The 118900-nt window shown below is 41.7% G+C and overlaps 2 protein-coding genes across 2 annotated transcripts; one reads left to right on the top strand and one right to left on the bottom strand.

Annotated features, from left to right (window-relative positions):
- Positions 1 to 6460: 6460 nt before the first annotated feature.
- Positions 6461 to 75885, bottom strand: RFTN2 (raftlin family member 2). Its single transcript, XM_056111642.1, has 9 exons — positions 75140 to 75885; positions 59393 to 59576; positions 56719 to 56833; positions 49516 to 49792; positions 46261 to 46464; positions 30352 to 30473; positions 28795 to 28898; positions 13679 to 13757; positions 6461 to 7144 (listed from the first exon to the last, which is right to left on the bottom strand). Exons 1-9 carry the CDS (start codon positions 75276 to 75278, stop codon positions 6875 to 6877), a joined length of 1494 nt encoding a protein of 497 aa, XP_055967617.1. The 5' UTR covers positions 75279 to 75885; the 3' UTR covers positions 6461 to 6874.
- An 18089-nt stretch (positions 75886 to 93974) lies between these two features.
- Positions 93975 to 97189, top strand: MARS2 (methionyl-tRNA synthetase 2, mitochondrial). Its single transcript, XM_056111661.1, has one exon. The coding sequence runs from the start codon at positions 94023 to 94025 to the stop codon at positions 95802 to 95804; it is 1782 nt and encodes a 593-aa protein (XP_055967636.1). The 5' UTR covers positions 93975 to 94022; the 3' UTR covers positions 95805 to 97189.
- Positions 97190 to 118900: the final 21711 nt, after the last annotated feature.

The following is a 118900-nucleotide window of genomic DNA, read 5'->3' on the forward strand; positions in this document are numbered from 1 at the left end:
CTAAGAGGAATTGAAAGAGCTATGCTTGGAATATCACGTTTCACTCAAATGAGAGAAAGAATCTGGAGTTCCGACATCCGTCGACGATCAAGAATCAGGGACGCTGTCTCATTTGCCAATGTGTCAAAAATCAGATGGGCTGGTCACGTAATGAGATTTAAAGGCGACCGCTGGACTAGAGCTGTTACCGACTGGATTCCACGGGATGTCAAAAGACCGCGTGGCCGCCCACCTACCAGATGGTCAACTTCTTCGTCAAGATCATGAACGATCGGTTTGAGGCTCTTCATGTTCCCAGAGCGAACAGATGCCATTGGGCTACACTAGCACGCGACAGGGACAAATGGAGATGTTACTGGCGCCCGCTCGAGCAAATCGACGACTAACGGGAAGTTAAGTGAAGTGATCATATTATTATTGAAATGGAAGACGACATTGATTTTTTCTTTTGGTAATTTTTAAATTTACTTTTCGATCACACCTGACGGTGCTCTGGGGGCTACTCCTGCCTCTGTTCTTGGGGGTCACTTCCTATGGTGATCTGGGGACTCTGCAGGCTAAGACTTGAACCTGGGCCTGCTGAATGCACATAGCCTGTCTACTGCTAAAATGTGTTCTGGGGACTGAAGAGAGAGTTCAATGGGGTAAACATACATACTTTGCATGCAGAAAGCCCCGGTTCTATCCCCATGGCTTCTTTTTTTTCTTTTCTTTTCTTTTTTTTTAGCATCTTGGGGACCAACACAGTGCCCTGAAACAGGAATAGTCCAGAGCACTGCTAGGTGTGGCCCCAAAACAAAAGTATATGCTTTTAGATAATGATCTCCCTTTATAACTTGTCCCTATGCTAATTTTTCTATTTCCCAAATGTGGTTTCCTTTTATTTATTCTTTTTAAAATTTTTATTTGAGTTACACACTGCAGTGCTGGGGACTGCTTCCGGTTCAGTGCACTATATTGATCTCTTGATCTTGGAGATGTTCAGAGGACCATAACGTGCCAGGGATGAAAAAGGGGCTTCTGTATGTAAAGCTCCCATGAGTTATCTTCCTAGTTCTATTCTTTTCCTTTTATTATGAGGGAATGACTGTTCACATAGCGTTTCTTGAGTTTGTTTTAATTTTTTTTGTGGGTTTTTTTGTTTGTTTGTTTATGGGCCACACCTGGCAGTGCTCAGGGGTTGCTCTTGGCTCTGTACTCAGGAATTACTCCTGGTGGTGCTTGGGGGACCATATTGGAAAAGTTCTAGCAAACTGTTGATACACAATTTCATAGTGGGTAAACTAGAATTCAAAATTCAGTTTGATTTCAAATCCACTAATATTGAAAAGTGATAAGGAACTCTGATATAAAATAGATTTTCCTAAAATTTTCATTGACCCTCTCTATTCCTCGCATTTAACTAAAAAGTAGTCAAGCAATAGAGAAAAATCCAGTAAATGATACAATTTTCTGACATCTGTCAGTTTTTGTTGGTGCTAAGCCATCACATTCGGATGACCCTCTGGATGCTGCCTTACAAGCAGGAAGCAGAACTGAAGTCCCACTTCTCATTTAGTAGGTAAGCTAAAAACTTGTGAGTCCGATGACCCGGAGAAGTACAGCATGCTGTCATACACCCGCCTAGTCATGCATTATCTTGGCAGTACAAAGCAGCAGTTTCCCCCTCTCTTAATTTGGTTTGACCTTCAAGTATCAGTATGAGCCTTTTCTTTGCCCTATGTGTAACCAACCACAAGAATGTGGGAGACATAATCTATAAAGCCTACGCGTCCAGCTCCATATCTTCCTCTGATGTTTTAATCATGGTAAACATAGCATTGGCAACATAGCTTTGACAAGACAATGTATACCCTGATGTTCTTTTGACGAATGCTCATCCTATTACTGTTTATACTCTTGTTAGTGAGTTTTTCTCTGTGATGAAGTCATTAGGATAGCACTGTAGCACTGTGATTTGCTCGAGCGGGCACCAGTAACATTTCCGTTGTGAGACTTGTTGTTACTGTTTTTTTTGCATCTTGAATACAGCACAGGGAGCTTGCCAGGCTTTGCCGTGCAGGTGCGATACTCTCGATAGCTTGCTGGGCTCTCTGTGAGGGGCAGAGAAATTGAACCTGGGTCCCTGGGTCGACCATGTGCAAGGCAAACGCCCTACCTACTGTGCTATCGCTCCAGCCCAAAGTCATTAGGATGTAAGTGATAAAAAATAGAATAAAAGGAGGCCTCTGGCAGTTGGTCTTTGCCTCGAGTCAGATTAAGCCTTGGCCCTCCATGCTCTTTACATTTCTCTTGCGTGTCTTGTCTCCGTGCTTCTGACCGATTGATCGATCACTTCATGCAACAAGTTTTCCTCTCCGTTACCAAGCTAAATATCACTTGATAAACCAAGAACTGCCCTAAGTTCACTTCATAGCTAATCCTTCTCTCTCTTTTTTAAAAATATAGGAGTACTGCTATTTATTCAGCCATTGATTAAGCTGATTGAATTGGGCATGAACTCCACCTAATCCTTCTCACTCTCTCTCCTCTCTCTCTCTCTCTCTGTCCTCTTAGAGAACTTAATAAAGTATTTCATAGCATTAATAAAGCATTTAATAGCATTTTTAATGTCCTCAAAGGTTTACTAACCACAGTTTAAGAATTCTGGGTAGAATAAGTAGAATGCTTAGAGCTGAAGACAAAGTATAGGAGGTAAAGAAATTGTCTTGTATCCAGGCCCTCTGGCCAATCCTGGTTTAAATTTCCAGCACCACACTGAGTCTCCTGAGCACTGCCAGAGGTCACTTCTGAACACAGAACCAGGAATAGCCCCAGAGCACCACTGGATGTGGGCCAAACCCTGCCCCTGCTTCACATAAGTAAGATCCTTAACTTAAGTAGAGAGGGTCAAGATTTATTAACCATGATATTAGGTGTTCCAGGACCAAGAGTAAATCATGAGTTTGGGTTTTTAATAACACGCTGGAAAGCGGTAGTGTTTACTTCACGTGTACTGTGTCTTCTGGCTGATGAGTGCCAGACATGCTGTGCTCAGGCAATCCTGAGCCTAGTGAGTTTCTGCTCAGAACCCAGAATACTCATTCCCAGGCCGTAACCTGAGTTCACTGTGTGCCACTGATTTACAAATCAGTAGAGGAAGCAAGCTGCACAAAGGTCACTCTTTGGCTGATAAGGGTGGCAGCAGAAACGGCTGGCTTTGTGGGTGTAAGGTCTTCTAAACAGTTAAAGCTGTAAGTGAGAAAGTTGGGTTTGTGACAGCAGTGTTCAGTGCTGTAACGGCTGGCTTGCTCTCTTGTGTAAGTTGGCACTTGTTCCTAAAAGAGCTCTGAGCTACTTCTCCAGCCCTCTTTTGTTTGTTTGAGGCCACACCTGGCAGTACTTGGCAACTACTCCTGGCTCAGTGGTTTCTCCCAGAGGTGACTGAAGACCACGCTGCTGCAGGGTCACAAACTCAAGGTCCCCCCCTTCAAAGTTTACACTTGAACTCCAGACTTTTGAATGATCTCCCCAGTCCAAGATGCACCTATCTTTAGTATACACTTGAATGAGTTTTGACCATTGCAAGTATTTATTACTTTTCTTCAAACACATGGAGTATTTTATCACCTCACAAAGTTCTGTGGTGTAACTTTACAATTGCAATTTTTATAATTCCCCCCAATACATATGTTAAAATCCTATTACCCAAAGTGATGGAATGGTTTGGGTTTGGGGCAGTTAAACAGCCCTGAGCATAAAGCCTTATGAATAGGATCAGTGTTCTTATAGAAGGGAGGGGGGTGAGCTCTCATGCTCTTTCCATGAGGTAAAGTTATTTAACCTAATTAAATAATGCCTTCCAAGTAGTGCTCTGAGGGCCTGAGGCCCACTTCTCGTGGTGATACTTGGGGACCACCAGGGCCATATACAGCAGTGCTCAAGAGACCATGCTGTAACTGGGACTCCCACATGCAAAGCACATACTGTCCTTTACCTCTCCTCAACCCTGGAGGTCAAGTTTAATTGAGAATGTGGCTCTGTAAGAACCAGAAGCAGGTTCTCACCAGGCAGCAGACTGGGTGGCGCCTTAATCATGGATTCCCCAAATAAATTGGTTTAAATGTATAAATATATACGTAAACCTGTTTATAAGCCACCCAGTCTATGGTATTTAGATGAAGCAGAACCAAAGGATGAAGAGGAAACTAACCCCACCTCTTCAAAAATCACAGGCAGCCAGCACTCTGATTTTTATCACTATAGTTTCACATTCTTGAATCTCTAACTTTCATGCTTCTTACCAGGGAAGTTTTCAGCCCTGGAGTTTTTAGTTACACTTTATAAGAGGAATATAGTCTTTTTTTTTGCACGGAGTGTCTATTCAAATCTTTTGCCCATATATGTTGAGAGACCACATTTCTTTGCTGCCTGCTTCTCTAGGTGTCATGAAGACACCTGAAAACTCCAGTCCTCAAGAGGGAGACCTTTCTGTTTGTCTTCCAAACAGAACTATAAAGAGGTTAAAACTATAGAGATGGTAAGAGAATGGTTTCTAGACTCACTGGAAACCTCTTCCTCCCCCCCCCCCCTTCGCTCTTCCCCTTCCCCTCCCCATCCCTCCTCTTTCCATCCCTTCCCTTCCTTTCCTTCCCTTCCTTTCCTTCTTTCCATCCTCCCTCCCTCCCTCTCTCCCTCCCTCCCTCCCTCCCTCCCTCCCTCCTTCCTTCCTTCCTTCCTTCCTTCCTTCCTTCCTTCCTTTTTTCTTTCAGGGGTTATTTCTGGCTTTGTGCTCAATGATCACTTCTGGCCGAGCTCAGGGAACCATGTGAAGTGTCAGGTTTGTACCTGGACTGGGCGCATATAAGGCAAGGGTTCTACCTACTATAATATCTCTCCAATCCCCATCTCTGTTCTTAACACTTCAAATTATTTGTATGGACAGACAGAATGAGAAAGGTCACTATGAATATAGACCCTGGAATTGGGCAAAGCAATCAGATATTTCTGAGTTAATTTCCTGTGCATAATTTTATAGTATTTTGTGGTTCCAGAAACAATGCTAGATTCTAGTCAGCCTGCTAATTTTTGACATGGAACTCTGGTACATCTTAAAATCAGAACAAAAATATTCCTGCAAATGTTATTGTTAGTTTATTGTACAGAATTATACTAAGCAGAATATTCTTCATTCTTTTTTTCTTTTCTTTTATTGGAGGGCTGGGGATAATAGCCAGGTTTCATGCATGTCAGAGCAAGTTTTGCACTTTGCCTCTGAACCATGTTTCTGGCCCAAGTATGTTATTCTTAACTTCCTTTGTAACATAAAGGTAATGCTCTTGGATGGCAGAAGTAGAATAATTTCATTTTAACCTTATCAACAAGTTGTGGAGATCAAGTTAGACTATCATACATCTGATGAGAAAAGAACCAGAAATAAACATGTATTATACATCTGTCAAATGTATAAAACAGACTGAGAATTTGTGGTGAATAAAATTATGTCCCCATAACAAATTACATTTTATTATTCAAATGATATCATAATACCAATACCAATGGTATTATATATATATATATAATATATAATAGATTGAATTCCTAAGAGGCAAAATCAGCTGTTATTCACTTAAAGTTTCCCACATTTCAAAGCAAGCCTTTATAACAGAAAGTCTTTCATTGTGTGGAATTTCAATCTTTACTTATGTAAGTTTAGGCAAGGTCAAAGAACTCCTTTTATCAGCAGAGCAGGAAAAGTAGAGTGGGGATAGGCGATTGTACACATAGCTGGTCCTGGGGAACCTTTCTCACCTACAGTTTGGGTTTTTCATTCTTTATGACTTAGCAATCAAAACAAAAGCAAAATTGAAATATACAGAGAGGCAAAAAAACTCACTTCCATTTAGCAGTGATATTATCCTTTTTCATGCTGTACCAGTGTAAAGGAAAGAAATTTAGTTATGTCCATTAAGATTTTAACATATTGAGACTGATTGTGACCTCTTGTCATATTGAACTTCATTAGTTGTTGTTTTGTGGCCACACTTGGCGGTATTCAGGGGTTGCTTCTGATAACACTTGGGTAACCAAGTGATTTCAGGAATGGAACCTGGAGTTCTTACACACAGAGCATGCACAGCAACTCCATAAACCATCTCCCAGGTCCCTCATGATGAACTATAAAGGACTTTGTTTTGTTTCTTGGCTATTAGAAGCAACAAAGTTCAAACTCAATGAATCTGTTCAAGATTTGTAATATAGTGTGACCAGTTAAAAGCAAAGACATACAAAAATGGATTTATTTTCTTTCAATGAATATTTTAACATAAACAGACTTGCCTTGTATATACATGTCAGCGTTAAAAACAAAATTTGAATTGTTATTTTCAGGAAGTAGGTGTTTATTAATTAGCACTTTGTATTGATGTATACTGGCGTGTGTGTGTGTGTGTGAGAGAGAGAGAGAGAGAGAGAGAGGTAGAGAGGGAGAGAGAGGGAGAGAGAGAGAGAAGTGATTATTTTTCATCTTAAGTCAGACTAACTGCCTGAAGGCTTTCTAATACATAAAAAACTGGTTGAGATGTTTAGTTTTTTCTCCCAGGAATTGTAAGAAAAGTGTACCTTGTACATTTTCAAGAAACTGAAGTAGATTATTGGTGAATAACCTAATGTGTCAACAGTGTCAACAGGTATTTTAGTTGACAGAAGTGTAAACATGATGCTAAATGTATGAACATGTTGGTTATTCTTCCTCATCAGGGAGGCTGGAGGGAAGTTTACATGGATCAGAGGGCAGTGCGAGTCCGGAGGAGTCCCCTGTATTACCTAAGTGCAGAGCTTGCGATACAGTACCGGGCAGCTGGGTCTGGCTTGAATACGTATCTACAGAGCCTTCTCACATGCAAGTGACCTGAGTTACTCCATCTTCCTGATCAAGCTGCCCATCGTCTAGCTCGCGATGGACACTGTCGCTGCTGCTGAAGCCGGAGAAGCTGCTGGGGGGCGCTGGCTTCCTCTCCTGTGTCCAGATTTCTCTGGAGGGGCCGGCGAGGCTCTCAGACAGCGGCTTTCGCTCTGGAGGTTGGGATGCGGCTGTGTCCAGCCCTGAGCTCCTACTGGCGCCTTTGTTCTTGTCTTCCCCTTTAACGTGCCGGCTGGATTTTCTCTGGAACACATACACGAGTGGAGTAGGAGTTAGCAATGTGGCTGCTCTCCTGTCTTTCTGAACTGAACGCATCTCTTGTGGGCCTGACATGTCTATTCCCTCCTAAACTTCCTGCTCATCTTTAAGGACTGGCTCTGAGGCACCCTGCTTTAATATTTCCTCCCTTCCCACCCCAAATCAAATGATGCCCCCTCTCGGCTTCAACATCCTGGAGATTCCCAGCACATCATTTTCCTCAAAGTGTTGTTTGTGCACTTATCCTGCTGTCAATGACATCCTTGAGGGGAGAACTCAGTGAGGTCATACTGTGAAGAACAAAGGTGCGGAGACATACATACATTAAAGGCTTTGTTTAACTTCTTGGTCTTACTGGACATCTAAACCACACAAAAAGTGCTTCAGTGGTCACCTTCTATGCATTTCCCATAGCAACTGGCTGCACAGAACTGTCTTTTAGTGGGGAGGGGACCACACCTGGCAGTGCTCAGGTCTTTTTTTCTTTTTGGATCACACCCAGCGATGCTGAGGGGTTACTTCTGGCTTTGCACTCAGGAATTACTCCTGGCGGTGCTCAGGAATCGAACCTGGTTGGCTACATGCAAAGCAAACACTCTACATGCCGTATTACTATTGCTATTGCTCCAGCCCCAGTGCTCAGGTCTTACTCCTGGCTCTACACTCAGGAATAACTCCTGGCGGGGCTTGATGGACCATATGGGGTGCGGGGGTTTGGACCCGGGTCAGCTGCATGAAAGGCAAACGCTCTACCTGCTGTACTACTGTTCTACCCCTCCCAACCCTCACCCAGGACATGGACAATACTTCCTGTCATGGACAGTAAGTCTGAATTTAGACTGAAAGAATTCTGGCAGGGTCTTCCTGGGCAGCGAAGGGGCCTCTGTGTGAACTGCCACAGACGGCCTTGGCCTGACATGTGGGGATACTCATTTTGCAGCCTGTTTGATAAGCTGTGGGTGCTGTGGGCATCAAATATTTACTCTTGGGAAAGACAAGCCACAGAGAGGGGCTGGAGCAATAGTATAGCACTTTCCTTGCATGCAGCCAATCGTGGTTTGATCCCCAGCATCCATTTGGTTCCTCAAGCCCCTCCAGGATTGTTTCCTGAGTGCAGAGCCAGGAGTTGCCCCTGAGCATTGCTGAGTTTGGCCCAAAAACTACGGGGGGAAAATGTCACATAGTGATGCCCAGGTTATTCTCCCTCCCCCGTTTTTTCCCCTTTAATTCATTAGGGTTTTTTGATGAGAAGGAAGAAGAGAAACAGTGGAGAGTAACATGCTCAAGAGAGAACCCGGGATTCTCCAACAGTGGAGAGAGCCCCTACACACATCCCAGAATTAGACATGAAAGTACACATCTCAAGAGGGGAGATGTGGGTGACACATGTGCTCAGGTACCACATGTGCTCAGCCCCATGGGCACAAGCAGCACATGGGCTCGGGCAGCATATGTGCGTCACCCAGGTTATTCTTACAGAAGTTTATTAATCAGAATAGGAGAGATATTACAGGGAATAAGTTATTTGTCTTGCATGTGTCTGATCCTGGCACTGCATAGGGTGTGTGTGGAGGGGGGCAGTTGCTAGCCCTAACTTGTTGTATGGTGGTCACATTTTCACAGACACCCTTGCATTGATCAAATACAAGCATCAGAATACAAGTCTTTTCTTTTATATTCTTCCTCGGCAAGTGCTGTGCATTTAGCAGCAGCCCTGGAGAGATTTCCTCACAGGCTCAGGGTTTGACAAAAGCATGCTCTCTTTGGCTTTGGGATGTTGGTCAGGAGATTGTGGCCTTTTGGCTGCAGGCTGAAGGTCCTGCCAGAGGAGTTCCTTTTTCCAGCCTGGTTCCCAGCGCCCTTTCCCACATGCATAAATTATACACTCACATTTGAATGAGGCTTTTAACATTGACTGAATGAAAATAGGAAGGCAGGGGTGCTGTGAGCACTGGCTGCTTGGATTTGAGCCTCACCAATGCTAGGCCCACCGGTGAATGCTGCGATAAAGTCCTTATCATATACCAACCAACGGATGCCAATTCATACTTTACTCAGGGAGGATTATCTTAATAAGAATTGAGTATTCAACATAATTAGATATGCACAGTAAATCACTTCTTTTTTTTCCCTCCTGGTTTTGGGTAATAAACCTAGGGTCTCACAGAATGCAAAGCATATTCTCTATCACTGAACCACACCTTGAGCCCAAGTAATTCATTTTCAGATGAGCGAATAAGCAGCCACGAAATCGAAGATTCAAATGTTAAGGACAGATTACCTAACACAGTAATTCTAAACTAGTGCTGAGGATCACTGAGGCCACATCTAGTGGAGCTTGTAAGGGAGCATGCAGTGCTGCATGCCAAACCCAGGGCACTGTATATGCCAGGCTTGTGCTCTACTATTTGAACTACCTCCTCAGACCCTTAACTACTTTTTAAACTGAGTTGTTTGTTTTCTTATTGTTAACTTTTGAGAGCTCTTACTATGTTCTGCTTGTACTGCTTGTAAGTCCTTTGTCATGACTTATAAGTTTTCTTTTCCCAGTCCCTAATTTGTCTTTTCTTCACTATTTACAGATGTAGACATTTAAATTTTTGTTGAAGTAGAATTTATCCTTTTTTTTGGTGGGTGAGTGGATTATGCTTTTGGTATTATGTTGGAGCCATATGCCTACTCCCATTTTATAAAATTTTCTCCTTTATTTCTAAACGTTTTCTATTTTACTATATTTAAACATTCTTTTAGTAGCTTTAACAAAATTGAGCCTTTTTAAAAAAACTCGAATATCTTTGCCAGGGAGTAAGTTCAAAGGGCTGGAGTGCAGGCTTTGTATGTTGGAGCTCCTGATCACAGCTCCAGTGCTCGCTTCGGCAGCACATATACTGATCACAACTCCAGTACCTTATGCTTCCCCAAGCCCCTCCATGAGTGGCCCTCAAGCACTGAGCTCAGAGTAGCCCCTAACTGCTACTTGGTAAGACCTTCAAAAGAAACTAAATATTCTGAATGTGTATTTTCCATGTTTCAAAATATTCTCAGGCTGAGGATGAGACTCAGTGGTAGAGCACCAACTTTGCATGTGATGCTCTGGGTTTGATCACTGGTACCACACACACACACACACACACACACACAAAAGCAAAAAGGACAATTCTTAATCTTAAATAGTGCATACAACATCCCTGTGCAATAGAAAACAAATCTCAAAATAAAGGTCTTGGTAACTTCAGAAGAATAAACTTCCAACTGTTTTCTTCATCATGCAATTCTCAATTCACTTCCTGACAAAAGGACATGAAATTTGTTTTAAGAAAAAAGTTAAGTTTGTTTAACTTTTTTTTTTTTAACAAAAATTACGTCTATGCTGAGTGCAACTGAATACAGGGAAGCTTATATATTTCTACACTAGTCTCAGGAGATGAGAGAGAAACTTAATTTCAAGGTTGAACTCTTGGCCGGTTTCTACTCATCCACAAAATTTATATCGTATTTATTATTGCTCTAATTTTCTTTTGTGGCCACATTCAGCTGTGCTTGGGAGCTACAGTGCTGGAAGTAGAACCCAGAGCACCTGCATACAAGGCATGAGCTTTAGCTCACTGAGCTCTCTCCAGCTCTGATATTTATCACTTAAATGAAACTCACTGATAACCTTAGCTCAATATTTGAAAAGTCTCAACTTTTCCCCAACTATTATTAGAATTAAACACTTTGAAAAAAATGCCTTGACAAGCAGCCACCAGTGGAGCTCTGGTGGTCCCACAGCTGCAATGGGGAGGCCGAAACAGAAAACTCAGACAGCTGAGGAGGGAGCTGGTGAATGTTAGAGTTAGAAGGTTTTAGGTAATTTTAGTTTTATTTAACTTTTTTTTGCTATTTGTGTCACACCTGGCGATGCACAGGGGTTACTCCTGGCTCTGCACTCAGGAATTACTCCTGGCGGTGTTCAAGGGACCATATGGGATGCTGGGATTCGAACCCAGGTCGGCCGTGTGCAAGGCAAACGTCCTACCCACTGTGCTATCGCTCCAGCCCCTTATTTCACTTTTTAATTTTACTTTTCCTTATTTTGCCAATATTATATAATGGGTATTTATTATTTTTATAATTTAATGGTGGGTGTCAAATAGAAAAGGCATTCTATATTGTGGTATAAATATAGACAGAGTGTCTTAAGATATAGTTTCCAAAATTGAATGTGGTTTTAGTACTCCTATTTAATTGTGAATAAAAAATATGCTCTATTTGAAAACTATAAATGAAGCAATCCCCTGCCATTACCCCTTGGCGAACAATAACAATAACCTCAAGTCTAAACCACCTACATGTTCTGCCTTGGTTTTTCTTTTAGTGAAGCAAGTAGCTTTTATTTTTAATTATTAAAACTTTTTTTCTTTTGCCATACCCAGTGGTGCTCAGCTTCCTCCTGACTCTGAGCTCAGGGTTCACTCCTGGTGGGCTCTAGGGAAGATATGAGATGTCAGGGATTGAACCTGGGTTGGCTGCATGCAAGGCAAACATCGGCCTGCTGTTCTATCACGCTGGCCCCAAAATAGTTTTACCGAATGAAACTTTTAAAGATATGAGGAGAGAGAAGGAGAGGAATTTATGTTCAGGAGAGAATATGAACTTGAAATGCAAGCCAGTCAGCCGAGATATGCAGACAAGCAAGCAAGATATGTGTTCAGGTGAGAACACAGGTTTGAGAGAGCAAACCAACAATACGTGATTTTGAAGTATGATTTCAAACTGTGTCATAAGAATCCATAGCTATAATTTTTTTCTTGGCATATTTTAATTCCAGTTTACGGAAAATACACAAGTGGGACAAAGAGATAGGCAGGGATTATAGGATTTGTCCTGCATGCAGTCAAACTGCTTCATTCTCTGGCATCACATACAGTCCCTGAGCAAAGCCAAAAATGATCCCTGAGCATAGCCTGGTCTGGCCCAATTTCCCGAACCCCCAGCTAACAAGAAAATACATGTGAGATAATTAAATGAACTCTATGGTGACATTAATGGTCTACATTCCCAACACTACCTTTGAGATACAGTAACAGGTTGTTTCCACTACAAGAAAGTACAAGAATTTACAAATTGGTTTTTGATTTTAGCTGGTAGATACTTAACTGAGGTCTAAACCACCTATGTAGTTTGCCCTGAAACAATCTTTTGATCCTGAGTTTTCTTGCAGGAAAATCAGACTTCTGTTGAAGTAAATCCATTTAGAAGCAGAATTCTAAATTCTAAAACAAGAGTTTCTTGTTTACTAGAGCTCCTTATTGATGCAAACTATTCAAATATTTCCTTCTAGAATATATATGTATAGTGAACCAGTAATTTCATATTACAACAATGTAAAAATAAAGATTACTCATAGATCCACAAAATATTAAACAAAAAATGGGGATAGTCTTGAAAACATTTTTTAATATTAAACTAAAAAGGGGGGGAGATAGCCTTGAAACCATTCCCCCTCCCCCCCACCCAAGATAAAGAATATCTCATCTTAAGTAAAGAGCCTGGGAAAAGGTTGAATTTGGGACTTTTATCTTCCTATACATGAACCCCAGGGCCCTTACTCAAAATCCTCTGAAGCTGGGAATTCTGGTGATCTTTGCCACTTGTAGAGTATTAAAAAAGAAAAAAGGAAGAAAAGGATGTCATGTGGTGAGAAGTTTCTTTGAGGAATGAGGAAAAAGAATGAAAAAACTTTCTGTCCATTGTCTCTCTCTAATAAAGTGCACCCCAGCATCTTCACAGAATATTTAATCAATAAGTGATCTTGAGCCATTCTCTTGGGGGCTGTGGGGCACACTGTGGCCTTGAGCTCCAAGGATGTCTTAGTACTGCTGAATTGATACCTGAGCACAGGGCCAGGAATGATGCTTGAGCACATGGCCAGAAGTGTGAGCACTTGGTCAGAAATGAATAGCCCCTGAGCACTGCCAACTATAGCCCTAAAGTCCGTCTCCAAAAGGTGAAAATAAAAAGGGAAATTGAGGGGCCAGAGCAATAATACAGCGGTTAGAGTATTTGCCTTATATGCGGCCCACTTGGGTTAGTTCCCTGGCATCCCGTATGTCCCCCAAGCACTGCCAGCAGTAATTCCTGAGTGCAAAGCCAGGAGTAATCCCTGAGTTCGCCTGGTATGACCCAAAAAACCAACCAACCAAAAAAAGGGGTGGGGCTGGGTGGGTGGGTGTGGGAATCAAATGTTTGCTTTTGCCAGAAAGGGAGAGGGTAGAGAGTTACTACTGCGTCTACTGTTTAATTGCCTTCAGATAAATATAATCCATATGGCAGATTTGTAGGGTATATCCTGGTCCCCTTCAGAGCTGTCTCATCCCGCCTGGTCCTGGGCACTTTCCCTATTACAGGTGGATATAGGGTAGCTCCTGAGTCAAGCTACACTTTCTCATCTGCTTTCACCACTTAGAATTACAGTGACAATTGATGCTTAAAGACATCTTTGTGACAGTCAGTTCATAAAGCATCAGTTTTACTTACTTCTGGCGTTTGAGAGGCTGAGTTCCACATAATAGGTCTCTGAAGGAATACAACCTGCTTTGTTGCTAAATTCCCTTCACTGTAAATGAAAATAATAACATTAGTATTTGTGAATTAGTAGTTCTATGTTTTCCATACTTTGGTAGACTGTTCTGGATATATTCTCTGTAAAATCATCTTATGAGCTAAAAATAATTATGAATTTTAATTTTATATATAGGTTGCAGCAGGAAAAAGAATGTAAAACTTCCTAAAAACTGAATATGGTCATTGCAAAAGGAAAGTGTAAAGAGTCATAATGTTATTTGCTAGTTTCATCTTTTTGTATGTCCCTTGCCAGTCTTATCAAATGTACTTCTGCATGTCTTTAACAACTACAATATATCTGTGTTCCTCTGAACAAGAACTAAGTGTTGAAGGCAGGTAAAGGGATATACATGATAACCTTTTAAAATCTATATCAGAAATCACAATGCCTAAAATAAGAGAGAAAGAGAGAAGAGAGGTGCCTGTCATAGAGGCAGGTCAGGGTGGGGGGTTACTTGAAGGGTGAGAGGGAAACTGGGGACACCGGTGCTGGAAAATTATACTGGTGGAGGGATGGGTGGTGGAACATTGTATGACTGAAACACAATCATGAACAATTTTGTAATGCTCTATCTTACTGTGATTCAATATTCAATATATATATATATTTATATATATCTGTGTTCCATCTATTTCACTGACCACCCTTTCCTTGTTTGTGCATTGTACCGTATTCTTTTTGTTGCTGCTATGTATTATTTTTGCCACTTTGGGGTCATGCCCAACGCTACTTGGTGATTACTTCTGGCTCAGTGCTTAGAGGTTGTTCCTAGTGATGCCAGAGATCAAATCCCAGGATTCCACATGCAAAGCATGCACTCCAGGTTTTTGAGCTATCTCTCCAGTCTATGTGACTATAGTCTTTTTTTTTTTTTTGGTGGGGGGGACTACCAGGTGGTACAGATGAGCTTCAGGGCTGCACCCAAAAATGATAAAGGGACTATGTGGTGCCAGGAACTGCAACCCACACTCTCCTATCTCCTGGCCCCTGTGACCATATTCTTGATAGCTACATAGTATCTCAAATAATTAAGACATCAAAATGCACTAAGCCTTTCCTTTGTTTACTTATTTTTTGCTTTTTGGGTCACACCTGGCGATGTACAGGGGTTACTCCTGGCTCTGCACTCAGGAATTACTCCTGGCAGTGCTCAAGGAACCTTATGGGATGCTGGGAATCAAACCCGGGTGGGCCATGTACAAGGCAAATGCCCTACCCACTGTGCTATTGCTCCACATCCGCTTTTCCTTTATTATTGGAAAATAAAAAGGTTTTTTTCAGTGTCCTGCTAATTACACATCAATCTACTACAGAAATATGAATATTGTTCTTTATTAAAATGACTTATTTCCTTGATATATTTCCAAAAGTGGAATAGATCAAAATATTTTATAAAATTTTTAAAAAAATTTATTTGTTTTACCTAAAGAGATAGTATGGGCTGGAGCGATAGCACAGCCAACGTGGCCGACACGAGTTCGATTCCTCCACCCCTCTCGGAGAGCCCAGCAAGCTACCGAGAGTATCTCGCCCGCACGGCAGAGCCTGGCAAGCTCCCCGTGACGTATTCGATATGCCAAACACAGTAACAACAAAGTCTCCAATGGAGATGTTACTGGGCCTGCTCGAGCAAATCGATGAACAACGGGAGGACAGTGACAGTGACAGAAAGAGATGGTATAAGGGTTAAGACCCTTACATTGCATGTGGGCAACATGGATTTGATCCCTGGCATCACATACGGTCTCCTGAGCACTATGAGGAATGATCCTGAACAGAGAGCCAAGAGTAGCTCCTGAGCACTGTTGGGTGTGTCCCCCAATTAAAAAAAAAGAAATCATATCCTTTTTTCAAAAGGATATGATTTAAATTTCTTATTACACATTGCCAAATTTGCCTTATAAAAAGAAGAGATTCATCTGGGCTACCAGATGTAAGGAAATTTGTATGCATCTTCAATTTATATGCTAACTTCATTTTCAGATGTTTCTTTGCAGTCAGCTACTCAGTATTCTACTTATTTAACTATCATCATGGCAAATTACCCCTTGCCAAAGACTACTTGAAGTCTGGAAGTGCCTGAAATGTTTTTCACACAGTCTCCATGGATTTATGGGGAGGAGGTCTGTAGCTAATGTTGCTCAGTTACTTTTATTATGCAAAAAACCCCACACAAAACCTCACTATTAGCTGAATTTTATGCCAAGCTCTTTCTTTCTGGAAAACAAATGCAACATTGAAACGCTGGCCTGAGAGGTTTTTGTCAACCCCACACATCATTTGAAAACCTCAAATTGAGAAAAATTCTTCCAACAGAATGGTAAATGAGATTCATTTTAATTTTTTTATTTTTATTTTTGAAACACTGTTTGGGCTGGGGAGATGAGGCAGGCAGATGGGCTGGGTACAGGCTTTGCACATGGGAGCCCTCTGTTCTATCCCCGGCACCACATGGTTCTCCCAACAGCCTAGGTGAGGCCCCTCACAAAACAAAACAAAACACAAAGATTTTAGTCTAATCATATTTGACTGACTGATTATTAGTTGGGGAGGGCGGGCAGGGTCAAACCTTTGGCTGTTCTGGGGAACCACGAGAAGTAGTGAGGGGTTGGAACTCAAGGTTTCAAACAAGTCACACATGTGTTCTGTCACTTGAACCACAGCCACATACCCTGACCCCGATTCTCATTATTTTGGTTTGGTTTGGTTTTTTTTGGTCATACCAGCAATGCAGAGGGGTTACTCCTGGCTCTGTGTTCAGGAATTACTTGGGGGACCATGTGGGATGCCAGGGATTGAACTCTGGTCAGCTATTTCAGAAGAACAATGTTCCAACATTAATTCTTTCACCAGTGTCCACTTCCTTCCTCCAAAGTTCCTGGAATATTCCTCCATCCCCCAGCCCGCCTCTATGGAAGACACTATTTTTTTCTTTATTCTTTTTAAAAATTCTCCTTTTAGGCAATGCTGTTTACCATACTGTTACTGATAGGGTACCATGCATGGTACTCGACCTTTCAGTATGTAGTCCCAGCCCAGAGTGACCACTTCCATCTATCCCTGTAATCTCATTTTAATATGACCTCATCTTCAGCTAGAAGAAGCAAGGTGGAATGAAATATAACTTTAAGGAACCACTTGAGCCATCTGGAGAGAGCAGTGCAATGTAGTGGGCATAAGGAAAGGAACTAGAAGAAAACAGAATAGGTGTATATTTGGAAAGCAATTTTTGTGTATTTGGGGGTCACATCCAGCTGTGTTCAGGGACTATTCCATCTCAGGGGTGCTCATGGTAGTGCTCAGGGGATCATGAGGTCTGGGATAAAAACCAGGCCCTCCATCTTTTTGATCCATCTCTCCACCCCATGGGAAGCTCCTGTTTTGTTCTTCCAGCAATACTCAGCCTGGTTCCAGCAACACTCAGACTGTTCAGTGCTCTAGGCTACAAAATGTGCTGCTTTTTGGGCCCAGAGTTACTGGGGGTCAGCCACACCTAGCAGTACTCCAGGGGACACGTGATGCCAGATTATTGAACTTGGAGTCTCACACATGCATGGTATACGCTTCAACCAGTGAGTTACCTTCTTGGCCCTCTTTCTAATCCTTTTGTTTTATTTATTTTTGTTTTGGGTTATACCTGGCTGTATATACTCAAGGATAACTCCTGGTTCTGTGCTCAGAGGATCATATGGAGTGCTGGGGATTGAACCCAGGTCAGCTGTGTGCTCTACCCACTGTCCTATCTCTCCAGCCCCAAATCCTTTTATTTTCTATTTTGGCAGGGCCAGGGATCAAATCCAGAAGCCCACATACACAAGGCAAGTATTCTACTACTGAGCCATGTCCCCAGTCTGCCTTTTACCTGATTTCGCCCCTTTTCATTATACAGTGTTGAATGGATTTGACAATAGACCATGTAACCTGTTTCATTTTTTAAAAAATATTGATATAAATAAGTCAATGGTTTTGCAACCAGTTTCTTGGCTCAAACCCCAATTCTTCTGTATCACTGAAGAACTAATGACTTAAACAAGACCTACTAGGGACTCTGTGAAGAATAAGTAAGTTGATGTTTTTGAATAGTCTCCACTGAGGGAGCTCAACAGATGGTGTTGTCTTCTACTTCCTCCATTCACAGAAGGATATGTGAGAGGCAGAAGGGCATAGGAGGTGGAGTTACATGTGAGGGGGAAGACACAGGTTCAATACAGTCTTTGCAGGCTGTGAATCATGGACAAGGTTACAGAACAGAGAAGAGGTTTGTGAGTGTTGTTTTAGGTAAAGTCAAGTGAGGGAAGCAGGCTAAGAACCTCTCAAAAGTGAGAAGGCTCAGAGTAAAAGTTTTCTTGACTGGAAAGCAGGAGCATGTCAGGATAGGGAACGCAAGTGACTTGGAATTGTTCTAGCCATAGAATAGGATGTGTCAGTGCATAAGGATATGATGTTTGGCCTAGAACAAGTTTCCCAGCCTTTACTCAGAGAACAAGACAGTGAATGTGAACATGGTTTCCCAAAGGCTGGTCCTCTTCATACAGTCTCCAGATGTCAGTTAAGTTTTCAGTGTTCAGGGGACCTTATGTGATGCTGGGGATTGAACTGAGGTCAGCTACATACAAAACCAGTGCCCCACCTGCTATGTCTCTCCAACCCCCAGCAGGTAAGACTTTGGAAGGTCAGCTTAGAGTCAGCTGAGTGAGAACTCTGAAGTCTCTGCTGCTGGTTTTCGAAAGACTATTCTGACTTGAAACAGATTCTGCTATTTTTTTTTTGAGAGACCAAGAAGAACTTTTGGTTGGAAGAATCTAATCACGATAGAGCCAGGGAAAAGGTCAACGCTTTCCGGAAGGAGGGAGAGCTATTTGGCACGTCAGGCAAGTCCCTCAGAATGACCAGTGACACCGGCTGTCATCCTGTTTACTGAGCTGGGATAGAACATTTGCCCTAGAGAGTAGGTTTCTGGGAATCTGATTGTGAGGCTATGGCAGAATCAGAGCACTTCAGCTGCCCAGGATGTTCCACAGGATGGAGTCAACAATTCCTCTTCTGAGACAGTTTTATTTCCACCCCCCACCCCAATGCTGCTCGTAAATGCTGCTAGTTAACTGAGTAATTTAGTGTCTTCCTGGGAGGGAGTTAAGGATGTTCTTTCAGGTGCTTAGGAAAATTAATGTGCTGTTGAATGGCACTTACTTTACACATGAGCTCTGAAGAAACACACACAAGTTGTGACAAAACATGTGCTGGTCAAGAATATAAACTGTGAGTATTGGTGGGCCAGAGAAGAGTACAAGGATGTGAGCTTATTCCCTAGAGCCTTCCCTTCTGAGTGAGTGGCAGTAACTGCAGCAGCAGGAACCGTCAACCAGGGCAGCACAGGAGGGCTAAGTTGCCCACAGCCAAAATGGAGGTTGGGGTGACCGGAGAGGGGAGCCCAGGCTGAGAGAGGGATAGGAAGAAGCAGACCGGGAAAGTACCTGGCTCCAGATGCCCTGGAAGCTGAGACTGGCCCAGCACCTCGGGTCAAACTGAGAGCAGCAAAGGCAGGACCAGGCATCTGCTCAGACCAATCCAGTTGAAGTGCAGAGAGTTTACTAGAGGATGAATATATAAAGCTCAAGGAAGGTCTTGAATTCACATCTCAGAGTGGATATACAGCAAAGGACAAGGGGTGAGCCTGGAAGAAGGACAAGAAGCTCCCAGAACTGTGGCAACCACTAGGGAAGTGGGTTTCACTCACTGCCTAGGCCTGAAACTCCTGTTTGCAGTACGGGCACGAAAGGAGGCAGATAGTGTGAAGAAAGAGCTGGGGCTGGACCCTGGCAGGAACCAGGCCCAGAGGCAGACGGACATTGGTTTGTCCAGTCCTAGAGTTTCACAGCACCATGTGATGATCCATCATTTTCCTGTGATGGATGGATCACATAGTTCAGTGCATGCAAAAGGAAAGTGTTTCTGGCTTTCGAGTCAGGCGACCCTGGGTCTGCATCTGGGTTCTGCTGCTTTTTAATTATGTGCTGCTGAGCTCTTCACCCCATCTCTCTGAGCCTCAGTTTCTCTTCTGTATAGCAGATAATTGTTCTAACAACATCAGTGAGATAGTGGATGCTGAGATCCTAGCATAGATCCTGAAGCACTGTAATAGCTCACTACATTCTTCCTTTTCTCTTCCTGACCAAAAAAAAAGTTTGGGCAAGCTATACCAGAGATACTCAGGGGTTACTCCTGGTGCGGCACTGAGGAATTACTCCTGGTAGTGCTTGGAGGTTACTGGAGGTTTGTGCAGAGCAAGTACCCTATCTGCTAGACCATTGCTCCAGCCCTCGACCCTTTTTAAGTTAAGAGAGAGCTTTAACGTTTTCTTCACCCATAAGCACATTTTCTTGACTACATCTTAAACTCTTCTGAATGCTTTTATGCTTACTGCTGTCATAGAGAGGAAGTTTGTAGTATTCCACCTTATTTTTTCAGCTTTGTGCTTTTAGCAGATACTACTACCACATTCTTTTCTTGTTGTTTGTTTGCTTTTTTCTTTTTTTCTTTTTTTTGCCACACTGGCAGTGTTGAGGGCTTACTCCTGGCTCTGTGCTCATGGGTCACTCTTAGCAATACTCAGAGCACCCTATTTGGTGCTGGGGGAGCTACTGAACCAGTGTCTGCAACATGCAAGGCAAAGGCCTTCCCCCCCATATGATCTCTCTGGCCCCAGAATTTTGTATTAAAACCAAAAGAATAAACTTCAGTTTTAGCCTTCGCCTTTGTAGCAATGTGCTTAGTTACAAAGCTCCTTTACCCTAAGATCCTGAAGTGTTTCTCATAGACCTGTGCCTGTGTCTTAAAAACACAACTTAGCGGGGGTATGGTGCCGCCAGCAGGTCAATTTGTACCTGTGAGGCGAGTGCATCAGCAGCCTGATGGCACTTTCAGACTTCCAGATACCCCAAAATTGCTGCTGTGCCTTTGGCCTGACCCCAAAAACTTGAGGCAAAGTTTACCAAGAAAGTAAACGGCCAAAAGTTAGGAATGTGGGAAACACACCCACAAACCACCTCCGGCTCAGCTATATAATTGGAGGCATGGCCTCTCTGGTTCCTGATTGAACTGCTTAATGGCCATGATCCCAGTGACTCAGAAACAAATCTGGAAACCCAATGGCTTTTGGCAGAAATGCGTCTGGATCCCGCAGTAGGTTACTGTCACCAGGCCACCCCAGGGGGAAAAGGGTGTTTTCTCTTCCCTGCTTTCCCCTGGCAGCTCGGTGGCCATCATCCTCCAGAGGCCATTCGACAGTCAGGTTTGGGCCCGCAGTGATGAGACATTTTAGGCCTCATGGGATGGGGGTGGAGACGGTCCTGTCCTCCCTACCCCAACGAGACCCCAAATTATCGCCCACGAACAGCCTTTCTGGCTCCTGATCAAGCTGCTTAACGGTCATGATCCCAGAGACTCAGGAGCAAATCTCGGAACTAGCAGGTTTGGGCAGAAATCCCTCCAGATTTAAGTGTTAAAATTTCAGAATTTCAAAATCATGTGGCCATTACTGCACCCACGTGACATCATATGTTATTCATAACCAGCAATAGAAAATAAATTGTCTTCTGTTGCCTTTTCAGCAGATCTGAGTGTTGGGGTAAAATCTCAAATAATAGTGGTGGGTCTGGTGTCAAAATATTGAATGTGATCAAAGTAGAGAGAGAGATTAATGTGGAAATCATCTGCCCCACAGGTAGGGGGAGGGTGTGGGGTGGGACTATACTGGGGTTGTTGGGGGTGGAGAATGGGCACTGGTGAAGGTACAGGTGTTTCATTGTATGACCAAGACTTAGACCCGAAAGCTTTGCAACTGCTCTCACGGTGATTCAATAAATAAAATTATAAAAAATGAAAAATAAAAGTAAGGTGGAGTTCATGCACAATTCAATCAGCTAATCAGTGGCTCAATAAATAGCAGTACTCCTACATAAAAAAAAAAACACAACTTAGTTCTTCCTCCTTATAACTCCCCAGGAAAAACTTGTACAGATGTTAAGTGCAGATGAAGAAGAGTGATAACTGAAGCACATTTATATAATAGATAAATTGTCTGTTAACAAAACAAAACGGGCTTATCAACAGTGCCTAGCCAAGATGCTGCTCAGGTGAGATCATGATGAGCCACATCTCCAACCCAATGACACAATACCAGGTGCATGGAATTCAAACTACGAAGGGAAGAGAAGTGCAGTAGAATGGGTCAAACCAGAACCCTAGTCACTCACTTGACTGTACATTATACGAACTCCGATCTCGGCTGCCATTTAATGAACTGGAGGAAACTGCCATTGCAGATGCTCTAATGTGACACAAATTACTAACTACACAGCGTCTGACTGTGGCCCCTGAAAGCTGCAGAGTCTTTGTTGCCCAGAGTCACAGAATGTGGGACAGAGACAGAGGCTTCTGACATGGTCTTGAGAAGGTAATTTTCTCTTTTTGTTATTTCTCTCTTGCCCTTGAGATAAACTGAGACCAAACTATTTTTGTTCTCAATATGAGACATATTTATAGAACCCAACACCCCTAGCTTTTAGTTTTGTCTTCTGAGATACTTTTATCCCTAGTGTTCAAAAATGCTCTCTCCCTCTTTATTGGTTTTGTTTTGGGGCCACACACAAAGCAGTGTTTGGGGGTAACTCCTGGCTCTAACTTCAGGAATAACTTCTGGCAGGGACCATGTGGGATGCTGGGGATTGAACCCTGGTCCCTGACAAGTGTCCTACCTGCTGCACTATTGTTTCCCTCCTCCCCCCCCCCACCCCCCCCCCACACACACACACCTTTCTCTTATAATGTAAAGTGTTTGGAAAGAGTTTCACTGTTCAACAAAGTGATCAGAATCACCTGGAGATTCATGTCAAAGGCCCATTCCTGACCCAGCCCCCTCCAAATTCATTCTAAATCAGAGTACTGGAAGAGGGTGGTGATCCTGCTGTTTTGGAGAGACCAAACAATTCATTTTGCTTCAGTGACTTACAAAAAAAAAAAACTGGTCAGCAATATTAGCTCCTAGTTCAACTAATCTGATTCTCTCTCAAATTTGCTTGAACTAATTTAATGTCAAATTTCACCTTGGTTTCTGACAAGAACAGGCCCACTTGTATAATTATATAATGATGATAACTGAGAAAGGTTCTGGCAAGTTTTCAGGGCTGACAGCAATAAATAGAATATCACTTTACCCATCACAAAATTACCATTGCATGTGTGCGGCTTTAAGCCATGGTGGTGTGATATGCGTCACTCTATGAAACTAGAACTTTAGCAATAACAGATTGGCGCCATGAAAGTGTTAAATGCATGGTAAGTATGCTGATCCCACCAAGACTTAATACCTAACAGACCTGCAGTTTGGACCTTCCCCAGGAATGTAGAGTTAAATGGTGAGGATGGAATTTTCTGGTCAGAAAGAATGAGGCAACTTTTTCCATTCCCCAAAGGAAGATGAGATAATCTGTCACCAAACCTATTTCCAGTCCGTTAGGGAAAGAAGTGTGAAATGATTCCCACCCCCCCACCCCTTGTTTTTCCCTCTTTCTGTAGATTAAAAAATTTTTATTTTGTGCAGCTCTTTGGAGTTCTCTTCTATTTGCTGGCGGGGACATTGCCCAACTTGCAAACTAATCAGTTCACAATTTCCTAGATCTTTAAAAGGAATTCTGCTGGATTTTTGTTATTTAACAATGGAAATAGAGGGGAGAAGACTTTACATAAAAATTATTAAAATGTAACTTAGGGGATACAAAAATAGGAAAAAAGTTAAAATTGCTTAATACACTATTATATATGCAATAAAAATATTTTAGGAAAAACTTTCTTTGGCAGCTATTCTAAGTTATATTATCAGACATAATTGCCTCCAAAGAAAGATCATTTTCCTTGTAAGCACATATGTAAGTGTATATATTTAATAATGTTATTTACTTGTTCCTTTTGGTTTTGTTTTTTGGCTTGTAGTCCTCAGTACTGATTTTATATGTAGAAAACAACAATATTTACATTTTCTGAAATATCCTGACTTAGCATAAGCTGATTTATTAGGGTATGTTAAGCTTGCACAACTGGTGATTTTTAAACTTCTTAGGATTTTTGGTATTGCTGAAGTGGTGGAGCCTATATAATAGCTCTATTATTTAGGTATTTTGCTATTACTGAAGGGTAGGTTCCATATAATAGCTCTTTTATTAGTCTCCTATGTATAAACATAGGTACTTGGCATATATTCTCTTAGTTATCCTAACAACCTATTAAGGTATTGTATTGCTTTCCAGATGCAGAAACCGAGGTTTAAAGAGGTGAGGTGACTTCCAGAATCACAAGTCCTTGGTGAGGCTGTAATGAGGTGCAGTTAGGACCTAGGAGGTACTAAAAGGGCGGGAGTGCATGCTGTGCCTTGCAGAACCCTGGGTGTGACCTGGGTGAGACTAGGGTAGCTCCAAAAACCAGAACCAAAGGAAAACAAAGCAAAAGTAAGGAGACAGAGAGAGAGAGAAAAAAAAATGGAGACGTGATTAGCTTAAATTGAACTCCCATGCTTGTAGTTTTAGAGACCAAAACCTTTCAGACACTACCAGAATGAATCTGTCGATAATATTTTTCTTTATACTGAAAGATACTGATGGTGAGCACACACCATCTTTGTGTATACTGAAGTAGTATGAGCACGGTAGGCCCACAGGGAAGTATTTTTGGAGAAGAATAGAAAGGTAGTGGACAAACAGGTTTTCTCAGCAAACTTCGTTATCAGATAACAGCAGTGAACCTTTACCTTCACCTCACACGGTATACATGCAGGCACTGGGAAGGGCCCCAGTTACAGAAGGAGAAAGAACAGAACAAACAGCAATATTACAGGGCGTTCCTGACATCCAAACTGTAGCTGCTGAGTGTTCTAGTGTGCTCATGGCCTCAGGACTCCAACTGCTAAAATACTTTCTTAACGCTGGTGCTTGAACACAGGGCCTCAAGCAGATGAGGTGTGTGCTCTACTACTAGGCCGTGTCCTTGACCCAATATACATTTTTGGTTTTTGTTATCTTGGATCTAAACTGAATAGCAATTTTCTAAAGGAGGATCTACATGGATCTAAATCGTGATGCTGCCATGCTCACTCCCCATGCACTGAACGCAGAAGCTCAAGTCTTTTATTGCGAAGTTTGGGTTCCGGGTTCTTTGGGCAACAATTTTCATGACTAAGGAAAATCCACACCATCATAAATGTAATACTTACACAAAAAAACACAACCAGGAAAGTCAGGAATGCAGTTCATGCATTAGACAAGACACTGAATGTGGCTGGAATGATGATGCCTTGGATTTCATAATTTATAGAGAGTGGGTTGGAACACAATGAAGGGGTCACTCCTGGGTGTGCTTAGGGGAGCATATTTGGTACATTTTTTAAAATAAAGAATTTTTAAAAATAAAATAAACTTAAGTTACTTATAAATTGTCAAATAATAAAAAAACTATAAAGAAATTCTAATTTTTATCTTCCTCTACTCATTATATTCAGGACTAAACAATCACTAGAATCTGGTATAGACTTTCAAAGTTTTGTTAGAATAATCAAAATGTGTAAGCTCTAAAAACTGGGATTGCACTATAATGCTGTTCCCAAACATTTTCTTTCAGTGATCAGGGTTAAACACCAAAAATCACACATGCTTTACCATTGAGCTACATTCCTGGTTCCTATACCAAACATTTTTTTCCTTTTCTTTCTTATTTTCTTTTTTTTAAAGTTTTTGACCCACACCCAGTTAGTGCTAAGAACTTAGTACTGACCTTGTGCTCAGGGATCACTCCTGGCAGGGCGGGGGTACTATATATGATACCAGATATTGAACATGGTCAGCTGTATGCAAAGTAAACTCCTTATCCACTGTACTATCTCACTGGCCCGCAAACTTCTTCTAAATAATTATCAATAAAAATAATTCTATGAGAATACATATATAGATTTGCTCATTTTAAAAATCTGCTTCATTTACTTTTTTTTCCTGCTTTTTGGGTCACACCCGGCATTGCACAGAGATTACTCCTGGCTCATGCACTCAGGAATTACTCCTGGTTGTGCTCAGGGGACCATATGGGATGCCGGGAATCAAACCCGGGTTGGCCGCGTGCAAGGCAAACATCCTACCCACTGTGCTATTGCTCCAGCCCTTCTACATTTACTTTTGTATGATAGTTTATAACTTATTTAACCAGTCTACTATGGACAGACATATTGGGTCCAACTTTCCACTGTTACAGTTGAAGGAACAGATCAGCAACTAGCCCTTTGCTATTCCACTGTTGCACTGCAGCAATGTCCTCCCATTGTTCATTGATTTGCTTGAGCGTCCACCAGTAACATCTCCATTGTTAGACTTGTTACTGTTTTGGCATATTGAATAAGTCATGGGTAGCTTGCCAGTCTCTCCGAGAGGGGCGGAGGAATCGAACCCAGGTTGGCCGTGTGCAAAGCAAACGCCTACCCACTGTGCTATCACTGCAGCCCTTGCTATTGCAATCACACATAAAGATCAATCTTCAGAGAGAGGGTCTGAAGGATCCGCTCTGTAACTTTTTAGTCTTGGTGGACTTTAGGGATGCAGGAGAAACTGGAAGAATGGTGAGGTCATGCTGCTACCTCTGTCAGACTCGCTGCACTCTGGCACACTGACAAGGCACACTTGCCAGTTTCTCCGAGAGGGGCGGAGGAATCGAACCCAGGTTGGCCGTGTGCAAAGCAAATGCTTACCCACTGTGCTATCACTGTGGCCCTTGCTATTCTAATCACACATAAAGATCAACCTTCACAGAGAGGGTCTGAAGGATCCGCTCTGTAACTTCTTAGTCTTGGTGGACATTAGGGATGCAGGAGAAACCAGAAGAATGGTGAGGTCATGCTGCTACCTCTGTCAGACTCCCTGCACTCTGGCACACTGACAAGGTGCTCAAGACAGGTGTGACTCCAAGCTCACTGTCCTCTCCCCTTCACAGAATGTCTGAGAACTCTTCTTTCCTACCCAGGGTCTCGGGCTTGGCCTCATTCCCAAGCGAACGAGAAGTAGGAGCTGTGGAGAGTTCCAGGAGGCCCGGAGACTCACTGTCTAATTGTCTAATCTTGGGTCCCATCAAGCATTCTTGTCACTTCAGGAAATACTTAGACTCATGACTGCATGTAGAAGTTCAAGTGCAAGGGGAGGGAGAAGTGACAAACATACTTTCCCTGGGAAAAAAAGGAATACAAAAGGTTCAGGATGCAGAGAACTTCTAGGAAGGGCTAACTTTAGATTCCCTAGGAGAACAACCCAAAGAAGATGAGGCCAAACATGCAAGTCGTTCTGAGGAACAGTGGGGAGTGGCCTAGTCAATGCAGGGGAGGGAAGAGACTTCTTTCCTCTCTCACTGCTATCAGCAAAGTGTTTCAAGTGTGTGTGGCTTGGGGGCAAATGCTTGTTCACGGCTTCTGACCTACTGGGGTGGACATTTCATGCAAGCATACTCATCAGCTCCACAGGTGACTCACAGAGCTTGGTCTGAAGACCAAATCTCAAGAATCACTTCTATGGTATGATCTGACAGGTATGTCTCAGATGGTAAAATGCTGGAAACCAATAGAGTTGTCACTTCAACTTGAGCCATACCTGGGGTCTTGGAGGAGAAAAGCAAGTTAATTATTGCACTTCTAACCTCTCCCGCTCCCTCTTTTTTAGGTCCATACTAAGCAGTGCTCAGGGATCACTTCTAGCTGTGATCAGGAGACCATATGTAGTTCTAGAAACTGAACCTGGGTCAGCTGTGTGCAAGGCAAGTACCTTATCTCTGAATGATTTGTCCGGCTCCTAAGCCCCTAACCCCTTCTTTCTTAAGCTTAACTATCTTTATATCTATCCTTATTCCTCTCTCACCTGAGAGGGGCATTACTTAACTACAGAACCATGTCAGCCAAGTGCTTTTAACTTTGCGGGAGACTGGGGACATTGGATAGGGGTAAGCTGCTAAACAAGGAAAACCTGAAAGCGTGGTTGAGCCTGAGAAAGGAGTTAAGCTACACCTGGTATTTACTCAGAATGTTAAACCACAATTGACTGCATAGGTGAGGTTTCGGTGCTAGTGTCCTCTGCAAATGATCACTGGTCTCAGCAAGGCAGTCTTTACTGTCAGTCATTCTTTTTAATGCCAATGAGAGCAGGGAACATCTCTGGGATATGTGGCACCCGGTATGGATGCCCCCAACCCCATCCCCAGCGCCACCAGAAGTGATCCCTGAACTTAAGAATCAGGAGTAAGGCCTGAGCACAGCCCGGGGTGGTCCCCAACCCGAACAAACCAAAAAAAAACTTCTCTTCCCCCACCCTCCTCTAGGAGAGTAAATGGGTAAAAATTAGCCAAAAAGAAAACAAGAAGACTGGCTCTTTGTGAAATGTTGGAATTTTGTTTCAAAATCTAAAGGTTTACTTTAGAGCAAACAGCTAGCAAGTCAATGCTGCAGGGAAAACAAACACCCAAGGCAAGGAAGCTGACCCAGGCCTGCCCCCTCTAGGCTTCTGCAGCCGGCAAGCAGAGGCTGTTTAAGCACTCTGTGAGGAGAAGCCTGAGTCCCACAGAGGCGGTCATCTCGGTCTGCAGATTCATTTCAAACCAATCTTCACACAAGGGAAGACTCAGCCTCTTGAGTTGCAACCGAACAAAATAAAATCGGCCGCCAAGAGGAAAGAGCCTGGAGGCGCTCTGAGCAGGCCCCAGTTTCCCATGTCCTGCTCTGGCCCTATCTCCAGAACTTGAATGCCCCTGGGAAGGAGCCATACCATGGGAAGGAGACAAAATTGCTTCTAAGTAAACAACACCCCGGGACTAGGCTTGTTGACCTCCAAGGTCCATGGAATCAGATTAGAGAAGCTAACTGCGATGTCTTTTGTAGGCATTAAATAAGCATGTATTCGATTGAGTTCTTCAATAAGGTATAATTTAGAGTTGAAATGAGAGCCAGTGTGGCATTTACCTGTCATGTCTCAGGATAGGTGTCGGCAACACGCTGGTCAGGAGCCACCCAAACTCAGCCAGGGTGTGCAGCAGAGGGCCATAATCCGCTTTGATTTCATAGCCCTGTGTGGAGAAGCACAGAGCTCAGGGCTGATGGTAACAGCCACCTCACAGGGAAACCTCAGTCAAGGGCGATGGGCATTCACCCTCCACTAACCACCATTTCTTGACCTTTGTGGGCTCAATCCTGCTCCCTGTTGCATCTAGCCATGGGACCAAGTTAGACAGGCTGGAGGTCAGAGGGATTTTCATTTGGTTCTGCAAAGTTTGGACATAAAACATGCCTACTTGCCAGGGTCGCATGGGGCCAAGAAATAACATTTGAAAAAAAAAAATTCAAAGGTAGTTAAAAGGCCACATACCCTAGGGATTGGGAAGCTGAGAGGACTGGAGGATCTGAGGGAAAGATGAGAGCTGCTTACACAGAGTTTTCCACCACTTTCATTCATTTGGAAGTGATTTCCTCCAAATACTTTTCTTCTCCCTAAATTCCTTTCTCTTCTCCTTAATGGGGCTTCAAGTGTTTTTCTTTCTTTTCTTTTTGTTTTTCTTTTTTTTTGCCTTGGTGCTACACCTGACTGTACTCTGGACTCATTCCTGGCTTTGCTCTGGGGACCTGGGGGGCGGTGTGAGGCAAGTGCCCTACCCACTGGACTGTGTCGCCGGTCCTCAGGTTTAGGTGAAAATGTCCTGGAAGGCAGATGTGTCCAGGAGTGATCCTGTGGGCCAGGACCTCATACACACAATACAATACTTTCAGATTCAGTCTGTACCCTTCGGGGCAGTCTACTTGCTGAGTGTACAGTAGCACAGTGCTGTGTGTATGTACTGGCCTGATGAAAGAGAACATGTGTTCCATATTTTCGATTTAAAAAGTCAATTCACATGGTTACTAAAACAAAAAGCCAGCATTGAAAACAACAATAAAACCAATATTAGTTGCTTGGAGATATTCAAATATTAGATGACTTTTTCTTTTGGGGCTGGGGGAGAGGTTCATACCCAGTGATGCTCAGGACTTTATCTTCACTCTGTGCTCGGGATCACTCCTGGTGGGGCTCAAGGGACCATGTGGAATGCTGGGGATCAAACTCAGGTAGACACATGCAAGGCAAACACCCTATCCACTGTATTATCGCTCTGTCCCCAAAATGCTAGTTATTGACTAATTTTTTTCCTTTCTCATTTCAATCATTCCTCATGGCATTGTGTAAAGGGACTGGGGTGGGGGTCTTTTTTTAGGACTGGAATGCAAAATCTTGGGAAATTAACTGCTAACTGCTATTTAAATATGATTTTTGGGAGAGGTCTTACAAAAGTTGGACATTGGGTAAAAATAAATATGTTTGTGGAGTTTTGGTTTGCATGCATTCTGATAAAATTCAGAATATTTCACCGACATGGATTGTCTTTGCTAAACATGAGGATGTGATGCTAAACAGACTAGCACAAATTTACTTTAATGTAAATCTCAATAGAAAAGTAACAGTGAATTTCCAGAAAATTGTAATTTTACCTCAATAACAGTCCATTGTTCTACTATGATGGCATCATTTCCTTTCCTACTGGAACCTGTAACTCCAGGGCCTTCTTCTTCATAGATAAATAATCCTTCCAAACATTTAGATAAATGGTCCCCTGTAAGGAAGATGTACAATTAGGGAAACTTGTAAAAACCAAGTTCCAAGTCTCTTTTAAGATCACCTAAATTCTAAAATAACCCTCTTACGAAGCTGAAAGAGAAAGATATTGGCAATAAACACTTTCATAGTACTATCCTCTCTAAAGGTTAATTTTACTTTGCAAAGATCAAGATAATATTTTCATGCCTCTGTAAGTGAAAATTAAAATGTAAAATATGAAGACCATACTAACATAAATACAATAAAAAATATGATTTGGTGAGAAAGAAGCAAGTAGATTTCCTGAGCACAGACATCTGGCAGTAACTTTCACCTTGAAATCCACTTTTGATTTTTGGTCAATATTTTTTATGCATGTTCATTATACCAGAAAGAAAAAGAAAATAAAAAGGTCAATCATTAAAATTACAGGGACAATATTATAAAATAAATGTGATGGGAGAGTACTCAGAAAACATAAATACCTAACAGTTCTTTATTTCAATGGTGCTTACAAAAATACTAGGGGTCAGAAGATAGTATAGCAGTTAGGGTACATACCTAGCATGTGTCCAAACTGGGTTCGAGACTCAGCACTACACGGTCCCCCTGAGCATCACCAGGTACAGCCCAAGAGACCCCCAGCATCATAGGACTGGTGCAGGGTCCCCGGCACTGCAGGGCCTGAGCAGCATAGTGTCTTCGGGCTCTTGCAATGAATCGCTGACCCAGTTGGCTGAGAATCACTAATGGGGCCTCTTGGGAGCCTCCCCTGCCCCCCTCCTCTGCACCCAGGCCTCCACCCCCTGCCCAAAGAGGAAAAAAAATATTAATAGTGACAGGAAGATTCCCAAACAGAAGTCATTGTCAGGAGAATTCCTGCTGGGAAGGAAGTTCCAGGGAGGGCCTCTCTTGAATAGAGGACATTCTCTTGAATAGTTGACAATAACCAGCTGGCCTAAATGAAGCTGATTTTGTTTGCTGTTTTGTAAAAGGAGACAATTTCCCATGGTCATGTGCAATGACACACTTGGATTTTTATATAGTGCAATGTCACATCCAAGTTTGCCCAGATGCCAGCTATCTGTCAACCTACTGACAGTAATAAAGGTTTCCAGAATTTTCAAATATAAAAGAGGCCATAGTAATTATAATGTAATTTTCTATTTAAGATTTCTTGTCCAGTAATAAACTTTAAGAGAAAATTTGTAATTATTATTTAGCAAAATTTTTCAAAAAGAATTTACATTGTTCAGTGCAGCTCCCAAGAACCCTGTAAAGTTGAACTTACTAGCTGGAATTAATTTTCATAAATGACAATTTATGTTCCACTTCTTTTAAATGTATATGTTATTGTCATACCAAAGTGACCAGTGGTATCTAATATATATATATATATTTTGCTTTTCTGGGTCACACCTGGCAATGAACAGGGGTTAGTCCTAGCTCTGCACTCAGGAATTACCCCTGGTGGTGCTCAGGGGACCATGTGGGATGCTGGGAATCGAACCCGGGTTGGCTGCGTGCAAGGCAAACGCCCTAACCACTGTGCTATTGCTCCAGCCCTCAAATCTTTTTTTAATTGTAAGTTCAGGGAATCACTAGATCACCTATAAAATTGTGTAGGTCCTAAAATCTTTTTTTCCCCAACTGGAGCTATACATTTCTTAAAGTAATTACATACTCTGGTGATTACAGAGTTCATTGTACTCTCATACTTAGTTACTTTGGGATTATATAATGTGAGAACCTAGGGTTTTGTCGCTCTAAAATTCTTATGGTTTCTAAGACTGAAAAGTATGGAAGTGTGGTAAACCTAGAGAATGCAATGATGTATGACACAATAAAAAAGGATTTCACTGCTATGCAATAACATGGATGAATTTCAGATACAATGTGGGAGCCAAAGAAATCAGAGATGTGGGATGGAGAGCTCAAAGTGCTGAGCGCAGCTCTACATGCAGGAGTCTGGGTTTGACTCCTGGCACTTCATGGGTCCCTTGAGCACCTGGGAGAGGCCCTAGAGCACAGACTTGAGAGCAGCCCCTGAGCTGCCAGGTGTGACCCCCAAAATGCAGGAGGAGGAGGAGGAGGGGGATGCAGCCATAGACAGAGTATATGCTTCAATCTTGGTAGTTCAAGATCAGGTAGAATTGATCTCTGATGATGGAAGTGAGATAATGTCGTCTCAGGATGGGAAGGAAGGGTCGCGAGAAGGGCTTTGAAATCACTGGAAATGCTATCTTTATTTGGGTTGTTTTGATTGTTTTGTTTTGTTTTTAGGTCACAACCAGCAGTACGCAGGATTTAGTTCTGGCTTTGCACTCAGGGATCCTTCTTGATAGGCTCGAACCCTACTCAGGAGTGTGCAAGGCAAGCTCCTTCCCTGCTATACTGTTTCTCTGGCCCTAGTTTGCATGTCGGCCTCCCCTTTCACAACTTTTTTTCTTTTTTGGTCTCTAATAGAATTTTTCCCAGCTTTATGGAGATGTGATTGATACTGACTTAACATCATTAGAAATGAAAGGTCTGGGCTTAGGAATTGGCTCAAGGGCTGAGCACGTTCATTCACACTTTGCATTCAGGGGTCTCTAGTTTGAGCCCAGCCCCTCAGAGTCCCCTGAGCATCACTGCAACTACTGATCTCTGTGCCAGGAGTAGCACCTGAGCACTACTGGATGTGAACCCTAAAACAAAACAAACAGAAACAACACCCTCCTCTCAAACAGCACAAAGCAACAGAACTTCAATCTTCTTCCTCTCATTCCCTCTGAGAATGCCTCAGAGCCCCTGGCTGACTTTCTTACGGCCATGCCAGTTCCCAGAGCCATAGAAGATGACACTTCCCTGGGAAGGACAATCTTTTGAGAAATCTACCCTAAGAAAAGTGCAACGATGGAGAAAAATCTTAAGGAGAAGTAACTAATCAGGTGTTAATTGTGCTAAATCTTCTAGCTAACAGGATGAAGTGATACCTCTGAACAATCCTTTAGTAACTTCCCTCCAATTGAGTCACGTCTTAATAGGACATATCCCAGTGCCTCCCAACCAGCGTGCCCATTGGTATACTAGCTGGTCACTGTGTGCCAGGATCCAGGGCGCCCCCTGCTGCCCAGAGCAACTTTTATCTCCATCCTACTGTGCATCACAATGGAAAAATCACATAGCATTGGTCCTTCCCGCCCTTCCTCCTTCCCTCCCTCCCTTCCTCCCTCCCTCTTCCTTCTCTCTTCCTCTCTCCCTCCCTCCCTCCTTCCCTTCCTTCTGCTCCCTCCCCCTCCCTCCTTCCTTCCTTCCTTCCTTCCTTCCTTCCTTCCTTCCTTCCCTTCTTTCCCTCCCTCCTTCTCTCCCTCCCTCCCTCCCTCCCTCCCTTCCTCCCTCCATCTTCCTATTGTTCCCTCCCTAATTGGTATCACATGCATGCTTCACTGTGATGCAAAGGGGTTGTACTTTAGGCTACGATGCTTGATGCTTATACGTTCAGTAGCTGCACTTATGCGCAGGGCGAGTTGTACACACACGAAGCTGTGGTGCTTACACATGTGTACACTTCAAGGTCAAATTCCTGGATATGGTGCCAACACATCTCTTTAGCTGAAGGACTCACTGGGGTGTGCCCTTTGGGTAAGTGCTCTCACACACCTGGCTGCAGGGAAGCCAGAAATTGCTCACAGACAGCAGAGCTGCCGGGCTGGTGCTCTCTGAGTTGGCACCATTGGTGAAAGGGCAGTGGTGGTGGTGATGGCACTGGGTATCAAACTTGCAAGGCAGATGCTTTAGCTGCACTGTGTCTTTGAAGGACAGTCTAGAGGATCCTTTGAAGTGATTCTTGGAGGCTGCCTCCCTCCCTCCCTTCCTTTCTTCCCTTCCTTTTCCTTCATTTCCTGTCTTTCCCTCCCTCCCTCCCTCCCTCCCTCCCTCCCCCCCTCCCTCCTGCCCTTCGATCCTTGAAATGATTTATGGGGGCTCCCGCCCTGAACAACTTTAAAGTAGATATCAAAAGAAGTGTGAAAAAGAACCTAGAACAACTTTAAAGTCTAAGTTCTATCTTAAGAACCCACGCAAACTTTGCTCCTGAACCGAGTGGTACCTGGCACAGGTGGCATCACCCTAAAGGCTTGGGCCCTGATTTGAGAAGCACAAAGATAAAGGATTCCCAGGGAATGCAAGATCATAGGCATATATCAGCTACGTATGATAGTCACATTGCTGTGAATGTGAGGAAAAGGAACCTCCCATTTTAATAGTTTTTTCCGTGTGTATCTTTTTGGAGGGGGGGGACGGATACACCAGGTGGTGCTCAGGGCTTACTCCTGGCTTTGTGCTCAGGAGACCCTATGGGGTGCCTAGGATTGAATGCAGGTTGACCACATGCAAGGCAAGTGCCTTACTTGCTGTACAATCTCTCTGGCCCCCACGTGTCATTTTAAACATTAAACTGTACAGGGGCTTGGGGGCCCAGGACAAGAGGGCGGAGTGCTTGCCTTGCATGTGGTGAACCTGGGTTCAATCCCCAGCACCCCATAGGGTCCCCTGAGCTCTACTGGGAGTGATCCCTGAACACAGAGCTAGGAGTAAGCCCTGAGCCCCATCAGGTGTGACCCTAAAACAAAACCCTCCCCCCCAAAAAAACCCAAAAAAAGGCAGAAAAAATACACTAAGTTAAGATGGACCCAGGACGATCTCCAAGAGGCTCCTGCTAGGAGCATATTCCTGGTCGGCCGGCTTCCTTCCCTCCCCGCAGTCCCTTCTGTGTGGACACTGCAACAGCTTCCTCACTTTCATTCTTGTCCTCTAAGAAAAGCTCCCCAAATCAGGTCAGAGAGATTCTTTCAAATGGAAATGCAGGAGTATTCCTGAGCACATCCGGTTTGGCCTATAACCAACAACAACAAAAAAAACCCAACTAGATAGCAGGCAATGATAGTTGGAATTGATCACTCTGGACAGGAACTGAGTGCTGAGAAGTGGTAAAGGAAAATACATGCTAAGCTTTCAATACCTGTATTGCAGACCTTAATGCCAAAAGCGGGGGGTTAGGGGGGGTGGAGAGAAAGAGAGAGAGAGAGAGAGAGAGAGAGAGAGAGAGAGAGAGAGAGAGAGAGAGAGAAACAGGAATAAGAGTAGGGGGAGGAGGGAAAGATAGAGACAGAGAAGTGTCTGCCTCGGGTGGGGGGCTGGCAGGAGGGAAACTAGGGACATTGGAGGTGAGAAATGTACACTGGTGAAGGGATGGGTGTTGGGGCATTGTATGACTGAAACCCATGTACAACTCTGTAACTGTGTTATGGTGATTTAATAAAAAAATTTTTTTAAGTGAAAAAAAATTTACTAATAAATGAGAAAAAACGCAAATCAGGTTGGGAGCATGGTTCAGAGGCAAATAGCTCCAGTTTTGTAGGCATGAGGACCAGGGTTTGATCCCCTTGGCCGCCGACACACACCTGTGGGCCTACATGAGGATGTGATGCTGTGTGACCCAGGGCTGGGGGAACACTCCAGACGGCCCTGAAGGTGCAGGCCAAATGTTCTCAGGAAGTCCACATGTCAGAGACAGACTGTCTGGACCTTGGCCCGACCTAGTGCATGCAAACACACGATGGCGCCACGCAGCAGCTGTGCTCACACACACCCCAGAAACTGTTAATAAATTAATAAATCACGGTAACTGGGCTGCTGGGGGTGGAGGAAGGGGGAGGGTATAGAAGATAGCGGCAAAGGAATAACTGTTGCCTTGCAACTCTCCTCCGCCTCCTGCTTTTTTCTTTAGGTCCCCTGCCCCTTCTAGAGGGTCAGCAACCGGCTTCCTCTAGGTGGGTGGGCAGTAACGCCAAGGGGAGGTCCTAGCTGCTCTGTCTGAGAACTCTGCGCATGGTTCCATCACAGCCAGGTACGTCAGCCTTTGCTCCCAACGCAGTTTCAAAAGGTGTGCCAGCACCTGGGTCGGACCTCGACCCCGGCTAGCACTCAGCTAGAATGTGTGTAAGCAGCACTGCCAACAGCGCGTGTGCGAGTACCACAGCCATGGGAAAGCCCAGGTCATCAAGACCACAACAGCGACAGGAGGAGGGGAAGGGGGAACACAGTTCAGTTCACTGATGCTTCACATCCAACGACAACTTGGAATGAACATTCTGGCGGGAGGACGAACTGGGTCAGAGTACATACCAACTGGCCTGGGAAGAAGCCCAAAGGCCTGGTTTGATCCTGGCACCACCAAGAGCCGTTCCCTAGCACCCCCACTGCCTGAACGGAAGCCTCTACCAGGTGAAGTACCCCCACAAAACACAACAAACTAAAGAGCACATACAATTTAGGGTGTCTCCTTTACCATTTCTAATTGAAAATGGGTACATTATTTAAAAACTCTATGCCTATTTCCTTATAAGTACATGGTTTCTGTGGTGGGGGTGGGCCACACCAAGAGATGCTCAGGGCTTTCTCCTGGGTCTGTGCTAAGGGGAGGTTTTCACAGGTGACTCCTGGTAGTACTTGGGATCCTATGTGGAATTAAACCAGGGTTGGCTGTATGCAAGGCACCTGGGTCTGTGCTCAGGGGTCACAAGTGACTCCTGGTAGTGTTCAGGGGATCATATGTGGAATTGGGAATCAAACCAGGGTTGACTGTATGCAAGGCAAATAGCCCCTATACTATCTCTACCCATCTCAGGCTTCCTCATCAATAGGAGAATTAGCATATCTACTTCATAGGGCTGGAGGGTATGGACTGTACTAACAGGCTGGAGCCATAGCACAGTGGGTAGGGTGTTTGCCTTGCACGAGGCCAACCCAGGTTTGATTCCTCCGCCCCTCTCAGTGAGCCTGCAAACTACAGAAAGTATCATGCCCGCACAGCAGAGGCCTGCAAACTTCCCATGGCGTATTCAGTATGCCAAAAACGGTAACAACAAGTCTCACAATGGAGACCTTACTGGTTCCTGGTGGAGCAAATCTATGAACAAGGGAGGACAGTGCTACAGTGCTACAGAGTATACTGTGGTGCCTCATACAAGCATATAGCTGTAACATTTGTGTCATTACTTGTAACTCTCCTGAAGTGGCTGCTGCTTCCTTCTACCTTTCTCTTTTCCTCTTGTTTTGTTGTTGTTCTCAGGTCACACCTGGCAGTATACAGGGTTTACTCTGGCCTCTGCACTCAGCGGTCACTCCCGATAGGGCTCAGGGGACCATAGGCAGTGCTGGGGATCGAACCTGGGTTTGCCACTTGCCAAGCAAGTGCCTTACCCACAGTGCTATCTTTCAGAGTCCTTCTTCCTACCTCTCTTGAAGCCATTCTTCAACCCACAGATGCTTTTCTGGTTCCTTTTCTTGCCCAGGGATTTTGTGAGTTTGGAGGTGTTTCTCTGCAGAGAATGTTCTACCTCTGGATCTTCAGTGGCAACTTTCCCCCAGCCTTCCAGTCTGAGTGTAACTGTTACCAGTCAGACAGGAAGTCCTGACCCACCCTTAGGGGGTTCTTCCCTATTACTCTCAGGACAGTATTACATTGGGGATCCCATTGGATAACATCACAACACACTTTCCAGAGTAAAATCAGAGCCCTGCCTCTTTCTGCCTGACTGCCTGATGCCAATGCCATGTGGCCAGCATTTTAGGATTAGGGAAGATATTACTTCTGCTCGTTTTTGTAAACATTTTGCCTGGCCTAGTGTATGTGAAATGCAAGGTTATTATACTGCTCAGCACTGCCACATCTCATTCTGGGAGATACATCTCCTCTGCCCCGCCCCTGCTCCATACCAGCATTTTTATTTTTAGGTTTTTTTTTTGGGGGGGGGGCACATCTAGTGCTTACTCCTGCCTCTGTGCTCAGGAATCACTCCTGGTGGTACCTTGGGGACCATAAGGGACGCTGGGGATCAAACCCAGGTCAGTCACATGCAAGTGCCTTACTTGGTGTATTATTTCTTCAGCCCCTACACCAGCATTTTTATGAGAGCATAAAGAGATCGAAATAGATACCAAGAAGTGTGAGAAGAACTCAGAAACTCAACCCACACCAAATGGACCTTTAAGATGTAGGTAAAAATGCAGGGAGGGATAAGGATAATGGAGACATTTCTAGGCTAGTGAATTGTGAGGACTGAGCTGTGGTGTGTGTGAATGGATGGCTCCTGGACCGGTTGGCAGAGCTGCTGATTTCATCCCGGTAGTAGTTAGCTGGAACTCTGCTCATTCTGGTAGCACAAAGCATTTTCTGTGTGTTGACTTATTGGGTAAACCTTTTCTTTTTCCTATTGTTTTTTGGCCACACATGTGGTGCTGAGGTATGACTCAGTGCCCTGGGTGGGGCTTGAGGGGCTGCATGTGATGTCAGGAATCCAACCTGGGTTGGCTGCATGCAGGGCAAGTGTCCTACCCTCTGCCTATCTCTTCAGCCCGGATAAGACTCATGTAGTCACTCCTGGGTTTCTTTGAGAGGTTTTCACCCACAGAGCAAATCCCACATTGGGTATGATGAATTGGCTGTGGACTGGTTTGGGGATGGCCCAGCAAGGACACATACAGGGAGTCATTACATGAGGATCCCCAAGTCTGCAAAAACAGCAAAAGCATGAATTGGTGTTTCTCCTACTGTGCTTTTCTTTTCCTTTTCTTGGTATATTTTTGTTTTTTAAATTTTTGGGCCAGACCTGGAGATGCTCAGGGCTTACTCCGCACTCAGGCATCACTCCTGGCAGGCTTGTGGAACCATACAAAATGCTGGGCACTGAACCCGGTGGGGCTGCATACAAGGCAAGTAGTGCCCTACCCGCTGTACTATCATACCAGCCTTGAGTTTTCTTCTTTCTTTTAAAATATTTATTTATTTATTTTGCATTTTGGGTCACACCCAGAGATGCTCAGGGGTTACTCTTGGCTCTGCTCTCAGGAATTACTCCTGGCAGTACTTGGGGGGCCATATGGAACTCCAGGGATTGAACCCAGGTGGGCTGCGTGCAAGGCAAATGCCCTACCCACTATACAATCATTCTGGCCCGAGGTTTTTTGTTTTTTTTTTTTCCAAAACAGAAATGTTCTTAAAAGTGTAAGAACTCTGAAAAATAATTTAAAGACCTTACAATTCCCCTACCATGACCCTACTAAAACAACAGACTTTTCTTTATTGTGGTTCTGGGGATCAAACCAGGATCCCACAAAAGCAAGGATGGCATTCAACCACAGAGTCACATCCCAGGCTCTAAAACAGGCAGCTTTTTAAGGGCCAGGGACATGGCTTAGTGGTAGGGCACATGCCCGCATGTATTTGATCCCGGGCAACACACAACACACACACAGACACACAGAGTTGTTACTGTGTCTGGCATATCGAATACTCTCGGTAGCTTGCTGGGCTCTCCGAGAGGGGCGGAGGAATCGAACTCGGGTCGGCCATGTTGGCCGCTTGTAAAGCGAACAGAGATCAAGAAGGAAAGTGCCTCCCATAGAGGGAGGCTGGGGGTGGAGAGGTGGGGTATTGGGGAATGGTGGGAGGGAAACAGGGGACATTGGTGGTGGAAAATGTACACTGATGGGAGGGATGGATGCTGAAATGATTGTACAGTGGGTAGGGCATTTGCCTTGCACACAGCCCACCTGGGTTCAATCCCTGGAGTTCCATATGGCCCCCCAAGTACTGCCAGGAGTAATTCCTGAGAGCAGAGCCAAGAGTAACCCCTGAGCATTGCTGGGTGTGACCCAAAATGCAAATTGTCATTGTATGTCTGAAACCCAATAATGAACAGCTTTGCAGTGGTCTATCTCACAGATATTCAATTAATAAATTTTTTAAAAAAAGTAATATGGAGTTTATGCCCAATTCAATCAGCTTAATCAATGGCTGAACAAACAGCAGTACTTCTACATTAATAAAAAAAATGTTCCTTTTATCTTCTTCTCTCACTGTTTCTGGAGAAAGGAATTTTATAAAATGACATGTGCAGAGTGATGTAGTTAAGTTTCTGCCCAGTGTTTGGTTTTGTGCTTCTAGTGTTCGTGGTGGGCTGGATTCTGCCAATAATTTGGAAGAAGATGGAAGAAAGGCAAAAACAAAATATGCATTGTCCTTCATGTGCCTTAGGTACCAGGCATCAAGTATCCCAGAATAAAGCCCCCAGTTCAGCTTTGCTTTCTCTGACTTACAGTGCTAAGAGGCATTGGCCGCAGGGTGCCCTTCTGCCGCCTGCCTGAACACTCACAGGCAAGTCCCGAATGACACTCCCAATTGTCAGGCCCCAAAGGCCCCACCAACCATAGCGGCTTGTTAGGGGCTTGGCAGGGCCTGGCCATGCAAAATGTCTAATGAGACATTCCAGAGCTTCTGAGGGGAAAGATTCTCCCTGGGCTCTCTAAATAGCTTCTGAGGCTTTAAGAACAAAAGATCCAAAGAGCCTCTGGCTGGCAACTGCTGTGGCTAATTTTATTTTCATCAGGCAAAGCCTGAGGCAGGGGGGCCTGAAAAAGATCGTGAAAGGAGTACTTTTCATTTTTCCTTGCTGTGAGTCACCAACCAACATCTGAAGCAGCTCCAACTTAGGCTCTTTGAAAGGAAGAGAAAAAGAATGTGTGTGTGTGTGTGTGTGTGTGTGTGTGTGTGTGTGTATGGGGAGCGAAAGATATATGTGTGTATTGGGAGAGAAAGATATAAAACAAACTAATTTACAAATACCCAATCCATATGAAAAGAACTCTAATTGCACATATCAAGTGATGAGAAGTAAAACAGCTGGGAAATGAACTCTGAATGTGGGGGAGGCCGTGTGGGAGTCATCTTGCACATACAAAATTCTCACGAAAATTAAGAAGTAATTTTATTCCCATTCCCATTTTTAGGAACCCGAGGCTCAGTGAGAGCAATTAACTTCTCCAAATCATATAGTTAATAAGATCACAAGATGCTGAGGACACAGGATTCAAACCTTGGACTGGATTAAAACCAATTCCAAATTTTGTGCCCTCTTTCTGTGAAGAGTCAACCTGGAGATTTCCAAGAAGCAAAAACTACTAAGAAATATTGGGTACCTGCGAGGTGCTCGGCATTATGCAATGTGCTGCATTTCTGGTGCTCTGGAATGGGTTTGATCTTAATCTCACCTGTCAGTTAAAAGGTCCTATTAGAATATTAATTTTGCTAATTTTAAATGTCCATCCCTAGACTTCAGTTTCATTAGGTATAATATTCACCATTAGGCTGATTTAATAGGAAGATAGATTGAGATTATGTTATTGTTTATTTCATTCTTCCCTCGAACCTCCCTGAATTAGGATTCCTAGTTATTTTGGTTTTAATAATCTCCATTTGTCTGAATGCATTTTTATGTATTTTTAACTCTTTTTGTTGTTGTTACTTTTAGGTACCTGGTGATGCTCAGTGGGAACGCTTTGCTCTCTGCTTGGAGACCTTGGTGGTGTTCAGGGAACCAAATGTGGTGCTCGGACTTGATCCAGGGTTGCAGTGTCCATACCACTAGCTAGGCAAGTGCCTTAATGTTTGTACTATTTTGTTGGCATCTTATTGGTTTTTTGGGGCCATACTCAGTGTTCAGTGCTCAGGGACTACTCCAGATTCTGTGCTCAGAGGTGGTTTTCAGTGGTGATCAGGAGAGCATATGCGGTGCCAGGAATTGAACCAGGGTCAGCTCCAAGTACAGCAAGTACCTTTAACCCCTGTAATATTTCTCCAGCCTCCATATCAATGTAGTTTTAGTTTTCTTTCTATGTACTTTTTCTTTAGTATCAGTCTTTTCCTTCTTTAAATGAAGGTGTAACTGCTTTCTAGCTAGTCACTTTGGGTGATGGCCAAATAGAGTTGATGCTGTGCTCTCCCCTCATATGCAAATCAAAATTTCAACTAAATACACAGTATTTCCTGGGGCCTCATTGATAAAGGGCAATAGAGTCCTCAGGTCCTGGAGAAGCATGATGCTATGGAATAAGTACCAGCCCAGATTCAAAAGCTGAGGAGCTTCTTTCTCTCCTGGGCAGGGCAGAACGTTGTTAAAGAGACAGTTCTTTGGCCACCCCCAAGAGCGTGTCCAGAGAACACACGACCAACACTCACAGATGCCTCCAGGGAGTGGGGCTTCAAGAAGTTGTAACCTCCTTCTTCCCCGCCCCCAAATGATTCCATTAAAGACCTGCAGCTTTCCAGTGAGGTGGAGGGGGATGGGGAGCAAAGCCCTCTTCGATAGTCTGGAGGCATTTCCAAGGCTGCTAAGGAAAAGGATATTTCCTCTGGGAAAGTAGATGCAGTTGTGTATGCGCACGCATGCATGCCACCAGGGACTTGACCAGCACTGGCTGCAGACCAGGCAGGCGCCTGAACAGCTGTGCCATCTCTTGCCCCACAAGTCTAATTGGGAGGCAAGAGGTCATGGAAAAGGCTGGCTGTCCCTCAGTGACTCTTGGAACTCTTCCGGGTACTTTGATTCTCCTTTAAAAAGAAAAGGGCCAGAGGACAAATGGCCCTACCCTAAAGTAAGAGCAGACACAGGGGCTGTGTGACATTTATTTAGCGCAGGCTAAAGGACACCAGCTCCTCCCAATCCACACCTGATGGAAAACAGGGAGCCTGATGGGGCCCTATGCTCAGGAAATGCTTTCTAAAGGTAGTGGGTAGGTGCATTGCTGATGCGGGTTCAAAGAAAGGAGAGGGGGGAGGGGAGGAGGAGGGAGAAAAGAGGAGGAGAAGGGGAGAAAAGGGGGGAGAGGGGAGAGGGGAGGGGAGAGCAGAGAGAGGAGCTTTCTAGAACCAGGGGGAAAAGAAAGCATACTGCAGACCTCCAGCTGTCCATGGGGCCCCATGTTTAGTCCGGTTTTGAACATTTGTAGGTCTGCTTGGTGATACTGTTGTTACTGACATCATGACTTTTCTATGAGACAAACCCTACTTGGAAGTTGTAAGCTGCATAAAACATAGAATGTGGGAAAGGAGAATAACGGGATCTCATTAAAAGGCGTACTTGCTTTAAATTTAATAGGGGACATATGTTTAGAATGTAAGATGAATCTCAGAGTAATCTCAAGACAAAAGTACTTAGAAAACACAAGAAAAGACAAATGGAACCTGATCACCACATAAAACAGGCAGGTATAAAAGAATAAGGGAATAATCAAAGACAAACTTTAAAACACCTAGATTCCGTATAGAAAAAAAATGGTAATAAATTAATTCATTTCTATAATTTCACTAAGCTTCGTTGTCCTATAATGGATGAACAGGCACGAGGGCTTCAGTTACACTGGTGATATGAGTGAGTGGTATAGCCAAACACAGACTCAACAAAACTGAAAACATGAGGTCTAAGCTGTAACTACAGAAACTTTGTAATGTGCCTGTCAAGCTGACAGGTGGAGATGGGATGGGGTTGGGGTGGGGAGGGAATATGGGAACACTGGTGGAGGGAAGTTGACACTACTGGTGGGATTGGTGTTGAAATACTATGTACCAAAACTCAACTATCAACAACTTTTAAGATCATAGTTTTTTTTTTTTTTTTTTTTTGGTTTGTTTTTTTTTTGCTTTTGGGGTCACACCCGGCAATGCACAGGGGTTACTCCTGGCTCTGCACTCAGGAATTACTCCTGGCGGTGCTCAGGGCACCATATGGGATGTTGGGTCGACCGCATGCAAGGCAAATGCCCTACCCGCTGTGCTATTGCTCTAGCCCCTAAAATCATAGTTTTTTTATATAAAAAAATAAATAAAACTTCACAGTGTCCTGAGTTCATCAGTCAGAAGGCGCATAGTGGCCAGAACAACCTACTGCTGATAAAAGACACACTTGAGCTTTAATGATAAACACAGACGAAAGTAAAAAGATACAAAAACAATCATTCAGGCAAATGTTAGCCCCAAAGACAGAGGGATGGCCATTCTGCTACATCAAACAAAATAAACGTAAAACAGAAAAGTTAATAAAAGACAGATCGAAATTACATAGGAGATCAATGCAAGAAGATATTTTTCTTGTTTTGGGGTCACATCTTACAGTGTCCAGGGGCTGCTCCTGGCTTGGTGCTTGGGACTTGTACATGGCAGGGCTTGTGAGACTGAGCCTGGAAGGACCCCATGCAAAGTCCTTCTTCATGCAAAGTCTGCACCTGGGATTGGGTGTCAGTCCCAGGTACTGCATGTGGCACCCCAAGCACAGAGCCAGGATAAATCCCTGAGCACACTTGGCAAGTGTGGTGGGCCAAGCTACCCCTTTCTTCCAAAAAAAAAAGTAAAGGAAAAAAAGAAAAAAAGCAAGAATAAACAAATAAAGGGACCACCTTAAACTAAAATGCTCTGCGCTGTGAAAAAAACTATGGCCTGGTGGACAGGGCTCAAAGTGCTAGTGTGCGTGCTTTGCTTGGGGATGGCTGGGTTTGAGCCTGGGCAACACAAGGTCCCCTGAGCACAGCTGGGCATGGCCCCAAGCAGTACTGAGCCAGGAGTAGCTCCCATTACCACAGGGTGTGGTCAGTCCAAAGAGAAAAGAAAAAAACCTATACTAAAAAAATAAGACATCTTATTTGGATATAGCCCGCAAAATAGTATGGGAAGAAAATATTTGCACAGGGCCAGGGAAATAGTTTGATGCAGGGCCATGCCTGGCTTCACCCTAACACCAGTTGCCTGTTGAGTATCACTGAGTGTAGCCTTGAAGCCCTCCACGTACGACCAGGTGGTCCCTGGCACTGCAGGGATGGAGCAGCACTGTATTTCTGCACCTCACAATGTACTGTCAGCTGGCTCAGTTTTATTATTATTGCATTAGCTCAATAATAAGCATCATAAAAAAAAGAAAAATAAGGTCATTTTTTAAACTTGTTTTCATGATAGATACAATTATATAATCCATTATAACTAAGAATTAGAATTAAGTAATTGTGTTATAATAACACAATTATAATACATTATAACTAAGATGAAAAATAAGAAAAGGCAAAAATAAACACAAGATTAATATCATTTTCTGAACTAAAGATTGTATTTCTTTTTCATAATTGAGTTTCAGTCATACAATGATCCAGCACTCATCCCTCCACCAGTGTACATTTCCCACCACCAACGTCCCCCGTTTCCTCACCACCGTTCCCCCACCCTCCACCTCCTACCCCCAGTCTCCCTTTATGGGAGGCACTTTCCTTCTAGCTCTCTCTAAAGATTATATTCCTATACAAATTACAGGCTTAGGGTATATAAACTGAAGTACATGCTAATAGCTGCTATCCACAATTGGGTTTCTGTGTTAAACTTGGACATTACTGTGAAATATTTTAAGTCTCCTAATTGGGCTATATAGCACATATTATTTGGAAAAATTCTAAGAGTCAATTACACAAGATTTGCCTGTTCCCGATTGGTCTCCACTGTAGCCATTACACTATAATTTTACTGCAAGGAATGATTACACTTTGAAATTAAAGCCACAAAAGTTTATTTATTTTTGTTTTGTTTTGTTTTAGGTCCACGTCCGGTGGTGCTTAGGGATTATTTCAGACTCTATGCTCAGGAATCACTCCTGGCAGGGCTTAAGGTACCATATGTGGTACCAGCAGCTGAAACTGATTGGCGGCCTACAAGGCAAGCACCCTGCCTACCATACTATCACTCTGGCACCTACTCAAAAAGTTTTTGTTGTGGTGGTGATGCTGCTGCTGGTGTTTAAATCCAGGGCATCACATATGCAAGGCAAGTGTTATACTGCTGAATTACATACCTAGTTTTAGTCTGAGAATTTGAAAGACAAAGCATTTCCACCATATGATACAAAGACAACTTCTCTAGATATTGATGTATCACAATATAAACTTACCTTTAGTTGGATCCCAGCATACAAAGTAATCAATTAAAGACAAGCCGTTCTTATAGTAAAATGTGGTTAATTCCAGCCAATCAGCATCAAGTGTAGTAATGACAGGTCCTTTTCTCGTTACTTTCATTGACAGAACTCCTTCATGATACGTCCAGCAGGTTGATTCATCATCAAAAACATTGAAGACTATATACAACTTACTATCTGAGGTAGGCAGTCAAAAAGAAGAGGAAAAAGGGAGACAATGAAATGTCAATAAAAAGATTCTTAAATTTTTATTTTTGGGGCCATACCTGGCTGTATTCAGGTCTGACTCCAGGCTCTGTGCTCAAGAGATCCCTCTTGGTGATCGTTAGGGAATTATAGATGATACAGGAGATTGAGGTAAAACCTAGATATGCTGCATGCCAGATAAAAGTCTTATGCACTGTACTGCCTCTTAAACTCAAGATTCTTAATTTTTTTGGCTTGATTTTCTGGCCACACCTAGCATTACTCAGGACTGACTCCTAAGTAAGCATCCAGGGATCTCTCCTGGTGGGATTCGGGACCATATGTGGTGTTAGGGATTGAATGCAGGTTTGCAGCATGCAAGGCAAGTACCTTACATACTGTGGTGTATAGGGTGAATTGAACTCCAATTCTTAATTTTTTAAAAAAAAACTTAATTTTAAGTTATTTCTAGTTTACAAACATGAAGAATAATAAAACTACCCTTTCAACTTCCCAAGTATTAACATATGCTGTTTGCTTAAGGAGCTGGAGCCATAGCCCAGCAGGTAGGGCGTTTGCCTTGCATACAGCTGACCCAGGTTTGATTCCCCCACCCCTTTCGGAGAGCCTGGCTAGCTACTGAGAGTATCTTACCCACATGGAAAAGCTTGGCAAGCTACCCATGACGGATTCAATATGCCAAACACAGTAACAAGTCTCACAATGGAGACGTTACTGGTGCCCGCTCGAGCAAATCGATGAACAACAGGAGGACAGTGCTATAGTGCTATGTTTGCTTAAGACAATTTTTTTTTTTGCTTTTTGGGTCACACCCAGCGATGCACAGGGGTTACTCCTGGCTCTGCACTCAGGAATTACTCCTGGCGGTGCTCAGGGGACCATATAGGATGCTGGGAATCGAACTGAGGTTGGCTGCGTGCAAGGCAAATGCCCTACCCGTTGTGCTATCGCTCCAGTCCCTGCTTAAGACTATTTTGAAGTAAATGAGAGATGGATTTAGTTAAGGCTTCCTATTCTTGTTCTCCAAAAATGGCTGCTATAATCACTTTGGTGTCCATCATTCCCATAGACACGTTTTTCTTTTACTGTACTTTATATACTCATAAATGATATACTATATTTACAATTAAACTTTAAAAGCGATATTACAAATATACATCAACATGAGTTGATTTTATTACCCAATGTTATATTATTGAAGAATAATTCAAATATAGTTCAATAATTTAGTTAAACTGGTCCAGAGTATTCCAGATTACTATTTTCCTGTTGATGGACAAATACATTGTTTATAATTTTTTGTTAACATTCATGTCTTAGACATATGTATAACTCTAAAATACATATTTAGATATGGAATCACTGGGTAATATCTATGTTTTTACTATAAGTTGGCAATTTCTTAACTTGGGGAGGATGTCTATGGATCCATATTGATGGTGGTGGGATTTTAGGAGGTCTAACATTGTTTTATAGAAAAAGTAATTGGTATACATGTCTTATGTGTTTTTTTTTTCTGGGTTAAGACTCCATTAATCTCACCAAATTCTCTGAGAAGTTTGTTTTTTCTTGTGTCTCCCTCCACTGCCCACCACACAAAGTTAAGAATTGTTACTATGGAAATATTTTTAAAAACATTTAGAAAGTGGACTCTAAAAACTAATTAAAGTACATGGATTGTATATTGGGTTTACAACCTAAAGGACTGGAAATAGACATTTGGCAAAGTCAGGATGGGATTCAGCATAGAGGGCCAAGTTAGCAGTGCAAGAGACACTAGCTCTCTGGCTGGAGCCCCATGAACTTTCATTCACTTACATTTCTAAGAATTGTTTTACACTGTGGGAAGAACAGGATAGTTGTAAGCTGAGAAACTGGTTGAAGGGGAGGGTTATGGCAGTGAGGATGGATGACATGATGAGCTGATTTCAGGGGACAGTGTTGAGTTCATCACCCCACCAAACCGAAAGGTCCTACCACCAATGTGTGCAGAGGCAGCACCAACATTGACTAACGGACCAGTTAACGGCAGCTCACTTAGTACAGACCTTATTCTCTGCTAGGAACAGAATAAATATCATAAACACTGTAAAATATCTTGTCTCCTTACTACAACCTCCTTTTCATAAAGCAGTAGGGGCAATCTGTCTCCAGAACTCAGAACTATTAAGGCGTACATGCTCTGTGACTTTCTCTACCAATGCTTTTAAAACAAGCCATGAGAGTGTCAGAAAAACTTTAATAGTTCAAAATTCATGAATACATTACTCTTAGTTTCTTGGAGAGACATCCTAGCTAGTAAAGAATTGTTTAAAGTGATTAAACTGCTTACACTGATTATAATTATTTTTTAAAGTTATTTTAGGGTGCAGACACCATTGTTGTAATAATTGTTTTACCATGATTCTCTGATTTTGTGGCCTAAATAATAATCAAAGAAAAACAACTGACTTCAAAGTTGAAAACTAACCATGAAACGAGAAATGCCAAAACTAAAATTCTCAGTCTTTAAGTAGAAACACGAATCAGAATAGCTTCCTTCATTGGATCACTTTCTTAGCAAGCATATGTCCTGTTTCCATTTTACAGGGGAGCTGGTGAAGGAGGGACACAATTTCACCAGTTTTCGTAGGTGAATGGCAATGTCTGACCATGTCAGGGGCAACTACTTGAAAATGGTTCAAAATTTATTTCTGATTGTAAAATGTTTTACAAGATACATTCATATCAGTTTATTCAGTCTAGCAGTGTGCAGGTCTTACTACTGGTTCTGTGCTGAGGGATAACTTCTGGTGGGGCTCAGAGGATCATACGGGACGCTGGGGATTGAACCTGGATCAATCCCCATGGCAAGTACCCTGCTTCGCTGTACTATTGCTCCAGCCCCTTTCAGTCTTTTTTCCTTTTTTTTTTTTTTAATATCTTTATCTTTAGAATTTTGCAATCTTGAAAAACATTAAGAAACTTATTCTGCTAAAGATATCGGGGACATATTCTATGTATACTCATCCTGTCTGTTACCTTCTCCTTTTCTTAATTTCGAGGACCAAGGGTTGCCATCTCTTTGCATTTGGTACTGTCCACTTTCATGAAGTTCTTCCTCAATTCCACTTTCAGATGACTGACCACTCAATGTTCCTTCATTCCAATTTCCACATTTTTCATCTGAACTATTTTTCATGTGATGTGTTGATTCTAGCTCTCCATCATGGTTGGTTCCATTACAATATTTAAGTGGTGGATGATGTTGAGATAGGAATCCAACAAACTTCATCCCTTTTTTAGCAGCTGCATTAATCTGAAGTGTTAAAAGAGATGGCAGAATAAGTTGTAAACTTCATCTATATTGGTTGCTTTATTGGTAAACCTTTCAGTTTATTGAGAAATTGACCAGTAACTAAACCAGTAAGTAAACTACTTGATAGCTTCTATAGAACCCCATTCACTCCTAAGACCATGTCACATACAACTATGATTTCTTCACATGGAATATAATTTAGAAATTATGAAAAAAGGTATAACTTTTTCTCTGAAAGTCAACTATTCAGGAAGAACTAATAATTCTATATTAAAATTAACCTCCGAACAATGATCTCTCCAGGTGAAGCAAATTAAAAACGATTATAAGAAACCCTATAAAAATGACCATATACATCCTAATTAATAAAGAGGAGACATTAACTTAAAAACTGAAACCACACAGCATTGGATGCTTGATCATGAAAATGTTTTACAACTCATTCTGACAATTGTCTACATATAAGTACAATTTATGCAATGACTTAGGGAGTGTCCTGTATTTTAGGGGAAGGATCATACTCAACATGTTCAGGCTACCTGGTGGTTCTCAGAGACCATGGAGTGTTGGGGGACCTTTGATGGTTGGAATGGCAGAGCACTGCCCCTTGTTATCTCTACACCCCATGAAAAGTCTTTCAGATAGTCACCATCTTAAATTGGAGTTAAATATTCCCAATGTTGAAGTTGAAGAGATAGTACAGAGAATAAGGTCTTTCCACTGCCCTAAATAAATCCCAGTTTGATCTCTGGTACTGCCTATCATTCCCTGAATCCTACCTGGAGCAATCCCTGAGTTTATAGCTAGGAATAAGCCCTGAACACAGATGAGTGTGTCCCCTACCAAAACCAAAACAAAACAAAATGGAAACAAACAAAACCCAATAAAAATACTTTAAGTTATTTCTTGGGAGGTAGAGAAAGAGTTATGGGTTGCAACATTCATAGTTAGAATGAAGGCAGAGAGATAACTCAAAGGGCAGACTACACTCCTGGGAGCCCCCCTTCCCCTTCCAAAAACAAACAAAGTAGAATATCTACTCAAAGAGGATGGCTGTAACTCAGCTGCAGCTGATGAGAATTCTGAGGGCAGAGCTAATGTAGGTATAGGAAGCTAGGATGAAGAACTATGACTGATGCAATGTAATTTACTCTTTTAATGAACTTATGGAGAGTATAATAATGCTTGAAGCCTTAAAAATAACCATAAATAGGCTGTGGAATAACTTATGGCCTGGCCTTGCCAGTGTGAGGCCATGAGAATTCACATTTTTAAATTTTTAAATTTTAAGTTCTCTTTTTTCATTTTTAAAAAATTTAGTTGCCATAAAACTACAAAGTTATTCGTGATTGGGTTTCAGGCATACAGTGTTTTAACACTCACTGCCCCTCAAGTTCTGAGCACACCATCCCAGTGGTGATTGCTTCTGGGATTCATGGAGCCACCCAGGAATCTGTGATCTCTGGGGCATTGCAAACAGGTGTATGTGTGATCACTGCAACTAAAGAAGTGTGTGAGCAGCACAATTAAATGTATAAGCCCTAGTGAGTCGATGAGAAAGCACCACAGCCAAGCATGCATGTATTGCCACCCACTGTGTCACCTCCTGCACTGCTGTCACAAGAAGGGAAGGAGGACATTATTTATTTATTTATTTATTTATTTATTGGTCACACCCACTGATGGTCAGGGGTTCCTCCTGGCTCTGCATTCAGCAATTACTCCTGGTGGTGTTTGGGGGAGTATATGGGATACTGGGGAATCAAACCCGGGACAGCTTTATGCAAGGCAAACGCCCCAAGGGCACTTTTTAAATGGTCATCGTAAACTGTCCTGAATATCAGATATCCAGGAATAGGAGAGGAACAGAGTAAGGAGACATGGCATTATGAAAGGGGAATCAGGTTTTCCACTTTTGGTGGCTCTTATTAGTAAATTTGGCTGAAAAAAAAATGAAGGCTTTTCCTATTAACTAAAGATTTATGGAGAGAAGGCAAAACAGTAGTACAGCAGATAGGGCATAAGTTTGCCTTGCATGCAGTCAACCTGGATTTTATCCCTGGCATCCCATATGGTTCCCCAAGCACTGTTAGGAGTAATTCCTGAGTACAGAGCCAAGAGTAAGCCCTGATCACCAGGTGTGACCCCAAATGCTAAAATACAACAACAACAACAAAAGAGAAGGAAGGAAGGAAGGAAGGAAGGAAGGAAGGAAGGAAGGAAGGAAGGAAGGAAGGAAGGTTAGTTTATCTGGAAAAGCCCAGTAACAAGTTCATTTGTTTCATGTCTTTTATATATCTTTTTTTTTCAGTTAGAAGAATGATATATTGATTTCTTATCTGCAAGGACAGGAATACTGAGCCACATCCCTGTGCTAAGAAGGGCAAATTTAAATGTTAATTTTGTTTAAAAATCCCCAGGAAAATACTTTTAAATCTCATTTTAAAACTAGAACAAACAGTATAAAGTTAAAAATGTGACATAAAATCTATCTTCTGGGGTCAGGAATATGACTCTCAGACGGTGTGTGTGAATAGATTATTCACATGTGTGAGGTCCTGTGTTGATCCCAGGCACCACACAGACACAAATACATATATGCACACACACACACACACACACACACACTGCTATTGCCACACATAGACACACATCTAGCTTTTCAACAGTCAACTTGTTATATAAAGCAGAAATTCAGAAATAATATTTGGCATTCATTTACTGTTCTTGTTCATGCACAGGGCAATGTTAAAATATTTAATGTACTATGTTTCCTAAAGCTTTTCTCTTCATGAAATAGCCTCATTATTCTAATTGCTGAAATAACAGTACTTTCCTGTTTAAATAGGTCTTTAACTGTGTCCAGGAAGTCAAATGCAAAACAAGGGCTATGATGGTGATCTATTAGGACTAAATTGGTCCTTAATTTTGTTTTCAGAAGAATTTTTCTAGACTAGATTATTTACTGGGAAAAAAAAAACCTAGGAAATTTCCCAGAATAGTAGCAGTAGTTAACAATATGTATACATTTTAATTAAATATGTAGTCCCACAAAATTGTGAAAAACTTGATTGGCTGGTGTCCTTATCTTTCAATGGGAAGTAGCATCAGTGGCCATGGTAACTGGCTAACTACAAACACAGATAATTTCACACAGTCATTTAAAATTTAGGAACAGTCTTAGAAACTGAACAAATTTCAGATTATTTCTTGAAGGAAAATTCCTTGGGTTTTTGCTCACACCTGTTTGAACAAAGCCAAACCTTACAGCTCTGTCAATCATGATCACAATCAGGATCATCCTGTTGTTCCTTGATTGCCTCGAGCAGCCCCCAGTAATGTCTCCTTCATCCTAGCCCTGAGATTTTAAAAAGTGCCATATTAGAGGCTCTTACAGGGTTAGGAGAATGAGACGTATCATTGTTACTGGTATTTGGCATATTGGGTACGCCACAGGGAGTTTGCCAGACTCTGTCGTGTGATCAGGTAACATTCGATAACCTGCCAGGTTGTCCAAAGTAAGAATGAGAAAATAAGATGTCGCGTGAATACAGCTGCGTGCTTCTGGGAGCTGGATTTTATAGTCTCTGGGTCTTGGCCATTGATGGGATTACACGGTGCTGTCAATACAACTAGCAAAACCCTAGCAAAAAACTGAGCTGGAGCCATAGCACAGCGGGTAGGGCGTTTGTCTTGCAAGCAGCTGACCTGGGTTCGATTCCTCCAACCCTCTCCAAGAGCCCGACAAGCTAGACAAACTACCGAGAGTATCCTGCCTGCACAGCAAAGCCTGGCAACTTACCTGTGACGTATTGAATATGCCAAAAACAGTAACAGTAAGTCTCACAATGGAGATCTTACTGGTGCCTGCTCGAGCAAATCGATGAACAATGGGAGGTCAGCAAAAAACAACTAGCAAAAAACTAGCAAAATTACTTGGTTGTGGGTGAGTCACAGGGAAGTACCTTGCATGTGGGAGGCTGTGGGATTGACCCCAGTTTAGAGAAAGAGGCCGAGACATAGAGACAGAGAGATGCAGAGACACAGAGAACTTTTCACTATCAAATCCCATCAATTTAGAATATTCATGAAAGTACAACTTAAAAAAATTTTAATATCAAAATCAACAGCAATGTACATATAGCATATATTTTTCACTTATGTTTTACTTAACTTGTATATACTTTTTTATTTTTTATTTATTTTGTGATTTTTGAGCCATACCTGGCTATGTTCGAGATTTACTCCTGGCTCTGTGCTTAGGGATCACTACTGGTGGCATTCAGGGGACCATACAAGGTGCAGGGATTGAACCTGGGCCTGGTGTGTGCACAGCAAGTGCCTTATCTGCTGTATCATTTTTCCGGCCCTTGTAATGATTTTTCTATCTGGATAGTAGAAATAGCTGTCATGTTTAATGTCCATCAAATATTCTATGTATCAATATACTGCTGCCTCTTTTCAGTTTTCAAATTCTTGAAAATTTGACCCCTTGATCAGTGTGAATTAAAATATTTTTGTAAAAAAAATAATTTTTTTCAGGGTTCTGGGGTATGTTGCCCAAAGGTAGAGTACTTGTCTTGCTTGTGTGAGGTCCTGGATTCAATCCACAACACCACAGAACAAAACAAAAAGCCTTTTCCCTTTTTCAATTAATTTCTTGGAATGGTTTCCTGAAGAGGAAGGAAGCTACTGTCTTACAAAATAAAAATGGAATTTATGATTTTTATTACTAAGCTGATATTCAGAAACATTGCACTGATGTATTACAATGCCAGATGCAACAGCTACATGTCTTCTCAAAGTTCTGTCTATGTGATTTAAAACTTTTTGTTTTGGGGGGGTCATACCTGGCGATGCACAGGGGTTAGTCCTGGCTCTGCACTCAGGAATTATCCCTGGCAGTGCTCAAGCGACCATATGGGATGCTGCAAATCAAACCCGGGTCAGCTGCATGCATGGCAAACGCCCTACCTACTGTGCTATCGCTCTAGCTCCTAAAACATTTTTTTTTTGGGAGGGGCACACTCAGTGGTGCTCCGGGGACCTGCAATACCTGAGATCAAGAACAACCTGTTGAGCTGTCCCTCCAGACCAGCTTTAATACTTTAAATTTGATTTCCCAGTTATTTCTATTAAACATTATTAGGCTGAACCTTTCCCCAACTATCTCTTTATTGTTGCTGTCTATAGGTTCTTTCCGACAAATGAAGATTCTATTTCATGCCTGGAATTCAGACCTATATATTCTTTAAGTGATCCTCCTGGAGATATATTTATTACAAATTTCCTCCCTAATGCTTTTTTAGAGGGAAGTAAACTACTTGTTTGTTTTGGGGGTCACACCCCACGGTGCTCAGAGTCCCCAGTGCTGGAAGGGCAGTGCTGGAAGGATCACCCAGTGCTGGAGATCAAAGCCAGGGCTCCAATATGCAAAGCTTGTGCTCCTGCCCTTTGAGTTCTCTCCTGGGCCCAGTAAAATACTTTCATTTGGGAGATATGAAACAGGAGAGAGACTGAAGGGAGGACCCTGTAAGGGAAAAGATATTGCATGCTCCAGACCTGATGTAGGTCAATGGATGTGCCCAAAAGTCTTTTTAGAATTTAATTTCCCTTGTATTTAAGTACTTAACCACCCATTATCACTGTCACTGTCACTGTCCTCCCGTTGTTCATTGATTTGCTTAAGCAGGCCCAGTAACATTGTGAGACTTGTTACTGTGTTTGGCATTTCAAATACATCATGAATAGCTTGCCAGGCTTTTGCTGTGCGGGTAAGATACTCTTGGTAGCTTGCCAGGTTCTCCGAGAGGGGCGAAGGAATCAAACTCGGGTCGGCTTTGTCGGCTATGTGCAAGGCAAATGCCCTACCTGCTGTGCTATCACACCCATTATCATAATTGAAAATATCTAAACTCTCTTCCTTTCAGTTTTATTCATACTTTTCAAAGTGCCTCTGGGCAGGAGAATTAGCACAGCGGGTAGGGAGTTTGCCTTGCATGTGGCTGACCCAGGTTCGATTCCCAGCATCCCATATGGTCCCCCAAGCACCACCAGGAGTAATTCCTGAGTGCATGAGCCAGGAGCAACCCCTGTGCAACGCCGGGTGTGACACAAAAGAAAAAAAAAAGAAAAAAAGTGTTGCTTTCCCCTTCTCTCTCATCTGAACTGTGTGGGGGCTGTTCCCCATAGGACATCTGCCCATCTTCTCAGAGCAGTGGGGAGAGGTTTGGGTGACTCTCCACACTTGGTTCTGTGTTCCAGGATTGCTTCTGGTGGTACTTTGGTTGCATACCCTTTAGACCCCAGATGCAGTTCTTTTTTTTTCTTTTTTGGGTCATACCCGGTGATGCTTAGGGGTTTCTCCTGGCTTTGCACTCAGGAATTACTCCTGGCAGTGCTCGGGGGAACACATGGGATGCTGGGAATCAAACCTGTGTTGGCCACATGCAAGGCAATCACCCTATCTGCTGTTCCACTGCTCTAGCCCCCCAAATCCGCTGTTCCACTGCTCCAGTCCCCCAAATGCAGTTCTTAAGTGGTGGTGGTCTCCTCCACTTTATTTCATCAGGTTGGCAATTAAATTTCTTACATGTGTATAAATTTCATTTTGGCATTTTCATTCCATTTCATTGACCTATTAACTTTGTACAGTTCGGTACATGTGCTTCAGTATATTTTACCTTCTGGCACAACAAATCACAAAAATTTCCTCTCATTTTATTTTGTTTTGTTGCTTTTTTTTTGGGGGGGGCACACCCAGTAGTGCAAGGGAACTATTCTCAGTTCTGTGCTTGAGTTCCTACTTGAGGGGATGGGGGATCAAACCAACCAACGTTTGTCTTCTCAAATAAGAATGGAAATTGATGAAGAAGAAATACCAAACATTCTTCAAAACACCAGGAAAAAATAAATGTACTTAGTACCTTTTCTATCAGTTCTTTTGCTACTTCATTTGCTTGTTTCTCATAAGTTAGAGGACACTCCTCAATCACAAGCCTTGGGCGTCTTTGTCCACTGAGTGCTGCAGAAAGATTCGGGCTGTAACAGAGAATATGTTCATCACTGAAATTACCTGTTAGTTTTCAGCTGATGCACTCATGTCATCATGGGCAAATACTTCACAAAAAAAGATCAAGGCAATTATTTTTTAATTTTCCCCAAAACTTAATGGTCATCTTTTATAAAAAACATAAGATAATTATTAAAGTTAAGTTTATTATTAAACTTAAGTTAGACCTCTACTAATTTGATTCTAATTTAACCTGGAAGAAATACTCATGTCTGGTATTATAATAAATTTATAAAAAATTAGAGTAGATTGCTGGGATATACCTTATTATTATGCAAAAGCACAAATACAAATCCTATCTAAAAGCAGACAACATTTGCCCTTTTTCCTTTGTCTTCTCTTCTGACATTTACCTCAGTTTTAGTCTTAGCCGTGTCAGAGAACTGCTAAGTTTGTTGGAAATAATACTAAAAGAGAAGAAATAATTTATGCACTGTTTGCAAGGTTTTTAATAAAATGGTACATTTATTTAGCAAAAAAATCCTAGTATACATCTGAGGTAGTACCATGTCAGGGAGGGTGCAGACTCCCCAAAACACACTCCAAGATATGTCTAAATATGCAATTACTTAGTAGCAGTGTCCCTTAAAGGATCACCTGACACTTTTGAAAGTGTGCTTCCCCCCCCTTTTTTTTTTTTACAGTTTTCTTGTTTGTCTTTTGCTTTTATTTCCTTTTTATCTTTTTTTCTTAGTACTATAAAAGTGATTAAAGTGACTGATACTGTTTCATCACTGTAAAGAGAAAGCAACATTTTTGCTCTGATCTCTGAGATGCTTTGGGTAAATCTGAAGTCTGTGAAAACAAACAAACAAACTTTTTTTTTTTTGGCTTTTTGGGTCACACCTGGCGATGCACAGGGGTTACTCATGGCTTTACACTCAGGAATGATTCCTGGTGGTACTCAGGGAACCATATGGGATGCTGGGGTTTGAACCTGGGTTGGTGGCGTGCAAGGCAAACACCTTACCCCTGTGCTATTGCTCCAGCCCCCAAAGAAACAAATACACATTTTTAATGTGTTAAAACTTAGACATTAGTTTGATGATTTTCATCCTTCGTTGGAGGGAGGAACAGTATTTTGAAAATGATAAAAATGACAAGGAAGGCGGGCAGAAATAGCTGCAGTGTTGTTTGAGAAAACAGCTATTTAAAAGGTAATTAAAAAATATGATTTTCTTCTACAGTGGCCACCCCTAGAGGTACTAGTCAAATTCCAGGGGTCAAACTCAAGCCTTACTCATGAGAGGCATGTGCTCTACCACTGAGTCACCTCCCTAACCCTAACAAAGGTCATATTTGGGGAGGGGCATTTTGGGCCACACAGGGTGGTGCTCAGGAGATCATGTGGTACTAAAGATGGAACTGGGGCCTCCTGCATGCAAAGCATGTGCTTCCACCCGTTCAGCTATCACCTGGCCCCCAAGCAAAGGGTCTTTAAAACAAACAAACAAAATATACATATATAATATATTACATATAAAATATAATATAATATACTAAAATTATGTTTTTTACATGTTTTTAAAAAATTTCTTTAAAAATTTTTTGGATAGTGGGGCTGGAGTGATAGCACAGCAGGTAGGGCATTTGCCTTACACACGGCCGACCTGGGTTCGATTCCCAGCATCCCATATGGTCCCCTGAGCACCACCAGGAGTAATTCCTGAGTGCATGAGCCAGGAGTAACCCCTGTGCATTGCCAGGTGTGACCCAAAAAGCAAAAAAAAAAAAATTTTTTTTTTGGATGGGACCTCCCAAATAAATCCTTGTTCCAGCTGGCCAGGAATTTTATGTGAGGACCAGAGAATGCAGGTTGCTTGGGACTTTTGGTGCTGGGGATTTGATGGCTACCCCAGGAGTTCTTGGGAGCCTGTGGGTTATACCCTGATGCTCAGGGACGCTGTGTTGCCTGGCAAGTATTGTGGGCATGGCAGACACTTGACAAGAGCCTTAACTCCTAACCTCTCTTTCTCTCTCTGGTCCCTTCCTATATTTTTTGGAAAAATCTGGTATGAGATCAATTTGTTACTGTTTGGCAGAGTAAGTCTTTTTTGTCATAAAAAATTTAGAAAGTAGACGTAATTTTAGTCATTGCTACATTACATAACAATGCAGAAAAATTTAACGGTCAGTGAGAATGCCCTTCATTGGCTCAGTTGGCTCCAGGACCCAGTGAGAAGACTTGAAGTTACCAGCTGCCTCTACTATGGTCCCATTTGCTGAAGGTGCTACAGGAGCTTCCTGGGGCTTCTGGGCATCTATTTTCTTTCCCCTTTGTTCCCTTTGTCTTCATGTAGGGCATGTTTGCCTGCAAGGAGTTGAAATCAAACAAGAGCTTTAAAGGAAAGCTCTTCCTGTTTCCTTCTCTCCAACTGGGTCCAATTGCAGGAAAATGTGTTTTAAACTAAAATGTATTTTAAACTAAAGACCCCCTTATTATTCTTTGTTCTCCATCACTTTGTTTAAATTTTCTCTTAGTCAAAGAAAACTATCACTCTAAGCAGATTCTTAACCTTCAGACTCACCTTACTTTTAAGCGCGATAGCACTGCCCTGTATAAGTAACTTGCTGGTAGCTGTTTCTGCTGTCCCAAAGGTTGTATAACAGGATGAATAGCTCCAACAACATATCCTTTAAGATAGTAGTCTTCGACTTTTGTTACAATATCCTGAACTGAATTAATTTTGATGACTTCTGGATTTGGTGATGCTAAAATAGCAAATACAAAGAGATATTCACAGTCATAAAATTGAATTATATATGATTTCTATGGGTGATAACACTAATAAATAGATAATAAATTGAAAGCACAGCAGTATGCTTTCATCTCAATATAGTATCATATTCTATATATGTTGTAAATATATTTTGGAATAAAACAAAAATGACCTTATGAACTGGTAGATATAAAACCACATAAATATATCTGAAAGGAGAAATAAAATGACTTTTTAAAATTTCTTTTGGATTTTGGACCCCAATCTGTAATGTTCAAGGATTACTCCTGGCTCTGTGATCAGGGATCACTCCTGGTGGTGCTTGGAGACCGTGTGTGGTACTGGGAATTGAACCTGGGTTGGCCATATGCAAGGCAAGAGCCCTACCCAATTTACTATCTCTTGATTTTTCTTTTTAACTTAAAGCAACTTTATTTTTTAAATTTCAGAGTGACCATATGTTCATTAATAAGGCAGTGAAGTTATACATAAGAGAAATACCTTAGGCTGAAGAGCCAATTGTTTTTGTTTGTTTGCTTTTGGATTTTTGGTCACACCCAGGGCTTACTCCTGGCTTTGTGTTCAGGAATCATTCCTGGTAGGGCTCATGGGACCATAAGGGATATCAGGGATCAAACCTGGATTGGGTGCATACAAGGGAAGCAGCTTACCAGCTGTATAATCTCTCCAGTCCAAGAGCCAATTATTTTTATAATTGTAAATACTTCTTCAAGTTTTAGGGGTTTTTTGTTTGTTTTGGGGCCACATGGGAAGTGGCCCTCCTACATGGGAAGCATACAAAGCTATTTAAGCCATCTTCCTGGACAAAGATTTTAGAATTTTAAGAATAAATTGATTAATTTTGGGGGGCTGGTATGATTAAGTATAATGTGTAAGGTGCTTGCCTTCCACACCACCAACCCAGGTTTGATCCTCAGTACCTCAGATGGTCCCCTGAACCCTGCAGGAGTGCCCCCTGTAAGCCCTGAGCACCATCAGATGTGCCCCACTGTAGCACTGTCCTCCCATTGTTCATCAATTTGCTCAAGCGGGCCCAGTAACATCTCCATTGTGAGACTTGTTACTGTGTTTGGCATATTGAATAGGTCACGGGTAGCTTGCCAGACTTTGCTGAGCAGGCGACATACTCTCGGTAGCTTTCCAGGCTCTCCGAGGGGGTGGAGGAATAGAACCTGGGTTGGCAGGGTGCAAGGCAAACACCCTACCCGCTGGGTTATAGCTCCAGCCCCAAACCTTGCAAATAAATACACATTAAATTAAAACGAGTAAGTTTCTTAATTCTTAAGATTAGACATCAGGGAGATGATTCAATGAGATGGAGCGCATGCCTGGCACAGGCAGAGCCCTTAGTTGGATTCCTGGCACTGCATGGCCTGACAAGTACACCAGGTATATCCCTGTGACCCCCAGGACTGCTGAAGAGGAGACAGAAAAATAAGATATAAGTATAAGGATTTAAAAATGTGAGAAATGGCATTTGTTAAGCAAGAATTGCCTGTTTCCAGTAAAACTTAAAAATCAGTTTTTAAGTTTCTTCAGAAAACTAGAAATAAGTTCTCTTCTAAAACTTACACAAATGCTTATATAAAGGCTGAACTAGTGAAGGTATTCAGAACTTATTTTTAATAAGTAACTCTAAATGTAGGGCTGGAGCGTTAGCACAACGGGTAGGGTGTTTGCCTTGCACGCAGCCAACATGGCCGACCGAGTTCGATTCCTCCACCCTTCTCAGAGAGCCGGGCAAACTACTGAGAGTATCTCGTCTGCATGGCAAAGCCTGGCAAGCTACCCATGACGTATTTGATATGCCAAACACAGTAACGACAAAGTCTCACGATGGAGACGTTACTGGGCCCGCTTGAGCAAATCCATCAACAATGGGAGGATAGTGACAGTGACAACTCTAAATGTAGTGGAAATTTAAATATAAAACTGATGATAGATGCAGCATCTCTGGGAAGCTGGGTAAATCCATAGAAATGATTGGACAGGGGCTGGAGGGATGGTACAGCGGTTAGGGGGTTTGCCTTGCACGCAGGTGACCCAGATTCGATTCCCAGCATCCCCTGAGCACTGCCAGAAGTAATTCCTGAGTGCAAAATCAGAGTAACCCTTGTGCATTGCTGGGTTTGACCCAAAAAGAAAAAAAAAAAGAAATGATAGGACAGTAAAATTCGCACACTTTAGTAAGAGAAAAGGATATATTATATGGGAAAATTTTCTTTTAAAAAGTAATCGTAAAACATTACTGTAAACCAAATTCTAAGTTCTCATTAGTTGGTTATTATTTATATTTAAAATATAAATATGTAGTTAATAAATGCAGACAACTCATAACAGTTTCAGATAATAAAAGAACAGAAACTATAGAGGAAAAAATCCGTAATGTATACTATAGGGCCAACAAGTTGAATAAAGTGTCTGTCACAGAAGCAAGGTGGGGGATGGGAGGGAAGTGGGGAGACTGGTGGAGGGAAGTGTGCACTGGTGAAGGGCACTGGAGTTGGGACAATGTATATCTGAAATGCAATCATGAATAACTTTGTGATTCACAGTGACAAAATAATATGAGAAGAAAATAGTTTTTATTTTTCTTTATTGTTGCTGTTGTTTTGGGCACCATATCCCATAGTTCTCAGGAGACCACGCTGTGCCAGATATTGAACCCAGACTCTCACACATGCAAAGCATGTGTTCTACCAGTCACATCCCCAGTCAAGGAAAATGTTCTTAATGATGGAGCACTATAAATTTAGAAAACAATTTTATTTTCTCTAACAATATTCTCTTTTCTGGAAAACAGTCAAGTCTTAGTAATTAAAAGTAAACCTGTAATATGGTGATCTCTTTAATCCAAACATGGATAAAATTAATTCCAGGTATGCAGTGTAGGCTATTAGCCTGAGGTCAGTGTGATTACTGGTGTGTGGCAAAGGACTGCTACTGTGTGGACACAGGAAGGAGATTAAAATGAAGTAAAGGAGGAAAGGCCAGAGGAAATCCCCACTTCTCTGACATTAATATCAACATGATTGGCAGAGATCTGTCATCAGTGAGGTATTTATTCTTGGTGTTCAAACAAAAATAAAGCATTCAATAGGAAATTATTTTAACATAAATGAATCCACTTCCTCAAATTTTATTCTTTTTTAGATTTATTATTTAAAAATGAATGCTTATAATTTTTTTATGGTACTGAGGGTGGAGCTCTGGGTATGAATACTTAAAAAGTATGCATTCTTCACTGAGCTCCGTACTGCTTCTGGACCCTCTTTTAGATTTAAAATTATTTACTTTCATCTATTTTCTTCATTATTAATAATAGGAATTAAAAAATAGAGAGTTACCCTCGATTTTAAGGAAACAGCTGGGGTTTCTTATAAAACAACTCAGTTCAACTTGATTGCATGTAAATTACTTAGGGACTCATTTGTGTTTACTTCATTTTATTTTGAGCATTTTAAGCACCATTTATGATTTCCCAACAACTTAGTATGATATATTTATACAACAATAAATAATAAGGATGTTTTTAGAACTATATACTAATACTACAAAACGTTAAAAAAAAAAAGAAGTGTCTAGATAATGACATGCTAAGGAAAGAAAACAGATTACCGTCTTACACCATGCACAAAAGTTAGCTGAAAAAGGGTTAGATTTGGATGTGTCCATAAATAAATGGAAGAAAAAAGTCAAAGCACTCCATGATACTGACTTCAGCAATGTCTTTGGGGATTTGATTCCGACAATAAGGAAAACAAATGTAAAAATAAAATGACATCAAAGTAAAAAGCTACAGTTAAAGAAGTGATCATTAAACTTAAGAGACATCCTATTGAATGGGAATATATTCATACACAGATGTCTGCAAAAGGACTAACATCCAAGATATATAAAGACCTGACAAATCCCAATAACAAACAACCCCATCAAAAAATGGGGAGAGGAGCTGAACAGATATTTCACCATAAAGGCCAACAGGCATATAAGAAAATGTTCATTATGATTACTAGGAAAACACAAATGAAAGTGATTGTAAGATATCATTTTATAACTGTGATAACTGCCTATGTCAAAAGACCAGGATAAGAAGTTCTAGAGAGAGTACTGGATAAAACCATCAGCCACAGCAAGAGCTCAGTGGGCTGAGTATATGCTTTATATGCTAGAGGCCAGCGTTTGATCCCAGGCACCGCATAATGCCCTGAGCATGGCTGGTAGTGGCCCCTTAGTATAAAACTAGGAATAGCCCTTCAAGTAATACTGGGTGCGACCCCCAAAGCAAAATCTACAAAAGAACCTTCATGTGGCAATGTAAATTGGTCTAATCCCTGTAGAAAACCAGAGACATGTCTAAAAATTCAGAGAAATCCACCATATGATCCAGCCATTCCATTCCTAGATATCTATTCCAAGAACACAAGACATTCATTTGAAGAGATATATCCACATATCTGTTCACTACAGCACTATTTATGACAGTCAATATCTGGAAATAACTGTGTCGAACAACAGCAGAGTGAATAAAAAAGGTGAGGTATATATACACAATGGAATTCTACTCAGCTAAAAGGAAAGATAAAACCTACAACCTGGGTGGAAATGAAGGAATATGCTAAGCAAAGTAAGAAGAGGAAGAGAAATAGAAATTACTTCACTCATATGTAGTATATAAAGGAACAAAGCAAGGGAACAGATAGAAGTCCACTGAAAACAAATCCTTGGAATCTGACAGCAGAACTGAAGTTACCAAAGTAGGATTGGGGTTCAAAGGTTGGAGGAGTCTACTGAACTGTACTAATACCACCAAAGTGCTCATACCCGTCCCGCTATTAGCACTTTGGTGGTAGTCACAGTATGGTAACATTGTACTGGTAAAAATGAAAACATTTACAAAGTTGTAGACAAAATTTTATAAAAGAAAGTCTTACAATAAATCTCATTGCTTATTATAGAATTTATGCCTAGGGGCTAGAGTGACAGTATAGCAGGTTTAGTGCTTGTCTTGCATGAGGTTCAACCCCTGGTACTCCCTATACAGTTCCCTGAGCATCACCAAGAATGATCCCTGACCATAGAGCCAAGAGAAAACCCTGAGCACTGCTGGGTGTGGTCCCAAAACAAAACAGAAAGTGGAAGTGTCCGAAAATGACTCACAAAAAATCTTAGTCTGCCATTTTTCTATTAATCAGGCATCATTTTCTCTGTCTTTCCCTTTGTATGTCATGTTTGGCTGAAACGCACGGAGCTCCTGAAGCAGGTACATTCTCTCATGGCACCAGCTTTCCTTATCTTCCCACTGTCCAAGCCTGTCCATTCCTTCCTCTGTGTTGTGCATACCATTCACTCCCTTTTTGGGACTATATTATAATTTCATGGTTATTTGTTTACATATGTGTTGGATGGTTCTTTTTCACATGGCCTAGGATTTTCCTTAGGGAATTTTAATCACTTAGAATATTTTCCTCAAGAGAATCAAGTAGTGAAATGACTGCAGAGAGGAGATAAAATTATCAAGGTTGATTTAATGAAATAAAAAGTTAGGTTAGTAAATTCAGAAATAAATTTAGTGGTCATAAGAGGAACACAAATAAGAACAGACAAGCAGTACTGTAAATTGTTCTTTAGATTGTATATGTAGGTTCCTTAACTTACTGGGAATCTAACTAGATAAATTAAACTTCAGATTCTCTTCAGAAGGTTCTAGCTTCAGTTCCCATTTTATAAGCTGTAAGTTAATGATATCGCAATGATTGTGATGGCTGGGATATGTGGTGATTCTGTCTTTAGCACCTGAGGAATGGCCACACTGTTTTTCATCATAGCTGTACCATTTTATGTTCCTCCCAAGAGTGCACAACTATTTCAATTTCTTAGAATTTTGCCAGCTTTTGTTACTTCTTCTTTTTTTCTTCCATTTTTTAAAAAATCATTTTTAGAGTAATACGTTACGAGCTATTTACATTCATAGTCCATTTTAAAATTGGCTTATATTTTATGTTGAGTTGCAATACTTTATATATTCTGATATAATTCTCCACTCCAAAGGCCAATTGTATCCTTTTAATGCACAGAAGATTTTAAAATGTGATGTAGTCTCATTTATCTTTTTTTTTTCTTTTATTGCCTGTGCTTTGGTGTCTTATCCAAACCCAATGTCATGAAGTTTCCCCCTTAGATATTCTTTTAGAAGCTTTTATAGTTTTAGGTTCCTATATAAAAATATTTTTATTTAAAACATTATTATTTTGTGGGTGGTGCTAGGGATTAAATCCAGAGTCTCACACATGCAAGGCAAATGTTGCTGGGTTACATTCCCCAGTCCTGTCCAGTCCACTTAGAGAAGAGGATTGTTTCCAAAGGAACCACAAACAGAAATACCCACAAAAGTTACAAAGGTAGGGGCTGAAGTGACAGTACAGCGGGTAGGGCATTTGCCTTGCAGGCGGCCAGCCCAGGTTGGATTCCCAGCATCCCATATGGTCCCCTGAGCATGGCCAGGAGTAATTTCTGAGTGCAGAGCCAGGAGTAACCTATGTGCATTGCCGGGTGTGACCCAAAAAGAAAAAAAAAGTTACAAAGGTAGAAAAAGAATTATACATTAATACCAATAGGCCTATTTTAACATGCTTATGTGAAGATCATGTTCATTGGAGGCTTGGTGTGCAAATTCTCCTAGAGGAGAGTGACTTGAAACACCTCCATTCAAGAAAGATGGATGCAGGCCAAGAAACAAGAGGAGGAAAAACAGACGTGGGAATTTTCTGAGAACTTCCCCTTACACAATCCACTCAATGCCTCGTGATGCTGAACTCTGCTGAAATGAGGATGGAATGAGTTTAGAGACGTGAGGAAAGGAAGAGCTGTGCACATTCCAATAAAGAGGAATTTATGTCACAGCTCCCCAGAGTGAATAACGACCTCTTCCAAGATAGGCTGATGATCCAGCTCTGAGAAGCTACTCTGTGTCTTTCAATAAATAGCACTCAGCACAGACATGGAAATTATGGCTAAATGCTTAAAGATACTTATTAAAGGAACAACTGCGTTAAAACTGCATGTGGCAGGAACACACCCACTTCATAGAGCTCCAGGGTGCTCATGGAGCAGCAGATCAGAGAACAGACAGCAGGAGTGAACTGCCAGGACCAAGTCCTGGCTCTGCGAAGGGTATTTTGCATTCATGTACTTGGTTTTCTTCTGCAGAAATGTGAGGATAATAATAGATCCAAACCTTATAGCATCATTTGGGGGATTAAATAATTTAGTATTTGTTCCTAGAAAGTGCCTGACTTGTAGTAAATGCCATACAACTGTTGGTGGTTTGGTTCAACAGGGTCCGCCCCTATGAAAGGAGAGACCACACATTATTCTCTCTATTTCTGAGTGTTAGGCTTGGGAAGAAAATCTCCTGGGTTCAAATCCTGGTTATGCCACTCACCAGAAAGTTCATCTGAAACAAGCTACTTCACTTGTCTGGATCAAGGCTCACCGTATTAGCTTCCTAAGTTGCTTGGATAGTAACTACAAAATATAAGCCCAGTATCTGAGGAAGCTCTCGGATATCCATGATATGCCTGTTGGTGTTCAAGACCTGAGAAGTTAGATTGAAATGAATTTGAAACCAAGGAGAGATGTCATTGTTGATTTTAAAAAACATCTGCGGGGCTCGAGTGAGAGTACAATGGGTAGGGAAGGCATCTGCCTTGCACGAGGCCAACTGAGGTTTGATCTCTGGTATTCCATATGGTTCCCTGAGCTGACCAGGACCTGAGCACAGAGCCAGCAGTAACCCCTGAGCATTGCCAGGTATGATGAAACAAACAAACAAACAAAAAAAAAAACAATAACAACAAAAACCTATCTACTGATAGGATCATTGCAGAGATTTGGAATTTTGTTTCTTTGTTTTAGTAGGCCAGCAGGTAGGGCATTTTCCTTGGATGCAGCCGGCCTGGCAGACCGGGGTTCAATTCCTCCATCCCCTCTCAGAGAGCCCGGCGAGCTACTGAGAGTATCTTGCCTGCACGGCAAAGCTTGGCAAGCTGGCAAGCTCCCTGTGACATATTCGATATGCCAAACACAGTAACAAGTCTCACAATGGAGACATTACTGGGCCCACTCGAGCAAATCGATGAATGGGAGGACACTATGACAGTGTGACAATGCGACAGTGTTTTGGTAGGGGGTGGCAGAGCCAGAGAGCAGAACCCTGAATCATTGTCAGGTGTGGCTCACCTCAAAACCAAACCAAACTCAAACCCTTATCTAAAGTATGTGGAAACTCTGGCTCACTGCAGCCATAAGGGAATGTTATTAGATCTACTTTTAAAGAACCTCCTCCCTGTACCCCGACTCTCAAATCAAATTATTTTGTTGTTTGTTGTTGTTATTATTATTATTTTTTGGTTATTTCCTAGTGCTTGTGGGGGTCACTCCTAGAGATACTTGGTGACAAACTTGGGCCTCTTGCATGCAAAGCATGTACCTTAGCCATTCGTTCTTCTTACACCTGCAAACCAGCATCCATCCCTCCTGCATACACAGGCCAATATATTATGGACCAGCAGTCAGTATGCTATAGACCGGCAGTCCTAACCAATGTGGTTCACCAGTGGTCTTCAACCTTCCTACACCTGAGTTGAAGACACCTGCTCTAGCTCTCTGAGACAGTTCCCTGCTCTTGTAAACCAAACCAGACTCTTCTGTAATGTTTCCCAATTAAAAAATAGTGATAAAAATATTTTAGGTCTGAAACACCAAGTGAGATCTATGTATAAGTTAAAGGGGCCCAAGTCTCACAAATTTGAGATTTCTGCCCTAGGCTACTCCAAGGATATTACAGATTGGAGCCTTCCCAGGTTCAGGCCAGTCCATCTAGACAATTCTAAGACAGTGACAGTGAGCGGTGAGCATCCTAGGACACAAAAACTGATCCAACTCTTTATCACTGTAAATGCAAGGAGGATAGTGATGAGAGGATCGATATCCACTTAAAAGCAAATTATCCTTATCCTATATTGGTACTGATGTTAAACATGCTACCCCCATTTCAAAAAACGTGAACCCAGGAGCAAGCAAGAAGAAAAACAGATGTAGGCATATTGGGAGATTTCCTTCATGTCACCTTTGTTTTTTTGGGTGGTGGAGATGGTGGTGATGCTGGTGTTTTGAGCCACACCAGGCGAAGCTCACTGGCTCAGTGATTACTCCTGACTCTGCATGCAGGAAGTTCTCCTGGCAGTGCTCGGGGGCCATATGGGATATCGGAAATTGAACCCCCTGCCTTGATTTTTTAAAGTAATATTTTAAATTGTGCAGACATGGCCCTCGAATGAGCATCAGTGTTCACCAGAATAAAGTGTTTGAGGGAAGCTTTTGATTTGATATTCTCACACCAAGTTGCTAATGTCAGAGGCTCTATTACAACCCTCCCCAACTCTTTTAAAGATATAATTGGGTTTATCAAACCACTCATGGTTGGGCAGCATTCTGCCTAGTGAGCAGAAAGGGGCAGTCTCTCTTACTTTTAAACACAGGAAATTAAGGGGGAGGTGGTGGTTGTTTTGGCTGGGATTTGAATAGCAGAGGCCATTAGCAGCAGCTGCAAGCCATCTTGCTCTTAGCTACCCAACCTCCATCAGTTCTTTCTTAGTTCTTTGGGAGAAGGTCAGATGGGGCTGTTTACAGCATTAATGGGTGTGGTTGGATACTCTTAAGCCATTGCTATGTGATTGCAAAATTATTACCATACTGTACAAGAATATTGTGAAGAACTGATAAAAGAAAACCTTTTGATGGTGGTACTTTAAGATTTACAGAAATGCAAAGTGGATTTTTATTGTTAAAATTGAAATAATAAAGTTTAAACAACTTTCTAGTTGTTATCTTTAGTTTGTAAAATGTCCAACTTTTAATTTTATTTTTCTGGGGCCAACTTTCTACTTCTATAACTCTCCTGCCTTAGCATAGCGTGTACTCGTTATAATAGAATGCTTATTCATTAGTGCCTTCAGTAGGATATAAGCCCATAGGGGGAAGGGACTAGGCTCTATATAGTTTTATATCCTACCTCCTCATTCAGAAGCATGCATTGTAGTCCTTGGAGCTATCTCTTTGTTCACCCTCTTGTTGATTTTTAAAAATTCAGAAATTCAGAAATCATTCTCTCTCCCTCTCTCCTCCCCCCCTCCCCCAAACACACACTTTGGTCACACTTAGTCCTACTCATGGACCTTTCATGGTGGTGCTCGCAAATCACAAATTTCTGGGTTTCAAATTCAGGCCTCCTACATGCAAAGCATGTGCTCTGGTCCTTTGAGCCATTTCCTTGGTCCAACATTGTATTTCTTGTTGATTTTTTTGTATTGCTGGAGGGGATGCTCCTTTTTGTGCTGGGGGAAGGGGACTCTGTGCTGTTGGGAATCAACCCCAGGACCCTGCATAAGCAAGGCATATATTCTACCGCTTGTGCCACCTCCCTGATCCTTCTGATTTTTTTTAAAATGAGCTCTCTTCAGTGCTACATATTCATACTTCTTGAAAATTCTCTAGTACCTGAAACCTCTTATAGTCTAGCCTTCCTTCTCGGAGAACCCAGCAAGCTACCAAGAGTATCCTACCTGCACAGCAGAGCCTGTCAAGCTCCCATGGTGTATTCGATATGCCAAATACAGTAACAATGATGTGTCTCATTCCCTTCACCCTGAAAGAGTCTCCAATGCAGCACCATTGGGAAGGACGAGTAAGGAGAGGCTGCTAAAATTTCAGGGCTAGGACAAATGCAGATGTTACTGGTGCCGGCTCAAACAAATCGATGAATAACGGGATGACAGTGATGACAGTGATACAATGATACCTGAAATCACTGACCACTTTTAGCTTCTGGAATCCCTTCCTTTCTTTAAGTTCTATGTTGCTTCACAATTCTGATTGTCTTTCACTGTATCACTGTCATCCTGTTGTTCATCGATTTCCTCAAGCAGGCACCAGTAACATCTCCATTCATCCTAGTCCTGGGATTTTTACCAAGTGCCACATTGGAAGCTCCTTCAGGGTCAGGGGAATGAGACCCATCATTGTTACTGGGTTTTGGCATATTGAATACGCCACAGGGAGCTTGCCAGACTCTGCCATGCAGCAGGATACACTTGGTAGCCTGTTGGGTTCTCCAAGAGAAAGAACTAGACAATAAGAGGTCTTATTTGTGGCCACGCGCTTCCGGGAGCTGGGTTTTATAGTCCCTGGGTCTTGGCCGTTGATGGGGTAACACGGCGCTGGGGGCAGTTTTTATTCTTTATTCTCTGTAATTTTGTTGGGTTGAGGCTAAATACGACTCAACATCAGACACTTATTCTCTTAAAGATTATCCAGATAGTCTGAGAAGTTGTCATTCCCAGCTATGCGCCTCTGTTGAACAGTCCCTAAATACTTCAAATGCAACACTTCTATACAGAACTGCTTTCACCCCATACTCTCCTGGAAGGATGGCCTTCTTTAAGAAGCATCATTGATTCCCAGTTACTCAGGTCCTGAATTCATTCTGTCTCCTCCTCCTCTTCCCCTCCTCTCCCTTCCCTTCTCCTTCCCTTCCCCCACCCCCTCATGGTCAGGCTCAGGATTTACTTCTGGCTCTGAGCTCAGAGAGAAGTCTTGGTGGGTTTGGGTCACCACATGAGATGTTAGGAATTGAACCAGGGTTGGCTGTGTGCAAGGCAAGCTCTCTAACCACTGTACTATCACTTCAGGTCCTCCTTTTGGCCCTTCATATCCAGGTTATGTTTACTTCTCCAATTATAATGTCTGTTACCTACCTCCTGCACTGCATCCTTACTGCTGCCCATCATCTGCAGACACTTGTTATTAGCCCTGTTATAATTAGACTTTTCTCTTTAGCTAAGTCAAAGCATGCTGTATCCCATTTGTTTACAACCTTATTTCTGCCTCTCTCTTCAAAACCTCCCTTAACTCACTGCTCTGTTCAGTAACCCTGAAATGGCCTTATCCTCTTAATCTTTTTCTGCTTTTCTTAATCCTATTCTTTTCTTCACATTCAATTAAAGTTAGTCAAGTTCCAGTGAATACTATCCCAAATAAAAATTTTCCCCTGAAACTTTCTATATCTTCTTTTTGGGGTGAGGGAGCACACCTAGTGGTGCTCAGAGTTTACTTCTGACTCTGTGCTCAAGGCAGGTCTCAGGATTATTACCTGAGTCCTGCTGGGGATTGAATCTTGGTCTAGCTGCATGTAAGGTATCTTAGCCGCTGTATTACCTCTCCAGCTTCTCTTGTATCTCATTTTGTAATTTTTCATTTGCTAATTCTACAAAGCTTACTGGTCATTGGTCATGTGCTAAAGAGTGTGCTGGGCACAGAAAACACAGGAGGATAAAATTTAGTTTCAGAACTGGAGAGTTCATCACTTTGTCTAATTTGACCTGTTCAAATATAAAATACTTAAAGGTCAAAACTCTGCCTTACTTCTCTGTGTATTTCCAAATATTTTTCTGCATCTTCCTAGAAATACATACATTATTTTTGGTTGCTACTAGTAATAGTGATGACAAAAAGCAATGAGAGTTTCTTTTTCTACCCATAAGGAAACAAGTAAGAGGCTACAAATCTCTACTCAATATATTTTGCATTGGTCGATACATACTCAACCAGAAATTCAACTACTTCAAAAGAAGGAAGTTACTCTATTGGGATTTGAATATTGCAGACTTTTAACCAAAAAGCTTTACATGTTCTAAGAATCCTTAAGACTATGAATACTCAGATTGCACTTAAGAATTATACAAGGCACTGGACTAATCCTTTTGGATCATACAGTGAGTTAATTTAGCTTTTCATTAAGAAATTCTGTGACACACACATATACTTTCAAAAAATAAACATATAAACAATAAAAAAAAACACAAAAAATTGTACTGAACCTCATGAGTATAGTTGGCAAACCTGGCAAAAAGCCAGGAGGGATAATAATAGTTTTTGTAAATGCTTACTAAGTATCAGATACCTTTCCAAATAGATTATCTTGTATTATCTCCTTAATCCTTAAAACAACTCTATGGTGGAAGCCACATCAGATTCTCCATTTTACAGATGAGGAAAATAAGATGGAGCAAAGTTTACAAACTAGACAGTGAGTGAAAGAGCTCAGGACCAAGAAACTTTGACCCCTGTGCTTAAGGAAGAGCTTTTATTCTTCCCATAGAGAAGTTTAAAAAAAAATGTTCAAAGTTCCTGCTCTTCCCCCAAAGCTGGCAACTGAATGGAAAAGAAAGCTGTGCAAGACAATCATAACTACCATCACACTGGAAATTTCAGTCTCCTTCCTTTGCTCTCTCTGGAAGCTGACTGTCTCATGTCCTCTATTTGCAAAACCGAAGAAAAGAAGGTGAGGGACAAGTTCATCAAGAGCACACACAGCTGTCACCAGCCCATTTTGTTTCCTCAAAGGTTTTTGCACAGTGGCCACTGAAAGGCGGGAGGTGCCCTACTCAATATTCCTTATAGCAAGCCTAGGACAGACTTGCCAATGCTAATGGGAGACTGGCAAGTGCAGTGCCCCTCCTCACTGCCCGTCCACCCAATTGCACTATTCACTGGTGTCAGGCCATTGGAAGTCAGAGGCAGCACAAGAGAGAAAGGTGGTTTGAGGACCTGAGTTGATGTTGAGAGGCTTGGCTTTTGAGGGGAAGGCAAAGTCAAAAACCAAACAAAACAACATGTGGACGAATAAAGAAAGAAAAGGGAACAGCAGGAGACCAAATACCTGGACCAGACAGGAATCAGGTTCAACTTTAAGATGTGACCTATTTCTGTGGTAACATTTGCAGACTATGCTTAGCCAAGGATCGTGCAATGTCTGTTACCTCTTCCAAAGCCCAGAGTGGAAGGTGGAAATTATATTCCTTTCGCAGAGAGGACTTCAATAAAACAAAACCCAACTGACTTCTGAAGAAAGCTCTAGATCTTTCTGATTCAAGGGGTTTGTGTTCCTTTGGTTGAGACTGCGAAGAGTTCCACAGGGAAATGCATCAGAAAAGATTTGCAAGTTACTTTAAACCCTATGGGGGATGGTGCAACAAATCTTAAAATGCAAATCAAAATGTCTCTGGCCAAACATTTAAGAACTGACAAGGTTTTAATGTTGAGGAGAGTAGGCAGTGTCTTATGGATTTACTAAAAGGAGTCTTAAAAGTAATAAAACAATCAATGGAGACATCATAGCCCCAAATCACAAGTATTTTCTCAAATGTTAGGTTTTGAAAAAGTACCAACAAGTTCATCTGATGGTTTGGTTAATTCTCTGCTTATTACTATCATCTTAATCTACTTTTAAATTTCATAATTAAAATAAAAGGAAGAATGTTGACAATTTTTCTTTGGTAGCTTTGTAAATGTAAATACGTTTACAGTATATGTACAGATTTTGTCTAGGTCCCTGAAAGGAGTTTGTTTGCTCCACGGCTCAATTTTTGACAAAGAAAAATGGACTGCTTTTGCTTCTCACACAAAGATGCACTGTTTACAGAGCAAACCAAAAAAGGGGAGAACTTCTGTTCAAGCTTGAAAAAAAAAATCAAGATAATATCCAGCATGATCATTTAGTTAATGTAAACATCCCATTGATAAAACGTGTGACTAATTAGAATTAGAAGTATGACTTTGAAACAAGAACTTAAAATATTAATCACTGGAAATTTGCACAGGAAGCAAGGTCCCTGAAACTTCATTTTTAATACTCCAAAACCACATAGCCATGCTTTGGAAAAAAAAAAAAATCCCAGTTTTATCCATGCGGCTGTCCAGTACTCTCAAGTTTCCAAAAGAAGAGAGACAAAGTATTTGTGAAGTCAAGCAGCCGCTGTTCCTTCCCCAGAGCTGCCATCTGGGCTTGTTTATTTGTGTTTCCAACTTTCTGGAACAGGGAGTCTCTCTGTTCGGACGGGGCACTAAGCAAAGGAAGTGCTCACAGACTACCTTTCCACCCGGCACCTCCACCCCAACCCCCACCTCGCTGCTCCTCGGGAGGTTTTCAAACTGCAACTTTAGTTTGGTCAAAAATATCAAACGGCCGACGTAAACACAAACATCTCTGTTAATCGAAGAACTGGCTTAGCAAACTCTCTGGTCAATGATGCGAGTAGCATTTCCTACAGGCTGTGTTCTTCTACCTTTCAAATCTTCCCCCCCCCACCCCCCAAAACACTAACTGTCATTACTGCTCTGGTGACTTGGCCTGGTAATCAAACATGTATCTTCTACAAACAAGCATTTGATTGAAAAACGAAAGAAAAAAAAATTACAGGTAATTTTTCTAATTTTATAAACATAGGAGCCATGTCTTCCTTTTAAAAAATGAAGCAATTGCTTTCAAAATATAATTAGCAAAGCATATCTATTGTTTGATCATGCAATTTGATTATGAAGAGCAGTTGAAAAATTCACAAGCTAATACTTAAAAAAAAAACCAACTAGTACTTCCCTCTCTTTGAAACATTTAATAAATAGGATTAAACTTACCTTGTAAAGTAAAATCCAGCAATACATATTCGTAAGCAAAGTCTGTCTTTGTTTCCACTTGCGGTCTCTTCAGAGTTGAAAATATTTTTCCAGGGCTGCTCTCATCAGGATTTTCTAGCTTTCTGAGTCCGCACCCCATGGCAAATCTGTAAGGAATTAGATTGCAGGATAGGGGAGGGAGAGCAGCAAATTCTGTTGTTAAAGCTGCAAAAAGAAAGTTACAGACTTGACTGCTTTGATTTTCCCCTCCCCACTTAAACCATAGATGCGCAAAAGGAAGACACTTGAGTCCAAAGAAAGCAGCTGAAGACTTTTTCTATCCATTTTTTTGGAGTGTTGTTGCGCCCATGATGATGCAGCTACCGCTCGCGGCGGCTGGGCTTGATTTTAGAGAAGCACACAGGCTGCTACAACTTAGCGGAGAATTTCCATGCCACGTCGATTTACAGCCAGCCCCCCACCAGAGTTCTGTCGCTCAGGGCACCAGCAGTGCTTTGTCTATCTCCTTCGGCTGGATGGCTGGATGATAAAAGAGGCATCCAAAAACGGAAATAAAAAGGCTAAAATGCAGATGGAATTATTTAAGTAGAGGGTCTAGTCAGACATAGTGGCATACAATTCTTTTTCTGTTTTCTGTTTTTCCTTTTTCCTGTGCCTACTGCCCGCCTTCCTCCTTGCTATGAGAGAGAGAGAGAGAGAGAGAGAGAGAGAGAGAGAGAGAGAGAGAGAGAAAGAGAGAGAGAGAGAGAGAGAGATTTTCAACAAGGGTTGAAAACAAAAATCATTTCCAAAAAGGAGGTCAGCTTTATGAGAAAACTTATGCTGCCTAAAAAGTGAAAAGCAGGTTTTTTTAAAAAATTAATTTTTGTTTTGTATTTTGTTGTTTTTTTAAAAACAAAACTTTTTAGTTTTTACATAGCAATAGCAATTTGGAGAATTTCTTTCCACATGAAAGCTGTTTTTTTTTCCTGGAAAATTATATGCTAATTGAAAGTGTCCTAAATAAGAAATTTTATTTTAAAATATTCTAATAATAAGACTTCAATTAATTCCAAAGGATACACACTAATGTGGGTAATTAGTTTCCCCAATATCCCTAAAGTTTAAAATACTCTAAAGGCTTAAGATTACAGTTAATAACACCTCTATAAGTTTCAAAGTATCATTAAAAACAAAACTTGACAACTTGATTTATGCAGCCTAATAGATTGCCACTTACCAGAAGTTAGGAACAATTTATAATGGAACAATTATTATGGGTGTTTGGGGTCAGAGAGATAGTGCAGCAGGGAGGTGTTTGCCTTGCATGTAGCTGACCTGACTTCAATCCTGGAACGATATAGGGTCCCCTGAGCACAGTCAGGAGTAAGCCCTGAGCACTGCTGGTGTGTGCCCCAAAACAATTAAATAAAAACCAATTAGAATCACTATTATTTCATTTTACCATTTATAGGTCAGTATTAGGGTACATCTAAACTATAGTCGAGGAATTGGACTACCCAGGTTCCTGTGTCTGATGATCTAAGAGATATGTCTCAGGCATGTAACTTGACCTCTTCAAGTTTTATTTTCCTTCTCCGTAAAATGAAGTTAATAATAGTACTTACTTCATTGACTTGCTATAAAGGTTGAATGAGATAATCTTATCTCAGATCTTAACACTATTCTTGGCTAATAGCACAAAATAAATTTCTAATGTGCCTCCAAAATAAAATAGGGGTGAGATGTGTAAAGGAAAGAAAGTAATTCTGTCACTAGTTCAATTATTTTTAAAACTTAAGGCCTAAAAAGTTTTTCAGTCTCATTGATAGTGCACATGAATGCTCACAAGAGGGAAATGAATATTCAGTTTGCAGGTGACGTTTTGATTCTTCCTTCAACCTACAGGTCGTTTACTTCTGAATAAGGCATCGAACAGAGTAAAATTCCAGTTCTTTATTCTCTTGGAAGAGAATGGTTGGTGGTAAACGATTTCTTAGTAAATTTGGCTAAAAAGATAGCAAACTCTGACCCATTATGACTCATTTGGCTATTCACGCCTGTAATTTTTCAGGTACTCTTTTATGGTAGGAGATGGACTCTAGAGTGACAGAAATGGAATATTTGAAGTTCGCAATTCCTAATTTGGTAATTTACAGGATTATATGTATCTGCTATATTCTAAGCACTGGATTGGATAGATGCTGGGTATATAAGATGACTGAACATGCTTATGTCCTAAGGAGACGTATGGTTTATTGGCAGTAGGTAGACTTCTCTACCTACTGATTTCTACTCTACCTACTAATTTACCTACTAAGAGCTAATTTCAATATGATTTGGTAGCTGCAGAGAACAAAGGATACTATGGAAACCCAAGAAATCATCAAAACTACTCGGGCTAGAAAATGTTAGCTGAGTTCTCTTAAATAAAAAATATGCAAGCTTATAGAAAGGTGGGGAGCATGGTCAGCTGTTGGGAGAAACATGAACAATATCATAGAATGATGACAAAGTGGCATAAATTGGAAGGAACATAAAATTGGTACAAATTATTAAAACAAAGTTTGAGGGGCTAGAGAGATAATACCGAGGGTAGGGCATTTGCCTTGCTTGTGACTAGCTTGGGTTCAATCCCTAGTATCCAATATGGTCCCCTGAGCACTGCCAGGAGCCATATCTGACTGCAGAGCCAGGAGTAAGTGCTAAGCATCACCTGGTGTGGCCCCAAAACCAAAAATCAAAACAAAGCCCTCTCCCCATAAAATACAAAGGAAACTAAGCTATAAGAGAGGCTTAGTTGAAAGGAGCTAAATTGTGTGGGTTATGGAATACAAAAGGAATTTAAGCTTTATTTTGTCTATATATCATATCTTTCCCCCACCCCCTTTTATTTTTAATGGTTTTAGGAATCTAACTCAGGACTTCACACATAAAGGCAAAATGTTCTACTGCCAAGCCATACTCCTGCCCCTAAACGTCATTTAGTAGACAACAAAGAAGAATCAAAATTAACAAATGAAAGAAGAAAAGTTTGAGCAGGTAAATAACACCAATTTATATTTTATTTGATTTTTAATGAAATATATTGCAGGATTATATGTGTTTTAGCTACACATTATATGTGTTTTAGGCAGTGTCACATTTCCACACCATAACCTCCACCAAATAGTTTTTATTTTGTGACTATTTTGAGGAAGATATCTTAACGGTAGTGAAAATGGAGTCAGTCAGGAGAGTACTGCAATAGTACCATTGAGAGCTGATATGAGTGATATGGTGCATCCTTAAGTTTTTAAAGAAGTTTTTGTATTTTTAGTAAAAGAAACTTATTTCTTTAATATACAATTGGATCATCATTTACTCATTTTTTTTTTTTGCTTTTTGGGTCACATCCGGCAATGTACAGGGGTTACTCCTGGCTCTGTGCTCAGGAATTACCCCTGGCGGTGCTCAGGGGACCATATGGGATGCTGGGAATTGAACCCGGGTCGGCCGCATACAAGGCAAACGCCCTACCCACTGTGCTATTGCTCCAGCCCCTCATTTTTTTTCTTATATAGGAGTATTGCTATTTATTCAGACACCAATTAGCTGATTGAATTGGGCATGAACTCCACCTTACTTTTTTTTTCTTTCATGGTTTATTTATTTATTTGTTTATTTTTCATCTTATATTTATTTATTGAATCACTGTGGGAGAAGTTACTAAGCTTCCAGGTTTATGTCTCGGTGATACAATGATCAAACACCTCTCCCTTTACCAGTACTCATTTTTCCCCACCAAGAATCTCAATATACTCCCCCACCCCTCCCAATGTCTGTGAGGCAGATAATTTCCACTTAACTCTTCTCTACATTGATTAGATTCATTATTTCGACAAAAGATGCACCATTATTGTCTAGAATTTCCTCCCCAACAATCAGAATTGCTGAAAAGTCTTTGTGAAATACTTTGTTTTCTATAGCTGGTTATGAGGATCATATAATGTTGCGCGGCCGCATAGCAGCCGCACAATTTTGGATTTCTGCAAAGAGCCAGATAATTACAAGATTGGTTTCTATGCGTCTGGTGTTATGGTTGTGCCGGAGAGCTGCTTGTGGGGGGCAACTCAGGACCTCAGTAGGGCGTGAAGGACGAGCCGGTACTGCCCCCCTTCCTATGAGACTGCAGTTGCCCCATCACTGCCGGCTCATACCTGGCTTTCCAATGAGCTCTGAGGGCGGCCACCTTGCTGCCAGGTTCGGGAGAAAGGTGGAAGGGAGCAACACCCTTTCCCTCCCGGGGAGGCATAGCACCGTAGTTTAACACATTGTCCATTCACTTTTCTGCCACAAGCTGCCAGGCTCTGGATTAAGTCCTTTTGCCTCTGGAGTCATGGCCGTGTATGTGGTCCACATACATTTCTGCCAAAAGCCGCTGGGTTTCGAGATTTGTTTCTAAGTCTCTGGGATCATGGCTATTAATCAGCTTGATCAGGAGCCAGAGAGGCTGTTCGTAGGCGGCAACTTGAGGTCTCTCTGGATTGGGGAGGAAAGGGCCAGTTCCACCTCCATCTGGTGAGGCCCTGCGTGTCTCGTTACTGCAGGCCCAAACCTGACTGTCCAGTGGCCTCTGGAGGATGATGATCACTGGGCCGCCAAGGGGAACAGGCCAAGGAAAGAAACCTATTCCCTCCTGGAATGGCCCAGCCCCAGTAACCTACTGCAGGAACAGGATGCATTTCTGCCAAAAGCCTTTGGGTTCAGAGATTTGTTTCTGAGTCTCTGGGATCATGGCCATTAACCAGTTCAGTCAGGAACAAGAGAGGCCATGCCTCCAATTATATAGCTGAGCCGGAGGTGGTTTGTGGGTGTGTCTCCCACATACCTAACTTTTGGCCGTTTACTTTATTTGTAAACTTTGCCCCAAGTTTTTGGGGTCTGGCCAAAGGCACAGCAGCAATTTTGGGGTATCTGAAAGTCTGACGGTGCCATCAGGATGTTGATGCACTCACTCACAGGTACAGATTGACCTGCTGGCGGGACCATACCCCCATCATTTACTTATTTTTCTTTCCAAAGTATAAAATTAAAAGAAAATTTTATTGTTAAATATATTTCAAAACCATTTATGTCACATACACGCACACAAGCACACACATAATTGGTACCTATTCTGCTATTTTTGCAGTTACATGAAATTTTATTCTATCAGCACAGTGTTTAACAAGTAATGTTTGATCTTTGACTACAAATTAATTACTTGGGAGGTGGTTCTGAACTACACCTAGCAGTGCTTAGGGGCTAGTCCTGGCTCCATGCTCAGGAGGGCCCCCTAAAGGTGCTCAGACGAAAATGAGGTGCCAGGGATAGAATTGGGTTGGCTGTATGCAAAGCAAGCATTTTACCTCCTATACTCTCTCTCTTATCCCTAGTTTTAATTTTTTATGCTCAAATTATTGTGCAGATTACCCTTTCTCCACTTCTGATTAATACCTATCATTTCAGTTCTAGTTTGTGGTGAAAAACTGTAAAGAAATCAGAAAGTAATAACAGAGAAAATGTATTCTAATTATTTTGTATTGCATATGTAAATATATAGTTGGCCATAAACATGCATAAATATATACATATTTATGTATATTTATTAAATGTATATTTATGTATATATATGTATATCACTGTCACTGTCCTCCCATTGTTCATCGATTTGCTCGAGCAGGCCAAGTAACATATGTTCATTTTTTTGCACCAAATTTTGTTGAAAGGTAAAGGAGGATGCACTGCATGGAAATAGGAGTGGGTCATAAGCATTTGTTATTATATACATTTGCGCCATATCTCTATTTCCCCCCTTCCCCTCCTTTTGTGTTTATGCAATGACTGAGGCTCATACAAATGCTTGGTTGTGATGCTCACGTTGTTTGCAGTTCTTGCTGGAGGTTTTACACTTATTTTTAATACTGCATTAATGTTCTCTGATGGGGCATGTATCACACTCTTTAGTGTTGATGGGGGTTGTCACATGCTTTAGCTGTGGTGCTTGTATATATTCTGGGGGTTGTCACATGCTTTAGCTGTGGTGCTCGTATATATTCTCACCTGGAGTCACACCTTTTAATGTGACATATATGCTAGTGGATATCTTGCTCCTGGCCATGGTGCTTGAACATTTGTAGCTCTGTGCTTGTTGAGGTCTCGGTTTAGTTGTGGTATTTGCATATTCCTGACTGCAGTTCGCTGGAGACTGAGTAGTCTGTTGAAGTGCCAGGTGTCCCAAACAACTGAGTCATTAGAACCTTGCTGGGCACATATGGGTGGCACCAGGAATAGAACTCTCAACCTCCTGCTAGCAAGGCAGGTACTTTATCACTGGGCCCTACCATATCTCATTAATTCTATTAAAAATTGAATTAATACATGTTTATAACAGTACATGAGTTGCAGGTGTGCATCATTAAAAAAATCAACTTGAACATGTACTTGCCTTCAGTTTACCAGGAAAAGCCCTTCTATTATTCATCATACAATTGTCCCTGTTATCCCAATTTAACCATTCTTGGGGTAGAACCTATTACAGTACTATGCTACCAGTTACAGAGAGTATATTCTGCATTCTTAAGGTTCATTCATTTATTCAAGGCCCAAGTGAGCCCATACTACAATATAAATAAGAATCAATGAGAGCCTGCACTTAGGGAAAGTCAGTTTACAAGAAAGAACTGAAGGCTGTCCTAGAAATCTGCAAATGGCAATTAAAAATATAACTGATTGCATAAAAGGGTGATCAATATTAGAAAATATTTATTTAAAAAAAGATGGGGCTGGAGACAGAGTACAGTAGGTAATACATTTGCCTTGTCTGTGGCCAACCTCAGTTGGATCCCTGCCACTGCTTGGTCTCCTGAGAATCCTCAGGAGTGATCCCTGAGTAAAGAGCCAGGAGTCCTGAACACTGCTGTGTATGACCCAAAAACAAACAAACAAAAAAGTATACTAAGATTGCATTCAATGTATGACAGATCTGGGAAAATTAATTAGCAAAAAATTGTCTATGAAAACAAATGTAACAAATATAGCATGGCATTAGATACCAGGTTGGAAGAGAATTAACTTAGACCCATGTATTATGCTTAATATTACAGTTGTCAGATGCATTAAAGTTAAACAAGCAAATGTGGGATAAACAAGTGGCACACAGAAGATTCTGTTCTACAGAAACAGTAAAACAATTCTATATAAGGTAGCAGTAAATATATGTTGTACACAAATATTTTTGTGTAATGACAAAAAATGAAGGCAGAAACTTCTTTGAAACTGTTAAAAAATGTGCACACACATTTTTTTTTATGTAGGAGTACTATTGTTTCAGCCACTGATTAGCTGATTGAATTGAGCATGAACTCCACCTTCCTTTTTTTTTCATTTTTAATAATTTTATTTATTGAATCACCGGGAGAGCAGTTACAAAGCTTTTGGGTATAAGTCTCAGTCATACAATGAAACACCTGTACCTTCACCAGTGCCCATTCTCCACCCCGAACAACCCCAGTATACCCCCAGCCCACACCCTCCCCCTACCTGTGGGGCAGATGATTTCCACATTACTCTCTACTTTGATCACATTCAATATTTTGACACCAGACCCACCATTATTATTTAGGATTTTACCCCAACACTCAGATCTGCTGAAAAGGTAACAGTAAACAATTTGTTTTCTATTGCTGGTTAAGAATAACATATGATGTTGTGTGGCTGCAGTAGTGGCTGCGTGATTTTGAAATTCTGAAATTTTAACACTTAAATCTGGAGGGATTTCTGCCAAAACCTGCTGGGTTCCGAGATTTGTTCCTGATTCTCTGGGATCATGGCTATTAAGCAGCTTGATCAGGAGCCAGAAAGGTTGTTCATGGGCGGTGACTCGGGGTCTCGTTGGGGTGGGGAGGAAACGGCCGGCTCCACCCCCATCCTGTGTCTCGTCACTGAGGGCCCAAACCTGACTGCCCAGTGGCCTCTGGAGGATGGCAGCCACCGAGTTGCCTCGGGGGAGCAGGTGGAGGGACAACACCTTTTCCCCCTGGAGTGGCCTGGTGACAGTAACCTACTATGGAGTCTGGACGCATTTCCGCCAAAAGCCACTGGGTTTCGAGATTTGTTTCTGAGTCTCTGGGATCATGGCTATTAAGCAGCTTGATCAGGAGCCATAGAGGCCATTCATGGGCAGTGACCTGGGGTCTGGTTGGTGTGGGGAGGAAAGGGCCGGCTCCACCCCCATCCCGTGAGGCCCTGCGTGTCTCGTCACTGTGGGCCCAAACCTGACTGTCCAGTGGCCTCTGGAGGATGGTGGCCCAGTGGCCACCAAGGGGAACAGGCCAAGGCAAGAAACCTATTCCCACCTGGAGTGGCCCAGCCCCAGTAACCTACTGTAGGAACAGGATGCATTTCTGCCAAAAGCCATTGGGTTTCCAGTTTTGTTTCTGAGTCTCTGGGATCACGGCCATTAAGCAGTTCGATCAGGAACCAAAGAGGCCATGCCTCCAATCATATAGCCGAGCCCGAGGTTTGTGGTTGTGTCTCCCACATACCTAACTTTTGGCCATTTACTTTCTTGGTATACTTTGCCCCAAGGTTTTGGGGTCTGGCCAAAGGCACAGCAGCAATTTTGGGGTATCTGGAAGTCTGAAGGTGCCATCAGGCTGCTGATGCACTCGCCTCATGGGTGTAGATTGAACTGCTGGCGGCACCATACCTCCGGGATGGAAGCTTTTGGGGCAGCCTCTAATCACCTTTATAGGTATTCCCAGTCAGGCATATATGTGGGCATGATACTCTCAGTAGCCTGCTGGGTACTCTGAGAGTGAGAACTAAAGAATAAGAGGTTGTGCAGCCATGAATGTGGCTGTGCACTTCCAGGAGCTTGGTTTTATAGTTTCTGAATCCTGGCCATTGATGGGGTTACACGGCAGTTGGTGTGTGTAACTGTCTAGCTACTGGAAGATGGGGGGATCTGGGTGGAGGAGGCCCGGTCCCAAACCAAGTAGGCTTGGAGATCTCAGCCCTGGGCCCCGGACACCTGGGTTCCTCTGCCAGTTTCTTCATGCGTGAGGCTCATCCAAGTGTGCGGAGAGTGGTCTCAGTATGGCTGGGGCTGGGTCCCGGAGGTCTTTAGCTGTCGGGCTCTGCTCAGGATGGAGAGGGAAACTCAACCCGCCCTCCTCCAAGGGGCCCCAGTGAGGACAGCCAGGAGCAGGGGAAGGAGACACTGTCTTGTTCTCTTCTGGGAGCTTGGTTTTGAAACTCAACAATTAAAAATAACCTGATTAAAAAATTGGGCAGTGGGTCTGTATGTACATTTCTCCAAAGAACTCATTCATGGCCAATAGACACATAAAAGGATGTTCATCATCTCTTCTTAGGAAATGCAAATCAAAAAAATGAGACATCCTGCCCAGAGGGGAAAGGGTGTTGCTCCCTTCCGCCCTCCTCCCTCTGGAAAGAAAGATGGCGGCCACATGGGAGCCTTGTGGACAGCAGGTATGAGCCGGGGGTGTGGGGGCGACTAAAACCTCATGGGTCGGGGGGGCGTTCCGGTCCGTCCTTCACGCCCTACCGAGGTCACCAGTCGCCCCCCGTGAGCGGCTCTCTAGCACAGCCACGGCCCCAGAAGCACAAGGACTTAATGCAGAACCCGGCAGTTTGGTGCAGAAAAGTGAACAGACTATGCGTTAATCCAGGCCATCAAGTCTGCCGGAGGGAAAAGGGTGTTGCCCCATTCGCCCTCTCCTCTCTGGAAAGAAAGATGGCGGCCACATGAGAGCCTTGTGGACAGCAGGTATGAGCCGGGAGTGTGGGGGCGACTAAAACCTCATGGGAAGGGGGGCGTTTCGGTCCGCCCCTCACACCCTACCGAGGCCACCAGTTGCCCCCCATGAGCGGCTCTCCAGCACGGCCACAACTCCAGAACACAGAAACCAATTTCTTAACTATCTGACTTTCAGTAGAAATACTTCCAGGGTCAATAGGTAAAATAGCAGAAATCCAAAACCAACATTTAATTCTTGAACCCAGCTGTAGAAAGCAAATCACTTCACAATGCTTTTTCAGCATGTCTGATTTGGGGGGGGGGGTAAACTCTAAATAATAGTGGTGAATCTTTTATTGAAACAATGAATCTAATCAAAGCAGATAGAGTGTTAACTAGAATTCATCTGCCTCACAGGGGTGGGGGGTGGGGTTTTATTGGGGTTCTTCATGGTAAAAAATAAGTATTGGTAAAGGGAAATGTGTTTGATATTTGCATGACTGAGATCTAAACCTGAAAGCTTTGTAACCTTTCCCACAGTGATTCAATAAATAAAAAAAAATGAGACATCATCTCACATGTGAGAGTGATTTTTATTCAAAAGACAAGAAACAAGTGCTGAAGATATGGAAGAGAAGAAACCTTATATAGTGTTGGTGGAAAAATAAATTAATATAGTCATTATGAAAAGTAGAATGGATATTAAAAAACACATTTGATATGATTTCATTAATTCAGTTCTGAATATTTATCTAAAAAATACAAAACACACAAATTTGCACTTCCATGTTTATTGTAAGCATGCTTATAAGAGTCAACAAAGGGAAACAACCCAAATGACCAGTGACTTATTGATTGAAAAAGACATTTTAACGACCTCAGTATCAGACCTCAATTCATAAATTATATTGAAGTCATAGGCAGAATCCTTTATGAAATACAGAAATATCTTCAATCACTCAAAGCCTTTTGCCAAGGAAACAGAAGCAAAAATAAACAAATGTGACTACATCAGACTAAGGACCTTCTGTACTGCAAAAGGAATGATTTCTAGATACAATGATACCCCACAGATTGGGAGAAAATATATGCCCACTGTTCATCTAATAAAGGGCTAATATACATTGTATATGCACACATATATATTTCACTTGTAAAATTTAGCAACAGTGGGCTGGAGTGATAGTACAGCAGGTAGGGCATTTGCATTGCACGTGGGCATCCCTGGTTCGTTTCCCAGCATTCCATATGGTCCTCAGAGGACTGCCAGAAGTAATTCCTGAGTGCAAAGCCAGGAGTAACCCCTAGGCATTGCCAGGTGTAACTCAAAAAGAAAAAAAAACAACTTAGCAACAGCAACAACAATTAAACAACCCTGTCAAAAAATGAGAAAACATGGTGTTTCACTAATAAAAAAAATGTATAGATGAAGAAAGAACAAAAACAAACAATCCTGGTATAGATGTGGGGGAGAAAGGAATCTTTCTGTTGGTAAGAATGTCAACTGATTTAAACTCTTTGAGAAATAATATGGACACTTGTCAAAAAAAATGTAAGAATTTGCTTCCATATACTCCAGTAAAGCCACTTATTGTCCTGTGCCCCAAAGGTTCAAAACATTTTTTTTTTCAGAAAAGCTTTCAAAAAGACACAAGTGCCCTTATGTTCTATGCAGCTCTATTCACAATAGCCACAATCTGAAAACAATCAAGTGCCCAAGAATAGATGACTGGATAAACAAACTCTGCAACAAATGACTAAAGGTATCAGGACTGGAGAGTTTCTCTACAGAACTGAACTGGCAAGTGCATGGGAACATTGGAGGAAGGAGGTTTGCACTCTGGTGATGGATGTGGTATTGAAATGCTGTCTGAATCAAACTGTCATTAACAGTATTGTAAGCAAACCATAGAACCACAATAAAAATTGTGGGGTAGGGGAAAGACCTTCTAGGCACATTTTCTGCTGCCTGTGTCACAATTTGCGATGTGTACACATTCTCTGCCTCTCTCTCTCTCTCTCTCTCTCTCTCTCTCTCTCTCTCTCTCTCTCTCTCTCTCTCCTTGTACTTTTCTCTTTCATTCCTTTTTAATTTTGCATTTTGGTCACACCCAGTGGTACTCAGGATTTACTCCTGGCTCTGTGCTCAGAGACTCATACCAGGAACAGTCACAGGCAAGCAAACATCTTATCTTCTCTACTATCTATTCTCTACTATCTATATCCCCAATTTTCTAAACTAACTTACTTCACTTTTTACCCCCCCTCCCCGAAATCCATTTCTGAGAGAAAAGGGAACAATTCTTGAAAACCTGTGCAAGAATTGGGGCTAATTTTCATTTTCCTGCAAAGAGCAATTTCTTACTCCAGCCTGACTTCATGGCTTCCCAAGAATTTGGGTGGTAGGGACCAGTTCCCATGTGCCGTGAAAATCAAGTTACTTCAGCTTTAGCCCAACAGCTGCCTTGTAAAGCAGGTGAGACCTTAGCATCTGAGCCAGATAGATACTCATAGCAGATTTCACCAAACCAAACTTAACCAACGCATTTCTCTGGGTGATTGAAGAAGGTTGAATAGGAAACGGAAGCGTTCTTCTCTAGAGACTACCTTCCTTGCTCCCCATTTTCCCCAAGTCATCTGCAACACTTGGCAAGAAACCAGGAGTCAGGTGACTACAACATAATTTGTGAACACCTATGGAACCCACATTTAGCCGGAGCCATTTCTCCCACCAACAACAATATTTTTGATGTCTTTTTCCTTTTTTGAGTAAAGCTGATGCATAAACCCAGGTTTCCTATTATGCAAAGCATGCTCTTGACCACTGAGTCACATCCCTGGCTCCAATGTCTTAATATCATTTAATCATATTAAATGTTTTTATTCCCATTCTGTCTTTCATTATTACATTTAATAAGTCTGTCTCATCTTATGTGTTTTACTGTTTGACTATTCTTGGGCTTGTTTCCTGGAGATATGTATATATATATGCTTATGTTTCATGAGGGAAAAAAATTATGGGTTCATTTGAACCCTGAACAAACCTGATGAAGGCACTGTCCATAACTGGCAGCATACTGTTCTCATAGGCCCTGACCAAGTTTGAATCACTAGAGTTCATTAAAATATTAACACTGCTAAAAGATAATTATATATCATTTAACTCCTACAGAGAAGTTTTTTCATAGCAGGTAATTTCTAGTCTATGTATCCCAGCTCCAAAGGGGTAAATTCAACAATAAACCAAGCTTTTAGGGAATGTCTACTATACATCTGACACTACATAGATGCAAAGATGAAAAGGCCAGTTTATGCTTTCCAGTATTCACAAATTGGCAGATGAACATTCAGCTTGTTTTTTTATGAGGGAGGGAGGGTTTTTTGGGTCACACCCAGCAATGCTCAGGGCTTACTACTGGCTCTGTCACAGATCACAGATCATCCTGTTATTCGTCGATTGCCTCGAGCAGGCCCCAGTAACTTCTCCTTCATCCTAGCCCTGAGATTATAATCAAGGCTCTTTAGGAGAATGAGACCCATCATGTTACTGGTATTTGGCATATTGGGTACGACACAGGGAGTTTGCCAGACTCTGCCGTGTGGGCAGGTTACATTCGGGAGTATTGGCTCTGTACTCAGGAATTATTCCTGGCAGTGCATATGAGATGCTGGAGATCAAAGCAAACCCCCTAACTACTATACTATTGCTCTGGCCCCCTAATATTGAACTTTAACAATGAAATGTAGTTTTTTAATAATATACTCAAATTTCCCAAGTAATTGATGACTTAGAAAACACATTAAAAATTGTTTAATGATGGGAAATGCCACACTCATCACACACTCAATTGTTACACAGACAAATATTTATATTTTTACGTTTTGTTCCATAGATTGGTCTCCTAATGTTATATATTTTTTAAAAAAATTAAGACTATAATTGTTTAGTGTCTATAAATTTCTAATATTATTGTTTAAAAATTATTAACTTGGGTTGAGTGATAGTAAGAGGGGGTTGGGTGTTTTCCTTGAATGCTGTGACCCTGGTTCAGTCTCTGGTACCCCCATTGTCCCTTAAGCACTAGTAGGAGTGATTCCTAAGTGTAGTGCCCTGATACCTCTGGGACTGGCCCCAAAACAAAATTATTAACTATTTTTAACTTTATTCTTTTTTCTCAGCATTTTATTAAAATTTACTTATCAGAAGTTCTCAATAATGTAGGGCAGAAACCTCTGGTTCTAAAGAAGAACAAGCTTTGGAGAAGAGATTGGGATTTTATTTATTTATTTATTTATTTATTTATTATTTCTTGAGTTTTCGGCCATACCTGGCAGTACTCAGGGCTTACTCTTGGCTCTGTCTTTGCCCAAGGATTACTCCTGGCTCTTTGGGGACCATATATGGTGATGGGAATTAAACATGGGTAAGCTGCATGCATGGTCAATGATGGTCAATGCCTTAACTTGCTATACTATTTCTCAGACCCAGCTGGAGCTTTATAGGTGAAAGCTGAGCAGACAGAGTTCTGGGTTCTCCTGCCACTCTAAAGCATAGTAGCTTGTTTTTCTTTTTTAATATACCAGTGACAATTAAGATACCTAATAGGTATGCTTTCTATCACTGACCTACATGCCCTTTCTGTTGTTGGTGTAGTGTGTTACATTAATTGATTTGCCTATCTTGAACTGTTCTTGTATCTTGGAATAAATTCTTGTTCATAATGTATAATCCCTTTAATGTACTGTTGAATTTGGTTCACTGAGATGTTCTTGAAGCTTTCTGCATCTATGTGCATTCATCAGAGATAATTAGTACACTAAACCTCTTTGATGCAAAAACAAGATATAAATTAGAATATTTGCAAAATTAGAATATTTGCAAAATATCCACCAATAAAAAGTGTATAAGAAACAACTATAACTATAAATAATAATAAGTCAGTAGAAAAATTGACACAAAATATAAAAGGGTACTTCAGAGGCAAAGAAACATGGCTAAGTACTAAATGAAGAGTTGCTCAACCTCACTTCTATGTATAGTGACATGATGTTTTTGTAGGTGTCACACGTAGTGGAACTTTGGAGGTCCAGGGTCATTCCCAGCAATACTTGGCTCCCAAATGCTAAGAAGTCACTAGGATCACACCTGGACATCAAGTGGAGGGACTGAACATAGGGCTGCACATGTACTGGAGTTTTAAATGGTAACTGTCCTTTTCAAATTCCTAGATCAACAATATGCCCAAAGCCTGATTGTTATACCTGTTCTTACTCCTATAGAGAATTTGATCCACTTTCTATGTCATCACAGAAATTAAATTCAATTTACCATATGCAACATTCATAATTATACAGAAATTAAAATGAATTGAGTAATTATAGGAAGAAGTGTAAGTAAATTTTAATAAAATGCTGAGAAAAAAATCATTACAGAATACTAGGTGTGCTATATAATTTGCTCAGAAATTTTTCTTCAAATGAAATATGTCCTTAGATGTACTTTGTACATGATGACATTAATATAAAAGTATAAATTTCAGACAATTACCTATGGGAAGAAGAAAGGAAGGAGAAAAAGTGTGGATCTGAATCATTAAAAATCTTCTAGGTCAATAGTTCTAAAAATTCTTTGTGGGTCAGAATCACCATTTAGAACTTTGATTACTGAGCCCTAGCCCCAGGGTATCTGATCTGGCTAATAGGGACTAACAGGGGTTGTGGGTTCTCAGGCTTAAGAATGAGCAATTTTTTGTGTATTTTGGGGGGAGGGGCGGGCTATACCTCAGTGATTTTCAGGGATTACTACTGACTCTTCATTCAGAGATTACTGCTGGGGAACTGTATGGGGTACCAGGGATTGAACTCAGGTAGGTTGCATGCAAGGCAACCACCCCACCCACTGTTGGGTGTATTATCACTATATTATCACTCCAACCCTAAGAATGTGCATTTCTAACTAGCTCTCTGGAATAGCTAGTGCTGCTCTTCTGCATTTATAGAATCATTTCTAATTCTGAAGCTGGTTTGTGGGTTCACAGGTGTTCCATTTCATTTAATTATTCAATGAATAAATATTTAAAACCAAACAAAGTGATGTGGGCAGGTAGACTAGGGAAGGCACCCTCCTCTCCCTACCCCTTCCCCCTACACACATATTATGGCAATGAAATTTCTGGGAAGTAATTAGTCATTAGTCCTAAATCTGACCCACTCTGTAGATACAGAAAGTAAGATCTGATAAGATCTTCTCGATCCTGAGGAGACTGGACCCCTCCCTATAGAAAGGGCCTGGAAGAAATTACTCAAGAACCCTCAATTCCATCCTTTAATCTGATTGACCCTGAAGGCGCAGCTAGCCCAGAGAGAGAAGGTCCCAAGAGAAGATCCAGCAGGAACAAAGGTTAAGAAAAGGAGTTTCAAAGAAGACCTTCCCAACTCTATCTTCTTAGCAACCACCCTAGCAACAGACTCTTACCTAGCTAGAAAGCCAGCACCTTGGAGAAACCCTATAAAATCCACCTTGAACAAAGGAAGGGAGCGCATACACTGCCCGAGCCCATGTGACTGAGCACATGTGGCACCTGGGCAAGTGTGTCACCGGCATCTCCCCTCTTGAGATGTGTACTTTCATGATTCCATATCTAATGCTGGGATGTATGTAAGGGGCTCACTCCGTCTTTGGAAAAGTCTGCATTTTCTCTTATTTTCTCTTCCTCCGTCCTCTTCCTAAAATCCTTTAAATAAAATCTGTTTTACTTCACTGCTCATTTACTCCTGAAATTCCTTTTCAGCGAGGCAAGAGATGAACCTGGTAACCCTGGGTAAGGCCTAGGACTGACTTTCATTTCCTGCAAAAAGCAATTCCTCAACCCAACCTAAGTCTGTGGCTTCCTGAGAAATCGGGGTGGGGGATGGTGGGGGATGGGGAAGAGGAAAGGGATGGGAGGAGGGGTGCGGAGATTAACTCCTATGTTGAGAAGACCAAGGGGATGTCAGGTGTGGCTTGATAGCCACCTGGTGGGGGCTCGAAGACTTTATCAGTCCGTCCTAGCCTTCCCAGACGGTCTCTAGGGGGCAGAGGTGGATAGGGAGAAAGATCTCTCCATCTTTCTCCCCTCTGCCTCACAGAAGCTACCATGGGGGCCATCTACTTCCAAAGCAAGTTATAGGTAAAATATAAGAGTCATGAAGAGTAATGTTAATCCAATTCTTGGCTGAAGAGATCTACCCTTGAAGAAACTAAAAGAAAACTCAGAAACAAACAAAACACTCACATTGGTCTAGAAAAAAGATCAAGACCACTAAAAAAAGAAAATATTAATAGCTACCAACCTGAAGATTGGTTCCTCCTTATGTGTAAAATGATGATAACATTCTGCCTCCCTAGCTCTTAATGGTCTCTGACAAACACATGGTATTTTGCAAATCTACCATTTTTGTTGATTCAACAAACAAAAGTGAAGGTTTTTTTCTTTTTGCCACATCCTGCTGGACTCAGGGATCACTCCTGGCAGTATCCGAGGACTATATGTAATGCCAGGGATCTTACTTCAGGTTGGCTGCATCTAAGACAAGGGCCTTACCTGTTGTGCTTGCTATCTCTGGGCCCCAGAGTGATGATTTTTAAGAAAATAAATTTCACAGAGGAGCTACACCTGGCAGAGATACACGCAGAGTTTGGGTAAGTGCGGGCTTGTGGGCTTGAGTTCCACAAAGCCTTAATGAGGTTGTGATCCGGAAGACTAAGCATGCAGAGGATTAAACTCAGGCCAGCACACATGCTAAGCTTACATCCTAGAATTGAAACTTGATTCCCCTTCCCACTAATGCTGCATTTTTATTTTATTATTATTATTATTATTATTATTATTATTATTATTTTTGGTGTTGGTGGGGCGCTTTTTGGGTTGTACCCAGCTATGCTCAGGGGTTACTCCTGGCTCTGCATTTAGGATTACTGGCGGTGCCTGGGGGACCATATGGGGTTTGAATTCTGGGTGGGCTGCATACAAGGCAAATGGCTATCACTCCTTTTTTCTGCTCCTTTTCAGATTCAGAGTGTACGCTAGGTTATGAGATAAATTTTAGAGAACATCTCAAATCTGCATTTTAATTTGGGCATATGTATATTTTGTGTCCTGCATTGCCTTATTTAAAAAATTCCTGAAGACAAAAATTCTTTTTTTGGGTGGGAGTGGAGGGACATCAGCGACTCTCTTGGCTCTGCACTCAGAATTACTCCTGGCTGTGCTGGGGGAACCTTGTGGGATGCCTAGATTCTATCTTGGGTCAGCAGCAGTGTGGAAGGCTCTACCCGCTGTCCTCTCTTTCCAGCCCTGAACACAAAATTCTTGTATACAATAGCTTAATTTGGGAAAGTCATTTATACATAAATAAAATTGCCAACCAAAAGCAGAGCACATAGCATAAAAAATTTTTTTTTTTTTTTTTGCTTTTTGGTCACACCCGGCGATGCACGGGGTTACTCCTGGTTAATGCACTCAGGAATTACCCCTGGCGGTGCCCGGGGGACCATATGGGATGCTGGGAATCAAACCCGGGTCGGCCGCATGCAAGGCAAACGCCCTACCTGCGGTGCTATCACTCCAGCCCCAAGAAAAAGATTTTTTTTTAATTGACGCACTTGAATAACCTCTTCTAAGGCTAGTGCTTCCGTCCTGCTATCTTCGATTCTTACTTTTCTCTTTTTTCTGGGCTTTTGAGCCAACACCATTTATGCTGAGGATTTACTCCTGGTTCTGAGCTCAGGAATCACTTCTGGCAGGCTCGGTAGGCCGGGGATCCGCCCCATGGAAGACAAGAGCCCTACCCGTTGTACAATCTCCCTGACCCACTGAACTGCTGCTTTCGAATTTGCGCGCTTTAACGCTTCATTGCAGCTTAGTCCCAGATGGGCGGAGGGAATGGAAGTGGGGCGGCGGGGGGAGGGACCACGGGGGGAGGGACCACAGGAGAGAGGCGGGGCCACAGGAGGCCCGTTCGCTGGCTCGAACCTCATTGGTTTTCTGACCGGAAGCGGCGGAGCGAGCAGGCTGCGCAGGCGCCCCCCCACGCCTTCCCGTGGCGCGAGCCGTCAGCCGCTGAAGCCGGACGGGCAGCATGTTACGGTTATCCGTGTTCCGGCTGCTCGGTCGCGCCGGAGCTCCTCAGGTCTCGCTCCCGGAGGCGTCTGGTCCGCGCCGCTACAGTTCGCGCCCCCTCTGCCCTCGAGACGATGTGGGCGACAGGCGCGCCTTCTTCACGACGCCTATTTTCTACGTGAATGCGGCCCCGCACATCGGACACCTGTACTCGGCGGTGCTGGCGGACGCCCTGTACCGCCACCGTCGCCTCCGAGTCCCCAGCGCGTCCGCCACGCGATTCTCAACGGGCACCGACGAGCACGGCTTGAAGATCCAGCAGGCGGCCGCCGCGGCCGGCTTCGCCCCGACCGAGCTGTGCGAACGAGTGTCGGCCCAGTACCACCAGCTTTTCCGCCAGGCTGACATCGCCTCCACCGACTTCATCCGGACCACTGAGCCCCGACACCGGACGGCCGTGCAGCACTTTTGGGGCCTGCTGGAGGCTCGGGGTCTGCTCTACAAGGGGGTCTACGAAGGTTGGTACTGCGCGTCCGACGAGTGCTTCCTGCCGGAGGCCAAGGTCACCCGGCAACCCGGCCCGTCGGGGGACTCGTGCCCCGTGTCGCTCGAGAGCGGTCACCCCGTCTCCTGGACCCAGGAAGAGAACTACATTTTCAGGCTTTCGGCGTTTCGGGAGCCGCTCCAGCGGTGGCTGCGGGACAACCCCCGGGCGATCACCCCGGAGCCCTTCTATCACTTAGTCCTTCAGTGGCTGGAAGAGGAGCTGACCGACCTGTCCGTCTCAAGGAGGAGAAGCAACCTGCACTGGGGCATCCCGGTTCCTGGCGACGAGTCGCAGACCATCTACGTGTGGCTGGACGCCTTGGTCAACTACCTTACCGTCATTGGCTACCCAGACGCCCAGTTCGAATCTTGGTTGCCAGCCACCGTTCACATCATAGGCAAGGACATCCTGAGATTTCATAGCATCTATTGGCCTGCCTTCCTCTTAGGCGCCGGCCTGAGTCCGCCTCGCCGCATCTGTGTCCACTCCCACTGGACTGTCAGTGGCCAAAAGATGTCTAAGAGCTTGGGCAACGTGGTGGACCCCGGGACTTGCCTTGACCGCTATACCGTGGATGGCTTTCGGTACTTTCTCCTGCGGCAGGGTGTTCCCAACTGGGACTGTGATTACTATGATGAGAAGGTGGTTAAGTTGTTAGATTCCGAGCTGGCAGATGCGTTGGGAGGCCTCTTGAACCGATGCACTGCCACCAGAATCAATCCTTCTGGAACCTATCCGGTGTTCTGCACTAACTCCTTTCCCAGGGAGCCTGGGCTGGGGGGACCATTAGTGCGTGCTCAGGCAGAGGATTATGCTTTGGTGAGTGCAGTGGCCACTTTGCCCAAGCAGGTAGCTGACCACTATGATAACTTTCAGATTTATAAGGCCCTGGAGGCAGTGTCCAACTGTGTCCGGCAAACTAACGGCTTTGTCCAAAGGCATGCACCGTGGAAGCTGAACTGGGAGAGTCCTGTGGATGGTCCCTGGCTAGGTACTGTACTTCATGTGGCCTTGGAATGTTTGCGAGTCTTTGGGACTTTGCTCCAGCCTGTCACCCCAACCCTGGCTGACAAGCTGCTGTGCAGGCTGGGAGTCTCTGCCACAGAGAGGGGTCTTGGAGAACTCTGCTTCTTGCCTCGATTTTATGGACATCCATGCCCTTTTGAAGGGAGGAGGCTGGGACCTGAAACTGGGCTTTTATTTCCTAGACTGGACCAGTCCAGGACCTGGCTGATGAAAGCCCATAGGACCTAGAGACTCCTATCTTTAATGACTTGTGATTAAAAAAAAATAGCAAATGTATTACTATTTTGCATTTTCAGGAAAGTTAGTGTTTTTCTTAAAGTGTTGCTTCAGTGAGCACATAAACTGTGTCCCTGTGAGAAGAGGTTTGTAGCTTTTCAGGTGCCTACCTTGCATTCTTCAGTTCTCTGTGCTCTTTAGCCATTATCCATTAGCCATGTGTATTGAGTGTCCGAGTGTCTCCAGGGCAAAGATGGGTTAGAGACAACTTTGCTGATTTGTTCTCATTGTGCCGCCTCCTAAACTAGTTATTTGTCTGGACTATCTCTAATGTTTTTTTACTGGAGTGGCCTCTGCTGGCCAGATTAGAGAGCCTGAGAGTTGGAGACCCCTACCTCAGCTTTATAGGGGGGCCCTATTTTGTTATTATATTGAATCTCCTGTTAAAAAGATTATCTTGTTAAACCTTTTGAAAACCAGTGTCCTAGGTGATGATTTTTACTAGTGTTTATATTTTCAGTTCTTAAAACACTCCCTGCCCTAATGGCCCAATAGTTAACGCTTTGTAACATTGCACTTCAATCAGTAGATGGCGCTCTTACACAGTATCCAATTTTGCAGACTTCAGGCTTAATTTTCTGAACATAGGAATAACCACTGCTGTTTCACTGAAAGTAATTTTAAAAAGATAATACTCAATTCTTTAAAGAATATTGAAAAAGAATGTTTACTCCTTAATATTTAATAAGTTAGTAAGTACATGTATTAAATTTGGACAGTATGATAAAAATTTTTGAGGTACTTGCTGTGTTCAGATTATTTACACTTTAATAGCATTACGATACGGGTATGATTAAAAATATTTAAATCACTCAAAAGGGCTATTTTATTTTTGGTTTTGAACCAAACGTGGTAGTGCTCAGGGCTTACCTCCTGGTGTTATAAAATGCGCAGGTCAACTGGTCAGCTGCATGCAGGGCAACCGCCTAACTGCTGTAATCTCTCTTTCCCCCAAAGGAGCAATTTCTAAAACTAGTCTAAATTTTGTTATCTACATGCATACTTAACCTTACATGATTTCTTTTGGTGTGGTCAATCATGGTCTTTAATATAATTTAGAAATTTTTCATACGTTTACTTTTAAGTAGTTTTTACTAATTATTTCTTTTGCTGTTTTCACTTATTAAAGTTTAAAAGTTTGTAAGTACCTTATTCAGATTTGTTCTGTTGCATTTGTTGAAGGTGATGATGGTGAAGGGAGGAAAATGATCAGTGCTTCAGGATTCTGACTGCATTTAGGGATCTCTCCAAGGCTCCATAAGAGAACATCACAGACAAGATGTTAAGGTATCAATTTATATAATGGCTATAGCACAGTAAGCCAGCATTCTCATAGGTGATTGGCCAAAATTAAAAACTTGCCTTGAAATATTCCTTTTGTGAATGGTTGCCAGGTGAGTGCTCTCTAAAACTGTTCTGGTAGTTCTATAGGTACTGCTGTTCACTTTTGCTTCTGTTTGTTAATGATTTATGGTTGCTTGGAAACACAGTTTAGTTTTAAGGCATTCTGAAGGTGGAATGACTGTTTCTACTAACTTTCATTCAGACGCTATTTACATCATAATGGAATTCTGATCTTTTAGTTATTTGTGGGATCACAGGGCTGATTCACAGGGCCTAGGATAGAGTAAAAATTTTGAGAGTTTACTAGAACAGAATGGTGAATGAGATTGGATGTATTTACATGGATAAGGAAATTAGACTTGAAAAACCAGTGACATGATAACCTCTACTTTTGAAGTTCTCCTAATATCCATCTTAGAGTTCTTACCATGAATGAACACTCTTCTATCCTTTTTAAATGGCCTGATAATAAACTGGCTTGTAAGGTGAAAAATTTCCTTTTGTGCACCGAATTGATTGCCAGAATATTTGTGGTACTGTAGTAAATAGGGAGCTAGAGAAGAGGTTCAAAAAATGAAATATTTTGAGAGGAGTGATAGAGTGATAGATATTCTAGAGATATGAATAACAAATCACCTGAAATTTTTTTTTTTTTTGCGTGAGGCAAATAGGTTATAGGTAAATAACCCATGGGCATTCAGTTGATGCATTCTGTTTGAATGGTTAAGTGGATAATAGGTGAAAATCAAAAGAGGAAGGGATGTCTTTCCAAGAAATGGGATCTGAGACCACTGAGAAGATGATAAACCTGTAAGCCTCTAGGAAGCCCATTATTCCACAACTGTTAACACCTAATCTGGCATCATTTGGATCCACTGACCAGAAACGAAGTTTCTTCTAGATACTATTCTTATAAGACTCTTAAAATTTCATTTTGGAGGCTTGCAAGCAGTGCTATAGGAGAGACGACTGGCCACTTTATTGATGGCAAGTTAAAATAATAATAAATTTAATAAGCTGTTCACTTGGCAGATTGGAGACCTGCAAGAAGTTGGGAGACATTATATGTTAAATCACACCATGTATATTGGAGGCTTTTTCACAAGTGAAGTCCTGTAAGCAGTCAGAAGATTTTTGGCTCTATAGAGGTCAACAATAATGAGGACCAAGAAATAGATGCAACTTCTGCTTTTTATCCAAAGCTCAGTTGTTCTGGAAATAGACCTCAGCTATTTTTTAAGGACTTGTATCTTTTTTTTTATTTTTGGTCATACCCGGTGATGTGCAGGGGTTACTCTACTCCTGGCTCTGCACTCAGGAATCACTCCTGGTGGTGCTCAAGGGACAATATGGGATGCTGGGATTCGAACTCGGGTTGGCCACATGCAAGGCAAACACCCTACCCACTGTGCTATCACTCCAACCCTGGATTTGTATCTTTTAAGGGCTAAGAAGAGCCTTCTAAATTCAATATTGATAGTAAAATAATCAAGAAGACCTAGTTTTGTTTGGAACATGGGCCCTGAGGCCTAGATCTCCACTAACCGCCCCCTGCTTTCCCACCTCTCTCCAAGTTGTACTTGTGATTGTTGCCACTCAAGCCTGCCTGCCAGGGGTAGATGGTGGATAATTTATTTACTATTGCTTATTATGAATATCATGAGAGGTCGCATGGCCCCAAGCTTTTGGATTCTAAAATTATAAATGGTTGGGGTCCAGAGACACCTTTGTTGGGAGCTAATCCACTTTGAGATTCATTTGGGAGTCTCTGGATCAAGGCCGTTGATGTGCTGAGATGGAGCCTGGAGGCAGATAGTGGCTGTGACAGCCAGGACCCCAAGCGGGTGAGGAGATGGGAAAGGCTGGCCCAGCCCATCTCTGTTGCTGCCATGTGACCTGGAGTCTTAGTCGGTGAACCTCCATTCCTGGGTTTTGCTTCTGAAAGCTCGTGGCCATCGGGGTTTCATCTGGAGTGGGCGGAGATATATGTTGTTTTTAGCACAACATATCTATTTATTAAGGCAGAGCCTGGCAAGCTACCCATGGCGTATTCGATATGCCAAAAACAGTAACAATATGGGTCTCATTCCCCTGACCCTGAACGAGCTTTAGGAAAGATGAATAAGGAGAGACTGCTAAAATCTCAGGACTGGGACGAATGGAGATGTTACTGGCGCCCCCTCAAGTAAATTCATGAACAATGGGATGACAGTGATATAGTGATACAGTGATCTAGTTGTTGCTACTTCTTGCAGTTTTTGGTTAGAACTGGAAGTTAATATTGCTAAAAAGATCAGAACAGAACCACTGAGTTATGGCAGATTTTTTTTTCATTAAAATTTCTTTTTGTTTGTTTTGGGGCCCTACCCTGTCGTGCTCAGGGCTTACTTCTGGCTTTGCACTCAGGGATCATTTCTGGCCGGCTGGTAGAACATATGGGGCCCCTGGCTTGGTTGCATGGAAAGCAAGCACCTTACCTGCTGTACTATCACTCGGCCTCTTACGGCAAGATTTTTGACCTAGGAATAGGGATGGTCTCTCTGAAACAGAAGAGTAGCCCAACATAAGTTTGTCTTCAGTCACTACTTTGAGCCAGGGAAGGGACTAAACAATCAGAGTTGAAATTTTTTTCCTTCTAGTTTTTAGGTAGCTCATTGTGCTCAGGATAGATTTCCTGAATTACAGGAGCCATATGATAGGAAATAATTGGCTGTATTTAAAATACCCTACTTAAAATTATAATTACTTTTGGGGCCAAAGCAATTGTACAGTGGGTAGGGTGCTTGGCTTGCATGCTGCTGACCCCAGTTTGATCCCCAGCATCCCATGTGGTTTCCCGCAGTCCACCAGGAGTGATCCCTAAGCACAGGAGTCAGACTTTGAGCACTGCCAGGTGTGGCTCAAAAATTCAAGCTTTGTCTTTTTTTTTTTTTCCCTTCTTGGTTTGTTTCAGGGTGACACTGGCACTGCTTACTCTTTTGTAAGTGCTCTCCCTCTCTCTCTTTTCTTAAAAAAAAAAAGATTTTACTCCTGGCATTACTTCTGGTTCTATATTAACAGATCATTCTTGGCTATAATGAAGGGGCCATAAAGGGTGTGTGTGGGGAAATTAAGAAGGGGTTAGTGATGTAGAAAGCAAGTTCCCAAACTCTATAGAGGTAGAGATTACTATCCCTCTGGTCCATATATTATTTATATATTTTCATGATAAGGAAAGGGAGGTAGAAAGAGCTACACATTGAAATGAGGTCCTGGTGTTGATTCTCGGTATTGCAAAAAACAAAACAACTCCACCAATGAACCATATTCACCACTATTCCTCTTTTGAATAGTTACTGGAATGTTCAGTCACACTTGGATCTTTACCCAAGTATGGCAAGGCTATAATAAAGAGTTCTATCACTTGCTAAAATTCTCTCCCATGTGATTTATGACACAGTTTACTTACCACAGATTTTTAAAGCCCACAACTCTTCACTTAAGAACAGGATGTTATGAGATACTAGGATGTTTCAAGAAATCAAATATGCATCTACAAGAGGAAAATTACTGCTCCAAGGAAAAGATGAGCCATGCCTTCTAGTTGTTAAGGAATTTTTAAATGAAATATATGAAGAGGACCTGGAAGAAAACTGGGTAAGCTGAAGGGACAGCTGTAAGAACGACTGTGGAAAAGGATGACACCATCTTAGTGACTGGTAAGGGGAAAATGGTATTAAACTTCTCTGTTCTACCATGTCTAAGTACATGTCTTCTGTGTGTACTAACCCTTATGAATTTATAATCACTAGTTTATCAGATTTAAAATGAAAATCATCCTTTTATAACTATGACTGTTATAGATTGGAATCATTGATCTATCATTAATACATAAAAGAAAAATATGACAAGGGTTGGAGAGATAGTACACCAGATAAGGTGCTTATCTTGCATGTTGCCAGCCCTGGTTCAATCTACAGCATGTAGTCTCTTGAGCACAGCCAAGTGTGCTATGAAAAAATTAACATTTTAAATCCTGATTAAACTTTTTAGTAGGTTAATTTCTTTTGCTTTAGACTGTATTAAGTAAGATAACTTGGTTAGAAAGCTGTAAATATTTAAAAGTTGATAAGGATGTATTTTTAGGTTAGTCACTAAATTAAGAAAATTATGTGTCTTAGGCTAGATAAGAAGAAATGTTAAAGAACAAAAACAGGAGAAAAAAAGGCAGTGTAAAATGAAAAATATGAGTTAAAAATGCAAGGCAGGTGTCCTACCTGCTATACTCTCACTCCAGTCCCTCTCTCTATAGGTTATTAAAAGGGGGGGAAACCTTGCTATATTTTTGCCAAATTTTGTTACTTTAATAATGGGTGAAGGTGAAAGAAGAACCACAGTGATGTGTTCCTTGTTTGTGTCCTCTCATTTTCTCTTTTACCGTCAACTCTATGATGTGTTATACTTTGTCTTCTGAATGTATGAGAAAACAAGAAATGAAGAGATTAAATAACTTGACTTTTAATTGGATAAATTGTTTTGATGCTAGAACCTTAGTACCGTCCTTAGTATCAATTCCATGACCAGAGTATAAATGGAAGTAGTAAAAGACAAAAATTTCAATATATCAATGAGTATTTTAAGATGAATTAGTTAATTTATTATTATTATTATTATTATTATAACTTTCTTTTTTGGGGGTGGGGCATACCTGGTGATGCTCCGGGTTTACTTTTGACTCTGCATTCAGAAATTATGCCTGGAAGTGCTCCAGCGGCCACATGGGATACTGAAGATCAAACCCAGGTCAGCCGTGTGAAAGCAAGCATCTACCTACTGTACTATCTGTCCAGCCCCAAGAGAAATTAGTTTTAATAGTTGATTATGAAACATTAATTCCAAGATATAAATTTAGAAAAACAAAGTTATTATAAGATATTTTTTCCTTAAAAAAGTCACCATGATTTACGATTTTACAATATTGTCAATATGGTTCATGAATAAAACATTCCAACACTACTCACTCTGTCTCCTCTCTCCTGCCCGCACTCCACCTAGTGTCTGTTACCGTTCATCATTGTTTCAGGATACTACTTTACCTCTCCCCTGCTGCCCCACCCCAACCCCTTCCAACCTCATCCTCCCATCTCACTGCCAGAGTAAGCCGAGTTCTGTAGACTATAAACTATAGACCAGTTGTTAGATAGATTCTGTTGTTTTTGGCCTTTTGTTATTCTCCTACTATGCTGCTTTAAATAATTATTTTGGGATCTTTGTAAGTACTACTCTGGTGGTGTTTGGGGACCACCAGTGCTATACCGAGCAGTAATAGGACAGCATAGAGTGCCAGAGAATCAACACAGGGCCTTGCACATGCCAGACCATGTGAGTTATCTTCTTAGTTCCAATATATTTCTTTTGCTTTCAAGTATTTTAGTATTTTTGATATCCTAAATCTGCTTTTATGGTAATGTGAATTGGTAAAAATTTAGCACTTGTGTAGTCTTTTTTTCCCCATTTTTTTTGCCACACCCAGTGGTGCTCAGAGCTTGCTCCTGGCTCTGCACTCAGGGATCACTTCTGGTGGGCTCAGAGAACAATATTGGTTGTCAGGAGACAAACCTGGGTTGGGTGTGTGCATGTGAAGGAAAACACCCTACCCGCTATACTATTGCTCTGGCCAGAAGTGTTCCAAATTTTTAAATTCAACAGTTTTTCAATGACGGTATGTTGAATTCATGATTCTCACTTTATCACTTGACTTCCCGTTAATCATCGATTTGCTTGAGCGGGCGCCAGTAACGTCTCCATTTGTCCCTGTTGCATGCTAGTGTAGCCCAATGGCGTCTGTTCGTTCTAGGAACACGAAGAGCCTCAAACTGATTGTTCATGATCTTGATGAAGAAGTCTGACCATCTGGTAGGTGGGCGGCCACGCGGACTTTTGACATCCCATGGAATCCAGTTGGTAATGGCTCTAGTCCAGCAGTCGTCTCTAAATCTAATTATGTGACCAGCCCATCTGATTTTTGCCGCCTTGGCAAACGAGACAGTGTCCCTGATTCTTGATCGTCGACAGAGGTCGGAACTCTGGATTCTTTCTCTCATTTGAGTGAAACGTGATACTCCAAGCATAGCTCTTTCAATTCCTCTTTGGGTGACCCGAATAGCATTCTCATCCTGTTTGCATAGGGCCCAGGTCTCTGAGGCATATGTTAATGCAGGAAGAACAGTGGAATCAAAGAGATGTGCCTGGAGCCAGAGGTTCTTTGTCCTCTTAGCTATTTCTTCGAGCTCTTGGAGGTGTTCCAAGCTGCTCTCTTCCTCCTGCGCAGCTCAGGTGCCAGGTCATTTGTCATGTTGACTTCTTGACCTAGGTACAAATAACTGTTGCATTCAGAAATGGTCATTCCGTTGAGAGCGAATGGAGCGTCAGGAACGAGGCTGTTTCTCATAAACATTGTCTTCGTAAGATTCAGCTGTAGTCCTACCTTTCCACACTCACGGTTGAAGTCGGCCAGCATTTGTGCCACTTGGCTAATGCTTGGTGTTATTAAGACAGTGTCATCAGCAAAGCGGAGGTGGTGTAGTTGCTGATCATCTATCTTCACTCCCATTCCTTCCCATTCTAGTCGTCGCATGATGTTCTCGAGGGTGGCACTGAAGAGTTTTGGTGAAATGGTATCACCCTGCCGAACCCCTCTCTTGACATTAATGATTACTTCTTTGTAGAATGGTGAGATCCTGGTAGTGAATCCGAAATACAGCTCATGGAGGATCCTGATGTATTGAGTTTGAGTGCCCTGATTGGCTAGGGCTTCAATGACCGCTTCCGTCTCAACAGAATCAAAGGCCTTCTTTAAATCAATGAACATTAGAGCGGTATCTTGAACTCCCGAGAAACCTCAATGAGCTTGGTTATCGTATGGATATGGTCGATGGTGCTAAATCCTTTGTGGAACCCGGCTTGCTCGCATGGTTGTCCTTCATCTAGTGTTCTGCCAATCCTATTCAGGATGACTCGAGTGAACAACTTGTAGATGACAGACAATAGGCAGATCGGGCGATAGTTGCCAATGTCATGGATGTCTCCCTTCTTGTATAGTAGTACAGTCCTGCTGGTTTTCCATTGGGATGGAGCCTTGCATTCAGACAGGTAGTGTGTGAAGAGCCGAGCCGGTGTATTGATGAGTACTGATGGCAGGTTCTTCAGGTGTTCAGGTCTGACCTTGTCTGGGCTGGGTGCTGTTCGTTTCTTTACCGACGAAATGGCATGTCGGATTTCCGAAGGGAGAACATTGGGAACAACATATCCATTCTGGGGAATTTGGTATGTAGGCCGGTGGACATGGCTATCGAAGAGATTTGAGTAGAAGTCATGGATAATCTTCTCCATTGCCCTTCTGGAAGATGTGATAGATAGAAGTTCTATAAAGAAGACCACACCTTCTACAAGATCATTGTGGGTGATTTTAATGCCAAGATAGGACTGAGAAGATCAGCCGAAGAACTCCACATTGGGACCCATGGCCTAGAATGGAACGAACAGGGTGAGAGACTGAGTTCATCATGTCGACCAAGACCATTCATGGTAACTCTAGATTCCAGAAGGCCGAAACTAAACGTTGGACATGGGAGTCTCCCAGTGGACGGTTCCACAATGAAATAGACCACATCATATTCAATCGATGGTTTTGCCTGACCGATGTCACGGTTATCCCAAAATTCAAAACGGGATCGGACCACTGTCTCCTTCGTGCAGAATTCTACTTCACAGAGCGGGGAGAAAGGGCTGCAAAGTTTAAGAAGAGAACTCCCAGAACGACCACCAACTGGGAGCTCTTTGGCACTATTGCTGCAACATGGGAAGACGCCATTGTTGACAACATTGACGAGGAATACAATCGACTCGTTCAGCACCTCCATGATTGTGCGAGGAACACCAAGAGAGAGATAGCCACAAAAAAATGCCTGTTTTCGAAGACTCTTGAGCTTATTCGCCAACGTGGTTTGGCGCATGCCTCAGGCAACCGCAAGCGAACGTCCGAGCTCGCAAAGCAGTGCAGAGATGCGATCAAGGAAGACTTCAAAGAGAGAAGAGCAGAAGTGCTGGCAGATGCTGCAAAAGTTGGGAAACGTATTTGTAACGCCCGCCTGTCCTTCACCAACTACAGGACCAAGATGACTGCCCTCCAACGTCCTGATGGATCTATCACATCTTCCAGAAGGGAAATGAAGAAGATTATCCATGACTTCTACTCATGATTCTCAGTATCTTGAAATAACGTTTTACATAAAGCTCCTGGAAGAGAGTGACACAGAACATTCTGACTTTGTGCCAGGCTGTCTTCACTGGGGCAACTCAGAGGGGGGTGGGGGTTGAGTTTCCTTTCCTGCCCCAGCAGAACCCAGGCAGCTGAAAACCTCCAGAAATCTCAATCACAGCCATGCTCAAGACCAACCACAGCCATGCTCAAGGCCTCTCTCCACAGGCTCGACGAGCCTCACCCACAAGAAAACCTTCAGAAGAACCCAGGTATGCAGGACCCGTGACTGAAATCTGCAAGCTCACTCTGAGCGGGACTGGCCTTCTCCCCCCAGCTCCCAAGTTTTCCAGTAGGTTGGCAGTCACACCCACAAACTCCCCTCCTCTTCCACGCCATATAATCTCATCAACAGCCAAGAAGAGAATGACATAGGCCTTACCCATGAGTGAATCTGCTCTGTACTGATATTCTAAATTTCAGAATTTCTGCAGCACAGGGCCACAGACCTCTCATACTCTAGCTCACTGATGTACCAAAAATAGCACACATTTGTTTGGATTTAACATATATGCCTATAAACTCTTAAATAAGGACTTAAATGGCTCTAGGATGAAATACAACAATCTTCACATACTTTCCTCTTAAAGTGGTGGGAAGGTGCATGGTGGTGGGATTGGTGTTTGAATATTAAATGTAACGAATTATTGTGAACAGTTCTATAAAAATAAAATTAAATTAAAAAACATTTTACAAGTGTTATTACAAAAAGTATCAACTTCACATCTATAGATCAGTTTAAATCTCATAATGGAGACATTACTGGTGCCCACTTGAGCAAATTGATGAACAACGGGAGGACAGTGATACAGTGCTACATCTATAGATAGCTATCTAAAGATGAGAACATGGAATATTCAAATTTTTATTTTAATGTAAAAGCCAGAATTTTATTAGAGGTCACAAATAATGAAACTTTATCAATTTCATACATAAAGTTTTAATACAAATTAGTGTACTAAAAGACTTATCTAACAAGATAGATATCTATGAACAAATATTACTGTATTCTTATGACATTTTTCCTAACAAGCATACAGAAATCAGATTAAATACCCTTGAGTCAGTTATTCCAAACAAACATTACCTTAGTAGCTAAAGTGCAACATACCAGGTAACACCCGGTAAATTATATTTTACACATGACAGTAAAAACATGTTCTAATATCCCCCCAAATTAGAGATTTTATTATAAATTGAATAAAGAAAACATTTTAAATTTTTAATTGAAATCCCACTAATTGGTGAATAATAATGCATCATCTGGGACTGGAGAGATAGTATAACAGTGAGATGCTTGCCTGGCATACTACAGACCCTGGATCGATCCTGGCACCCCACATGGTTCCTTGAGCCTGCCAGGAGTAATCCCTAAGCACTGCAGGGTGTGACTAAAAAAACAAAAAAACACAAGATACAAACATCACAAACTATATAAAAAATATATAGATACACAAAATATATACATTGATGGGTAGTTAGTTACCCTTCATAAAAGAGGATAAAAAAATGGGGCTGAAGAGATAGTACAATGGATAGAGTGCTTGCCTTGCACATGACCAACCTGGGTTTGATCCCTGGCACCCCACAGGGTTCACTTTGCTCACTAGGAGTAATTCCAGAGTACAGAGCAGGGAGTAGCCCCTGAGCATTGTTGAGTGTGGCCCAAAAACCTAAAAAAAAAAAAAAAATTAAAGATGTAATAGGGTCATCATCTTTTCACTTTTATAAAGGTCTTAATATATAATTCTTTTTTTCCTGACAAGTACAAACTAGCTCTAATTCTTGGATATAAAATTAAAATAATGAGAGAAAAGCAGCCTCACATTGTACAATCAAATTTACTATAAATAGTTGAATAAGTTTCCAAATAATTTAAATATTGCTTATAAAATGTTATTAACCCAGTCTTCTAAAAAGGAATATCATATTTTAAAAGCTGAAGGTTAGGAGATATATTAAACACAGCACTTAAAGAAAAGTTAGTGGAGTCATTTTTTTGTGGGACAGGGAGAAGCATACCTGGCAGAGCTCAGAGTTTCTCCTGGCTCTGTGCTCTGGGGTTATTCTTGGAGGGACTCTGGGGACCATGTGTGGTGCCAGGGCTAGAACCTGGTTGGCTGCAAGCACCTTAATTGCTGTACTATCTTTCAACTCCAAAGGTCATTTATAATTCTACAAAACTTTCAGTAAGAGCAGATAATCATAGTTTCTTTGTATTTAAAAGGTGAGATGTAATATGGATAAGTCTTTCAGTCAAGATTAATGTTTTGAAAATCTAGCACCTTGAAAACCAAGATAAGGACTATTGACAAAAATTGAAAGTAAATAAAGGTAAAGGTAAAGGCCCTCCCGTTGATCGTCGATTTGCTCGAGCGGGCCCAGTAACGTCTCCATTGGAGACTTTGTTGTTACTGTGTCTGGCATATCGAATACTCTCGGTAGCTTGCCAGGCTCTCCGAGAGTGGCAGAGGAATTGAACTCGGGTCGGCCATGTTGGCCGCGTGTAAGGCGAACGCCCTACCGCTGTGCTATCGCTCCAGCCCTTGAAAGTAAATAGTGTAGTAAATGAAGAAATCTGGTTTGGATCTGACATGATATGCAAAAACTTATACAGCATAAGGGCTGGAGCGATAGCACAGCAGTAGGGCATTTGCCTTACACGCAGCCAACATGGCCGACCCGAGTTCGATTCCTCCACCCCTCTCCGAGAGCCAGGCAAGCTACCAAGAGTATCTCGCCCCACACGGCAAAGCCTAGCAAGCTCCTCATGACGTATTCGATATGCCAAACACAGTAACAACAAAGTCTCATGATGGAGACGTTACTGGGCCTGCTCGAGTAAATCGATGAACAGTGGGATGACAGTGCTATACAGCATAAACAAATGACAAAAGAAGGCCAGAGCTAGATAATGGATTAAGAATAGTATCAAACTTTGTCTGTATTAATTGGTGTAAAATAAGTGATCAGATTTTCAGATTATCTATACAAAGTATTTTATATTTTTTGGTCAGGAATTCTATGTTGGAGTATATTACCAAAATTTTTTTAATACATGTAAAACATACACAAACCTAAGTATAATTAAAACCAAAATAATGTGAAAGCTAGGCTCTTTACACAAATAATCTTCCAATAAAAGAGTGTTTTTAAAAAATTTACCATATTACAACAAATGATTTGTTGCTGTTCATATTCTATATATGCCTAGTGGTTATGTCAATGTATATGAACTATCTGGATAAAAATGGAAAAGTGTTTTTAAGTCATTTTATATAGCATTATGATGTTGAGGAGAATTCTTTGAAACTATCAAGATGTTTGTTGTTTTTATAGATATCTGAGTCATCTATATAATTTGTTTTATTTGTGACATTATATAAATATCATACATATAATCTTATTTATATATAAAATATATTTGTATGAAAATAATGATTTTATTTTATCCTGTACCTGTAGCTACAGGATAAAATTCTTAAGATTTTAAGAATTCTCTTAAAAAACAATCCAAAACAATTTACCTTAAGCATATCCCGAGCCCTTTTATTTGTTACCAGACCATATAGGAGGTTAGTTATTTTCTATTATTGGATAAAATAGTTATCCAAGACTGACTTAACAGAATCAGTAGAGGAATCTGGAATCAGAATTGAATCCTTTGCTCTGAAATCTCTTCTAGGATGAAAGTATGGACTTTGAGAATATTGAAGTTTCAAACCTACAGGCTGGAGTGATAGCACAGCGGTAGGGTGTTTGCCTTGTGTGCAGCCAGCCTGGCCGATCCGAGTTCGATTCCTCTGCCCCTCTTTGAGAGCCCAGCAAGCTACCGAGAGTATCTCTCCTGCACGGCAAAGCCTGGCAAGCTACCCGTGATGTATTCAATATGCCAAACACAGTAACAACAAGTCTCCAAATGGAGATGTTACTGGGCCCACTTGAGCAAATCGATGAATAACGGGAGGACAGTGACAGTGACAAACCTACAGATGAAGGTTGAGAAAAGCTGCTTCTTACCTTGTTTCCTATTAAGAGATTTAAAGAAAGTTGGGGTTTAATACATTTAAAATGGTTCTTTTAAAAAATTACTTAATTCAAAGATTAAGATTAACTGAGCTTAGATTATAAAACCAGGTGCTATGGAAATTTTCACTAAAAAAGTAGATTACCTTATAACCTGTCGATGGACAGGAAGAATCCTTAGAACTCTAAAAGAGACACATTAGTTACAAAGGATTTGAGAATAGCTAAGTATAATGGTATTTCTAAATTATTAGATTATACTTCCTTTGTTATGGTGTTTGGCATATTGAATAGGCTTGTAGGGCTCTCCGAGAGGGGTGGAGGAATCAAACCTGGCTTGGCCGGGCTGGCTGCAAGGCAAACACCCTACCGCTGTGCTATTGCTCCAGCCCACAATAACAACAAGTCTCAAAATGGAGACATTACTGGGCCTGATCGTGCAAATCGATGAATAATGGGAGGACAGTGACAGTGACTTCCTTTGTACTCTATCTGAACTTGGTAAAGGTTTGTTAAAAAGATTAACACAAAATTTAGTAACACAAAAAGTCAGAGCCTATGATTAAGAAAGTAACTAGCCAGAGAAAATATAGGGTTTCATAAACTTTCATATTAGTATAGGATTTTATCCTACTGTTAAGTAAATCATCCATTGAATAGGTTCTGTATTTGATCCTCTGTTGAACATAAGGATTGTGAGAAAAACTGATTTGCTTAAGAGACTTGAGAATACAAAAATTTCCTTGAATACAATTAAAATGGCTAAATGTTTACCTTCTGAACATCAATGTTTCATCAAACCCATTAGCTAAAAATTTCATTATTTGCTGTACCTACTATAAGCTGAATAAACTTTGGAAGTCACAATTAGGTGAAATCAATTGATTGCATAGTCTGAATCTACCAACAGAAATTCAATACTAAGTATTTTAGTTGTTCTTCTAAAAACTCAATTAGAACTTATATCTAGTCAAGGGAAATGAACTATAGCTTCTAGGATAAAATGCCTGGTTTTAAAAGGTATATGGTTGAATGATGGGTCTCATTCTCCTAACCATGAAAGAGCCTTGAATATGGCACTTTTTAAAATCTCAGGGCTAGAGATGTTACTGGTGCCTGCTTGAAGCAATCAACGAATAACGGGATGATTGTGATCATGATGGTTGAATATGTTCCATGAGTTGGGCATCCTTTTCATGATGCCACTCTTTTTACCTAACAAGACTGTGGAGCATGTCTACTAACAATGATGCGACTTGCTAGTATAAAGTAGGTAATGTGTAGGAGAGTAAGTCATCAACAGTGGGTCATTTTTTTTAAAATGACATATCAGAACTCAAGACTTTAGGATTAAAATAATTTTATTTAATTAATTATTTATTTATTTATTTATTGCTTTTTGGGTCATGCACTCAGGAATTACTCCTGGCAGTGCTCAGGGGACCATATGGGATGCTGGGAATCAAACCTGGGTTGGCCACATGCAAGGCAAATGCCCTATCCGCTGTACTATCACTCTAGCCCCTTAAAATAATTTTAAATCATGCAATTACATTACACCTGAAGAGTATGTGAAGTTATAATACTTTCTTCTTTATTTTTTCTTTTTTCACACCTGACGATGCACAGAGGTTATTCCTGGCTCTTGCACTCAGGAATTATTCCTGGCAGTGTTCGGGGGACCGTATGGGATGCTGGGAATCGAACCTGGGTCGGCCGCGTGCAAGGCAGATGCCCTATCTGCTGTACTATCACTCTCCTCCTCCCATAATACTTTCTTCTAATTAGAACAGAAGCATTTATGAAGTACTGTGTCACTTGATCACTTGACATCCTGTTACTCATCCATTTGCTGGAGCGGGCGCCAGCAACATCTTCATTCATCCCTGTCGTGTGCTAATGTAGCCCAGTGGCATCTGCTCATTCTAGGAACATGAAGAGCCTCAAACCGATCATTCAGGGACTTGACGAAGAAGCCTGACCATATCATAGGTGGGTGGCCACACAATCTTTTTTTTTATTATAAAATTTTTTAATAGTGAGACATCATGAGGTACAGTTGCAGACTTACACATTTTTGTGCTTGGGTTTCAATTATACAATGATCAAACACCCATCCCTCCACCAGTGCCCATTTCCCACCACCACGGATCCCAGTATCCCTCCCACCCCCCATACCCCCCATCCCACCCTGTCTCTGTGGCAGGGCATTCCCCTCTGTTCTCTCTCTCCTTTTGGGAGCCACACAATCTTTTGATGTTCTGTGGAATCCAGCAGGTAATGGCTCTAGTCCAGCGGTTGTCTTCAAATCTCATTATGTGTCCAGCCCATCTGACTTTCAACACCTTGGCAAATGAGACAGTGTCCCTGATTCTTGACATTCGGTGAAGGTCGAAACTCTGGATTCTTTCTCTCATTTGAGTGAAGCCTGATACTCCAAGCATAGCTCTTTCAATTCCTCTTTGGGAGACCCAAATAGTGTTCTCATCCTGTTTGCGTAGGGCCCAGGTCTCTGAGGCATATGTTAATGCAGGAAGAACAGTGGAATCGAAGAGATGTGACTGGAGCCGGAGGTTCTTTGTTCTCTTAGCTACTTCTTGGATGTTCTTGAAGGCGTTCCAAGCTGCTCTCTTTCGCCTTTGCAACTCAGGTGCCAGGTCATTCGTCATGTTGACTTCTCGACCTAGGTACACATAACTGTTGCATTTGGAGATGTTCATCCCATTGAGAGTGAATGGAACGTCAGGAACAAGACCATTTCTCATAAACATTGTCTTTGTTAGATTCAGCTGTAGTCCGACCTTTCCACACTCACAGTGGAAGTCAGCCAGCATTTGAAGTACGTGATACGTGTTAAAATCACCAAAACCAGTGTTGTAGGAAAAGTCACCTCAATGACAGACATTATGCTACATTTAACCCAAGATGCTGCTAAACTTTTACATTAAGTTACTTTCCTAGGCAATTAAGACATCCCCAGGAGCACTCATAGGTTTGGGAGCCACTCTCAAGTGAAACCTTGCCAGGCTTGGCAGCCTGATGGCTTAGTGCTTGAGCCTGGTGATGCAGATGCTAGTGTTGTTTGGGTGGCTGTATTGCTGAGGACAGATCTCGGGGTATCCATGCAAGCTATGTGCACTAGCCTTTTGAGTAGCTCTGCCCCCCAGAACTATACAAATTTTGTCAGTATAAAATGTGGCCAAAATCTGGTACTTATCATTACTATATTAAAAAGAACATTGGAATAATCCTTTCCTCAAATAACAAGCTCTTCATGAAGGGTTTATACAACGAGTAATAAATGCCTATATTGCAGTATATAGCCTAAATAGAAAACAAAAAGAACCAAAGGTTCATTTGTATTGTTTGTAAACTTTGTTTTAAAAATATGAAGAAATGTACCTTGCTTCCCAAATATAAAATAGATGTCACAACCTGTAGAACCTTTTGCTGTCAGAATGATTGAAGTTATCCTGGGCTAATGCAGAAGGTCTTTTGTTTTACCTTGTGTTCGTATATCTCCTTGAATGCTGACTGACTTGCACAGCACTTTAAAGTACTTATTTGATTAATCTGAAAAATTCTGAGAGGTGGATATCAGGGAGAATTTAAAGGGCATGAGCACATGCTTTATATGTAGGAGCCCCCAGGTTCAATCCATAGCACTTCATGATCCACACTCCTGCCCTCCAAAGGGAAAATTCTAGTAAAATCATTTTCACTAAATTGATGAGGAAATTGGTTTTTACTTAGATTACTTTATAAAGCATTAATTTTCTGTTTTAAGCCATACTTGGAAAGTTAAAGCAACAGTGACAATGTATTCATAAATAATGGCACATAGTAAATACCTTCAAACCTTATCTATCATTTTTTGTCGAAAAAGGTTAACTTAATTGGTTGACTTAATTGGAAAAGAAAGCACTCCGGATCTCTAAAAATGAAGAAATCCTATCTAAAAATCCTTCAGAATGTTAATAGTGAGAAAGGAAGGATATCACATAGAAGGAGGAAATTTCTTTTAAACTTGTCAATGATTTGGCTAATATCACAAAGTATGTGAATGGAGATTAATAGGAGAAAAATAAAAGCTAAGGACTTTGAGGCAACTATAAGTCTTTATATTTCAGAGTATAAATCTCATCAGCAACAACAAAAAAGTCTATCATATATCCAAGAACGTTTTCTCCAGGAAAGAAAATCTGAGATGGCATTTATATTCTCTATTCAATGAATTATAAATGAGTAAGGAGGAGTCTAACTAAAGAACTTTCTGAAAAGAAATTCTCTCTATAGGTCTCAGGGCATAATGGAATTTCAAAGGCACATCCCAAAGAAGTATGAAGTTCTGGGCCTAACTGAAGTTTTCACTGATAAGGACAAAAATCTATTAAGTGAAAGATTTTTCAAGCTGGAAGGAGAGGGCTTTATCCGTAACTACAGAGAAACACTTCATACCTGTTTTACAAAGGGAAGTACACCAAGAGATTTAGGGCTCTTACATCACTTATGAAGAATTAAAGTTAATGGGAAAGTCTCTGATGGAAATGAAAAATTGAAGTTCATATACAAAGCTTCACTAATAAAATTGTGAATCAGAATATTAGTATCAAGTATCAACTGGTTTGAAGAAATCCCTAATGAATGAAACTAATATCCAAGTCCAGGAAAAACGGGTCATGAGGACTGGGCAATGGCTGGAAAGTACCACGAGGGTGTAGGGTAGTTAAGAGAGAGGAGGGTCCATTATGACAACATTAGTTGGAAATGAACACTCTGGACAGGAACTGAGTATTGAAAGTAGATAAGGGAATATACACAATAACCTTTCAGCATCTATATTGCAAACCATAGTGCCTAAAATGAGAAAAAGAGAAGAGAGGTGCCCGCTATAGAGGCAGGTGGGGTTTGGAGGGCTTGGAGGAGTGGGAGAGAAACTGAAGACACTGGTGCTGGAAAATTACACCGGTGGAGGGGTGGGTGTCAGAACATTGTATGACAGAAAACCAATCATGAACAGCTTTCTAAAAAAAAAAAATTAAAAAAAAATCCCTACTAAATGTCACAATTCTTACTAGATGTCACACAGTACCACTCACCAGACTAAGTAAAACATAGTAATGACTGGCTTATTATTGCATATCTTAATTTTAATACAATCAGATTTGGCATATTTATATTATCTTAAGCTGCTAGCCTAAAAATAATATGGTGGGAAATTATTAACATGTTTTCCCACTTGTTTGAAATCTATGCTTGCTATTTAATACTGGCAGACCCTGATAGTCAAAAAGTAGGTAATGATTAAAGTAGTCATAAAACTGGAACATGGAAAGCCGAATAAAGATTATGTGACATATCTTAGTCACATAAAAAGGAGGAAAACAATAATCACATTGTGAGATGAATCAAATAGTCTTTTTTTAAAATTTAAATTTTACTGAATCACCATGAGATAGTTATAAGATTTATGTTTGGGTTACAATCACACAATGATCAAACACCTATCCCTCCACCAGTGTACATTCCCCCAAACCAATATCCTTGGTATAACCCTCCTTTCCCACCCTCCCCCTGCCTCCATGGCAGGCATATTCCCCATACTCTCTCTACTTTTGGACGTTATGATTTGCAATACAGACACTGAAAGATTATCATGTTTGGCCCATTATCTACTTTCAGCACACATCTCCCATCCCGACCAGTTCTTCTAGCCATCATTTTCTTAGTGATCCCTTCTCTATTCCAGCAGCCTTCTCTTCCCCCACTTATGAGGCTATGGAGCAATTTTCCTGGCCCATGTATCTACAGCCCTTAGGTGTCAGCCTCATGTTATGTTGTTTTATACTCCACAAATGAGTGCAGTCCTTCTTTGTCTATCCTCTTTCTGACTCATTTTACTTAGCAGGATACTCTCCACGTCTATCCATTTATAAGCAAATTTCATGACTTCATCTATCCTAACTGCTGCATAATATTCTATTGTGTAGATGTACGAAAGTTTTTTTAACCAGTCATCTGTTCTAGGGCACTTGGGTTGTTTCCAGAGTTTGGTTATTGTGAACAGTGTTGCAATGAACATATAGGTACAGATGTCATTTCTACTGCGCTTTTTTGCATCCTTGGGATATATTCCCAGAGTGGTATTGTGGGGTCAGATGGAAGCACAATTTCTAGTTTTTGAAGGACTCTGTCTGTATTATTTTCCAGAGAGGCTGGACTAATGGGCATTCCCACCAACAGTAAAAGAACGTCCCTTTTCCCCCCCACATCCACACCAGCACAGGTTGCTTTTGTTCTTCTGAATGTGTACCAGTCTCTTGGTGTGATTTGATATCTCGTTGTTTTGATTTGCATCTCCCTGATGACTAACAATGTGGAGCATTTTTTCACGTGCCTTTTGGCCATTTGTATTTCTTTTTTGAGGAAACTAATGTCCATTTCTTATCCCCATTTTTTGATGGGGTTGGAGGTTTTTTTCCTATACAATTCTTTTTTTTTATGATTAGATCACTTTATTATTTTTTCTTTTTGGGTCACACCCTGCAATGCACAGGGGTTACTCCTGGCTCATGCACTCAGGAATTACTCCTGGCAGTGCTCAGGGGACCCTATGGGATTCTGGGAATCGAACCCAGGTTGGCCACGTGCAAGGCAAGCACCCTACCCGCTTTGCTATTGCTCCAGCCCCTTCTTGTACAATTATACTAGTGCCTAAATCAAATAGTCTTAAATAGAACTGATTTCTGAGAGAAACCAGAAGAACACAGAAAATATTTGCAATACATAAAGCAGAGAGAAACATAAGGCAGCTCTAATAATAAATAATAGCTACTTTAGTTGCTAATCAAAGTGATACTTAACAGGAAAGGAGAGAAGCTGTATCATATTTTTAGGACTTCATGAACAGAAATAAAAATAATGAAGGGAGTTGAAATAGTATCAGAGATTATGATAAAATAGAAATATTTTGGCAAAATTTTGCTCTTTTAAGTCTACAGAGATTTCTGAGTAAATTTTAGTCGAAGTGGGCTACTGGCCTTACAGCAGGGCCAGATGAAGCACATTAACAAAGTTGGCTTGGATACCCTCCTAAAGTCTTGTCTAGATATCTGATAATGTATTTTGGGCATCCCAGGCAGTACTCAGGGGACCCAAGGGTCAGTTCCAGAATTTCTTTCCTTTTTCTATAACTACAGTGATACTCAGGGATTGGTCTTGGCTCTGTACTCAGAAATTACTCCTGGAGGGGCTTGGGTGACCAAAAGTGATGCTGGGGATTGAACCAGGGTCAGCCATATGCAAGGCAAGGCCTGCCCCCTGTACTATTGCTCTGGCCTCCACTTCCAGCATTTCTAAACCAATTGCACCACATGGTTTGAGGCAAGGGCTTGAGGCTGTGGTGTAGCTCAAGCCCTGTGGTGCTGGGGACCACCTGGGTCACTCTGGTGGTGCTTGGTGGAGCCACTATGACCATACTAAGAGGCATACCATGCTCAGAAGCCTCCAGGGCTATACCTGGCAATACTCAGGGGGCCATGCAGTGCTGGGGATTGAATCAGATTTGGATAAGTGCACATACCCTAAGTCTTATATTATCTCCTTGGCTCCTTATTCCATATTTTAATACTATTCAGGCACTCACTACTTTTGGGGAAAAATACATTTTTATGTATGTGACTTCCATTAATAAATTTAGAGATAAATTCCTACACATGGAAGTTGCCATGTATATAATTTTTGGGAAAGCATGCGACTAGTACTGGCAGAAATTTATAAACGATGTTATTAATTCAATCATACCCTCTTTTCTAAGTAATCTACCTGAAATAACAAAAGTCTTAATTTAAGACAAGTCTTTTATTGACTGTCACTGTCCCGTTGTTCATCAATTTGCTCGAGCAGGCCCAGTAACATTATGAGACTTGTTACTGTGTTTGGCATAGGCTTTGCCGTGCGGGCAAGATGCTCTTGGTAGCTTGTTGGGCTCTCTGAGAGGGGCAGAAGAATCGAATTCGGGTCGACCTGGTCGGCCAATGCCCTACCCACTGTGCTATTTCTCCAGTCCGTTTTATTGACATGTTACCATTTTACCTTCTTTCTCTGCTTGTGTTAGATTTTGAGAAAATCACTCTTAGAACCTTGTGATTTGGGCACATGTGCTTATAATTATATTGATTTTACACAAACATGGAATTTTGAATATCTTTAAACTAGCCTTTTATCATGGGTACTAAGTATGTAAAAACTTACTTTTCAAATGTGTCTATAGAAAATACAGCATAAAATAGCAAAAAAAGAAATTAAATGAACTTTACTTAGTATAATTAAGAGGAGACTCCATTCTCCCAGTGTCTGTTTTTAGAAGTACCATGTTTGGGCTATCAACTAAAGTTATGAAGAAGGTTTATGGTGTCCTCTATATATTCAGGTTAACAATAAATCCTACAGTTGTATTAGCTTCTTTTTTTGGCAGGGGTGCAAGGACAGTGGTTTAGGGCCTCTCCCAGTGATGCTCAGGAATTGTTCATGACTCTGCACTCAGGAATTACTCCTGGTGGTGCTTGTCTATATGAGATGCTGGGGATCGAACCAGGGTCAGCCACGTGCAAGGCAAGTGTCCTACCTTCTCTGGTCTCTGTATTAGATTCTTAAAGCTAAAATCTAAGAAATTATATATTGATGAATTATATAATGCATGTGTGTATATGCACAGAATTTATACATACTATATATTACTTTGCATATAATATCTCCACATAAGAAAAACACAAATATCAGTTATTAAAATTCCTCATCCAAAAATACATAATTAATTTTTATTAAAAGTTCAGAATTTATTTAGCATCATGTTAACATTATAAAACCAAAACATTTGCTTTTGTTGTTTTCAAGAAAAGTACTATTAGAAGATAGTGGTTAAAAATTTTAATTACTGATCAAAAAAATTAGATTTTTTGGTGGGACTTAATCTTTATATTTATAAAAATTGGGAATAATTAATGTGCATGGGATTTTTGTATGCTAGTATATATTTATACAGTCTTCTAGTTCTCTTGCAGCCATTAGACTCACAAAAATATTACTTTGGTTTTAAAAATACACCTTATTTGATTCATTAGGAAAATATTTGGAGTCTATGTTCTATTATTTCTGCTGTTGCAAAGTACAAAATATATTTGGGGTTGGAATAGGAGAAGGAAGAGATTTATTACTGCTTTCCCCCTCCTTAAAATTAGGAAGTCAATTAAAGATATACAAACAAATAAAAGGATTCTTTTAAGTATATCATAAATTTTAGTGACAGGAAGTCTTGTGTCAATGTCATTTCCATATCTAGTTTCCAATTCCTGATAAGAATTGGCTTAAGAATTAATCT

This window comes from Sorex fumeus, unplaced genomic scaffold (genome assembly GCF_029834395.1).
Source record: "Sorex fumeus unplaced genomic scaffold, SorFum_2.1 ptg000014l, whole genome shotgun sequence".
NCBI classification, from domain to species: Eukaryota; Metazoa; Chordata; class Mammalia; order Eulipotyphla; family Soricidae; genus Sorex; species Sorex fumeus.

What these genes read in the sequence shown, in the direction of transcription:
- RFTN2 (XM_056111642.1), bottom strand. Translation starts at nt 75,278, where the DNA reads ATGGGGTGCGGACTCAGAAAGCTAGAAAATCCTGATGAGAGCAGCCCT. An exon ending in ATGCTGGGATCCAACTAAAG is followed by an intron (nt 30,474 to 46,260) that starts GTAAGTTTATAT and finishes TCTTCCTTACAG; the next exon opens with GGGACCATTTATCTAAATGT. An exon ending in CAGCCTCTCAAACGCCAGAA is followed by an intron (nt 7,145 to 13,678) that starts GTAAGTAAAACT and finishes TATGTGTTCCAG; the next exon opens with AGAAAATCCAGCCGGCACGT.
- MARS2 (XM_056111661.1), top strand. Translation starts at nt 94,023, where the DNA reads ATGTTACGGTTATCCGTGTTCCGGCTGCTCGGTCGCGCCGGAGCTCCT.